The sequence below is a fragment of the Aegilops tauschii genome, chromosome 6, assembly GCF_002575655.3.
Source record: "Aegilops tauschii subsp. strangulata cultivar AL8/78 chromosome 6, Aet v6.0, whole genome shotgun sequence".
Taxonomy (NCBI): Eukaryota; Viridiplantae; Streptophyta; class Magnoliopsida; order Poales; family Poaceae; genus Aegilops; species Aegilops tauschii.
In genome coordinates, this window is record NC_053040.3 from 43,136,477 (window position 1) to 43,280,655 (window position 144,179).

General features: G+C 45.0%; 2 protein-coding genes and 2 pseudogenes across 3 annotated transcripts; 1 reads left to right on the forward strand and 3 right to left on the reverse strand.

The window, feature by feature from the left end:
- Positions 1-16,280: 16,280 nt before the first annotated feature.
- Positions 16,281-17,905, reverse strand: LOC109758175 (MEIOTIC F-BOX protein MOF-like). Its single transcript, XM_040393346.2, has 3 exons — positions 17,006-17,905; positions 16,643-16,804; positions 16,281-16,551 (listed from the first exon to the last, which is right to left on the reverse strand). Exons 1-3 carry the CDS (start codon positions 17,903-17,905, stop codon positions 16,303-16,305), a joined length of 1,311 nt encoding a protein of 436 aa, XP_040249280.2. The 3' UTR covers positions 16,281-16,302.
- Positions 17,906-22,102: 4,197 nt separating this feature from the next.
- Positions 22,103-25,064, reverse strand: LOC109758176 (F-box/LRR-repeat protein 25). Of its 2 annotated transcripts, XM_073500981.1 has the most exons (5): positions 24,912-25,064; positions 24,175-24,823; positions 23,563-23,724; positions 23,323-23,476; positions 22,103-22,401 (listed from the first exon to the last, which is right to left on the reverse strand). In XM_073500981.1, exons 2-5 carry the CDS (start codon positions 24,790-24,792, stop codon positions 22,388-22,390), a joined length of 948 nt encoding a protein of 315 aa, XP_073357082.1. In that variant the 5' UTR covers positions 24,793-24,823; positions 24,912-25,064; the 3' UTR covers positions 22,103-22,387. The 2 variants fall into 2 exon arrangements, with proteins under 2 accessions (XP_073357082.1, XP_073357081.1); XM_073500980.1 differs by lacking the exons at positions 22,103-22,401; positions 23,323-23,476 and having other exon boundaries at positions 23,624-24,823.
- Positions 25,065-28,996: 3,932 nt separating this feature from the next.
- LOC109758177 (DNA-directed RNA polymerase V subunit 1-like) lies at positions 28,997-112,586 on the forward strand (annotated as a pseudogene).
- Positions 112,587-116,473: 3,887 nt separating this feature from the next.
- LOC109758181 (F-box/FBD/LRR-repeat protein At5g22700-like) lies at positions 116,474-119,209 on the reverse strand (annotated as a pseudogene).
- Between the last annotated feature and the right edge of the window lie 24,970 nt (positions 119,210-144,179).

Genomic DNA, 144,179 nt, shown 5'->3' on the forward strand with positions numbered 1-144,179 from the left:
AATTGGCCACGATGAGACATCTGGAAATTTGTTTGCTTCAAGTTGAGTTGGCCTCCATAATATCCTTAGAAATTTCAGCTCTCTGAAACAAATTAACAAAACCAGAATTTAATGTATGACCCAATATTTTTCTGAATGCTAGTGCGAAAATTATAGCGTACCAGGGTGGCAATCATATTGCGAATTCTTTGACTAATTGCGCCTTTAGAATTTGAATCAAGAACTTCAAACTCCTCCTTGATGGTGTGCATCACTATGGTTATCCAATGATTATCATTAACGTGCATAGGAAAATACGCCTACATAGTAACCAAATGATGTTAGTGCAATTAAATAGTAATGACTAATAAAAACAAATAAATATGAAAGCAATACCTTGTCCCGTCTGAAATACTCATCCATTACTCTTGCGAGGACTTTTATTTTCTTTGTAACATTCTCTGAGCCTAAATCATTTACTGACTTGGTCTTTCCCCTTGCCCTATTCAACATAAATTTGGGGAACCACGTTGTTGATATGTAACGATCAGAAAAATCACGGGGTTGTAGGTGTTTACAATATGCATTGATGATCTGCATACATAAACAAAAAAATTCTATCAACTTGTGAAGTACAAATGAGAGTTTTGTTAAAATCAAACTCATACTTACAGCGCCATTCAACCATTTAAACGTCAGGACATCGTGAAGCATAGCTGGCATGCATATGTCCCCATCTGGTGGCGGCACATCAACCACGGTTCGGTGTGCATGCTTCTTTGACGATGCGAGAGTCTCAACAAAAACTCTGGCTGCCTCTATATGATCCGGAGTCATATTAAGAGAACTTGTTAGAATTGAATGTGGTGACGATGCAAACAGATCTAAAACAATGCAGCTACAGTCAGTTATATAAAAAAAATTACATAACGCGTGAATGAATTATAAAGTAGTATTTGACTTACTTTTTTTAACACGTTTCTTGCGGGTAATGAGAAGGTCGTAGGGGGATTGACAATATTTCGACTTTTTTCTTTTGCGCTTACCTTCATTTTCCTGACTGCCTTCACCATTACCTATGTTGCTCTCTGCCGGGAAACTCTCAAACGTGTCTTCGGACTTTGTTGGTGACAAAGCATCCATGGACTCACCAGAAATATCAGCATTCTGCGGGGTTCGGGACATAGACGGTAAGTCTTTTGTACGTACAGTTGATGCCGAAGATGGAGAGTTTCCATTATCGTCTATAATGAAAGGATCAGTAGCTTCACTTTTACCCGGTGTCGTCGCAGGAGCACCCGTGTCATCAACGGGCACGGAGGTATCATTAATACCCGTGAAAGATGTTCCTATCTTTATGTTCATAGGTGATTCAATATCTGGCCAATATTTTGATGACTTGTACTGGCCATTCTCCATCCCAACTCCTTCACCTACATTATCAAATTCGTCATTGTTGTCCCTCTTATTGGGTTTGTACAGCACACCTTCCGTGTTCAACCTTTCCATTACCATCTATGAACACAAATGAAACACGATAAGTAGTTGAACAATTAAAACACGTTCAATACAACTTGTAAATTACTTGTGCACATCTTTCGGGTATATTGAGAACCTCCTTGTGAAGCAGCTTTATGTATGTCATCACACGGTCCATACTATAAGTCGTGTTTGATGAAACCGCGGACGTGCTTGGCTTTCTACTCCTGCCACCACCTTTCCGTCTAGGTTTCTTCGTTTCTTCCTCTGGGACAGTCCCTTCACGTGCTTCCTTAGCACGTCTGTACTCTTCGCTAACGCAGTTTCCAATCTGTACAACAAACACTAAAATAAATTAAATAACGAATATACTTAATTACTATGTGAAACCAATAAGGACTATACTTATTGACTTACATTGCCGGTGCCCCGCCCGTGCATGTTGTCATAGTCGTCTCGCTTTTTCCCTTTCGTTTCTGGCCAGTTAAGCATTAGTGGGTATTCACGAGACAAAGGATCAAATGTATCCACACCAATTGGCTCAACTTTTTCCCAGTATATATACTGCATGATAGTAAACACAACTAGTCAGACACATAGATCACATAAAAAATATATGTACATACAACTTTTGCGAAATGACTTGTACCTGAAGAAGAGCCAAGTTCCCGATAGGCCACTTGAATTTTTCAAGATCTTCGACCGTTTTTTTAATAGCATCCATGCACACCCCCAACGTGAAATCGTTCCAATTGTATGACTTGATAGCGTTCACGTCCTCAACCATTTTGTAATAACGATAAGGAACAAACTTGGTGGATTGTGGTGCTAAGACTATACCCATGAGAACCAGTACAACCCTTCTCACAAAATCATCATCATATGACTGAGTATCAACAATATTTTTTATCAAATCATCGATGAGGATTAGGCATGTTCTTTTGTCTAGAAACCGATTCGGAACAATTTTTTTTGGCATCTAGTTGTACTGTAGCTATCATGCTACTGACATCATCACCCTCGTTACGTAGCCCGAATATGTCATAAACATCATCATTAAGCACACTGATGCCGTCAGTATTTGGCCGAATAATACATCGCTTTCTACTACTATCATACGTTGTAATCATAAATTTCAATAAATTTTTCCTCATTTTCACTGAAGGAATTCTCAACACACTATCCAAATTTGTGCCACGTAGCATCATGCGCTGTCTGGGTGTGAATTTTCCCACCAATTCGCACCACTTCTCAACTGAGCAGTACACATCTCCGAATTCTTGCATTCTAAATAAGATGACAGTTATCTAACTAGTTACGAGATTCAAAAAACATTACATATGGTTTAATACCATACCTTCCGGCGCCTCGACGTGCACCGGCAGCCCCCGTTGGCTAACCCCACCCGGTGTGGGTTAGTCGTGGCAGCCGCGCGCCCTCTGCCCACACCACCGCGCTGGTCGACGGCCCGTCCTAGGGTTCTGGGTGCGGGCGACTTTGCCGAGACGGCACGGCCGGGCCTGAGATCCATGTCGCGCGCGCGGATGCCAGAGTGTATGGCCGCCGTCAGGCCGGCAGAGAAGGGAGTTGGGACGGCCACGGCGGTGCGACCGTCAGATCGGGGTGAGGACGTGCGTGGAGGCGGCGGGGTTAGGCGGTCATGGGGCGAGGTAATGGCGGCGTGGTTTCCATGCCATGCACGCACGTACGGCGTCATAGACGTGGTCACGCCATAGTGGGCCCCTTGGCCCGTCCCGTAAAACTACCGCCGGCTAGCCCACGATGCATTAATTTCCGATGTTTTTTTAACGACAGAAAATATAATGCATTTTTTAATGCAACCATTCAAATTTTTTGCACACGCGCTCATCACCAGGGCCATCATGCATGCAAGTTTTCATAATTTTCCGACACCGTATGAATTTCTTATGGTTTTCTCCGTGAAACGCACCGAAAACACTGACCGGGCGTGACACAACGTGCGTTTCGTGTCCGAATTCGTTCAACTCTTGCGTGGGGCCCTAGCATGGGCATGCCCACTGCCTCCCAAAATTGGGTGACGTTTCGTGCATGCCACCTCGTACCACCCATGCAAAATTGGGTCCCCAAACTTTTTCCACACGCCAGCATCACCAGGGCCATCATGCGTGCAAGTTTTCATAATTTTCCGACACCGTATGAATTTCCTATGGTTTTCTATATTAAGTAGTTTTTAAATATAATTACATAATAAATTCTATATTAAGTATTGTTTTTAACATAACTACTTAATAAATTCTATATCAAGTAGTGTTTTTTAAGAAGAGTATTTTCCAAATTATTATTACTTATAAATTATAACAAAAAACCCTTTACTATTATGAAAACAACTGTAGCCATTAATGCAAAACAAATAAAAAATAAATAATGAACATTACATACATTATAGAACATTTATACAATACGTAGGGCTTTTCATTAATTATAGAACATTTATTTAAAAACTTAATATTATTTTTGAAATAATAAACAAATAACAAAAAATCTTCGACAGCGCGGGTTGGCCGGCCCAGTGACTGTGCGCGACGGCGCACATGGGCCGGCCCATTGACTGTGCGCGCGGTGCGGGGGCAGGGTAGGCGGGGGTGAGGACTAAAGTTTAGTCCCACCTCGCCCGCCGAACGACGCCGCGACCGCCTTATATACTAACCTCCCACCACCCTTTCGAACTCCACTGATTCCCGCCCCGTCCCGCCACTGCCCCGTTTGACTGTGCTGCAGGCTGTAGCTAGGCCGAAAGGCCGGCCCTTTCGCCACCCGGCTTGATCGGGCCGGACCGATTAAGCGCAGTTGCGGCCTGCAAGCACAGGTGGGCTTATTTTTCATATGTATAATTTAAATACAAAATAAATTCTGTATTAAGTACTCTTTTTAATATAGTTACTTAATAAGTTCTGTATTAAGTACTGTTTTTAATTTAACTACTTAATAAATTCTATGTGAAGTAGTGTTTTTTATGATCGGTCGTTTCCAAATTATTAAGTAGTAGCAATAAACTCATTAATATTTTTTAATAAGCTGAAAAATGTTAGGCATTAACGCAAAACTCATAAAAAATTAAAACATAAACTGATTATTTTTACCTATAAATTGTAATAAAAAACTCATTATTCTTACTTATAAATTATTAAAAAACACATTATTATTATGAAAAAACAATTAGCCATTAATGCAACACATTACAGTACTAAACTTTGCATATATTTTAAGTATTTTTAGCCATTAATTAACATTACATAAATATTAAAAATGTAATTACTAATCTACACAAATAACTGCTTAAAATATTCATTACAAAAAAACTCATTATCAATTAATTATCAAAAAACTCATTATTGTTTTAGCAATTAATTATAAAAAACTAATTATTTTTTCCTATAAATTGTAATAAACAACTCATTATTATTATAATAAATATAGTTAACAATTCTATATTACGTATGGATTTTTATTAATTATAGATTTTTTTATACGATAACGAAAGGCATAAATAACTAAAAAACTTAATATTATTTAGAAAAAACAAAAGTCTTGCTGTGCGCGACGGCCCAGTGACTGTGCGCGACGGCGCACGTGGGCCGGCCCATTGACTGTGCGCGCGGTGCGGGGGCAGGGTCGGCGGGGGTGAGGACTAAACTTTAGTCCCACCTCGCCCGCCGAACGACGCCGCGACCGCCTTATATACGAACCTCCCACCACCCTTTCGAACTCCTCTGATTCCCGCCCCGTCCCGCCACTGCCCTGTTGGCCTATGCTGTAGGCCGTAGCTGGGCCGAAAGGCCGGCCCTTTCGCCACCCGGCTTGATCGGGCCGGACCGATTAAGCGCAGTTGCGGCATGCAAGCACAGGTGGGCTTATTTTTTTTGCCTCACTATTTTTTTGCCTTCTATGAGTCACGGCGCGGGGGAGGTGGAAGGGGAGCTTTTTTAGTCAATTAGTACTAATTTGGATTGAGTTTGCACTGCCAGGGGCGGCACTGCCGTACTGCCCGGACAGTGTAAGCTCATTACACTGCCCGGGCAGTGCGTCAGAGCTGCCAGTTGCAGTGTAAACTGAAATCACATCATTACTATCTGTCTTATTTTTTATTATTTGTCACACTATGCAAATTTAGTCTCACCTCAGTCAAATTACATTAGTACTATCTACATTATTTTTTTGACATCCTTCAAATGAACCAAATTTTTTTATAGTGTTCCACCATCAAGACTAGGACGCATGACAAATTAACCTCCTTCTCCGGAGACCGTTCGGGCAGGACCGAAGGCCCCGTCCGAAAGGAGTTTTTTTTCGACATCCTTGAAATGAACTCAAATTTTTTCCATAGTGTTCCACCATCATCACTAGGATGCATGACAAGTTTTCTGGCTCTTTTTTCATTTTATGAAATTTCAATAATTTTTTCGGTGAAAACACCACATACCACACCCCGGCCGTGACGCAACATGTTTTTGATGTCCAAATATGTTCAATTCTTTGATTGACTGTGGGGGTGGGCATATCAACTCACTTGCAAAATTTGAGGTCATTTCGAATATGTCAAAAAATTGACCTCCTTCTCCGGAGACCGTTCGGGCAAGACCGAAGGCCCCGTCCGAAAGGAGTTTTTTTTCGACACCCTTCAAATGAACCCACATTTTTTTATAGTGTTCCACCATCATCACTAGGATGCATGCCAAGTTTTCTGGCTTTTTTATCGCTTTATGAATTTTCTATAATTTTTTCGGTGAAAACACCACATAGCACACCCCGGACGTGACACAACATGTTTTTGGTGTTCAAATACGTTCAATTCTTGGATTGAATGTGGGGGTGGCCATACCAACTCACTTGCAAAATTTGAGGTCATTCCAAATATATTGAAAAATTGATCTCCTTCTCCGGAGACCGTTCGGGCAGGACTGAAGGACCCGTCCGAAAGGAGTTTTTTTTCGACATCCTTCAAATGCACTCAAATTTTTTCCATAGTGTTCCACCATCATCACTAGGATGCATCAAAAGTTTTGTGGCTTTTTTTCACTTTATGAATTTTCTATAATTTTTTCGGTGAAAACACCACATACCACACCCCCGGACGTGACGCAACATGTTTTTTATGTCCAAATACGTTCAATTTTTGTATTGACTGTGGGGTGGGCGTACCAACTCACTTGCAAAAATTGAGGTCATTTCGAATATGTCGAAAAATTGGCCTCCTTCTCCGGAGACCGTTCGGGCAGGACCGAAGGCCTTGTCCGAAAGGAGTTTTTTTTCAACAGCCTTCAAATGTACCCACTTTTTTTATAGTGTTCCACCATCATCACTAGGATGCATGAAAAGTTTTCTGGCTTTTTATCGCTTTAAGAATTTTTTATAATTTTTTCAGTGAAAACACCACATACCACACCCCGGACGTGACGCAATATGTTTTTGGTGTGCATGCATGACAAGTTCTCCGGAGACCGTTCGGGTATGACCGAAGGCCCCATGCATGCGTTTTGCGACTGATTTTTCTACAATTTGTGTGTCGATTATCGTCTCGTAACATTAAAATGCATGTTTCCGTTTATTTTTTGAAGTTGCACGACTAACATCAAATTGAACATACGGATTTTTTTTCAAGATAAACCATTCCGAGTTCATTCATAATTCAAAATATTTTACATAACCCTAAACATAACCGAGCACTGCTCTTACATAACTTAGACCGAAATTTAAATATAAACCCTAAAACTAGACTACTCGTCGTCGCTGGCGCCGGTGAGGTCGACGACCGGCGCCATACCGCCGGCCTCTCCTTCGCCGTCGTCGCCGCCATCGTTGCCGCTGTCGTCATCGTCGTCGTCGTCGCTGAAATCCCACCAGTTGTCTTCCCGCGCCTGCTGCTCCTGCACCGCCGCTATGGCCGCCAGCCGCTCTCGTTCCTCACGAGTGGCCGCCGCCGTCGCCTCCTCTGCCGACCGGGCCAGCACCGCAAGTAGCCCCGGCGTGTCGTCGGGGTCTCCGTCTTGCGCGAGGGTGGCCTGCGCCGGCGGGATCTCGACCAGCGCCGGGGCAGGGGGCGCCTGCTGTGCCGGGGCAGTTGGGGCGGCTGGAGGTGGGCCGTGGCGGCGGCGACCACGGGAACTGCCGGCCTCGCCGGTAATGTCCCCAACGGTGAGGCCGACCGCCGCGTCCCTGAACGCGCCGAGGACGATGTCGAAGTTCTTCCCGCGCCAGAACCTACGGCGGGCCCTCCGGTTGTACCGGGCGCCAGGGAAGGCGCGGAGCTGCTCCCTCGTCGCCGGCGGTCCCATGGTGGGGATGCCGTCCTCCCCGATCTGCCATGGCCCCGTCACCTTGGCTGCCGGCGGCACCATCAGGCAGTACCGGGCCAGATCCTCCGTGTCGCCCATGGTGAGGCTCAGCGGCCAGACGCCGCCCGGCCACGCGCCCTCGTCGGAGTCGCTGGAAGACATTGCCGGCGAGGAGAGGAAGAGGGAGATGGGCGCGCGAGGAGAGGAAGAGGGAGATGGCACGGCGTGGAGAGGGCTGGCGCGGCCTTTTATAGACGGCGGGGGAGGGAGGTGGGCGAGTGAGCCGTCGGTGGCGCGCGTCACGAGGGAGAGGCGGGCGGCCCGACGCGGGCGGCCCGACGCGCGGCAGCGGTGGCGTGTGAAGCCGCGACAGGCGCGGCAGGCGAGGCATCGGTGGCGTCTGGGCGCGGCAGCAGTGGCGTGGGAAGGCGCAAGGACGGCAGGCGCGGTAGGCAATGCGTCGGTGGTGTCTGAAGGCGGGCGGGCGGTCGCCGCAGCGGCCGACCGGTCGCGTCAACTGCCGGCCCGAGGCGGAAGGCTGCCCGGTCGCCGCACGCGCGGCAGTGGATGGCGCGGACTACGAGGGTAGCAGGCGGGCGGCAGGAGATCAGCCGCGAGCAGTCGGCGCCTGCATGCACGCCACCATTACCACAAAGTAGTTAATTGCACGACGATACGGCCGTCCGCGCCACGTCCACACGTACGCCCCCACCGGTCAACGCCGACTTAAAAAAAAACACGCCCTGTATCTGACATACTGGGCCCATGGATGCTAACTGCTCGGCTCGGCTCGCGTCCTCACGGCTGCCAAGCGGCTCGGCTCGTCCCGCAGCCGCGTATACACAGGCGCGCGGGGGTATCGGCATGGACGCGCGGGGGTAATTTTTTATATATAAGACGATCGTGCCCCTGGCAGCGAAGGGGTATGAGGGAATCTCAGCCCTTGATGTGTTTAAGGGGGGTGTACCGAAGCAGAAGTGAAGGAGGACCTTATGGATGCAGAATTGCAAAGTTACCTTCAGTCGGTGTTTAGTGCTTGTTTGTACTCGTGAACATCTAAATTGTTAGTTGTGAATTGTTGACGAGTCCCTCTAGTGATACGGTGAAGGAGTAGAAAGGATTCCCTTCTTTTTTTTCGTAGAGGTGGCCCTGAGTGATCGAACCCACGAAAGGAAGTGCACATTTAAGACAAAGATTTATATCAAGCTTTGCAAGAGAATTAAATTTCAGATTTTGGACCAGATGAAATCAAGTTGCACTACTGAACACTTATAAATAAAAATAGGCATGGGTTTGAGGACTTATTCTTACAACCATATACTCCCTCCGTTCCTAAATATAAGTCTTTTTAGAGATTCCACAATATGGACTACATACGGAGCAAAATGAGTGAATCTACGCTCTAAACTATGTCTATATACATCCGTATGTAGTTCATTTTGAAATCGCTAAAAAGACTTATATTTAGGAACGGAGGGAGTATTTACGAACGAGATCATTATGATAGCGTTTGTGCTCTGGAAGTCAGCATCAAGATGTGCTTGCAACGTATCGGAGTGGGGAATGTGTCCAAATTATGTCTTGACCGGCACGTGTCCTGCATCAAGAGTCAGTTGTCCAACCAAAGGCCATATCTGTCACGCGGGGTTGCCTTGGTAATTAAGATAAATCAGACAAAAGCATTGTGCATTTAATGACTACACCTCTTGTACCCCCAGAGATAGGATTCACGCTACAGTACTAAACCTTCCCATCACTCATGTTCAAAATAGCGTTTCACGGTCTCTCTACCCTTAGCCTCTCCGTGGGTCGATTTCTGTGATCGTGGGTACCTGCAGGGACAAAGATCGCAAACGAGACAAGAGACAACTACAATGCAATTTTATTTCACATGCATAAGACATAATAATACTTCCATCGATCCCTCCGGCAAATACATAGGGTTGTAGGGCTATGACTCAACCCATAAAGATTAATTGATTGATAATATGTCTTAGAATAGTTGCCGAATGTGATACATGATTACAAAGTGTGGCTAACTAGGATAAAAGCTGCGGTGATGGTGGTGGAGATGGCTATGGTGATGGACATGAAAAATGGTGGTGGCTAGGGTTGTTGTGGATGACGAAGATAGAGGTCTCGGCGATGTTCTGTTCCCCTTCTAGTGTTGGCCCATTCTATAAAAGTTGTTGGGGTAGATCAGAAGGCGCCGCTTGTATGAGACGCGGTCTTGCGCTCTAGTGGCTTCCTACGCCTCCCACTTTGGATCTCCTTGTCTCCTATTTACTCCTTTCCATATATATGCTTGATTTTGTTCATGTATAGCCCCATTTCTTGTGGAAACAAAATAAAGATATGATTTTGGAATCCTTTGCATTCATTAGTCATAAGTAGCAATATCGGAGTGGATATCTCGGTTTTTAGGAAATAAATCGATTTAAACTCAGGTGTGATGAGCCTAAAATAACACTAATCAATTGTTTGTCCGAATTGCTAAAACATGAAGCATGTTGCATTGTGACATGTTTATGCTGAAATAAGATGTCGTGCCCTTTCTCCCAAAGACCATGAATCAATTCATCATCGAATCTTAATGGCATGGAGAGCTTGAAGAGATAGAGAGCCGTCTTTTTTCCCAGATGTTCATTACGGAAAGTGGCCACTAGAGTTGATGCTTCTACATGATGGAAGATGCCATGCGAGAACATGGGTCGGAGGGAGGAGCGAAGACCATTACTAATCACATGCGAGAACATCATATGGTCTGATAGTTTCAAAAGTGTGTGTGTGTGTGTGTGTGGGGGGGGGGGGGGGGGGGGGGGGGGGGGGCAAAAGGGGTAGCCACAGTTGGAGGCATGGAGGAGAAAGTCATGGGTATGAATCTGTGATGAATAGTCAAGGAGCCCGTCGAAGAAAGGGACTCGGAACGGCACGTGCTCCCAGAGATGCAATGCCCAAGGGTGCCACCTCCCCTCTAGACCAGCAAAGCTTGTAGAGATCAAACATGGAGGAACAAGAAAGCAGGCAAAAAAAATTCATAACACAAATAGTTATGCATTGAAGCCAAAAAATACATGCCAGGCGAGTACTAACCAGTCCAACAGTTGAATAAATTCATCATGAACCAAAAGTGCAATAAAAAATTACACGACACCATAAAACCAAGTCCAGCTAGAGTTTCCAGAGTTCACAAGTTATATGCGAATTCTACACTATTCCTTGTTCAGTAGAATTAGCAAGTATGAATTAATTCTACACCACAAGTTCCACAAGATCTAGCATCATAATAAGCCTAGTTTTAGCATTTTTCTTTTCCATAAAATATTTAATAGTAGCATCGTTGGTATGAATTGTAACTTTAGAATCAACCATATAAGATCTGAATTTGTCACAAGCAAAGAGAATAGCTAAAAACACATTTTCATAGTAGCATAATTTATTTGAGCATTGTCTAATTTGTCACTAGCATAATGTATAACATTCAATTTCTTATCAACTATTTTCCTAAGAATAGCCCCTAAACATAACCGCTAGCACCACACATGATTTGAACATGCAAATTCCAATCAGGAGGTACATAAATGAAAGTTTTCTTAAGGATTTCAAAGTCTTCCTTACAATCATCATCAAAAAGTAAGGGAAAATCTTCCTATAAAGAACTGATAAGAGGCCTAGATATTTTACAAAAATCTTTAATGAATTTTCTACATAAACCGGCATGACCTAGGAAACTTCGTATACCCCTTATATCTCTAGGGTAAGGCATTTTCTCAATAGCTTCAACTTTAGCTCTATCAACTTCAATACCTCTTTCAGAGATTCTATGCCCAAGGACAATACCTTCATTCACCATAAAGTGACACTTCTCTCCGTTCAAAACATGTTGAGTCCCCTCACATCTCAGCAAAACCAAGTTATGATTGTGCAAGCAATCATTGAAAGAAGTTCCATAGATGGAGTAATCGTCCATGATCTTTTCGCAAAAATCAGCAACGATGGCAATAATACATCTTTGAAAGGTAGAAAGTGCATAACATAATAAACTAAAAGACATACATTTGGTCCTGGGCTAGCTAGGGTGTTCATCTAGATTAAAGCATATTTTTTTGCAAATGAGATTAAAGCATCCTTAATTTCATTTTCTTTAAAAGGTGAGTCGAGGTTGTGACATTGGGGAATGGGAGAAGGGTAAAAGTTTAGGAGGGAAAAGTTCCAAGTTGTTTGTGGAACTATCCCGATGATGTCCTTGAAATACTCTTTTTTAGCTATCCTTGAAGTACTCCTTAAGTATTGTAGCTTTCTGAAAGTTGTTTGTGGAATTTCAAACCTTGGTGGTTAAGGCAAACGATTTTGTTCTTACGAAGTCTTTGCCAAGCCGATGTGTGGAAATATTTGGTATTTTCTTCCCCTTTGATAGCAGCCCACACTTTTATCCCTTTGTTTCTAAAAAAGGGTTTTTCCGTGATAACTTTTTGGAGGAAAGTGATTGTGTCTCTTTCAAGTTCTTTTTTTCGGAGTCGAGAGGGGTCTATTTTCCTTCTTCAAATCTGGTTAACCTTTTTTAAGAAGGTCACATGTAGATGGGCTGGAGTTCTTCCGCCAACCCACTATTTTAGGGCGGCACACAAGTCTTTGATGCCTTTTGAAGTGCAGGCGTAGGGCTGAGCCCATGGGCCAAATATCTATTTGAGACCCAACAATGTTGTACAATATTAAGGCGGGTTGTGGATTCGACCCAACCTGATTCAAATAGAATGGTGGGGGCCTCGAGTGTGGTGTGTGAGTGTCGATGTGAACTATTAGTGGGACATGATCGAATGCAAAACGTTGTACAATATTCTAGGTAGATTTAGGAGGTGAGTTAGTTGCCCAATACCCTAAAACTTATTATTAGGAGTTAAGTTTAAGGAGTGTTTTATTATAGTTATAGAAAGGAACGGGCTAGAGTTCCTTAAGGTATCTACAAATGTATGACATCAGCTTGAAGTAGAAAAGGGAAAACGTTGAGAGGGTAAAATAAGCTCTTGGCTAATCTCTTAGTTAAGAGACAGACAATGGTTGATCTTGTTCCCTTGGTACCATATCCCATGTGATGCCACATCTTTTCGTGGAGTAAACTTGAGACATTATACAAATTATGTCATTGTAGAATCTAAATGGTGTGGAGAGCCTGGAGAGATAGAGAACCAACCTTTTTCTCAGATATTCATTGGGGGGGAATGGCTGCTAGAGTCCAATGCTTCTACACGGTGGAAGATACCATGCGAGAACAAGGATCAAAATGGGAGGGAAGTGGAGACCATTAATAATGTCGCGCGAGAACATCATATGTGTCTGTTGTTCAAGTGTGTGGGGGCAAAAGGGGAGCAACACTACGAGGCATCGAGGATGTGCTTGCCGAGGAGAAAGTCGTGGGTATGAATCTGTGATGACTAGACAAGGAGCCCACTGAAGAAAGGGACTCCGAATGGCATGGCACTCCCCAAGACGCCACGTCAAGGGTGCCACCTCCCCTCTGGGCCAGCAAAGTTTGTGGAAATCAAATAGGGATAATAAGAAAGAGGGAATAAATTCATAACACAACAAGTTATGCACCGAAGCCAAAAAAGACATGCAAGCGAGTATTAATTATTAACCAGTCCAACAACAATAAATTCATCATGAACTGAAAGTGCAACAGAAATTAGAAGATACCATAAAACCAAGTCCAGCTCGATAGATGGTCTAGAGTTCACAAGTTATATGTTGTGAATTCTAAATTATTCCTTTGTTCAGTAGAATTAATTGGCATCAGATGCACATGCGCCAAAATGATGGAAACCTTGTCGCAGCATACTTACGCCTTCCATTCCTGAATAGTCAAGGGCCGGTAAGTCCATCGACAACCCAGATCTTCTCACCCTTACAAAAAAACGAATCCTGTACACAATGAAAAAGATAAGTCTGATGTGTCTGCAAATGTACACAATGCACGGCTACTTGACAATGAAAATGAAGATACTGGAACAGAGCTCGTTATGTATGAAAGAGATTCACTTTACCAGATGCAACTTATTTAACATGAATCTAGGCACAAACTTCCATTATATTTGATAATCTAACACACAAACGTTTAGCTAAACTACTCTCGAATGAGAAGGCAGAAAACGCTATAAGCAATTTCACGGCAAAGGAAATGTGAAATATGCAATCATCACATACATTACTACAATGTTACGTATGGACTTTTATTTCTGAAGAAATATGTTACATAAACCGTAATGAATTCGTAGGCAAGTCTACAGAAATGGCGAATAATTTAGTGCTTGACAAAGGCAAACTGGGTGCCGAATAATTTAGCCCATAAGGGCAAGAAGCTGCTTTGAGCCAGTGAGCCAAAAAAAACTTGATATCGATTAGCACCAACCATTCAACAAATGCAATGAGTCAAAAATATTATATGACTGCAGACATTTATGTTACTGTTTTGAACTAATATGTCAGCATGTGAAGATACTACTGTATAACTACTCTAAATTAATGAATTCAGACATGTGTGCTAGTGCCGAATAAAAGCAGAACTAATCAACAAGTCCATATTGTGTTATACTCGCTGTTCTGGCAACACATATATTGAACATCCTTTGGCAACAAAACGGATTATATTGGTTTCATTTCCGAGCCTGGCCAGGCTTGATCCAGATTTTCCATATCTCAAACAATCGGAACTAGCAGACTGACCCACGCATTTGCGTGGCTAGATTCATATAGAATGTTAGATATGTCAATTTAATTTTGAAACGGTCTCTGCGACACTTTGACTATTGTTTATTTGAACATCCGTATGTAGTATTTTACATAATAGTACTATGGAAAGAAATGCTTAGGATAAAATGCAACTAATTTACTTGACTAATCAATATACCTTTTATATATTAAAAACCATGCTAGCAACATTCTATTGCATGTATTTTATTCAGTCCATGATTTTTTTTGGTATGTTTGATTGGTGCCAAAATATACCCCACCAAAATTTTGTCAGCCTTTGATATTTTGGCTGCTACTTGGTTGATAACCAAACAATGCACATTTAACACTAAACTGAGAATGACGAGAAGACATCTATAATTCCCGCTATAGCACTAAATTTGAACTCATGCATTTAGCGCCGCTAAGCCGCTACAGCTAGAGGAGGGACGCAAGTGAGTTCGACAAAGCCATTGGTAAAATGTGTATTTCAAGTATATGGGATATATCATATATGATGTCTGATTGCATGCTTATTTTTTCTATTTTTCATGATTTAAAAAAACTAAATAGGCTTAGCTTCACGCTATAGCTCCACGATAGTTTTGCATTGCTTCTCGCTGAGCCACCACTAAATGGTATAGCCCGCTATTTAAAACTTTGGCATTACCCTTTTGAGAAATTATGGACTAACTCTAGGTCTCTAGCTAGATGGTTCACAACTTGTCTTGGGTTTGTTTTTGCTATGTTGTATTGTTCAGCATATGTAAAATGACTGACCATATAATCTACACCATTTGTTGCTTTCAATATGCATAGTTGCTGCCACTATATATTATCTGCATCCTTCATATGCACGCTCACTTGCATACACATGACATTGGCATGAACCCATAGATTCTTCCTGTGCTATCTCATGCATTATTTACACGATATTTATGTCATCGCTCCATGGACTCTATTAGCAACCAAATCCATGATTTTTTATGCTGGTCTTCATTGTACTGAACTCTTTTCTTATTGTTTCAAACACATGCATCTTGATACAACTAAAAAATGTTCCCTAACTTTTTATTAGCAGAAGGAACAAGCAGATGTTATGTTGAAATTATTTTCTCCGCCACTACGTATCTCATCTTATCGGTTGGTAGTCAAAAAATAAGCCGTGCAGATCCTTTTTTCCCTCGAATTATTGTGTGTTGTAATTTACATTATTGCCGTTTAAAGAAGCCATGTTGATCTTTCTGTTCTATAGAATAAATATAATTTGACTTTTCAGCCTAACATATGTACCCGCAACTTTTGACTGTGTAGGTTTTTTTCCCATAAAACTAATTATGATATTCACAAGAAAAACTAATTATGATATTGTAGTTTGCACATTTTTCTCATATATATATAGTGCATTCATAAAAAATAACAAGGCAATTTTTCGTATGGATCTACCACGTACGTGCGTGCAATTGGTTATTTATTACCTAATCTATTCAGTTTGAAGAAGCCGAGTACTACTTAAATTGGGAAGGATCCAGTAGTAATAACTAAACTGATCCAGTTAGTGTCTATGTAGGTCTCATCCTACCGTAAGCTAATTGGTCTTGGCTTACATTACAAGTGCCATCCGGATCCAACAATGGGCCGACTGAATTATTTCTAGCCAATTAGATTTACGTGCTGTGAGTTCCTAACCGTACAATATCGGAATTTTATACTAGTGTATCTCAGCCGTTCGTATTCTATCGTCTTAACAGTATACTAAATAATAATAGATCCCTACAAACTGTTTTCATACATAATTTGTTTTCTATTTACTACCGGCTTTCTTATTAGTTTCATTCCCACATATGAAAGCTAATTTAAGCACATAGAGATCATGTAAAGAGTCATTAGTTAGCTTACGTATGTTAAATGCAGATAAGAACTTCAAGACTTTGAGAATCTTCTCGTCGACCACATTACACTTGACTTCAACTATGTTAAGGTGCTCTGATATTGCAGATGGTCCCTCCATTCGACTGTAGCTTCCTTTCATTTCCACTTTATGAGTTGGTCCCTATTGTCATTAAGAAAAAACATTGAACCAAGATAGATAACCGATAATAACTTTTAACACTGCAACAGTTATCTAGTTAAAAGATTTATACCTTTGAAAAAAGTTGAAGAGTGAGCTTCTCTAGAACTGGTGAATTTTTCAGAATGCAAGCTAGTGGATCCAAGTCCGGAGCCTCGCACCAGTACTCATTGAGTAATAAAGTCTTTAACTTACTAAATGTAGGGCAGCATTTCAAATCTCTTGTGAAAATGAACTGGAAAGAAAATACAAAAAGTAACTGAATCAAGTAATCCTTACTGAGAATGTGATATGATCACATTCACATCTAAGACACCCAGCTTAGTGGTGATGCATATGTAATTTGTTTATCTCCGATTTTCCATAACTGATATAGATAGTGGAACACAAAAGAGGTATAACCATAAATAAAGGAGTTAAAGACAAAGTGTCATACCTTGCTCGATTCAGATATCAATTCAAGATGTTTAGCACTTGAGATCCCACCCAGAAGCACGCAACCGCTGCTGCCATCGTTATGTGAAAGACAATTGACACATCCATTCTTATTATCTCCACAGAAGACACCGGAGTTATAATTCATACAGACATCACTGAAGCTTTTGCCAAGATTCACACATGCGATCTGTAGCAACTCCATGTTTTCAAGGAAAGGGGTTTTACCGAAAAAGTCATCGAGCTTCAAAGAGACAAGGCCCGGAGTAGAAATGCGGAGCCGGGCACGCAAATCGGAGAGGCAACCAGTGATGCTCAAATGCTTCAGGGAAGGTGATGACATCCTATCGACAGAGATGTTACACTCACTCATCTTCAGATCCTCCAACGCTGGACAGCCAGCAAAATCAAGAAATGCCTTCTGCAGGCCTAGACCATAAAGGTCCAGTGTTTTCAGGTACCGAGAGGCAAGAAGCAGGTCGTCCGGGTAGAAATATGCATGAGAGATTTCAACGGCGAGCGCCCGAACTTTGCACATGAGGGCGAAACGGGTCCATAGGCTCACATAGGGCACCTCGCCTTCGGAGCAACTATGGAATCTCATCTCGACACTTTCTAGGTCGGTGCGGTCGCGCAGCATCAGCAGATGGTCCACGAACACCCGGAGGTCCTCGACGCTGGCAGGCTCCCGGCTGTCGAGGCCGACGATGCGCAGGGCTCTCGTGGACTTCCAAAGGTGGCGCCAGCGCCGGGAGAGCACGCACGTCCGGACGGACTCCTGCGCCGGGAGGAAGGAGAGCACGTGCTGGAGGAGAATGTCGGGGAGGGCGCCGATGCGGTCGGCGGCGCTCACGGTCACGGGCACCGGCGGCGCACTCTTGCGCTTCTTCCTAGGAGTCATTACGTCGTCGGCGCTGCGAGGCAAGAAAGGATCAGACGGCGGCAGGGCGGAGAAAATGGGATGAGATGGACAGATGCATGACTTGCGGCGGAGCCGCCTCACCCTCACCTCGCCGGTAAGTCGCCGCCGCCAGGAGAATCGGAAGATGGGCGGACCCGCCTCACCTCACCTTCAAAGGGAGGCTGGGCTCCAGGAGAAAGGCTATATAGGAACGGAAAACCACCCGCCTCATGGGCCAGCCCATCTCCAAAACGTTCGATTCGTTTTCTTCGGCAAGCTTTTTAAATATTTTTCTTTCTGTCTGTCTTCATTAGTTCATTTTCCTAAATCTTTATCGTTCAATTTTTTATTTTATAATTTTAGCCATTTCATAAAACATATTGTCCGTAGCTGGTTGCAATAATTGTTCAACTTAGTGCTAAAAATGATCCCGTTACCCGAAATATTTTTTCCACGGGCCGAAATAAATGTTCACGAGATGTTTCTTGTTTCATCACAACTATTCTTCTTTCTGAATAAATTTGTTCATAGCTGGTTCTAATATTGTTCGAGGATTTTACTGAAAATTGTTCCCATCACAAAGTCTTTATGTTTTTTTACTTTTCATACAACAACCTTCTTTTTCCAAAAACATGGAAAATTTTATATACATGGACATTTATTCTGCACGAATATTTTGAATTTGGACGCATAAGAGTCATATCATTAAAGCAAATATATAATCATGATCAAGAATATTTGAACCTTTTTTTATAAGGGTGACCAACATGAATATTTTAAGTTTTTGTTTCGTATACAAGTGATGCCATGTTTAGAAGATCACCACATTATAAAATCAGTCCAAAAGGACCATGAGTTTGAGATGCTTAGTTTGGAATTATGAACAAATTGCCTAGTTGCATGGGCGTGGAACACTGTGTATTGGCTGATTTTTTTTCCTTTGTGATAAACAACCCACCTTTAGTTCATTTTAGGAAAACTTTTATTTCATATACAAATGCTCAAAGGGATACATTACTTATTTGGAGGTTTGTTGGCCCCACTCTCCCTAGAACCCACATTGCTTGAGGATTATCTTTGGGCTATATTTTTTTCCTAAAATTTGGTCACGATCAACGACAAAATAAGTTTATTTTTTAGCAAACATCTGATTTATTAAGTACTAAGTGAAATACACTAAATTTAATAAACAAAAAAAGTAACAAATTTTTTTTGTTATAAAACTAAAAGTTACATCAAAGTTCTTTAAAGTCATCATCTCTAATAACTAGCTACTCATAAAAAAATTGCCCGTGCATTGTAACGGGGATATACATATTCTATTGGTTCAACACCAATCATGTCCCATATATACGTTACACCCACCATATTCGAGATTTTGGTAATATTTGATTTGATTTGAGTGTGTGTAGAGAAGGCAAGAAAATAGTTTTTGATTTAGTTGCGTTTTCGGTAAGATTTGATTTGATTTGGGAATGGGTAGGTAGGCAAATAAAGTTTTGATTTAGTTGAGATTTTGGTAATAATTATATTTGATTTGATTGACTTAATGCAGCGCATGATTTTGGTAAAATTTGATTGAGTTTATGCAGGGCATGATTTTGGTAAAAAAAATATTGAGTTAATGTAGGGCATGATTTTGGTAAGATTTTATTGAGTTCATGCAGCGCATAATTTTGGTAAGATTTGATTGAGTTAACGCAGAACATGGTTTCCAAACCGGAGCGGGGGACAAAACCTCATTAGGTAACATACAAACACCAGCCCCTTTAACACTAGAGATGATGAAATGGGAGAATCTCTAACCAAAACACGCCGGATACCATCATCAATACCACCACCATGAAAAATAGGCTAAAGCACTATACATCAATCCACCAAATCCGAGAGCCAATGATCTCCTAGACGAAAACACCATATGCTCACCGATCATGGCTAAGTTGGCCACAGGTACCATACCAATACAGACACAAGGGGTGTGGTATGTTTATTTTGTGGCATCGTGCTCACTGTCAAGATGTCTTCGCCAAGGACACACATACCAAGCAAAAGAAGAAGTCCATTAAAATGCACGGTCTTCCTTTCCCATGTCACGTGCATCGCCTTCATGGCAGCTCGGGAGCCGCCACCCCTCTTCTCCACCTCCTATCCTTCCCGAATGACGCTGCCAAGATAAGCTCATGTAGCGAACGGTGACAGAGGGGTTGCTCGACTGGCAACGGCAAAAAATGGCGGTCCAGCTTGTGGGCGGCAGCCCTGGCTTCGCGGCGATGGCAGTCGTTGTGGCTGCAGAGGCAATGCGGCGTTTGGACCTTGTGGCGCTCCGGTCTTCGATGGCAGCGCTTAGCGCAGGCTGCCTTTGCTCATTGGCGTGCTTCGAATACTTGGTGTGGTCTTCGGCTACACTCAGCTCAGAGACACAAGGGCCTTGGTGCGCTCCGGATGTTTGGCTTGTGTGAGGCCAAAATCACTGCTTTGACCTTTAGTGACAATATCAGTAACAAATCACCCTAGTTTCTAATATATTTCAAGATTTGACTTTTTTCTATCGCCACACGCAGCGACGTAGGGTAGACAAGCTACCGCCATAGTCAATGGTGGTAGCCCTTGGACCAAGACCACTAACCACATTGATGTGGCAGAAGTCTACAGCCAACAGTCATGACGGTAGCCTATAGATCCTATCACCAATGTCGAGGGCTGTGGCGGTAGCTACCCCAAAACGTTTTGTGCAGCACATGCTTTCCTCTATGCCTATATATTACATGGCCAACATTATGCTTTCCAAGAAGTTCATAGCTAAGCTTACTGCCATCATTACAACCTTTTGGTGGACTAGGATCAAAGATATTTCTACCTCTAAAGCTCTTTGTCTCAAAGCTTGGAAACATCATTACAACCTTTTGGTGGACTAGGATCAAAGATATTTCTACCTCTAAAGCTCTTTGTCTCAAAGCTTGGAAAGACATCCACACTTCAAAAGAAAGAGGGGTGCCTGGGGATTAGGAACTTGCAATGAATCAAGCTTTAACTCTTAATGTCGCTTGGAGAATTGTTGAAGCCCCTTCGTCTCATCTTCAGTGCATCCTTAAGGCCTTATACTTCCCTAATTCTTCTATTTGGTTGACCAGCTCTTCTGTACCAAAATCAGGTTTTTGGACCTCTCTTCTTAAAGTTATGCCTAAGCTTAAAATTCATTGCTCTTATGAACTCACCCAAGGCAATATATCTGTGTGGAGCACCCCTTGGTGCTCTTCATGGTCAGAAGTGTACAATCATTTGATTATTCAACATCCCAGTTTGTTTATCCTGCCATGGTGAAAGATTCATGGCTTCATAATCAGAAAAATTGCAACCATGCTCCCATTAATCCGCTGTTTGCTCAGCCTACTACTTCTACAATTTTGAACACTCCAATAATTCGGGATGACAGAGTCAGATATCCTCTGTTGGGACTTAACTCCTACAGGCAAATGCAGTACCCAGCTTTCAGGACCTTCAGATCACTCCCAAGTCCCAACAACTAGCCCACACCTCCTCCTATGCTGGTTTCTAACATTTTAAAGCAGGTCTGAGAACTCAAAGACTTTGGACCCTAGAATCCAAACATTTGCATGGAGACTGCTCTTCCTATTGGTATGCGAGCAGGTAATTACTCAATTCATATTGCTAAAAGTTGTTGCAGGTGTGATCTTCCTGAAGATGAGCTACAGAGGTTTATTAGACGTAGCTTGCTATTACTGCAGCAAACATTCGGGATATGGGCGTGAGGAGGCGAAGACTAGTAGCTATCGCCCGCGGTTGATCGTGAGAGGCCAATGCACTGTCTACTTGCCTAGGCCGCCATTGGGGACAACTGAGACCGTGACACCACCGACGTCAATAGTGTGGAGAAACAGTATGGTTGCAGCAACCGAATTGGACCATTTGATTCCAGAATGGACGGCTAGTCTGAGAGCAGCAACTGCTGGGCGGATATCCCTCCCATTGCTGGTAACATATGTTCAGAGCTGCCGCATTTCATTTTCAGTTTTCTCTGCCTAGGTGTGCAGAACATGGAACAAACATCCGGATCGATGGCGCCCAGCCAAAAACTGCAATATCTGTAAATGAACACGCCATGTTTCGCTATTCCAAACATAAAGATCTTAACAGGGAGATAAAATAAAAGGATCACACCATAACAGAACAAGTTAATGCACCAAAGCCGAAAAGAAACGCTAAGCTAGCACTGGCCAGTCGAAGAGCTGAATAAATTCAGCATGAACCAAAACTGTAATAGGAAACCAAGCCCCACAACCAACTGGGCGGTATAAAGTTCATAGGCTGTATACTGCGGACTATACACGGAAAGAACTCAGATATGATGCGCACAAAGACACGAAGATGGAAACACTCTTGCCACATATATGCTTAAGCGTTGCATTTCTGAATAGTCAAGTCATGGCATATGAACCGTCAAACCAAGTCTTCTCACCTTTGCTAGAAATTGAATCCTGTACAGAAATGAAAAGATAATGTAAGAGTTTGTTGTATCTGCAGAAGTAAAAAAACGCCCAGTTACTTGACTATGAAAATTAAGATACCAGAACAGAGTTCAGAAAGTATGGAGATTCACTTTACCAGGTGCAACTTATCTTAATATGGATTTGGGGACAAACTTTGATTATATTTGATACGGCCATTTCTTAGCTGATAATCTAACAGTAAAACATCTGGTTAAACTGCTCCCCAATTGGAATGCGGAAAATGTCATTAGCAATTTCGTGGCAAGGGGATTGTGAAATAAGAAATTACGGCATACACTACTAGTCCTAGACATGCTTATGAACAGACTTTTGTTTCTCAAGAAAATCTTATGTGGACTATTAAGACTTCCTAGGAACAAAGTGATGAATCACAAGCAAATCGGGCGCTGAATAATTTAGCCCATAAGTGCAACAACTGCTTATATTTATCGAGGCAATAAAAATTGCTATTCACTAGTACCTACTATTCAAAAACACAACGAGTCAAATATTGTTTTACCGCAAACATTTGAGTTACAATTCAGAGCTAAGCAACACGTGAAGATACTTCACTACCCTGAACCAATCAATTCAGACATTTGTGCCAGTGCCCACAAGACCAGAACTAATCAACAAGACCACATGTTCTGTTACACTTATTGTTTCTGCCGTGACACGGTTAGATGAAATATCCTTTGCCAACAAAATGGATTATATTGGTTTTCCCTTTTGTGAGTCACCAGATGCGGTCCAGATTTTGCATTGCCTCAAACAATTTGGCACCCTACAAACGGTTCCTACATATTCCATGATTTTCTTATTCACTGCTTGCTCTATTAGTTTCTTTCTGACATATGGAAGCTAATTTCACAATACGGAGTATATGCAAAGTGCCATTAGTTAGCTTACGTATGTTAAATGCACACAGGAACCTCAAAATTTTGAGAATCCTCTTGTCGACCACATTACACTTGACTTCAACTATGTTAAGGTGCTCTGATATTGCAGACGGTCTCTCCATGCAACAGTAGCTTCCTTCCATTTCCACTTCATGATTTGGTCCCTAAGACAAGCATAAACATTCAACAAATATGGATAACTGATAATAACTTTAACAGCGCAGCAATTGTCCATTTATAAGTTTAATACCTCAGAAAATAGTTGAAGAGTGAGCTTCTCTAGAACTGGCGAATTTTTCAGAATGCATGCCAGTGGATCCAAGTCAGGAGCCTCACACCAATACTCATTGAGTACTAATGTCTTTAACTTACTAAATGCAGGGCAGTGTTCCAGATCTCTTGTGAAAACGAACTGGGTAGAAAATACAAAAGGTAAACAAATTAAGTAATCCTAACGGAGAATGTGAGATCATGATCTAAGAACCCTCAATTGGAGGTGATACATAACTTACTAAATACGTAGATAGTGCGACACAAAAAAAGGGTTAACTATGAAAGAGTTACAAGACAAGTGACATAGCTTTCCTATTTCAGACATCAACTTGAGGTGTTTAGCACTTGAGATACCACCCAGAAGCACACAATTGCTGCTGCAGTCATCACTAATAGGAACACAATTCTTACATGTATAATCATTAGCTCCACAGAAAACACCAGAGTCATAATTCAAACAGACATCTTTGCATCCATTGCCAAGATTCACACAGGCAGCTTCTAGCAAACCCATGTCTTCAAGAGAAGGGGTCATACCAATAAAGTCTTCTAGTTTTAGAGACACGAGGCCGGGAGCAGAAATACGGACCCGGCAATCTGAGTCAGAGCGGCAAAAAGTGATGCTCAAATGCTTTAGGGAACGGGATGATATCCTATCAGCATTGATTTCACAATCATTCATCTTCAGATCCTTCAATGCTGGACAGCTAGCAAAATCAAGCAAGGACTTTCGTAGGGCTACACTTTGAAGGTCCAATGTTCCCAGATGCCGAGAGACAAGAGGCAGGTCGTCTAGGGCGAGGTAACCATCGTCAAGGATATGAAGCGTGAGCGCCCGAACTTTGCACATCATAGCAAAACGGGTCCATAGGTTCACATAGCGCACGTCACCATCATCATCATAATGATCGAATTTGATCTCAACAGTGCCTAGGTGGGTGCGCTCATGCAGGACCAGCAGATGGTTCATGAACTTCCGGATGTCTTGAACTTTGACATACTTGTCCTCATCTAGGCCGACGATGCGCAGGCCCGTAGTGGACTTCCAAAGGTGTCGCCAGCGCCGGGCGAGCACGCACGTCCGCACGGCCGCCTGCACTGGGAGGAAGGAGAGCACATGGTGGAGCATCTGGTCGGGGAGGGCGCTGATTTGGTCGGTGATGGTCACCGGCGGCGCACTCTTTCGCGGAATCCCTCTAGGAGGCATTTTGTCGAGTAGGCAGCGGGCGTTGTCGGCGCTGCGAAGCAAAGGAAGGATAAGACGACGCGAGGCGTGGGTGGAGAGAGCGGGGATCGGATGGATGCCTGATGGCGACGTCGCCTCACCTCACCTCGCCGGATCGCCCCGGCAAGTCCGCTCGTCACGAGTCGCCGCCGCCGCGAGAATCCTAGGTTGGACTCCCCGCCTTTCTTTTCGAAGCGGCGACCGCCAAGTAGTCCTTTTAGGCGGTCGAAGGAAAGGAGTAAGGGAGTGGCGTGGCCCCCACTCACCAGGGCGTTCGGCCCAGGAGCCTTCGGTACAAGACCTGGAATACCATGAAACGATTATAAAACAAACGTAAGGTTCCGTCTCCCCTCTTACGTCGTACCTTTCGTCGACCCCTCCTCTCACTCGATCGTTTCTTCCCACGTTGGGTTTTCACTAAAAAAACTCAAACAGAATCCACAGCCCTCCCTCTTTCTCCCTCTCGCTCCCGAATCCACGGTCTCCCCCAATCGGTTCCCCTGGCGCTACCCCTCCCATGGTCGTCGCCACCGATCATGTGTCGCCATCGAATCCGGCGTCGCCCTCCCCCTTCTCTTCCGATCTCGTGAGCTATAGGGTAGATCGGCCTCCTCCCTATCCGGGTAGGGTTCCCATCTGTGGCCTCGCCCCTACCCCGTTCCTGTTGCCTAGCTGTGGCAGCCCCCGCCAAACACCACCACCAGCAGCTACCGGCACGGGGCGCAGTCGTCCAGCCCCAACCTGCGATCCTTCCTAGATCGACGACGGAGACCCCGATCTGAAGGGATCCACAACCACGACAAGGAAAGGGGCACCCAAGTCGTCCACCAGTGCCTGCTCTCTCCCCCGACATGACGGACGAGATCTGCCGAGCACCACCGAGACTGGCCAGATCGGGATCGCAGCTCTCCTTTCAGTCATCCCCTGATTGAACCGCTGCCTACATCACGAGCAGCAACTTTGTGACTTCCTCTTGACAGAGCCAGGCCATGGCTGCCGGGGTCCAAGTTAGTGTGCGCTGCGAGCTCTGAAGCAGCGCGCGCGTGAGCACTGCACCAGACCATGCCACCTCCCTGAAATCTAACCCCATCAGTCCGACACGACCTCCGCCAGGAGCTCCATCACATCTCCGTTTTTCTCCGCGGGCTAGCGAAAACCTTAATCTTCTGCAGGAGGTCTCCTAGCACCGTCCACTTTCTTCCGTGGCCAGCGGACATGATTTTCCTTTTTTTCTGTGCCTTTTTATTTTAATTGTTGTTGCCCCGTTGAATTCTGCAGAGGAAGCACAAAGAGGCTTTTAGAACAGTCCAGGAGTTCATGGCAACCGGCTGCTGTTGCATGCAAGAAATACTACCCTGTTTGCAGAACCAATGGATGTCGAGTAGTGCAACTGAATTAGTGCAGATATTCAGAATTTTACAAAGGAAATTTGTATGTACTACCACCTTCAATAATACTTCCTCCGTCCGAAAATACTTGTCATCAAAATGAGTAAAGAGAAATATATCTAGAACTAAAATACATCTAGATACATCCATTTTTATCCATTTTGATGACAAGTATTTCCGGACGAAGGGAGTACATAATGATACTGAATTGCTGATTGAACCAACCACAACTATATTATAATAATGATACTGAATTGTTGTAATTTGGTTGTATGCTCAAAATTGTAAGCATTCTGCTTTATTTAGGGCTTGTACGGATGTACAAGCAAAGCTATTCGAGATCTGTCACAGCAGAATTATTAGCCCTTTCATGCCCCTGCAAATAGTCCTTTGCATTCTGTTTTTCTGTCCTCTCTCTATTATCTCTCTTTGCTCCGACATGTGTTTTTAGCTTATATCTTTGTAAAATTTTACAAGGAAATTTAGCCCTGGGGTCTTTGATATATGTACATCAAAGGAAGGTAAATGTTTTAGCTGCTGCTGACATCGAAGGAGCAGCAGCAGGTATAAACCATCTAGAGTTGGGTTTGTCGATTAAAAACACACATGTAATTCTCATATGATACTTTCATCTATTCTCTAATTTACTTGTAGTATGAAATTCGTCACCAATTTTTCTTTAGGAGAAAATGCTTGCTTGAGAATTTAGGAGATGAGGGCTGGAATTATTATGATATTGAGAAAGGATATGTTGCCTTAGTTAAGAGCTTTCAGTTCATGATGTGATCAACCTCTTTGTTGTCACTCTTTTAGGCTTACATCGGGCATTGAGATAGAATAAAGGTGTTTTCGTCAGTTTTTTAAGAAAATTTATAATTTGTATTGTTCTTATGCAGAAATCACAGTGTTTTATATCGATTGCAAGTTTTTGTCAAGCTGCTAAATTTTACTTGTATAAATTTTCTCTCAAGATAAGCTTTTGCAATGTACTAATTTTTTTGTTGCTACTCATTGTGATTTTGAAGAAGGGACTCAATGGACCGAAGGGAAGAAAGAGAAAGGAGCCAGAAGGGAGAAGTTGAGAACACGACATAATCTTTAGATTAACTTATATTTGAAAATCAGTTCAGCTTTTACCCGCAAAAATAATCAGTTTACCTTTGATGATTGCGATGGATAAAACAAGTATATTTTGTAATTGACATAGCACACCTTAGTCGAGTGGACCCACCAACGTTGAATTCGATAGGTCATTTAGTATGAGTAGGAAACACTTTGCTGCAAGATTCTTCACCATTGAGCACAATTCATTACATTCAATGGCCTGCAGACTTTATATATGCTGGCTAATCATGCATGCACCTCTCCAACTAAAGAATTACAAGATGGTGTGCTTGTTCTATGTCCTGCAGTATTTGGTGTGTAAGATTCATGGTGTAGTAAAGATGTCTGAAGTTTAGTAGCAGTTCCCAATAGACCATTTTCTACAACAATATTTCTTTTGTAATCCATATAAGTAATACTCATGTGAAAAAAAAGAGTAGGTGTATGAGCAGTTGTAACTTGCATTTGTGGCCGTATGCATCGTTCTGATGCAGAGGCCGGGGAGTCCCCCCTTTTCGAAAAAAAGTTGTAACTTGCATTTTATAGTTCAACACCTTAGGGTCTCCACAATATTCCATTCAAGTTATTTTCACAGTGATTTTCTTGCAGATCATAAATTTACATATGTTTACATCATTGCTCATGTGTAGATTGTATTTTGTGTTCTTTTGTAGGGGTGCCTGATGCACTTTTAACAGTGGCATATTTGTGTTGTGGAGACAGGTAGCGGATGGAGGAAGAAGAAGGACTTTTGAGGGAAAAAGCCTACAATGTTTTCCTGAAAAATCGAAGCATGATTTATGCGTGCGGATTCTGAAGGGACACGCTTGCACAATTAGTGTGTAACAACCAAAATATTTTTACACCCGTAGCAACGCACGGGCAATTACCTAGTGAAACGATTAAGGGGAGAGAACACCCTTCCATGGATGTGTATAGGTGATTTTAATGAGATCTTGAGGCCCGAGGAGCAACATGGCTCTAATGAACGTGACAGTTCACAGATTGACGCGTTCAGAGAAGCTGTTGATGTGTGCGGTTTAGCGGACCTGGGATACCGTGGACTGGATTGGACATGGGAGAAGAAAGTTGTCGGAGGATATTTTTGCCGTGTTCGCTTAGACAGAGCTTTGGCCTCGTCTTGCTGGTCTGTTCTATTCCCGTTTGCCTCTCTTGAGCATCTTACCGCAGCAAAATCGGACCACTGCCCAATTCTCCTAGAGACTGAATTGATGGACACAAGCATACGTGCAAAGCAAAAACAGTTCCGCTATGGGTGTATGTGGGAGCGTGATTCACGGTTCGGAGATGTGCTAGCTGAAGCTTGGACTTCGACGGGGAGAGCCCAAACCGTCACTGAATTATCGGACAAATTGGCCTCGGTTGCCGGCAGGCTACAGAGTTGGGGACGAACCACCTTTGGTGCAGTCCGATCTGAACTTCGCCGGTTACGTAAGCAACTTGAGGAGCTGCGCTCGCTCCCCAACCGCATGGGACCGTCGGCTGAGGAGGAACGGGTGGAAAAATGCATGGTCGAGTTATGTCTAAGGGAAGAGATCATGTGGCGCCAGAGAGCGCGAATTCAGTGGCTTGCGGAGGGAGATAGTAACACCAATTTTTTTCATCGCAAAGCAAGGAACCGCATAGCTGAGCTACAACGGGTTGATGGATCCATCTGCCAGGAGGAGCATGAGATGGCGGAGGTGGCTACATCCTTCTACAACAATCTTTACGCTTCAGAAAATACAGTGGGAATCGAGGAGGTCCTCTCTCACATACCATCCAGGGAAGACGCAGCCATGAACGCCTCCCTCAATGCACAGTATAGCAACGCCGAGGTGAAAGCGGCTTTGTTTCAGATGTTCCCGACAAAGGCCCCAGGGCCTGACGGCTTCCCTGCACAACTTTTTCAGCGTCACTGGGAGTTGTGCGGTGATAAGGTTACTACTATGGTGCTTCGCGTTCTTGAGGAGATCAACAAAACGTTCATTGTTTTAATTCCCAAGGTTGCTAGTCCAAACAAATTAGCACAATTTCGACCGATAAGCCTCTGTAATGTGATCTACAAGATTGCATCCAAGGCGTTGGCTAATCGGCTCAAGCTGATTCTCCCCGATATCATCTCCGAAGAACAGTCAGCATTCGTACCAGGACGTCTTATTACGGACAATTTCATATCTGCCTATGAATGTCTCCATTATATGAAAACGAGGAAGCTGAAGGGTAACAGGTTTTGTGCCTTAAAACTTGATATGATGAAAGCGTATGATAGGCTCTAGTGGAGTTATTTGGAAAGAGTAATGCTCAAACTGGGGATCAGCCCTCGCTTTACACAAACAGTGATGAGGTGTGTCACGTCCGTCTCTTTTTTGGTCATCTTTAATGGAGGAAAGCAAGAGGAGTTCAGACCATCCCGAGGGCTCAGGCAAGGTTGTCCTATATTTCCATATTTGTTTTTACTAGCCACTGAAGGGCTTTCCTGTCTTCTGAAATCCACATTGCCAGATGAGGTTATTAATGGAATCATAGTGGCACCTGGCGCCCCTCAGGTAAATCACTTACTATTTGCCGATGATAGTCTTTTATTCTTCAATGCTACACCTGAGATGACAAACAGAGTTGATAGCCTCCTCCAAAGATATTGTGCGGCTTCAGGGCAGCGCATCAACAAGGACAAATCTTCCATATTTTTCAGCAAGGGCTGCTCGGAAACCTTGAGACAAGAGATCAAGCTAGTCCTTGAAGTCCAAAATGAGAAACTGTCCGACAAATATCTGGGTCTCCCTGCCGATGTAGGTAGAGCCAAGGAAGGATCCTTCAAGTATCTTAAGGACAGAATTTGGAAGCAAGTACAAGGCTGGATGGAGAAGGCCCTTTCTGTTGGGGGAAGGAGGTGCTTATCAAGTCCGTTGCTCAAGAAATCCCTACATACTCTATGGCATGCTTCAAGCTACCCCGCGGCTTGTGTCAGCACATCAATGGCATCTTGAGGAAATTCTGGTGGGGAGCGAAAAATGGCGAGAGGAAGACTGCTTGGGTCTCCTGGGAAGTTATGACACAGCCGAAGTTCGTGGGGGCATGGGATTCCGCGACATCGAGCTTTTCAATCTTGCCTTGCTTGCGCGGCAAGCATGGCGTCTCCTACAGGAACCAAACTCCCTAAGTGCCCGGATTCTTAAGGCTGTTTATTACCCTACCTCTTCGATCCTTGATGCAGAGTTGGGCATGAATCCATCACAAGTCTGGCGATCTCTAGTGGAAGGCAGAGACACATTAAAACTTAGGCTTGTCAAACGGATTGGATCCAGCGAGGACACCAACATCTGGTTAGATAATTGGATACCACGAGATTTCAAATTGCGACCGGTGTGCCCAAAATCGCCGAACCCGCCGCAGATGGTCTCGGAGCTTATTAATCCCATCACCTCATCATGGGAAAGTGACGTGCTAGAAGAGCACTTCTACCCGATGGATAAGGAAGCAATCCTAAACATCCCTCTCAGCTCTCGGGTATGCCAAGATTTCTGGTCATGGCACTATGAACGCAAGGGCATTTTCACAGTCAGGTCTGCGTATAAGTTGCTCTCCTCTACTAAACAGCAACACACAGATTGGCTAGAACATAATGAGGGACACTCGCACGTCGAAGCAGATCGTCGGTCTTGGTCCAAACTCTGGGGAGCAGCAGTACCTTCGAAAGTTCGTGTCTTCACTTGGAGATTGGCCAAGTGCTCCATCCCTACAGGAGAGGTACGTAAGCACAGAAGTATGGCTGATTCGGCAGAGTGCTCCATTTGTCATGCGGCACTGGATACATGGCGCCATTCTCTTTTTGATTGCCGCATGGCTTGATGTGTTTGCGCCCTCACTGATGAGGACCTTACAGAGACTATCATCTCGAACAGGATGGAAGACGCAAAGCTCTGGATGCTTTGGCTTGTCGACACTTTACCCACAGCGGACCTAGCACGAGTCTTGGTAACAATGTGGGCTATATGGTGGGCGAGACGCCGAGCTATACATGACAACCAGTTCCAGAGTCCTCTGAGCACTCACATCTTTGTCAACAAGTTCCTAGCTGATCTTGAGATGATCCCAGAGAGGAAATCCCGCCCCAAGGACCTGCATGTAATCTCCAGGGACCTGCATGTAATGAATGGAAGGCGCGCGGACCCGTCACCGATCGGATGGCTTCCACCCGAGCACCATGATGTCAAGATGAACGTGGATGCAGGTTTCTCGAAGGTTGGCGACCGTGCTGCGTCAGCAGTAATTTGCAGGGATAAGGGAGGCAACTATTTGGGTGCTTCGGCCATCATTTATGAAGGTCGTCTTGATCCAACAATACTTGAAGCAAAGGCATGTAGCGAGGCCCTCTCGCTTGCATCGGATTTGCAGGTCCAATCCGTGTGTGTGGCCTCAGATTGCCTAGAGGTAGTGCTGAACATACAAGATGAAGTTTCTTGTCGCTATTATCCCATCCTGCAAGACATCAAGCACCAGAGGTCGCGCTTTCAGAATATCACGTTCCTTCATGAAAATAGGAAGCATAATGGGGAGGCCCATGCCTTAGCAAAGGCAGCTACTTCTCTTAGTCCCGGGCGCCATGTGTGGCTTAGTGTTTTGCCGGATATCATCTGTATCCCCATGTGTTTGAACGCTTAATAAAGGATGCAGTTGCTCAAAAAAAAAAACTCCCCCGTTTGTCTTCAAAATTTTGTTTATGGAATTATCCCAAAAAATTTAGATACATTTCAAAATATGCTGAATGTCAAAAAAATGTCCTTAACTATTGATTGGGGATATTTTTTTTTAGCTACGAATCGCCATCTACCTTGGAGGGGATTCAATCGATGATAAGGTACTCCTCCCCTCGACCAATTATTCAAGGGCACTGCTACGCGTCCTCGTGAGCCATCGGATCAGGCAGATTGAGTGGGCGAGCGTCATATTTTACCATTGCAACACGGGTTGTGTTGTAAGAAATTTCTTCAACAAGTGTCACGTTGCAGAAAAAATTACAACAAAGGTCAAGTTGCAGATTTGTTTTTGTAACACATTCTTCTTACAGTTTTTTTTTGCAACATGGGTCTTGTTGCAAATATATTTTGCAACAGGGATGCGGGGTAATGGCGACCGAAGTCGGTCGTGGAGGCTGCAATGGTAGCAGGGGCGCCCCTAGGTGAGCCGATCCAGCGACGACATGTCGTGGGTGGTAGTACCTAGTCAGATCCGGCAACAGAGCGTTCGCGGGTGGCTGTGCTTAGCCAGATCCGGCGATAGCGCGACAACCATCGGTTCCATCCGGCGACGAGGAGTGCATATGCGCTCTTGGGCAGCATGAGGACGACGTAGGTGGGCCAATCTAGTACCGGGCATCCCCGCTGATCATGGGGAACGAGTCTGGGGTGGGCGGCGTTGTGTCTAATCATCAACAATCCCCTTGTTGCGGTCAAAGGAATTGCAACTGGGGTCATGTTGTAAACTTGAAATATGGGTTAGTTGTTGTTTCTGAGGCAACTAATCAAACGAGATCCAACGGTTATGAAGATGGTGAACGCGCCCAGAAAGATCAGCCGGCTGACTACAAACATTTCACATTATTCAATGTGTGGTAGAAACATGTTCTAATTGAGAGAAGCAATACTTGTGGAAGCAGCGATTTGGCTCCCGGGCTCAGGCATGAACAGTAAAATCATTTAAAATACTAGAAAAATTCAAAATTTTCTGAATTTTTTTGTGGTTAAAGATGATTGAATGTGTGATGTTTCTTGCCAAATTTGAGAACATTTGGACATATGAGAAGCTGTTAAAAAAGACAAAAATGGGGTCTGTGAAAAAGTTTACTGTTTTGTACTGTTTAGACCTGATTTTGTATTTTTCGTCGAGAGTTGTTCAAATGCCCAAATGCTTTGAAATTTGGCACAAACATCACGCACTCATACATCTTTTGAATTTTTTATTTTACTGTTCATAGGGTGCATCTGAGCTCGGGGTTCCGGATTGAATTATCCAATACTTGTATGTTATGATAGAATTTTTTAGTATAGCATCTACAATCGGACATAGCAAATATGACCCCTTAAACGCCTGCGGACGTGCATGGTTAGTGACTGGACATGTCCGTTTTGAGCCCCTATTTGTCCATCCACGCAGCCACACTTCTCATTTTCTTCATCATATGTCCGGTCACTTGCATATGATTGGTGCAGATGAAGAGAGAGAAAGAAAAGAATGAATAAAGAAAGAGAAAAGGTGATTCGAGGTGGGGCCGCATCCTACATGGCGGACGGACCGGACGCACCGTGGCGCGTCCACGAGATCATATCCTCCCTACATTTGAGATGGATATGAGGATTCGCGGACAGCCTGGACGTATAGGGATGATATGAGGAGTCCGGTTGGGTCACGTTTTTTCCTTCTTTCTCCTGTCCGGTCATTGACCGGGTGCGTCCGCAAGCGTATGAGAGGTGGTTTGAGACGCCCAGCTGTAGATGTTCTTAATGTTTGGTGGAAACATTTGCCTCATAAAACAAATCGCGTGGATGCACTGGCAAAAATATAGATTTAGGTCTACTATTAGACTATTGGAAAGCGAAGGTACCACTTCAAGTTAAAATATTCACGTGGTATCTTTGTAGGGGAGTTGTGCTAACAAAAGACAATCTCGCACGACGCAACTGGTCGGAAAGTAAAAAGTGTTGTTTTGTACTCATGATGAGACAATTAAAGACCTCTTTTTCCAATGTAAGTTTGCGCGTTCTACGTGGTCAGCCATCCAAATACCGTCAAATTTGTATCCGCCCACAAGTGTTGCCCATATTTTTGGTCATTGGCTGGACGGTATTTCAAATAGGTACAAAATGCTAATAAGGGTGGGAGCGTATACCTTACTATGGTCGCTTTGGCTACGTAGAAATGATGTTGTTTTTATGACAAAAATGCTTCTCCTTTGCAGGTTATTTTCGTTGTATACACTCGCTTCGTACGTGGTGTACGATACAAGGAGCGGAGTACCAACCAGTGTTCAAGACGGCGTGTACGCTGTTGAAGCAGGTGGCTACGGAGGGGTTTTTTCCCAACATGGGCGGCAGTATAATCTCCGGTTCAGTCCACCATCTCTTTCGATATAGGCATAGTGTCGGTCTATGGACTCTACTGTTGTCGAATTATTGGTCTTTTATCTTTCTGTTTATCAGACTTCTGGTATTTGGCTGTGAGCTTCCTAGTTATGCAGAGGTCGGGTGATACTCTTAATGCTTTGTATCCCTTTAATGCTACATTTTGAGATAATAAAAGCGCTCTTTATCGAAAAAAATAGACGGTCTCCCGCCAAGGAGGAAGCTGGCGATCACTCTCAAACCGGCTGTATTTTCTATTTCTCTTGAAGTCACGTATGTTCAAATTTCCCTTTTTGTTAACATTTTCATAAGTTGTGTGCCAACTTTCAACAAATCGCTACCTCAACTTTCGGAATTTTAAAGTTTTGAAATTTCATAACAAAATATTCAAACTATGAGAAAATCTAGACATTTAGATTTTTCTAAAACTTTAGTTTTCTTAGAGTAGCTAGGATAGAGTGCACATGGGTGGCCTACCTTCAAAATTCGCAAGAGAGGGAGAAAAGGCGAATGGAGAAAATACATGGGTGGGATCCCATCATGTCTTGCGTGCATGTGTTCGATACCTAGCCAACATCGTTGCATGCACTGAATCTGATGTTCTTGGGTGAGCTCTACGCGCACGACGAGTTCTCCATCGTCAAAAGGCAGCCACTGATATAGAGAGGTGCCTTGTCCCGACTGCATCACACTCAACATTGTTGGCATTGTGTTGGAAATGAAGAAGCGCAGTTGAGTCGGCCAGAGCAAAAATGTTTGTTCAGTGGAAACATGAGTGAAAAATAATGAAGCACACACAATGAGGGTTGAAATGAAAAAAACATTGCAAGAAGCAAAAAAGTATGTACAATGATTTCAGTAAAGAAGCAATACTAATCATGAATGAAGCACAAACAAGTATTGGTTGAACGATAATTTCTATATAATAAAAAGAAACACATGTTGGCAATGGTTGCAACAGAAATTCACTACCATGCATGGAAACATATACAAAATAAAACTGTAAGCATCTTTGATATTTTTCAACAGAACATCAGTGAGAAACAATCAAGCACACCCGGGTAGTCGTTGAAACAAAAACAATTGATAGCAAAGAGCAAAATGTATGTACAATAGTTTTGGTGAAGGAAACAACACTAGCTCTGGTTGAAGCACACACATTATTGGTTAAAGCAAAATGTCTACAATAAAATAAGCACACATCAGCAATGGTTGCAACAGAAATTCACTACCATGGAAACATATGCAAGAAATAAAATGACAATCATGTTTGATATTTTTCATGGGAACATCAGTGGCAAACGGTGAAGTACAAGGAGTAGCAGTTGAAACAAAAACAATTGATTGCAAGAAGCAAAATCTATGTACAATATTTTTGTAAAAGGAAACAATAATGGCTGTGGTTGAAGCACACACATTATTAGTTATAAAGCAAAATGCCTATGCAATAAGGATAATGGCTAAAGTAGAAATTCACTATTGGGGGGACATATGCAAGACAAATAAAGGCAGCAAGCAGGGAGGTCCACTTAGGATAGAACTCAGGGATTAGTCACAGTATCGGGTGGATGGCGGTGCTTCTTTTTTGAGTTTATCTTCAGGACTTCGACCCCCCCCCCCTAGTCGACGGAGCTCTGGCGTAGATTCATGCCGTCTCCTTGGGTGGTGAGTTTAGGGTTTCTCATCATATGGCGAGATGTGGTGTCAGGTGCTACATTCCTACGCAAGGGTTCAACAGCGGTGAATGCGGCTCCATGGCGCTGGTCTTTAGGGGCACACGCACGAAGACTTCCGGCTGTCATCGACAAGGTCAAGCCAGCTTCGATAGGGGAGCAACGACAATGACGCATCGGTGGTTTGTTCTAGTGGCAGCATGGTCTCGGAATCTCGATGTGAGTTTTATTATGTTTGAGTTACTTTGTACTTTTGCTGAATTTTTAGATCTGGTTCTTTCCCAAAAAATGCAATCGTAACAAAGGCGGGTAGACGAGCAAACGACACAGAAGGAACTGCTAGCAAACCAGCGGAACGAAGGCGGGTCTCCTCAGCGCGAAGCTCAGCAAGTACCTCCGAGATAGGAACACGACCACGAGCAAGCAAGTGAGCACGACGAGGCTCAAACTCGGAATGAAGGCGAGATAAGAACTCATGGACACGCTGAAACTCCAAGTCGGACCGCATTGTCTGGCAGCAACGGCAAGCTCTCCACACAACTCTCCGAAGTGAGTCATGCTGATGCCAGATGGCAGAACTTTGTGTGTAGAACTCATCAACAGAAGAGTCACCCTGCTGAAGAGCATGCTCCTGACGCACCACAGGTAAGTAGAGAGCATCACCAGATGGCTAATAGCGCTGACAAAGATAAGACCACATTGCTGCAACGGTGCAGAGGCCCATGAACTTCAAAGCAAACTGAGGAAGGACACTCGTACTGAGAATGGCAGTAGCCCGAGCATCATCATGACACCACTGAGTGTAAGCAGACAGATCACACGGTAGACAGAAAGTGCATCAGAATAAGCTGATACCTGCTGATCATAAGCATCAACCACAGCATCATCAAGCGCCTTGGCTGCATCCCGATCAGCGAGAAGCATCGGCAGCAAGACCTGGCGGTGCCGGCGGGGTAGGAGCCATGGGAGCAACCGGGCATGGCGGACAGGGGACCTATGCCAGAGAGAACGCCCCACAACAGAAGACCGCGCATATGAATACGCATGAAACCCGCAAACTCAGCATAGTTGGTGCCACCAAAGATCACCAAGCACCGAGGGACAGCGACATAGCCCGAAGAAAACATGAGGAAGTTTCTCTTCTTCTGCTTCGGGTTTTTTGGGTCAACGGACACCGAACTCGATCTAGATCGAGCAGGGAATCGCTTGAGGCTGGGAAGCGGGCGACAACCAGGCAGGTCGACCACAGCCGGTCGGGGAGGCAGGAGGCGGGGGCGGCTGAACAGGGCGGGAACGGAGTGGGGGCCAAGCGAGGCGGAAGCGGCCGGGGGCTGCGGACCCGACGAGGCCGAGCATGGCCGGTGGTGGGCTGCAACGGGGACGATAAGCGAGCGGCCGGCTCGAGAGGAGTCGGGCAGCGGAGGCTGCGGACCAGACGGCCGGAGACTAGGGACAGAGCCTAGCAGCAGCGGCAGCGAGGATGGAGCATTCGCGGACTTGCATCGTGCGGGAGAGAGGCTAACCTAGCATCCACTAGTAGAAAAAGGGCCATTTGTCCCGGTTCATAAGGCCCATTTGTCCCGGTTGGGGAACCGGGACTAAAGGGTCGTTACTAAAGCCCTATACCTTTAGTCCCGGTTCTTATACCAACCGGGACAGATGGGCCTCCACGTGGCGCTGCGGCGAGCCCAGGCAGGAACCGGGACCAAAAGGCATCCACGCGTCAGCAGCTGGCAGGAGCTGAGGTTTTTTTTGAAAGGGGGTGGGTTTAGGGGGTTTTGGGGGGTTAATTGAGGGTGTTAGCTACCTGATAGAGAGAAGTGTCCTCTCTTATCTCCGTGCTTGGTTTACCAACGCTACTGCTATGCCTAAACATGGCTTAGATTGAAGTGAAGGCAACATGTGGTGCATGTCGAAAGTAATACTAATCCTAACTTGATCAAGTTTGGATTAGTAGTACTTTCGACATGCACCACATGTTGCCTTCACTTCAATCCAATCCATGTTCATTTCACCCACTGATATATATAATAACTATTCATGCTCGCATCATGCATCATCATAATAACAAGTCCTACTAATCATCATCATACAACTTCTACTTGTTATTAATAACAAGTCATACGATCATCATCCTCATAGTCATCGAACCAACCCTACTTAATTGTTCTTAGCACATGAGCATCAGTATTAGGTAGGACCTAAATACCCTCTTTAAGGTAAAATATATAGCATAAAACAATATAGGCCCTGACTCTCCATTATGGAGAATGGAGATCATCATGTCTCCAATTCTTGCGCTTCGCTTCCTTTTGCTTCCAAGAACCTCCTTACGACTGTCCATACATTTTTTCCATTCTTTGATTAGCATGTGTTCACCGGTTTTAGAAATCCGGTATGGACAGGTGAGATTCGTAGGATGACTGATACGTCTCCAACGTATATATAATTTATGAAGTCTTCATGCTATTATATTATCAACCTTGGATGTTTTATATGCTATTTTATATGATTTTTGGGACTAACCTATTAACCTAGAGCCCAGTGCCAGTTTCTGTTTTCTCCTTGTTTTAGAGTATCGCAGAAAAGGAAAACCAAACGGAGTCCAATTGACCTGAAACTTGACGGAGCTTATTTTTGGACCAGAAGAAGGCCAAGGAGTCAAAGAGTTGGGCCAGAAGAGTCCCGGGCTGCCCACGAGGGTGGGGGGCGCGCCCACCCCCCTGGGCGTGCCTCCCTGCCTCGTGGACAGCCCGGAGACCCCCCTGACTTGTTCTCGACGCCAACACCTCCCATATATACCCAAACTTCCAGAAAGAAACCTAGATCGGAAGTTCCGCCGCCGCAAGCCTCTGTAGCCACGAGAAATCAATCTAGGCCCTCTCTGGCACCCTGCCGGAGGGGGCCATCATCACCGGAGGTCATGGAGGAGGATCCCGGAGAGGCCATCATCGCCATGAAGGCCAAGGACCAGAGGGAGAACCTCTCCCCGTCTAGGGGGGAGGCCATGGAGGAGGAAGCACAAGGGGGAGAACCTCTCCTCCTCTCTCTCGGTGGCGCCGGAGTGCCATCGGGAGGGGAATCATCGCTGCAGTGATCGTCTTCATCACCATCACCATCACCATCACCATCCTCATCTCTTTTACGCGGTCCACTCTCCCGCACCCCGCTGTAATCCCTACTTGAACATGGTGCTTTATGCCACATATTATGATCCAATGATGTGTTGCCATCCTATGATGTTTTGAGTAGATATCCTTTGTCTTTGGGTTGATTGATGATCTAGATTGGTATGAGTTGTATGTTTTATTATTGGTGTTGTCCTATGGTGCTCTCCGTGTCGCGCAAGCGTGAGGTATTCCCGCTGTAGGGTGTTGCAATACGTTCATGATTCGCTTATAGTGGGTTGGTGAGTGACTGAAACACAAACCCGAGTAAGGGGGTTGTTGCGTATGGGAATAAAGAGGACTTGATGCTTTAATGCTATGGTTGGGTTTCACCTTAATGATCTTTAGTAGTTGCGGATGCTTGCTAGAGTTCCAATCAATAGTGCATATGATCCAAGTAGAGAAAGTATGTTAGCTTATGCCTCTCCCTCATATGAAATTGCAATGATGACTACCGGTCTTGTTAACAATTGCCTAGGACAATTCCGCACAACGATCCATCATTATTCACACTCGCTATTTATAAGATTTAGTAATAGCTTTTAACTTTATGATAACAGCACCTACTTTTGTATTTTAGCTCTCTGATACCATGCAAAGTTATCCTCTTCATACCCACAACGTAGTTTCATTTCTCGTTTCTAGTTGGAAGCAAACGTTCGGTGTACGTAGAGTCGTATCAGTGGTAGATAGGACTTGAGAGAATATTGATCTTACCTTTAGCTCCTTGTGGGTTTGACACTCCATACTTATCACTTCCATCTTTGGGAATTGCTACGATGATTCCCTGCACTTGGGGATTATCAAGCTCTTTTCTGGCGCCGTTGCCGGGGAGCAATAGCGTGGGGTTGATATTCTCGTGTGTGCTCGTTTGCTTTCTTCACTAAGTAGATTTTGTTTTTCCTTTTGTTTATGTTTAGTTGTGGGTGAAACATACAATTTTTTTTAAAGAATGAAAATGCAAAAAAAATTTTTACTTGCCTCTCATGCCTAAGAAGTTTTTCAAAAAGAGAAGTGATCGGAAAGTTATGCATTGAAGAAGTGAGGGTCGACCTTGAGCACTTGTGTTCATGCTCACGGAAACAATGTAGAATTTTTCATGGAAGTTTCTCTGTAAATAGTTATCCCCTTTTATATATCCATTGTATTATAAAAATAATGTGCCAAGCTTTTGTTTTAGGATGATTAGATTGCTTGTTTACTATGTGCAGAACAAAAACAGAAACTTTGGCTGTAGCGCGTGATTTTACCTTTCTTACTGGAAAGTAAAATGGATCTGAAACTTTTTGCACATTACTTCTGTACAAATTGTTCAAATTTTCAAATTTATTTCATAATTTTTGGAGTTACATAAGTTTACTAAACTTCCAGATTACCTCAGACTGTCCTGTTTTTGACAGATTCTGTTTTTCGTGTGTTGTTTGCTTATTTTGATGAATCTATGGCTAGTAATGGAGTTTATGAACCATAGAGAAGTTGGAATACAGTAGGTTTAACACCAATATAAATAAAGAATGAGTTCATTACAGTACCTTAAAGTGGTAGCTTGCTTTATTACACTAACGGATCTCACAAAGTTTTTGTTAAAGTTTTGTGTGGATGAAGTGTTCGAAGATTGAGGAGCTATCAATATGAAAAGAATAAAGAGAGGCAAGAGTTCAAGCTTGGGGATTACCAAGGCACCCCAAGTAAATATTTCAAAGGATACTCAAGCATCTAAGCTTGGGGATGCCTCGGTTGGCATCCCATCTTTCTTCTTCAACAAATATCGGTATACCTCGGTTTTTGTTTTGTTCACATGATTTGTGTCCTTTGTGTTTTGCTTTTTCTTCAAGAACCATGCTAGTGTGAGATGTCCCTTCATCAATTTATAGAATACTACATGTGCTTCACTTATTCTTTTAAGTATGATCTTATAAAATTGCTCTTTGTGCTTCACTTAAATCTTTTGAGTATGGTTTTATAGAATGCTTCGTGTGCTTCACTTATATATTTTGAGCTTGCATATTGGTTAGTCTATATTAATTGTAGAATTCTCCATGAACTTCACTTATATCTTTTGGAGTATGAATAATACTATCATCTAAAGTGGGTTTGGAAGAGTGTCAACTTTAGGAATTAGTGTTCCCATTATTCCGAATGAGAAATTTTTTGCTTATGTGGAGAGTAGAAAAATTTCTATGCTTGTAGATCATGAAAAGAATGCTTTATGTGATGGTTATATTGTTGAATTCATTCATGATGCTACTTAAAGTTATTATGAGGGAGGAATACATGCTTGTAGGAGTTGCAATAATATCAAGTTTCCTCTCTCTATGTGCTTAAAGTTTTGAAGTTATACTTGTTTTGTCTTCCTATGCTAGTTGATTGTTGTTCCTATAAATTGTGTGCTCACAAAATCCCTTGGCATAGGAAGTGGGTTAGATTTAAATGTGCTAGTCATATTCTTCATGATGCTCTCTTTATGTTTCAATTCTTATCTTTTATGTGATCATCATTGAAATTATCATGCCTAGCTAAAAGGCACTAAAGAAAAGTGCTTGTTGGGAGACAACCCAATATTGACCCTTACTGTTTTTGTGTGTCTACATGATTAAGCTACTGTAGTAATCATGTTCATAGCTTTTGTTTCAATAAAGTGCCAAGTAAGACCTTTGGGAAGACTTGGGTGAAAGTTAATGTGATCTTGCTGTAAAAAACAGAAACTTTGCGCTCACGAGATTAGCTGCCATTTTTTACATAAGAGTGATTTTAAGTTGATTCTTTTTGCAGAAGATTAATAGACAAATTCCTCACGTCCACCAATTTATTTCATAATTGTTGGAGTAGAAGAAGTATGATTTCTGTTCAGATCATTACAGACTGTTCTGTTTCTGACAGATTCTGTTTTCATTGGATAGTTTGCTTGTTTTCTAGTTTCTATGGCTTATATTTCTCAATATAAATTGTAGAAATGATAAGGTACAGTAGGAATTGTGTGAGAACAACTATGAACCTTGTCTTTGACAGTACCAAAGTGAATGGTTTGCTCTTTATCATACTAACCTATCTCACGAAGTTCTGTTAAGTTTTGTGTGACTGAAGTTTTCAAGCTTTGGGTGAGATATCAATATGAGGAGAATAAGGATTGGAAAGACCCTAAGCTTGGGGATGCCCAAGGCACCCCAAGGTAATATTCAAGGAAGACTCAAGCGCCTAAGCTTGGGGATGCCCCGGAAGGCATCCCCTCTTTCGTCTTCAAAACTATCGGTATACCTTACTCGGAGCTATATTTTTATTCGTCACATGATATGCGTTTTGCTTGGAGCGTATTTTCAATTTTACTTGCCGTTTGAATAAAATCATTGGATCTGAATTATTGAATGAAAAAGAATCCTCCCATGGCTAGTTAATTATTTGACTACTCAGTGTTCTTCACTTATATTTTTTGGAGTAGTTTATCATTTACTCACGTGCTTCACTCATATCCTATGAGTAAATGGTTGAATGTTGAATGTCATAAATCTGAATTTATATATGTTTCATATGCTTATAACATGGGGAGTAATGACTTCACACATAATAAGTATAGGTAGTAAACTTATTGAAGGTTAGCAAACATTGAATTGGCCACTTGAACAATTCATGAAAGAATATTGAAGGAAGAGAGATTTCACATATAAATATACTATCTTGGACATCTTTTGTAATTGTGAGCACTCATTAAAATATGACATGCTGTAACATCCCAAATTTTCAATTTGGAATGTTATACATTAGAGCATCATTGCATATCATATTTTATTTGCATTTTGGTTGATCCTAGAAATTCTACGCAACTCAAGGACCCACGGAGAGAGTTGGGGATTTTGTTATTTTCATATTTGAGTTTTCTCGAATTTTGAAAATAGGATCATTTGATTTTATTTATTTTATCTTCAATTATTTCATTTATAAAAATAAGAGAGAGGGGATAAAATGACTTTCCCAAAAATAATAAATATTGAGGATTTAATAAAAAATCAATTATTTGATTTTATTTCGAGTTTTGGCTATTTTATTTGAATTTAGGAAAAATTGCACATTTTTCAAAATTGCATTTAGGGCCAAGAAAATGTTCATTTCGTTCTAAATATTTTATTTAGACGGTGAAAATTTATTTTGGCATTTTTAGACTTCTATTTTTTTTTTTTAGTTTCGGCGGAATTGTTAAAAAAAACGCGCCCGCACCCGACTGGGCCGAAGGCCCAGCTGAGCCAGGCCGGCCCGCCTCTGTGCCGCCGCCGCCGACCCGGACTAGGAGTCCGAGCCGGACTCCTCTCCGCCGCCGCCTTGGCCCCTCCTCCAAGCCGCCGTCCCCCCCTTTAAAAGCCACCCCGGGGCCCCCCTGGAGCCCCAAGTCGTCGTCGCCGCCGCCGGAGCCGCCGCCGCCTCCCGCCGTCGCCGCCGCAGCCCCGCCACCCCACGCCGTCCCGCCGCCATGCCGGAACCCCGCCAGAGCCCCGCCGTAGCCGAGCCGAGGTAGCCGCCCCGGTTTTTCTAAAGAAACCGATCCGTTTTTTTTGTAAACCCTAGGTTTTTTTAGATCGGATTCGTTTTGTTTCGGTTTTCTTATTTAGCGAGCGTTCACTCGTTCGTTCATTTTAACAAACGCGTTCTTCGTTTAGTTACAGTTAACGAACGTTCGTTCGTTAAACTGTTCGTCAGTTTTCTTTTCTCGGATTTTCTGCGATTATTCCAGATCGCGATTTCCGATCTGTTATTCGTTTTCGTTTTTCTTTTCGCTCGTTTATCGGAATCGGGCGATTCAAGCGCCTAGAGTTTCGTCTCGAAGCCCTCTTTCCGTTTAACCAACTCAAACAAGTTTTTGCTTCGGTAAAATTTGACTTAGGTCCAGATTAGTAAACGAAGCTTGTTTCTTTCGCCGTTTGATTTTTGTTGCTTCGTTTTATTTGATTCTTTTTGCAAACCGGAGTTCTTAAGTTGAACTTTCTGGTTAAATCTCTTATTTGAGTTTTACCTGTGCATTAGATAAGTACTTATAGTATGCTTGTTTGTTTGCGATAGAGTACCCGAAGTGCGCCGCTTGCTACTTCGAATCGCTAGGTTTCCCGGATCATCAGTAAGGCAAGTAACACTTTGATCATACCACTTTTACTACCCAGTTTTATTGCATTAGATCAACCCTCAAACATTGCATGAATAGGATCTAATTAAATTGTGGGTTCTGGGAAGTAGATGAGGTAGTACCTATTGCCCTGTTTATTATCAAACCCTTGGGAGTTACTTCTACGTTTGCTTATATTGTTATGCTATGCTAGTAGACGTGGATTGGGTTTGAGTGTTACCATGACAGATGTGAGATTGTTAATTAATGGTTAAACTTAAGGTGGCAACTAAAACACACATCTGGGTGGATTGAGGTACCTGGGTATTCCAGGATTGCCTGTTTTTCTTTTGGACCGCCACCCAGGCTCAAAGGGATCATGAGATTATTCATGCTAGAAACTTCCGTGTGCAGCCACAAGCTATTATGGGCTCTAGCATAGTTGAGTAGGTTGTGTGAGCTCTTGAAGAGGTAGACTAGCAGATGTAGGGGATGTAGGTGGTACTGTCTACCCGGAGTAGAGAGTTAACGCTTCTGAAAGACTGTGTCTCGGTCATCCGTTTCTCAAACACCATGAAGTGCGAGAATCCCAACGGAGGAGATCGAGTCTTGTGGGGAAAAGTGCACAAACCTCTGCAGAGTGTACAATCTAATCATGGTTAGCCGTGTCCCCGGTTATGGACAACTTGAGTATCTAGTATCTGGATTTTCATGTGAATCTCATCATGTTACTTTAATTAATTTTGTTGGGTTTTGATGATGATACTTAATTGGGATTGAGAATGCTGTCAACCATTCTCAATGTTTAACAACCACCATGATAGTTAAATAAAATTTATTCCTTTGCAGTAGGGAAAAATTGGCTTTTCGCAAAACTGTAACCATAGAGCCTTCTACCAGCCATATATGCATGTAGTATAGCATTATTCTGTTCATTACTCTCTATGTGTTACATTGCCAGCATATTCCATGTGCTGACCCGTTTTCGGGCTGCAATGTTTCATGTTGCGGACTTTTCAGACGACGAGTAAGGTGCCTTAGGTCGTGGTTCTATACTCAGTGATGCCGTTGGAGTTGATGGACTCACTTATCTTCCAAGCCTTCCGCTGTTATCGTTATTAGATGGCCTTAAGCCATATTTATTGCAATAAGCTCTCTTTTGGAGACATTCGATGTAATAAGTGTGTGATTGCTACTCTGTTATAAATTCTTCGAGTACTGTGCGTGTCAGCATTACTGATCCAGGGATGACACTGATGCACAGAGACTTGACCATCTGAGGTCTGGTCGCTACAAGATGGTATCAGAGCACACGCTGACTATAGGACACAACCACTAAGCTTAAACCATAGATCACTACTCTCTTCTCATTTCTGACTCCTCTCCATTTTCTACTCTTTTAGGATGGCGGATGCAAGGAACAAGTTCATGCAACCAGATGAGGATACACCCTTTGGACGCCACTTGAAGGAAGTCACTAGATACCTGAACATCGGAATTCCAAGCTTCACCCGAACCTACAACGCCACACTACCAGAAGAGGAGCGTTGGTTGATTCAAGTTCAAGTACCAGGAAGGACGTTCATGCCCGTCACTGAGCCCATAGAGTTTTCCTTTGATGCACCAACCTGGAGTCTAGGAAGGAGCATGGCAGCCCACATTACCATGGGACGCATTGGAGAAGTTTACCACAAGGAGCTTAAGGATACTATCTACCAGATTTGTGGGCGCCGAGATGAGCAATGGGAGATGATCAGCACCAAGAAGGATAGATCAATTGCAGCTTTCATGCAGGAGTTAAACCAGCACATTCGTCGCCAGGAGAACCAGATGTGTGCAGGCATGACGGATCTGAAGAAGGCATTGACCAAGATCACGGAGGTGGAGGAAGAACTCAAGTCTACACGCGATGGATATGAGGAGGAGATAGCCACGTTATTGGAGAAGAATGACGACCTGGAAAAGAATATCGGAGTATTCATGGGAGACCCAGCACCAGGAGGAGAAGACGACACCGACTCAGACCCCAGTGAAGATGACTTTGTTGATGAAGCTGGAGCAGATATCATGGAGTCTTCGACCGATCAAAATTTCTAGTAGACCACCATATCAGTAGTAGTATACCCCATGTATATAGTATAGTCCGAGCACTTTGTAACGATAGTTAGATCGATTGTATGCCCTTGTTTGAATTGATTGAGTGATATTGTTTGCTTTTGTCTCATGTGCATATGGGTAGTGTTTTCTCTCTAGACCTCATTCTATTCTGACTTCTCATCTTTTCTAAAACCCTCAGATGCCTCCGAGACGTGACACCGGATTTGCTTTCCCGCCGGAGCTCACCCAGTTGATCCAGCAGCAGAATGCGTTGATGCAGTTACTAGTCAAGAATCAGAATCAGGGGAACAACAACAACAACCCACCACCTCCACCACCTGTTGATCACTTAACCTGTTTCCTTAGACTGAATCCGCCGGTGTATTCCAGTAGCACCGAGCCGATTGTTGCAGATGATTGGCTCCGCAAAGTTGGAAGGGAGTTGACCACTACAGGATGCACAGATGCAGAAAGAGTGCGTTTTGCCGCACATCAGCTTGATGGACCCGCAGCATCATGGTGGGAGAATTACACAGCCACACACCCTATTGACACTGTCACATGGGACCAGTTTCAGCAAGCTTTCCATACCGCCCATGTTTCAGCAGGAGCTATGGCCATGAAGAAGCATGAGTTTCGCAACTTACGCCAGGGAGGACGCACCGTAGGCCAGTATGTGGAGGACTTTAGTAAACTAGCATGTTATGTGCCCCAGATGACGTTGCTACAGATGCAGCCAAGCAGGAGAAGTTTCTGGAAGGACTGAATGATGAGCTGAGCATGCAGTTGATGGTAGGAACCTTCAACAACTACCAGGAGTTGGTAGATAGAGCTCTCATGATTGAAGGAAAGCAGCAGCAGATTGAAAACCGTAAGAGGAAGTATGGACAAGGGAAGTACAATTCTGGAGCTCAGCAAAAGCCACGTTTTACCCCGAAATCGGGAGGACCATTTCAGCATACCCATGGAGGAGGTTCGCACAACCATAATGGCCCCAAGAATGGCAATGGGAATGGAGGAAGCAACGGCCAGAACCGTACCAACCCTTCAACCCCAGCTAAGAGAGACCTGAGCCAACTCACTTTCTTTAAGTGTCAGAAGACTGGACATTATGCCAATGACTGTCCTGAAGCCCAAAATGGAAATGGCAATGGAAGCTCTAGGAAGAAGCCGAACCCTTTCAACAAAGGACATGTGAACCATGTTAGCGTGGAGGAGGTTGAAGCTCAGCCAGATGCAGTAATAGGTAAGTTTTTGGTTAAGTCATTCACTGCACTCGTTCTTTTTGATAGTGGTGCATCGCATTTATACATATCAAGGGGATTTGTGGATAAGTATAAACTGCCAACCCAAGCCCTTAGGTCACCCATGTTAGTAACCTCGCCAGGAGCAGAGTATATGGCTAGTTTATGGTGTGATCGGTTACCATTAAGGATTGGTAACTATGTGTTTCCCTCGGACCTAATAGTACTGGAATTGCAAGGATTGGATGTGATATTAGGCATGGATTGGTTATCGAAGTATGGAGGGAACATTGAGTGCGCCAGTAAGTCAATTTTGCTTACCACCCCAGAAGGAAGAAGGATTAAGTATGTATCCCGGCATATGCCGAAGAGGACTCAGGTGAATTCCTTATCAGGAGTTGTACAGGAGGAAGTACCGGTGGTGAAGGATTTTCCTGACGTATTTCCAGAAGAGTTGCCAGGCATGCCACCGGATAGAGACATTGAGTTTTTGATTGAGCTTTTGCCAGACACAGGGCCAATATCTAAGAGACCGTACAGAATGCCCGCAAAAGATTTGGAGGAGATTAAGAAGCAGATTAAGGAGTTACTGGATAAAGGCTATATTCGCCCAAGTTCTTCACCTTGGGGATCGCCAGTGCTTCTAGTGGAGAAGAAGGATGGATCGTTAAGGATGGTTGTTGATTATCGAGGACTGAATGAAGTGACCATCAAGAACAAGTACCCACTGCCGATGATCAATGATTTGTTTGACCGATTGCAAGGAGCTAAGGTATTTTCCAAGATTGATCTACGATTGGGATACCATCAGTTGAAGATTCGAGAGTAGGATATACCTAAGACAGCTTTTACCACCAGGTATGGGCTATATGAGTATACCGTTATGTCATTTGGTCTGACTAACGCCCCTGCCTATTTCATGAACCTGATGATCAAAGTCTTTATGGAGTTTTTGGATAAGTTCGTCGTAGAGTTCATTGATGACATTTTGGTCTACTCAAAGAACGAAGAGGAGCATAAGGAGCATTTGCATTTGGTACTTGAGAAGCTCAGAGAACATCAGTTATACGCCAAGTTCAGCAAATGTGAGTTTTGGCTGAAGGAAGTTGGATTCCTCGGACACGTTATATCCGGAGAAGGAATAGCAGTAGACCCCACCAAAGTTGACACAGTAACAAGCTGGGAATCACCCACGTTAGTTGGAGAAATCCGGAGTTTTCTTGGACTCGCAGGATACTACCGGAGGTTCATTGAGAATTTCTCGAAGATTGCAAAACCCATGACGGAGCTGTTGAAGAAAGACACCAAGTTCAATTGGACTGAGGAATGTGAAGCTAGTTTTCAGGAATTGAAGAAACGTTTGGTTACATCACCAGTCTTGATTTTGCCAGATCAGCGCAAGGATTATGAAGTTTACTGCGACGCTTCACGTCAAGGACTTGGAGCAGTGCTGATGCATGAAGGAAGAGTTGTTTCATATGCCTCACGACAGCTTAAGCCCCATGAGCTGAATTACGCTACGCATGATTTGGAGTTAGCAGTCGTAGTACATGCGCTAAAGACATGGAGACATTTTCTCATCGGAAACCACTGTGAGGTGTACACGGATCACAAGAGTTTGAAATACATCTTCACGTAGAAGGAGTTGAATCTCAGGCAAAGGAGATGGTTGGAGCTCATAAAGGATTATGATATGAGATTGCATTATCACCCCGGAAAGGCTAACGTAGTAGCAGACGCGTTGAGCCGCAAGAGCCATGTCAACACACTCATGACCGGAGAGTTACCGAAAGAATTAGCCGAGGATCTTCGCGAGCTATGTTTGGAGATAGTTCCGAGAGGCTATGTAGCAGCATTAGAAATTCAGTCTACTCTGATGGATAAGATCAGGGAAGCTCAGAAGACTGACAAGGAGATTGCCAAGATAAAGGAGAACATGAGCAAAGGAAAGGCCAAGGGATTTCGTGAGGACGAGCACGATACCTTATGGTTTGAGGACCGCGTTTATGTGCCTAACGACCCTGAGATTAGGAAGTTGATTCTGCAAGAGGCCCATGATTCACCGTATTCGATTCACCCAGGAAATACCAATATGTATTTGGATTTGAAGGATACTTTCTGGTGGACCGAAATGAAGAAAGATATTGCGGAGTATGTAGCAGTTTGTGATGTATGTCAGAGAGTGAAGGCAGAGCATCAGAAGCCAGCAGGATTGCTACAGCCATTGCCGATACCCCAATGGAAGTGGGACAAGTTAGGAATGGATTTTATCACTGGATTGCCAAGGACTCGTTCAGGCTATGACTCAATATGGGTTGTAGTCGATCGTTTAACGAAAGTAGCTCATTTCATCCCAGTGAAGACCACTTACAGCAGTGCTAAGTTGCCAAAGATATACATGACCAGGATCGTATGTCTGCATGGAGTTCCGAGGAGCATTGTATCAGATAGAGGAACCCAGTTTACCTCAAAGTTTTGGCATCAGTTACATGAAACCTTGGGTACCAGGCTAGAGTTCAGTACAGCCTTTCATCCACAGACAGATGGACAGACCGAAAGAGTAAATCAGATTTTGGAGGACATGTTGAGAGCTTGTACGCTAGATTATGGATCTAGTTGGGATGACAATTTGCCATATGCAGAGTTTTCTTACAACAACAGTTATCAATCCAGTCTGAAGATGGCCCCTTTCGAAGCTTTGTACGGAAGGAGGTGTAGAACACCATTGTTATGGGATGAAGTTGGAGACCGCCAGTTGTTTGGACAAGATCTGATTAAGGAGTCTGAACAGAAGGTGAAGTTGATTCGTGATAGGCTCAAGGTAGCCCAATCCAGGCAGAAAAGCTATGCGGATTCAAAACGCAAGGAGACAGTTTACGAAGTCGGAGACCGAGTTTATCTTCGTGTATCCCCACTTCGAGGAGTTAAGCGCTTTGGAGTTAAGGGAAAGTTAGTGCCACTATTTGTAGGACCATACAAAGTTTTGGAACGTATGGGAGAAGTTGCTTACAAGTTGGAATTACCCGAAGGATTGTCAGGAGTTCACGATGTGTTCATCGTTTCCCAGTTGAAGAAGTGCCACGCAGAGATGGCTGATATACCGCTGAGAGATACCGTGCCGCTTGAAGCGATTCAGTTGGATAGCGATTTGACCTACGAGGAGAAACCAGTTAAGATTCTCGAATATGCCAGCCGAGTCACACGCAGCAAGGTTATCAAGTTTTGCAAAGTTCAGTGGAGCCACCATACCGAGGATGAAGCCACCTGGGAGCGAGAGGAAGATCTACGGAAGGACCACCCTCACCTATTTTCTAGCCAACCCGAATCTCGAGGGCGAGATTCATCTTAAGGGGGGGGGGGGGTAGGTTTGTAACATCCCAAATTTTCAATTTGGAATGTTATACATTAGAGCATCATTGCATATCATATTTTATTTGCATTTTGGTTGATCCTAGAAATTCTACGCAACTCAAGGACCCACGGAGAGAGTTGGGGATTTTGTTATTTTCATATTTGAGTTTTCTCGAATTTTGAAAATAGGATCATTTGATTTTATTTATTTTATCTTCAATTATTTCATTTATAAAAATAAGAGAGAGGGAATAAAATGACTTTCCCAAAAATAAGAAATATTGAGGATTAAATAAAAAATCAATTATTTTATTTTATTTGGAGTTTGGGCTATTTTATTTGAATTTAGGAAAAATTGCACGTTTTTCAAAATTGCATTTAGGGCCAAGAAAATGTTCATTTCGTTCTAAATATTTTATTTAGACGGTGAAAATTTATTTTGGCATTTTTAGAATTCTATTTTATTTTATTTTTTGATTTTCTTGTTTCGGCGAAATTGTTTTTAAAAAAAGCGCCCGCACCCGACTGGGCCGAAGGCCCAGCTGAGCCAGGCCGGCCCGCCTCTGCGCCGCCGCCTCCGCGCCGCGCGCCGCCGCCGTCGACCCGGACTAGAGTCCGAGCCGGACTCCTCTCCGCCGCCGCCTTGGCCCCTCCTCCAAGCCGCCGTCTCCCCCCCTTTAAAAGCCACCCCGGGCCCCCTGGAGCCCCAAGTCGCCGCCGCCGATTCCCGAGCCGCCGCTGCCTTCGCCCGCTGCCGCTGGAGCCCCTCACCGCCGCCGCCGGAGCCGCCGCCGCCTCCCGCCGTCGCCGCCGCAGCCCCGCTGCCGCCGGATCCCCTCACCGCCGCCGCCGGAGCCGCCGCCGCCTCCCGCCGTCGCCGCCGCAGCCCCGCCACCCCACGCCGTCCCGCCGCCACGCCGGCACCCCGCCGGAGCCCCGCCGAGGTAGCCGGCCCGCCGCCCCGGTTTTTCTAAAGAAACCGATCCAGTTTTTTTGTAAACCCTAGTTTTTTTAGATCGGATTCGTTTTGTTTCGGTTTTCTTATTTAGCGAGCGTTCACTCGTTCGTTCGTTTTAACGAACGCGTTCTTCGTTTAGTTACAGTTAACGAGCGTCCGTTCGTTAAACTGTTCGTCAGTTTTCTTTTCTCGGATTTTCTGCGATTATTCCAGGTCGCGATTTCCGATATGTTATTCGTTTTCGTTTTTCTTTTCGCTCGTTTATCGGAATCAGGCGATTCAAGCGCCTAGAGTTTCGTCTCGAAGCCCTCTTTCCGTTTAACCAACTCAAACAAGTTTTTGCTTCGGTAAAATTTGACTTAGGTCCAGATTAGTAAACGAAGCTTGTTTCTTTCGCCGTTTGATTTTTGTTGCTTCGTTTGATTTGATTCTTTTTGCAAACCGGAGTTCTTAAGTTGAAATTTCTGGTTAAATCTCTTTATTTGAGTTTTACCTGTGCATTAGATAAGTAATTATTGTATGCTTGTTTGTTTGCGATAGAGTACCCGGGGTGCGCCGCTTGCTACTTCGAATCGCTAGGTTTCGCGGATCATCAGCAAGGCAAGTAACACTTTGATCATACCACTTTTACTACCCAGTTTTATTGCATTAGATCAACCCTCCAACATTGCATGATTAGGATCTAATTAAATTGTGGGTTCTTGGAAGTAGATGAGGTAGTACCTATTGCCCTGTTTATTATCAAACCCTTGGGAGTTACTTCTACGTTTGCTTATATTGTTATGCTATGCTAGTAGACGTGGATTGGGTTTGAGTGTTACCATGACAGATGTGAGATTGTTAATTAATGGTTAAACTTAAGGTGGCAACTAAAACACACATCTGGGTGGATTGAGGTACCTGGGTATTCCAGGATTGCCTGTTTTTCTTTTGGACCGCCACCCAGGCTCAAAGGGATCATGAGATTATTCATGCTAGAAACTTCCGTGTGCAGCCACAAGCTATTATGGGCTCTAGCATAGTTGAGTAGGTTGTGTGAGCTCTTGAAGAGGTAGACTAGCAGATGTAGGGGATGTAGGTGGTACTGTCTACCCGGAGTAGAGAGTTAACGCTTCTGAAAGACTGTGTCTCGGTCATCCGTTTCTCAAACACCATGAAGTGCGAGAATCCCAACGGAGGAGATCGAGTCTTGTGGGGAAAAGTGCGCAAACCTCTGCAGAGTGTACAATCTAATCATGGTTAGCCGTGTCCCCGGTTATGGACAACTTGAGTATCTAGTATCTGGATTTTCATGTGAATCTCATCATGTTACTTTAATTAATTTTGTTGGGTTTTGATGATGATACTTAATTGGGATTGAGAATGCTGTCAACCATTCTCAATGTTTAACAACCACCATGATAGTTAAATAAAATTTATTCCTTTGCAGTAGGGAAAAATTGGCTTTTCGCAAAACTGTAACCATAGAGCCTTCTACCAGCCATATATGCATGTAGTATAACATTATTCTCTTCATTACTCTCTATGTGTTACATTGCCAGCATATTCCATGTGCTGACTCGTTTTCGGGCTGCAACGTTTCATGTTGCAGACTTTTCAGACGACGAGTAAGGTGCCTTAGGTCGTGGTTCTATACTCAGTGATGCCGTTGGAGTTGATGGACTCACTTATCATCCATGCCTTCCGCTGTTAACGTTATTAGATGGCCTTAAGCCATATTTATTGTAATAAGTTCTGTTTTGGAGACATTCGATGTAATAAGTGTGTGATTGCTACTCTGTTATAAATCCTTCGAGTACTGTGCGTGTCAGCATTACTGATCCAGGGATGACACTGATGCACAGAGACTTGACCATCTGAGGTCTGGTCGCTACTCATGCTAAAAGGTTGATGTCGGACAAGGAAGACAACGTAATGGGTTATGTTTCCTTATATCCGAAATAAAGTATATTGTCTTGGATCATCCAACATGTTGAGCTTGCCTTTCCCCCTCATGCTAGCCAAATTCTTTGCACCAAGTTGAGATACTACTTGTGCTTCCGAATGTCCCTTAAACTAGTTTTGCCATGAGAGTACACCATACCTACCTATGGATTGAGTAAGATCCTTCAAGTAAGTTGTCATCGGTGCATGCAATAAAAATTGCCCTCTAAATATGTATGATCTATTAGTGCGAAGAAAATAGGCTTTATACGAACTTGTGATAGGGAAGAAATAAAAGCGACGGACTGCATAATAAAGGTCTCTATCACAAGAGGCAATATAAAGTGACGTTCTTTTGCATTAAGATTTTGTGCATCCAACCATAAAAGCGCATGACAACCTCTGCTTCCCTCTGCGAAGGGCCTATCTTTTACTTTTATTCTTCTACCTTATGCAAGAGTCATGGTGATCTTCACCTTTCCTTTTTACATTTTATCCTTTGGCAAGCACATTGTGTTGGAAAGATCCCGATATATATATTCAATTGGATGTAAGTTATCATGAACTATTATTGTTGACATTACCCTTGAGGTAAAAGGTTGGGAGGCAAAACTATAAGCCCCTATCTTTCTCTGTGTCCGATTAAAACTTTGAACCCATAAATATCACGTGAGTGTTAGCAATTGTGAAAGATTAAATGATAGTTGAGTATGTGGAGTTTGCTGAATCAAAGCTCTGACATAAACACTTCTTGAAAATAAGATGAATTGCAATTGTTTGATGATTGAGAATATAGTTTGTTAGTTTCAAGAAATTTTATGATCTATACTTTAACATGTGAATAGCTTGTTACTTGATCATGAAAAGTTTTATGAGAGGAGCTACTGTTATGACATATAATGATGCTAGAAAAAGTGATTGAAACTATCATTGATCAAACTTAAGTACTTGCTAGCATTCACACTTCATAAATTATTTCTTTTATCATTTACCTACTCGAGGACGAGCAGGAATTAAGCTTGGGGATGCTGATACGTCTCCAACGTATCTATAATTTATGAAGTCTTCATGCTATTATATTATCAACCTTGGATGTTTTATATGCTATTTTATATGATTTTTGGGACTAACCTATTAACCTAGAGCCCAGTGCCAGTTTCTGTTTTCTCCTTCTTTTAGAGTATCGCAGAAAAGGAAAACCAAACGGAGTCCAATTGACCTGAAACTTGACGGAGCTTATTTTTGGACCAGAAGAAGGCCAAGGAGTCAAAGAGTTGGGCCAGAAGAGTCCCGGGCTGCCCACGAGGGTGGGGGCGCGCCTCCCTGCCTCGTGGACAGTCCGGAGTCCCCCCTGACTTGTTCTCGACGCCAACACCTCTCATATATACCCAAACTTCCAGAAAGAAACCTAGATCGGAAGTTCGACCGCCGCAAGCCTCTGTAGCCACGAGAAGTCAATCTAGGCCCTCTCTGGCACCCTGCCGGAGGGGGCCATCATCACCGGAGGCCATGGAGGAGGATCCCGGAGAGGCCATCATCGCCATGAAGGCCAAGGACCAGAGGGAGAACCTCTCCCCGTCTAGGGGGGAGGCCATGGAGGAGGAAGCACAAGGGGGAGAACCTCTCCTCCTCTCTCTCGGTGGCGCCGGAGTGCCATCGGGATGGGAATCATCGCCGCAGTGATCGTCTTCATCAACATCACCATCACCATCACCATCCTCATCTCTTTTACGCGGTCCACTCTCCCGCACCCCGCTGTAATCCCTACTTGAACATGGTGCTTTATGCCACATATTATAATCCAATGATGTGTTGCCATCCTATGATGTTTTGAGTAGATATCCTTTGTCTTTGGGTTAATTGAGGATCTAGATTGGTATGAGTTGTATGTTTTATTATTGGTGCTATCCTATGGTGCTCTCCGTGTCACGCAAGTGTGAGAATTCCCGCTATAGGGTGTTGCAATACGTTCGTGATTCGCTTATAGTGGGTTGGTGATTGACTGAAACACAAACCCGAGTAAGGGGGTTGTTGCGTATGGGAATAAAGAGGACTTGATGCTTTAATGCTATGGTTGGGTTTCACCTTAATGATCTTTAGTAGTTGCGGATGCTTGCTAGAGTTCCAATTATAAGTGCTTATGATCCAAGTAGAGAAAGTATGTTAGCTTATGCCTCTCCCTCATATGAAATTGCAATGATGACTACCGGTCTTGTTAACAATTGCCTAGGACAAGTTCGCACAACGATCCATCATTATTCACACTCGCTATTTATAATATTTATTAATATATTTTAACTTTATGATAACAACACCTACTTTTATATTTTAGCTCTCCGATACCATGCAAATTTATTCTCTTCATACCCACAATGTAGTTTTATTTCTCGTTTATAGTTGGAAGCAAACGTTCGGTGTACGTAGAGTCGTATCAGTGGCTGATAGGACTTGAGAGAATATTGATCTTACCTTTAGCTCCTTGTGGGTTCGACACTCCATACTTATCACTTCCATCTTTGGGAATTGCTACGATGATTCCCTGCACTTGGGGATTATCAATGACCTGGCTGTATGTTCAAAACATCAAGGCGACCATTCTGATACATCAAATGAGGCACACAATCCATCGGGATTTTCTGTTGAAAAACATAGTAATTACTTTGTAGTTAGCAATGATGTACTAGTTTTAGAAGTATGCAAAAGATGCACGGATGTCGTAATAGTAAAAAAGCTTACAAGGGTATCTCCATAGAAGTTACCGTGGTTCAACACGTGCACTAGTGGCACGTATTGACCATAATTTGGAGGAGTATCATGATACGTCTCCAACGTATCTATAATTTTTGATTGTTCCATGCTATTTTATATTCTGTTTTGGACGTTTAATGGGCTTTATTATACACTTCTATATTATTTTTGGGACTAACCTATTAACCGGAGGCCCAGCCCAAATTGCTATTTTTTGCCTATTTCAGTGTCTCGAAGGAAAAGGATATCAAACGGAGTCCAAACGGAATGAAACCTTCGGTAACGTTGATTAGCCGCGTCAATGTGAGACTTTCTCCTTTTTTGTCTTCTCCACATAACTCCCATCATCATATTCTATTCCACCCATAGTGCTATATCCGTGGCTCACGCTCATATATTGCGTGAAAGTTGAAAAAGTTTGAGATTACTAAAGTATGAAACAATTGCTTGGCTTGTCATCGGGATTGTGCATGGTGAGAGCATTCTTGTGTGACGAAAATGGAGCATGACCAAACTATATGATTTTGTAGGGATAAACTTTCTTTGGCCATGTTATTTTGAGAAGACATAATTGCTTAGTTAGTATGCTTGAAGTATTATTACTTTTATGTCAATATTAAACTTTTATCTTGAATCTTTCGAACCTGAATATTCATGCCACAATTGAGAGAATTACATTGAAAATTATGCTTAGTAGCATTCCACATCAAAAAATCTGTTTTTATCATTTACCTACTCGAGGACGAGCAGGAATTAAGCTTGGGGATGCTTGATACATCTCCAACGTATCTATAATTTTTTATTGTTCCATGCTATTATATATTCTGTTTTGGACGTTTAATGGGCTTTATTATACACTTTTATATTATTTTTGGGACTAACCTATTAACCGGAGGCCCAGCCCAAATTGCTGTTTTTTTTGCCTATTTCAGTGTTTCGAAGGAAAAGGATATCAAACGGAGTCCAAACGGAATGAAACCTTCGGTAACGTGATTTTCGGAACAAACGTGATCCAGAGGACTTGGAGTGGACGTCAAGCAATAAACGAGGAGGCCACGAGGCAGGGAGGCGCGCCTGCCCCCCTGGGCGTGCCCCCACCCTCGTGGGCCCCTCGTAGCTCTCCTGACCGACCTCTTTCACCTATATATACTCATATACCCTGGAAACATCATATACGGAGCCAAAACCCTATTTCCACCGCCGCAACCTTCTGTACCCGTGAGATCCCATCTTGGAGCCTTTTCTGGCGCTCCGCCGGAGGGGGCATCGATCACGGAGGGCTTCTACATCAACACCATAGCCTCTCCGATGATGTGTGAGTAGTTTACCTCAGACCTTTGGGTCCATAGTTATTAGCTAGATGGCTTCTTCTGTCTCTTTGGATCCCAATACAAAGTTCTCCTTGATTCTCTTGGAGATCTATTCGATGTAATCTTCTTTTGCGGTGTGTTTGTCGAGATCCGATGAATTGTGGGTTTATGATCAAGATTATCTATGAACAATATTTGAATCTCCTCTGAATTCTTTTATGTATGATTGGTTATCTTTGCAAGTCTCTTCGAATTATCAGTTTGGTTTGGCCTACTAGATTGATCTTTCTTGCAATGGGAGAAGTGCTTAGCTTTGGGTTCAATCTTGTGGTGCTCGATCCCAGTGACAGTAGGGGAAACGACACGTATTGTATTGTTACCATCGAGGATAAAAAGATGGGGTTTACATCATATTGCATGAGTTTATCCCTCTACATCATGTCATCTTGCTTAAAGCGTTACTCCGTTCTTATGAACTTAATACTCTAGATGTATGCTGGATAGCGGTTGATGTGTGGAGTAATAGTAGTAGATGCAGGCAGGAGTCGGTCTACTTGTCACGGACATGATGCCTATATACATGATCATACCTAGATATTCTCATAACTATGCTCAATTCTATCAATTGCTCGACAGTAATTTGTTCACCCACCGTAATACTTATGCTATCTTGAGAGAAGCCACTAGTGAAACCTATGGCCCCCGGGTCTATTTTCCATCATATTAATCTCCCGTCAACAAGCTATTTCTGGCGCCGTTTATTTTGCTTTCTTTACTTTTAGTCTTTATCATAAAAATACCAAAAATATTATCTTATCATCTCTATTAGATCTCACTTTTGCAAGTGGTCGTGAAGGGATTGACAACCCCTTTATCGCGTTAGTTGCAAGGTTCTTATTTGTTTGTGTAGGTGCGTGGGACTTGAGCGTGGTCTCCTACTAGATTGATACCTTGGTTCTCAAAAACTGAGGGAAATACTTACGCTACTTTATTGCATCACCCTTTCCTCTTCAAGGGAAAACCAACGTAGTGCTCAAGAGGTAGCAAGAAGGATTTCTGGCGCCGTTGCCTGGGAGTCTACGCAAAAGTCAAGACATACCAAGTACCCATCACAATCTCTTATCCCTCGCATTACATTATTTGCCATTTGCCTCTCGTTTTCCTCTCCCCCACTTCACCCTTGCCGTTTTATTCGCCCTCTTCCGTTCGTCTTTTTCGTTTGCTTTTATTGCCATGTGCCTTCTATGTGCTTGCATCTTTGCTTGCTAAAAATCTATTGATATGGATCCACTTAAAGTGTTCTACTTGGATCATCTTCGATCCTTATGCGTTTGTGCTGATACCCCAACTAGCCTAATTGATGGGAAATCTTTAGATGAGCATGCTCATTTTGTGCGTCACCGTTTGTCTGAAAAAGGGAGACTCTTATGGGATCAAATAAACAGATTGCTGTGTTATGCTTGGAATCTTTGTGAAATTTGTGATTTTACTTGTTGCTCTAAGGACCCTACAAAACACCTTCCTTACCTATGTGAGTTTAATGATAATGAAATCTTATCTTCTTATGCAAAGGGTGTTTATAGTTACTATGATATCGAGCAAACTGAAGAATTTGTCGCTTTTAAGGGTGCTTATGAAGTTGCTTCTTTGATTGAAAAGTATGATATTACCCTCTACGAATCTGAAAATTTTGACATACTTAAATATTGCTATGAAAACTTGATGACCCACAAGTATAGGGGATCTATCATAGTCCTTTTGATAAGTAAGAATGTCGAACCCAACGAGGAGCAGAAGGAAATGATAAGCGGTTTTCAGCAAGGTATTCTATGGAAGCACTGAAATTATAGGTAACAGTTAGTTTTGTGATAAGATAATTTATAACGAGCAACAAGTAACAAAAGTAAATAAAGTGCAGCAAGGTGGCCCAATCCTTTTGTAGCAAAGGACAAGCCTGGACAAACTCTTATATAGAGAAAAGCGCTCCCGAGGACACATGGGAATTATCGTCAAGCTAGTTTTCATCACGTTCATATGATTCGCGTTCGGTACTTTGATAATTAGATATGTGGGTGGACCGGCGCTTGGGTGCTGACTTACTTGGACAAGCATCCCACTTATCATTAACCCCTGTTGCAAGCATCCGCAACTACAAAAGAAGTATTAAGGTAAACCTAACCATAGCATGAAACATATGGATCCAAATAAGCCCCTTACGAAGCAACGCATAAACTAGGGTTTAAGCTTCTGTCACTCTAGCAACCCATCATCTACTTATTACTTCCCAATGCCTTCCTCTAGGCCCAAATAATGGTGAAGTGTCATGTAGTCGACGTTCACATAACACCACTAGAGGAGAGATAACATACATCTCATCAAAATATCAAACGAATACCAAATTCACATGACTACTAATAGCAAGACTTCTCCCATGTCCTCAGGAACAAACGTAACTACTCACAAAGCATATTCATGTTCATAATCAGAGGAGTATTAATATGCATATAGGATCTGAATATATGATCTTCCACCAAATAAACCAACATCAACTACAAGGAGTAATCAACACTACTAGCAACCTACAGGTACCAATCCTAGACTTGGAGACAAGAATTGGATACAAGAGATGAACTAGGGTTTGAGAGGAGATGGTGCTGGTGAAGATGTTGATGGAGATTGGCCCTCTCCCGATGAGAGGAGCATTGGTGATGACGATGGCGATGATTTCCCCCTCCCGGAGGGAAGTGTCCCGGCAGAACAGCTCCACCGGAGCCCTAGATTGGTTCCGCCAAGGTTCCGCCTCGTGGCGGCGGAGTCTCGTCCCGAAATCTTGCTTATGATTTTTCTTCGGACGAAAGACTTCATATATCAGAAGATGGGCACCGGAGGGCCAACAGGGGGCCCACGAGGCAGGGGGCGTGCCCAGGGGGTAGGGCGCGCCCCCACCCTCGTGGCCAGGGTGTGGGCCCCCTCTGGTATTTCTTCCGCTCAGTATTTTTTATTATTTCCAAAAACAACTTTCGTGGAGTTTCAGGACTTTTGGAGTTGTGCAGAATAGGTCTCTAATATTTGCTCCTTTTCCAGCCCAGAATTCCAGCTGCCGGCATTCTCCCTCCTTATGTAAACCTTGTAAAATAAGAGAGAATAGGCATAAGTATTGTGACATAATGTGTGATAATAGCCCATAATGCAATAAATATCTATATAAAAGCATGATGCAAAATGGACGTATCAACTCCCCCAAGCTTAGACCTCGCTTGTCCTCAAGCGGAAGCCGATAACGATAAATATGTCCACATGTTTAGAGGTAGAGGTGTCGATAAAATAAAATACAGACATGAGGGCATCATGGTTAATCTTATAACAGCAACATATATGGATATTGTCATATGATTTCTTATGCTCAAGTAATAATCTATTCACAATGCAATGTATGAATCAGAAACTTTATTGAGAACCAACAAACTATAATCTCAGTCATTGAAGCAATTGCAATTTATCATAACATCAGAAAGAGTCTATGTCAGAGCTTTCCAGCAAGTCCACATACTCAACTATCATTTAGTCTTTCACAATTGCTAACACTCACGCAATACTTGTGGTTACGGAGTTTTAATCGGACACAGAGAAAGATAGGGGCTTATAGTTTCGCCTCCCAACCTTTTACCTCAAGGGTAATGTCAACAATAATAGTTCATGCTAACTTACATCCAATTAGATATATGTATCAGGAACTTTCCAACACACTGTGCTTGCCAAAGGATAAAATGTAAAAAGGAAAGGTGAAGATCACCACGACTCTTGCATAGGGTAGAAGATAATAATAAAAGATAGGCCCTTCGCAGAGGGAAGCAGAGGTTGCCATGCGCTTTTAGGGTTGGATGCACAAAATCTTAATGCGAAAGAACGTCACTTTATATTGCCACTTGTGATATAGACCTTTATTATGCAGTCCGTCGCTTTTATTTCTTCCACATCACAAGATCGTATAAAGCTTATTTCCTCCACACCAATCAATCATACATATTTAGAGAGCAATTTTTATTGCTTGCACTGATGACAACTTACTTGAAGGATCTTACTCAATCCATAGGTAGATATGGTGGACTCTCATGGCAAAACTGGGTTTAAGGGTATTTGGAAGCACAAGTAGTATCTCTACTTGGTGCAAAGAATTTGGCTAGCATGAGGGGGAAAGGCAAGCTCAACATGTTGGATGATCCATGACAATATACTTTATCTCAGATATAAGAAAACATAACCCATTACGTTGTCTTCCTTGTCCAACATCAACTCTTTAGCATGTCATATTTTAATGAGTGCTCACAATCATAAAAGATGCCCAGGATAGTATATTTATATGTGAAACCTCTCTTTCTTTATTACTTCCTATTAATTGAACGATTACCAAAACTATGTTTGTCAACTCTCAACAACTTTTAATCATCATACTCTTTATATGTGAAGTCATTACTCTCCATAAGATCAATATGATCTCTTTGTTTCTTTTTATTCTTTATTTTTCTTTTCTTTTATGCACTCAAGATCATGGCAAAATAATCAAGCCCTTGACTCATTACTAATCTTTATTATATAACTCACGGACTCGATTACATAGAGGGATCATAAGGCAAAACTCAAAACTAGATCATACCAAAAACTTTATTCTACTAGATTAAGATAATACTAAAAGGATTGAACTAAGAAAAATGGTAAATATAGGAGATGTGATGGTGATACGATACCCGGGCACCTCCCCCAAGCTTGGCAGTTGCCAAGGGGAGTGCCCATACCCATGTGATTATGTTTCCTTCTTCGGAGGTGATGGTGTGATATTCTTGCCGATGATACTCCTCAGGAGACGATTCTCTTCTTCGAGCTTATTGAGTTGCTGCTTGAGATCCATTATCTCCTTACGAAGCTTTCCTGTAACGGCCAAAGCTCCTTGCATCCAAGGGTGTTGCATAGCTGCGGGAGAACAAGTGACACTCTTCATATTTTCATAAGAAAGAAATCTAACATTGGAAGGGATACCCGAGTTTGGAATAGCCGAGCTCTGTAGTTCCCCCATTGTGAATCCAGCTCGGAAGCGAGAATTGACTTCTTGATCCTCCTCCATGGCGTCTATCCTCTTCAAATCAGCCTCCATCTCTTCCTCCGTTGCTGGCCCGAAGTGGTCAGCATTGCTGTTTGTCCTTGATCTCGATGCCGGATGAGACACCCGGCTCTCCCCGACTAACTCTTGAGAAGACATCTTGCTCTAAACTGCAGCAGCAACAACTCGAAACGAAAACAGAGGATATTTGCGTGATACAGGAGTTAAGACCTTTGGGAGATTATATAATGAATTTTTACCGACCAAAATACGTATCGTGCAAGAAAATGGAGTCCGGAGAGCACACAAGGTGCCCATGAGGCAGGGGCGCGCCCAGGGGGTAGGGCGCGCCCTCCATCCTCGTGGAGGCCTCGTGTCCTTCCCGGACTGCTTCTTATTTTCCTATTTTTCTAAATATTCCAAAACGGAGAAAAATTGCCATTAGAACTGTTTTGGAGTCGGTTTACTTACCGTACCACATACCTATTCCTTTTCGGAGTCTGAAACGTTCTGGAAAGTGTCCCTTATGTATTCCTCCGGGGTTACGGTTTCAATAACATTGGTTTCAACATTTATAGGATTACCTGAGATATAATGTTTGATTCTTTGACCGTTCACCACCTTCGGATTTGTGCCTTCGAAGTTGTTGATTTTTATGGCATCGGAACGACAGACCTCCTCGATAACGTAAGGGCCTTCCCATTTAGAGAGAAGTTTTCCTACAAAAAATCTTAAACGAGAGTTGTATAGCAATACATAATCACCTACATTAAACTCACGCTTTTGTATTCTTTTGTCATGCCATCTTTTAACCTTTTCTTTAAACAACTTGGCATTCTCATAGGCTTGGGTTCTCCATTCATCAAGTGAGCTAATGTCAAATAACCTCTTCTCACCGGCAAGTTTGAAATCATAGTTGAGATCTTTAATGGCCCAATATGCCTTATGTTCTAGTTCGAGAGGTAAGTGACATGCTTTTTCCATAAACCATTTTATACGGAGACATACCCATAGGATTTTTATATGCAGTTCTATAGGCCCATAATGCATCATCAGGTTTCTTGGACCAATTCTTTCTAGATCTATTAACAGTCTTTTGCAAAATTAATTTGAGTTCTCTATTACTCAATTCTACTTGACAACTAGACTGTGGATGATAAGGAGATGCAATTCTATGATTAACATCATACTTAGCAAGCATTTTATGGAAGGCACCATGAATAAAATGTGAACCACCATCAGTCATTAACTATCTGGGGACTCCAAACCTCGGAAAAATAACTTCTTTAAGCATCTTAATAGAAGTGTTATGATCAGCACTACTAGTTGGAATAGCTTCTACCCACTTAGTAACGTAATCAACAACAACTAAAATATGTGTGTATCCATTAGAGGCAGGAAAAGGTCCCATATAATCAAAGCCCCAAACATCAAATGGTTCAATAACAAGTGAATAATTCATAGGCATTTCTTGACGTCTACTAATATTACCAATTCTTTGACATTCATCACAAGATAAGACAAACTTACGGGCATCCTTGAAGAGAGTAGGCCAATAAAAACCGGATTGCAATACCTTATGTGCAGTTCTATCTCCAGCGTGGTGTCCTCCATAAGCCTCGGAGCGACACTTGCGTAGGATCTGTTCTTGTTCATGCTCAGGTACACAACGCCTAATAACACCATCTACTCCTTCTTTATAAAGATGTGGGTCATCCCAAAAGTAATGTCTCAAATCATAGAATTTTTTTTCTTTTGCTGGTATGTGAAACTAGGTGGTATAAATTTAGCAACAATGTAATTAGCGTAATTAGCATACCATGGAGCAGTATGAGCAGCATTTATGACATTTAATTGTTCATCAGGAAAGTTACCATCAATAGGTAGTGGGTCATCAAGAACATTTTCTAACCTAGACAAGTTGTCTGCAACGGGGTTCTTAGCTCCCTTTCTATCAATAATATGTAAATCAAATTCTTGTAGCAAGAGAACCCATCTAATAATTCTAGGTTTAACATCTTTCTTTTCCATAAGATATTTAATAGAAGCATGATCAGTGTGAATAGTTACTTTGGAATAAACAATATAAGGTCTGAACTTATCACAAGCAAATACAACTGCTAAAAATTCTTTTTCAGTAGTAGCATAATTTCTCTGAGCATTGTCTAGAGTTTTACTAGCATATTGAATAACATTTAATTTCTTATCCACTCTTTGCCCTAGAATAGCACCTACAGCATAATCACTAGCATCACACATAATTTCAAAAGGTAAATTCCAATCAGGTGGCTGAACAATAGGTGCAGAGATCAATGCTTTCTTAAGTATTTCAAATGCTTCTACACAATCATCATCAAAGACAAATGGTATATCTTTTTGTAATAAATTAGTCAGAGGCCGAGAAATTTTTGAGAAGTCCTTAATGAACCTCCTATAAAATCCGGCGTGACCAAGGAAACTTCTTATACCTTTGATGTCCTTGGGACATGGCATCTTTTCAATAGCATCAACTTTAGCTTTATCAACTTCAATACCTCTTTCAGAAATTTTATGCCCCAAGACAATACCTTCATTAACCATAAAGTGGCACTTTTCCCAATTCAAGACAAGATTAGTTTCTTCACATCTCTGCAAAACTCGATCAAGGTTGCTCAAGCAATCATCAAAAGAGGATCCATAAACGGAGAAATCGTCCATGAAAACCTCACAAATCTTTTCACAAAAGTCAGAGAATATAGCCATCATGCATCTTTGAAAGCTAGCAAGTGCATTACATAAACAAAAAGGCATACGTCTGTAAGCAAAAGTACCGAAAGGACAGGTAAAAGTGGTCTTAGCTTGATCATCAGCTGACACAGGTATTTGAGAGAAACAAGAATAACCATCTAGAAAGCAAAAATGTGTATGTTTGGATAATCTTTCTAGCATTTGATCAATAAAAGGTAAGGGGTAATGATCTTTTTTAGTAGCTTTATTTAATTTGGGGAAATCAATTACCATCCTATAACCTGTAATAATTCTTTGAGGAACCAATTCATCTTTATCATTAGGAACGACAGTAATACCTCCCTTCTTAGGGACACAATGGACAGGACTTACCCACTGACTATCAGCAACGGGATAAATTATACCTGCCTCAAGGAGCTTTAGTATTTCCTTTCTTACCACTTCTTTCATTTTAGGATTCAGCCGTCGTTGGTGATCAATAATTGGTTTGTCATCTTTCTCCAAATTTATTTTGTGTTGACATAGAGTGGGACTAATGCCCTTAAGATCATCAAGAGTATATCCAATAGCAGCACGGTGCTTCTTAAGAGTTTTCAATAATTTTTCATCCTCCTTCTCTGAAAGGTTAGCACTAATAATAACAGGGTATATGTTCTTTTCATTAAGATAAGCATATTTAAGAGTATCAGGCAATGGTTTAAGCTCAAACACGGGATCACCCTTGGGCGGAGGAGGATCCCCTAGGATTTCAATAGGCAAGTTGTGTTTCAGAATAGGACCCTATTTAAAGAACACTTCATCTATTTCCCTTCTTTCATTCTTAAACATATCATTTTCATGGTCTAGCAAATATTGTCCTAAAGGATCACTAGGAGGTACGACAATAGAAGCAAGACCAATAATTTCATCTTTACTAGGCAAATTCCTCTTCACGGTGTTGTCTATGAAATTTAGAGAAATTAAACTCATGAGACATATCACCCAAACCAATAGTAACAACATCCTTTTCGAAGTCTATCCTAGCATTAATAGTGTTTAAGAAGGGTCTACCAAATATAATGGGACAAAAGCTATCTTGTGGAGAACCAAGAACAAGAAAATCAGCAGGATATTTACTTTTCCCACACAAGACTTCAACATCTCTAACAATCCCAATTGGTGAAATAGTATCTCTATTGGCAAGTTTAATTGTGACATCAATATCTTCTAACTCAGCAGGTGCAATATCATGCATAATTTCTTTGTATAAGTCAATAGGTATTGCACTAGCACTAGCACCCATATCACACAAGCCATGAGAACAATGATCTCCTATTTTAACAGAAATAACAGGCATGCCTACCACAGGTCTTTGTTTATCTTTAGCACAAGTTTTAGCAATTCTAGCAGTTTCATCACAGAAATAAATAACATGCCCATCAATATTATCAGCCAAGAGATCTTTAACAATAGCAATATTAGGTTCAACTTTAACTTGCTCAGGAGGTGTATAAGTTCTAATATTTCTTTTACGAACCACAGTTGAAGCTTTAGCATGATCTTTTATCCTAACAGGAAAAGGTGGTTTCTCAACATAAGCAGTAGGAACAATAGGATCATTATAAGTGATAGTCTTTTCTTCAACTTTAATAGGTGCAACTACTTTTACTTCTATGGGAGGATGATATTTAAAGCACTTCTCCTTAGGGAGATCAACATGAGTAGCAAAAGATTCACAGAAAGAAGCTACTATCTCAGAGTCAAGTCCATATTTAGTACTAAATTTACGGAAAACATCGGTATCCATAAAAGATTTAACACAATCAAACTTAGGTGTCATACCTGACTCCTTACCTTCGTCGAGATCCCAGTCTTCAGAGTTGTGTTTAATTCTTTCCAATAAATCCCATTTGAATTCAATAGTCTTCATCATAAAAGAGCCAGCACAAGAAGTATCGAGCATGGTGCGATTGTTATCAGAAAGCCGAGCATAAATTTTTTGGATAATCATTTCTCTTGAGAGCTCATGATTGGGGCATGAATATAACATTGATTTAAGCCTCCCCCAAGCTTGAGCGATGCTTTCTCCTTCGCGAGGCCAAAAATTATATATATAATTGCGATCATGATGAACAAGATGCATAGGATAAAACTTTTGATGAAATTCCAATTTCAATCATTTGTAGTTCCATGATCCCATATCATCACATAGCCTATACCATGTCAATGCATCTCCCTTCAAATATAAAGGGAAGACCTTCTTCTTAATAACATCATTGGGCATACCTGCAAGCTTAAATAATCCACAAACCTCATCCACATAGATTAGGTGCTCATCAGGATGTAATGTTCCATCTCCTGCAAAAGGATTAGCTAGCAGTTTTTCTACCATACCCGAAGGAATTTCAAAGTAGACATTTTCATTTTCAGTAGGTTCAGTAGGTTGAGGAGCAACTCTTTGCTCTACTGGCCGGGGTGAAGATACCCCGAACAAGCCGCTCAGAGGATTACTTTCCATAGTAACAAGTGACAGTAAATTTCAGCACACTATATAAATTTTTCCTTACCAAATTCCACCTACCAAAGGCGCTTCACTCCCCGGCAACGGCGGCAGAAAATAGTCTTGATGACCCACAAGTATAGGGGATCTATCGTAGTCCTTTCGATAAGTAAGAGTGTCGAACCCAACGAGGAGCAGAAGGAAATGATAAGCGGTTTTCAGCAAGGTATTCTCTGAAGCACTGAAATTATAGGTAACAGATAGTTTTGTGATAGGATAATTTATAACGAGCAACAAGTAACAAAAGTAAATAAAGTGCAGCAAGGTGGCCCAATCCTTTTTGTAGCAAAGGACAAGCCTGGACAAACTCTTATATAGAGAAAAGCGCTCCCGAGGACACATGGGAATTATCGTCAAGCTAGTTTTCATCATGTTCATATGATTCGCGTTCGGTACTTTGATAATTTGATATGTGGGTGGACCGGTGCTTGGGTGCTGTCCTTACTTGGACAAGCATCCCACTTATGATTAACCCCTATTGCAAGCATCCACAACTACAAAATAAGTATTAAGGTAAACCTAAACATAGCATGAAACATATGGATCCAAATCAGCCCCTCACAAAGCAACGCATAAGCTAGGGTTTAAGCTTCTGTCACTCTAGCAACCCATAATCTACTTATTACTTCCCAATGCCTTCCTCTAGGCCCAAATAATGGTGAAGTGTCATGTAGTCGACGTTCACATAACACCACTAGAGGAGAGACAACATACATCTCATCAAAATATCGAACGAATACCAAATTCAGATGACTACTAATAGCAAGACTTCTCCCATGTCCTCAGGAACAAACGTAACTACTCACAAAGCATATTCATGTTCATAATCAGAGGAGTATTAATATGCATATAGGATCTGAACATATGATCTTCCACCAAATAAACCAACTAGCATCAACTACAAGGAGTAATCAACACTACTAGCAACCTACAGGTACCAATCCTAGACTTGGAGAAAAGAATTGGATACAAGAGATGAACTAGGGTTCGAGAGGAGATGGTGCTGGTGAAGATGTTGATGGAGATTGGCCCTCTCCTGATGAGAGGAGTGTTGGTGATGACGATGGCGATGATTTTCCCCTCCCGGAGGGAAGTGTCCCCGGCAGAACAGCTCCGCCGGAGCCCTAGATTGGTTCCGCCAAGGTTCCGCCTCGTGGCGGCGGAGTCTCGTCCCGAAAGATTGCTTATCATTTTTCTTCGGATGAAAGACTTCACATAGTAGAAGATGGGCATGGGAGGGCCAACAGGGGGCCCACGAGGCAGGGGGCATGCCCAGGGGGTAGGGCGCGCCCCCCACCCTCGTGGCCAGGGTGTGGGCCCCTTCTGGTATTTCTTCCGCTCAGTATTTTTTATTATTTCCAAAAACAACTTTCGTGGAGTTTCAGGACTTTTGGAGTTGTGCAGAATAGGTCTCTAATATTTGCTCCTATTCCAGCCCAGAATTCCAGCTGCCGGCATTCTCCCTCCTTATGTAAACCTTGTAAAATAAGAGAGAATAGGCATAAGTATTGTGACATAATGTGTGATAACAACCCATAATGCAATAAATATCGATATAAAAGCATGATGCAAAATGGACGTATCAAAACTATGCTCATAATGTCTATGTCAAAGAATTTATTCAAAGAATGACCGTTGCTTCTGAAGAAAATAATGATATGCATGAATCTATAGATAATGATGATTCCGATGATTTGATTGAAATTTCCCTTGATGAACATGATGCTTGCTATTCTTGTGGCCATGATGCCAATATTTTTGAAGACGAATTTGCTATAGTTCCTTATGTTAAACATGAGATCGTTGCTATTGCGCCCATACTTGATAGTTCCTTTGATGAAAAGCATGATTGCAATGATGTTATTATAAATTCTATTGATGCCAATTGTGCTAATAATATGCAAAACCCTAAGCTTCGGGATGCTAGTTTTGCTATGTCTACTATTTGTTGCAATGATCATGATTGGGGTGATACTTCTTTTGATCTTGAAAATTTATTGAAGCCCCATGATGAATATGAGATTGATTATAATGTTTGCAATAATATTGAAAGTGGGTTTGGAAGAGTGTCAACCTTAGATCCCACATATTTGGAGAATGTTCAATCTTACGAAGTTTTTGATAAAAGTGGGTTTGGAGAGGTCATGACTTTAGTTAATGTTAATCCCACTATTTTGGAAGAGTGTCAACTTTGCATGCATGTGGATCGTGTTGAAAATATTTTATGTGATAGCTATTTTGTTGAATTTGCTTATGATCCCACATGTAATTATTATGAGAGAGGAAAATATGATTGTAGAAATTTTCATGTTACTAAATTACCTCTCGTTATGTTGAGATTGCTATTGTTTCTTCCCGCTTCCTTGCATATGCTAGTTTTTGCTTGCTATGATAATTTGTTTGCCTATAAGATGCCTATTCATAGGAAGTATGTTAGACTTAGATGTGTTTATCACATGTTCTATGATGCTCTCTTTGTGCTTTAATTCTCGTCTTTGACGTGAGCATCATTAAAATTATCAATGCCTAGCTAGGGGCGTTAAACGATAGCGCTTGTTGGGAGGCAACCCAATTTTATTTTTGTTTCTTGCTTTTTGGTTCTGCTTAGTAATAAATAATTGATCTAGCCTCTGGTTAGAAGTGGTTTTATGTTTTAATTAGTGTTTGTGCCAAGTAAAACCTATAGGATCTTCTTGGATGATAGTTATTTGATCTTGCTGAAAAAGTCAGAAACTTTCTGCTCACGAAAACAATTGTTAAAATCACCAGAACGTGATAAAATACTGATTCCAATTGCAGTAGATCAATAAACAAATTATATAGGTCCTCCTATTTTGGTAGATTTTTCTGAGTTCCAGAAGTTTGCGTTAGATACAGATTACTACAGACTGTTCTGTTTTTGACAGATTCTGTTTTTCGCGTGTTGTTTGCTTATTTTGATGAATCTATGGCTAGTAAAAGAGTTTATAAACCATAGGGAAGTTGGAATACAGTAGGTTTAACACCAATATCAATAAAGAATGAGTTCATTACAGTACCTTGAAGTGGTGTTTTGTTTTCTTTCGCTAACGGAGCTCACGAGATTTTCTGTTAAGTTTTGTGTTGTGAAGTTTTCAAGTTTTGGGTAAAGATTTGATGGATTATGGAACAAGGATTGGCAAGAGCCTAAGCTTGGGGATGCCCAAGTCACCCCAAGGTAAAATTCAAAGACAACCAAAAGCCTAAGCTTGGGGATGCCCCGGAAGGCATCCCCTCTTTCGTCGTCGTCTATCGGTAACTTTAATTGGGGCTGTATTTTTATTCACCACATGATATGTGTTTTTCTTGGAGCGTCTTGTATGATTTGAGTCTTTGCTTTTTAGTTTACCACAATCATCCTCGCTGAATACACTTTTGAGAGAGACACACATGATTCGGAATTCATTAGAATACTCTATGTGCTTCACTTATATCTTTGAGCTATATAGTTTTTGCTCTAGTGCTTCACTTATATCTTTTAGAGCATGGTGGTGGTTTTGTTTTATAGAAATTATTGTTCTCTCATGCTTCACTTATATTATTTTGAGAGTCCTACAAAACAGCATGGTAATTTGCTTAAATTGTGAAATTAGTCCTAATATGATAGGCATCCAAGATTAGTAAAAACTTTCTTATAAGTGCGTTGAATACTAAGAGAAGTTTGATGTTTGATGATTGTTTTGAGATATGGAGGTAGTGATATTAAAGTTGTGCTAGTTGAGTAGTTGTGAATTTGAGAAATACTTCTGTTGAAGTTTGCAAGTCCCGTAGCATGCACGTATGCTAAATGTTGTGTAACAAATTTGAAACATGAGGTGTTCTTTGATTGTCCTCCTTATGAGTGGCGGTCGGGGACGAGCGATGGTCTTTTCCTACCAATCTATCCCCCTAGGAGCATGCGCGTAGTGCTTGGTTTTTGATGACTTGTAGATTTTTGTAATAAGTATGTGAGTTCTTTATGACTAATGTTGAGTCCATGGATTATACGCACTCTCACCCTTCCATCATTGCTAGCCTCTTCGGTACCGTGCATTGCCCTTTCTCACCTTGAGAGTTGGTGCAAACTTCGCCGGTGCATCCAAACCCCGTGATACGATACGCTCTATCACACATAAACCTTATATCTTCCTCAAAACAGCCACCATACCTACCTATTATGGCATTTCCATAGCCATTCTGAGATATATTGCAATGCAACTTTCCACCATTCCGTTTATCATGACACGCTTCATCATTGTCATATTGCCTTGCATGATTAGCCGCGTCAATGTGAGACTTTCTCCTTTTTTGTCTTCTCCACATAACTCCCATCATCATATTCTATTCCACCCATAGTGCTATATCCGTGGCTCACGCTCATATATTGCGTGAAAGTTGAAAAAGTTTGAGATTACTAAAGTATGAAACAATTGCTTGGCTTGTCATCGGGATTGTGCATGGTGAGAGCATTCTTGTGTGACGAAAATGGAGCATGACCAAACTATATGATTTTGTAGGGATAAACTTTCTTTGGCCATGTTATTTTGAGAAGACATAATTGCTTAGTTAGTATGCTTGAAGTATTATTACTTTTATGTCAATATTAAACTTTTATCTTGAATCTTTCGAACCTGAATATTCATGCCACAATTGAGAGAATTACATTGAAAATTATGCTTAGTAGCATTCCACATCAAAAAATCTGTTTTTATCATTTACCTACTCGAGGACGAGCAGGAATTAAGCTTGGGGATGCTTGATACATCTCCAACGTATCTATAATTTTTTATTGTTCCATGCTATTATATATTCTGTTTTGGACGTTTAATGGGCTTTATTATACACTTTTATATTATTTTTGGGACTAACCTATTAACCGGAGGCCCAGCCCAAATTGCTGTTTTTTTGCCTATTTCAGTGTTTCGAAGGAAAAGGATATCAAACGGAGTCCAAACGGAATGAAACCTTCGGTAACGTGATTTTCGGAACAAACGTGATCCAGAGGACTTGGAGTGGACGTCAAGCAATAAACGAGGAGGCCACGAGGCAGGGAGGCGCGCCTGCCCCCCTGGACGTGCCCCCACCCTCGTGGGCCCCTCGTAGCTCTCCTGACCGACCTCTTTCACCTATATATACTCATATACCCTGGAAACATCATATACGGAGCCAAAACCCTATTTCCACCGCCGCAACCTTCTGTACCCGTGAGATCCCATCTTGGAGCCTTTTCTGGCGCTCCGCTGGAGGGGGCATCGATCACGGAGGGCTTCTACATCAACACCATAGCCTCTCCGATGATGTGTGAGTAGTTTACCTCAGACCTTCGGGTCCATAGTTATTAGCTAGATGGCTTCTTCTGTCTCTTTGGATCCCAATACAAAGTTCTCCTTGATTCTCTTGGAGATCTATTCGATGTAATCTTCTTTTCCGGTGTGTTTGTCGAGATCCGATGAATTGTGGGTTTATGATCAAGATTATCTATGAACAATATTTGAATCTCCTCTGAATTCTTTTATGTATGATTGGTTATCTTTGCAAGTCTCTTCGAATTATCAGTTTGGTTTGGCCTACTAGATTGATCTTTCTTGCAATGGGAGAAGTGCTTAGCTTTGGGTTCAATCTTGCGGTGCTCGATCCCAGTGATAGTAGGGTAAACGACACGTATTGTATTGTTGCCATCGAGGATAAAAAGATGGAGTTTATATCATATTGCATGAGTTTATTCCTCTACATCATGTCATCTTGCTTAAAGCGTTACTCCGTTCTTATGAACTTAATACTCTAGATGCATGCTGGATAGCGGTCGATGTGTGGAGTAATAGTAGTAGATGCAGGCAGGAGTCGGTCTACTTGTCACGGACGTGATGCCTATATACATGATCATACCTAGATATTCTTGTAACTATGCTCAATTCTATCAATTGCTCGACGGTAATTTGTTCACCCACCGTAATACTTATGCTATCTTGAGAGAAGCCACTAGTGAAACCTATGGCCCCGGGGTCTATTTTCCATCATATTAATCTCCCGTCAACAAGCTATCATTGGCGTCGTTTATTTTGCTTTCTTTACTTTTAGTCTTTATCATAAAAATACCAAAAATATTATCTTATCATCTCTATTAGATCTCACTTTTGCAAGTGGCCATGAAGGGATTGACAACCCCTTTATCGCGTTGGTTGCAAGGTTCTTATTTGTTTGTGTAGGTGCGTGGGACTTGAGCGTGGTCTCCTACTGGATTGATACCTTGGTTCTCAAAAACTAAGGGAAATACTTACGCTACTTTACTGCATCACCCTTTCCTCTTCAAGGGAAAACCAACGCAGTGCTCAAGAGGTAGCAAGAAGGATTTCTGTCGCCGTTGCCGGGGAGTCTACGCACAAGTCAAGACATACCAAGTACCCATCACAAACTCTTATCCCTCGCATTACATTATTTGCCATTTGCGGCGTCGAGGAGGTCTCCGCGCGCGTCGTCGGGGGCAAACTGCAACATGAAAACCAAAAATTTCACAAGTGTTCCTTATATACATGAAGCTTTAGTCCCGGTTCTTGGCACGAATCAGGACCAATGCACCCTTTTGGTCCCGGTTGGTACCACCAACCGGGACCAAATGCCTCTTTTTAGCAGCCCAAAGGGCGGGAACACAAAGACCTTTGGTCCCGGTTGGTGGCACCAACTAGGACTAAAGGGGGGCATTGGTCCCGGTTGGTGCTACGAACCGGTACCAATTCCCCCCATTAGTCCCGGTTGGTGCCACCAACCGGGACCAAAGATCGTGTGCTGGAACTGGCGCGGTGCCATGTTTAGTCCCACCTCGCTAGCTGAGAGGGGCTCGGAGTTGTTTATAAGCCCTGCCGAGCCGACCACTTCGAGCTCCTCTCTATTGCAGGCTTACGGGCCTAAATCCACTCTCTGTGCCTGTGGGCCTACTGGGCCTATTGCGGGCCTGCATCCTGGCCCCACTAGCGGGTTTCTAGTCGTATGCAAGACGTGGTGGCCCAGTAGGTGGCACTTTTTTTAATATGTTTTCCAGTTTTTTTGCTTTCTTTTTTGTTTTATTTATTTTATTTTGTTTCTACTTATAGAAAAATACTTACTAGTTTTTTAGTTATTCTTTTTGGTTTTAGGCAATAAAAATTATAAACTTTGTATTAATGCCATTAATTTTCCAATTTGAATAGTTTAAATTTGAATTATTTGAAATTTGTGTGAATCACTAGTTTGTGATTAACTTTACTATAAAAATTGATTTTGGAGTGATTCTTTTTCCTGCTATTTAATATTACTGTGTTTTATCATTATATTCAAAAACAGTTTTTGTTATTTTAGTTTCTAACAAAAGAAATCTTTATGACAATTCTTTTTGCTATTAAAGTTTCTAACAGAAAAAGTTCTTTATGAAAATTCTTTTTGCTTTAATGTTTTGAACAGAAAATACTTTGATAATTTAATGTTTCTGACTTCATTTGTTCTTTTTCAGGCATTCACTCATATTTTTGAGCTAAATGACCATAAAATTGAAAAGCACTACAAATGATATCTGAAAAGGTTGAAAGTTGGCATGGTATCATCATTTCACCCACATAGCATGTGCTAAAATGTTGAGAGGGTTACGACAAAAACTGGATGCACTTCGTGTACAAAACGGACAATCTCTTTCGAAGTATGAGGGTTTCGGACGAAAACTCATCTGTTACAAAGGGGTTTCGTTTTTTTGAACTTATTTGAACTCCAGACTCTTTGTGTGTTCAAAATGCACCATTCAAAGCCACATCAGCAATTTTCAACCCTTTCTGACTTCATTTGTTTTTTTTCAGGCATTCACTCGTTTTTGAGCTAAATGCCTATGAAATTAAAAAGCACTACAAATGATATCTAAAAAGGTTGAAAGTTGGCATGGTATCATCATTTCACCCATATAGCATGTGCTAAAAAGTTGAGAGGGTTATGGCAAAAACTGGATGCACTTCGTGTATAAAACGGACAATCTCTTTCGAAGTATCAGGGTTTCGGACGAAAACTCATCGGTTACAAAGGGATTTCATTTTTTTGAACTTATTTTCTTTTTAGTTGCATAAATTTTATATAATTTAAGTTGCATAAATTTTATTTTTTATTGATTCTTTTTAGTTGATTCCTTTCCCTATTAGAGTTTTATTAAAGCTTTTTAGTTGATTCTTTTTGCTATTGTAGAATATATTAGTGGGTAAAAAAACAAACCTTTGGTCCCGGTTCTAGACACCAACCGGGACTAAAGGTGGTTGGCCAGGAGCAAGGCCCATTGGTCCCGGTTTGTGTCTGGAACCGGGACCAATGGTCTCAGACGAATCGGGACCAATGGCCCCTAAGGCCCGGCCCGGGCCCTGGCCTCATGAACCGGGACCTATGCCCCCCATTGGTCCCGGTTCATGAGTGAACCGGGATTAATGGGCTTGCCCTGCCTAGACCAAAGCCCTGTTTTCTACTAGTGATCTGATACCATGTTGGATAATGATCAACTAACTTTCACTGAGGGCCAAAGGCATATATATATACATGTGGGGTAAAGTGAAAGAAACCCCTTATACAATGGAGATACACAGAAAAAAGACTATTATACAAATCTAACTGCCTACACTAGTGGACATAATATACCATTATTATGTATAGACTTATTTTTGAGAAAATGTTAGGTAAACTTTTAGACTTCCCAGGCAAGTCCACTAATCAGGAGTTTCTTATTCGCTGCATGTTTTCTTCCCAGGTAATTTCGGAATACAAAGAGCATGTGAAATGTCACTGGCTAGCTTTGAGAACGGCACTCGAAATGTGTGCACACCAAACGCCTCACCTCCACTGCCATAAAAGCGGAGCGAGCATCCTCTTGGTACCTTCTCCTTGGCTTCTCCGAGGCGCACTGGCTAAAAACCCTCCTTCTCCTCTCTCTCCGACTCCTCTGCTGCTGCTAGGGTTAGGGCCCGGTTGGGAGGGAAGTCAGGCGCCACGGCGAAGGCGACCACCGGGCGGCGCCGGCGAGGTGGAGCATCTAGCTAGTAAGCGCGGGTTTTTCTTATTAATATTAATCTGTGCCCGGGGCTTCGGTCTGTTCCTGCTGATTCCGGCGAGCGGGGGACGGGCCGGTGGATCGCTCGGAATGTGTTTCTGGTTTTGCGGGGCGGGCTTTGGTCTGTTCATAGCTTCATGCGCGCGGCTCGCATCTCTGCTTCCGTAGGAAATTGCGGTTTTTCTAGGGAAATTTGTTGTTTCTTCTGCGGCGCTCCTGTGACGGCTTTGGATAGTTCTTGCCTTATTCGCAGCAAAAAGATAGATACTCCTTTCTTTGGAGGAGCGCCCGCGAGGATCCATTAATCAGCTCACTTTGGGTACTTTTGGTTTCATCTCTTACGAACTGAGTATTCGATTTATCGATTTTACCTTCTTTTTTTGTGTGTGTGTGTGTGGTTGTTAGGTTTCTGTGGTTTGGGGGGCGGGGGGGTTTGGGCGGAAATGCATGTGAGGTACAGAGCGATGCATGTGTCCCAACTAGCGCTCATGTACGCACCACATGCATGCTTGAGGCCACCATAGTGGGCTTCTTGATCTTGGGCACTTACAAATCTATCAGTTGTCCAGCTACTTTAATTTCTCCACTGATAAGAATTAGCGAAAAGGTTGGAGGAGGACCTTAGAAATCAATCAGTTGTCCTACTTTAATTTCTTAGAAATCAATCTGTGACGCTAGTCTGTCCCTTCTGTTGCAGAGTGATGGAGGAGGACCCATCGGTCCCTGAAGGTGCCATCCAGAGCATTAAGCTTAGCCTATCCAGCGAGCATGAGATAGTACGTTCTTCTTCTTGTTGATTTTACTATTCATGCTGGCATGTAGAGATATATGCATGCTGAATTAAAAACATTGGCAATGTGATCTCTCACATTACTCATAATAAGGGAGCACAGTTGAGAGGACTGCTTCTGCATGCTGTCTAGATGAAAATTCTTATTTCTGTTTCATTATTATCTGAAATCATTCAATGTGATTGGTATATGCTTTCAACAGTTGCAATAACTTTAAATTTGCAAGATAAATGGCCTGGGAGCACCCTATGGGCCTATGTGTTATAGATAATATATTAGTATTGAGTTCTGGCATTTTAATTTCCTTTCGTGGACCATTGATACAGGGACATTGTCACTTGTTCAGTTAGCTAAGCGATAAATGTGGATTTCATGGACTGAATTAGTACTTGATGTTGCATGCTCCTCAATCCATATGGATTAATCTTTTATTTTTTTCATGTATAATCATTTAATTAATGGGTATATTCTGCACAGTGAAGATTTTTATAACCGTATTTGTTATACTTTTGCAAGGAGTATTTGTATTTTTGAACATTACTGATATGCAAAATTTTATGTTCCGCAGCGTACGTATTCTACAAATGACTGTCCTGTTACTCAACCAAAACAGCTTAGGGATTCTTTCCTTGGCTTACCACTCGAAACAGGAGAATGCAACTCATGTGGTGCCTCTGAAAATGGCAAATGCGAAGGTTCTAAAACAAAATCTTATTAGTTTTCCTTCATGCCCCAAAACATTGTCCTCTAGCACTCCAGGATCCCCTTTTCTCTTGTTACTAATAAAGTCAATATGACCTTCTAGGGCATTTTGGGTACATTGAGCTGCCTGTACCTGTATATCATCCTTGTCATGTTAGTGAACTTAGGCAACTACTGAGCTTGCTATGTTACCGAAAAAGGGTTTCCCCCCCGCTTTGTATTACAAAGCACCAACATCGATCACATAGCAATGCTCGGGCGAGAAGCACAACAAGCCCAAAAGGAAAAGAAAGAACAAAGAAGAAAGAAATGCCAACAACGGCAGCTCGACAAAGCGCGTAGACCCGCCACCGCTGCGCCCTCCGGACTCGACCCACCACATACCAAGGCTCTGATCCGCCGCGTACCAAGCAGCACCTCCAAGAAGGGATGTGACGCCAACGACGCTGCTGCCCGGACGTGTCCTAGGGTTTCCCCCGGCACGCGGAAGGGAGTGGGGGATGGATACCTCCGACACCCTCCAGGAAGGAATGGTGGCACCCGCAGGTGTCACCGCATCGGAGCCGGAAAAGCCGGCAAGGGATTTCTCCCGAATTCCAACCCCACCGCCCAACCAGGCCGGAGCCAACCAGTCACCTCGCCGCCCACCAATGCGCCACCGCGGTCTTGACGCCACCCACGCCGCCTCACTGAGACCACCACCACGAGACCAAGAGGATGGAGAGAGACGCACGAGGCGACGGAAGCAGCAGCACCGGAGCCACGCGGGAGGGAACTACCTCCACCGCTGTCGTGCAGGAGGACCGAGTCTCCGGCACCGTCGCGGTCGCCGTCCGGATGCAGCAGCAGGGCATACCAGGCCACCCCGGGCCCGGCCAGACCCAAATCGGGCCCGTAAAGCCCCGCCGGCCACGCTGCAGCAGGGCGGCACCAGCGCCGCCAGCCACCACCCTCCCATCGTCGCTCCCCAGCCTCCCGGAAGCCATGCCGACGACCCTCCCCGCCGCCGGCCCGCCCAGGCCCAGATGGGGCCCGGAGGGCCCAGATCTGGGCCGAGCAGGCGCCGCCAGATCGCGCCGCCTCGCCGACCCGCCGCCAACGGCAGCGCCGCCGTCCAGTAGATCGCCCGCCACCACGCCGGAGAGCCCCGCCGCCGCGCCGGACCGTCGCCGCCTAGGAGCACCCCGCGGCGCCGCACCGCCCCGCGTCAGTGCGACCCGAGAGGGGAAAGGCCAGGGGCCGCCGCCGCCAGCGCCGCTCGGGCCAGGCCCAGCGCCGGACGCCAGCGACGGCGCAAGGAGGGAGGGAAGGGGGGGAGAGCTCGGGGGCGAGGTGTTGGGGACGCGGCCGGTCGCCCGCGGGGGCGACGCGGTCGCGAGAGAGTTATCAGCTTGCTATGTTTGAAGTGCCTTTGTATCAAGAAAGGAAAGGTATGTATAGGTCAAAACAGCTTATAATATTACTATATATGTTATTCTTCTATACAGATTTCCCTGTTTCAATCTAAATCTAGATATTTCATGTCTCAGGCTAAGAAGAGCAATGGAAAGGAAAATGTGTCGGCATGTGACTGTCAGGTACTTGTGAACTCTAATAAATTCTTCTTATGCCCTGAATTTGATAGATGCAGTACTTTACTGTTGGACTATAGCACTGGTATATACTCAAGCAGAAGCCAAGTAATCGTCCAATTTATATAGATTAATCACTGGTCTTTTACTTAAACAAAAGTCCGGTAGGCGAGCATATCGCACACCGCTTGTTTTATAGTGTTGGCTTGGTAATCTCAAGTATGATTTCAGGTTCCTTGTTCTTTTGTCTTTTCAGTTTATAGTGAATGCACATAGGTGCTTTTTTTCGAAAAGGGGTTTTACCCCAGCCTCTACATCAGAAAGATACATACGGCTCATATTATTAATAAAAATATCCAGCAACAAGTCTCCAAGTCTCGAAATATGTAATAAACAAACGCTCTAGAGCTAAACAGAAAAGCCACAACCGGCTGGCAAATAAAAATAGGAGCACTACATGCCTATCCTATTACATGATCGCCATCCAAACCGGTTGAAAATATCCCGAGCTACCATCTCTCATTGGGTAGACGTAGTAACCAAACGCTCCCTGGCCTCCATCAAGCCATGTTCCAAATAACATGTTGATGGAAGTTGGCGGATTAATATTAAAAGCAATATGAATCGACCGCCATAGAATCTTAGCGAGCGGACAATCAAGAAAGAGGTGTTTGATAGTTTCGTTATGGTCACAAAAACTACATCTAGCAGAACCCACCCAATTGCGTTTTGCCAGATTATCCTTAGTCAAAATAACTTGTTTATGCACAAACCACATAAACACTTTGATTCGCAAAGGTACCTTTACTTTCCAAACATGCTTCGAGGAAGGAATGACGCTAGAGTTTATGACGTCCAGATACATGGATTTGACCGAGAACACGCCGTTCTTAGTTAGTTTCCAATACAACTGATCTGGCTGCTGAGACAGCTGGACATCCATCAAACGTCTTACAAGATGAAGCCAGGCCTCCCAACGATTTCCAACTAGCGGCCTCCGAAAAATAATATTGAGGGGAGTGGATTATAGAACGGTTGCAACGTAAGCTTCTCTACGTTGAACAACGTTGTACAGAGTAGGATATTGAAGTGCAAGGGGAGTCTCCCCAAGCCACGTATCCTCCCAGAACCTCGTATTAGCTCCATTTCCGACTAAGAACATTGTCCTGTTGAAAAAGAGTGGCTTGACTCTCACCAATCCTTTCCAAAATGGTGAGTCAGTCGGCCTCACTGTCACCTGGGCCAAGGTTTTAGACTGAAGATACTTATTTCGCAAAATCTAAGCCCAAGTAGCCTCCGTCTCGGACGAAAGTTTAAACAGCCACTTGCTAAGGAGACATCTGTTTTTGACTTCTAGATTTTCAATACCTAGACCCCCTTGGTCCTTCGGCCTACAAATTATATCCCATTTAGCAAGCCTATACTTTCGTTTAAGCTCATCACTCTGCCAAAAGAATCGAGATCGATAGAAGTCTAGCCTCTTCCTGACACCCACCGGGACCTCGAAAAAGGATAGGAGAAACATAGGCATACTGGTGAGGACCGAATTAATCAAAATTAATCGCCCTCCATATGACATGAGCTTCCCTTTCCAACAGCTCAGTTTCTTCTCAAAACGATCCTCGATGCATTTCCACTCTTTGTTAGTCAGCTTACGATGATGAATGGGTATACCTAAATACGTGGACGGTAACGTGCCCAAGTCGCATCCGAACAATTGTTTATACGCCTCCTGGTCATCATTAGCTCTTCCAAAACAGAACAATTCGCTCTTGTGGAAGTTAATTTTGAGCCCGGACAATTGTTCAAATAAGCATAACAGAAGCTTCATGTTTCTCGCTTTCGCCAAGTCGTGCTCCATAAAGATGATAGTATCATCTGCATACTGAAGGATGGGGATACCGCCATCAACTAAATGCGAAACAAGGCCACCTACCTGCCCCGCATCCTTAGCCCGTCCTATTAAAATAGTCAGCATATCAACCACTATGTTGAATAGGATCGGTGATATGGGATCTCCTTGCCTTAACCCTTTGTGAGTCTGGAAATAGTGACCTATATCGTCATTCACTTTAATCCCTATACTCCCTTTTTGCGTAAAGGATTCAATCTGGTTTCTCCAGGCCGTGTCAAATCCTTTCATACGCAAAGCCTGTTGAAGGAAAGGCCATTTAACTTTATCATATGCTTTTTCAAAATCCACTTTAAAAACAACGCCATCTAGTTTTTTTGAGTGAATCTCATGGAGCGTTTCATGCAAGACGACAACCCCTTCAAGGATATTTCTATCTGGCATGAAAGCAGTCTGGGACGGTTGCACAACTGAATGCGCAATCTGCGTAAGTCTGTTCATCCCAACCTTGGTGAAGATTTTGAAACTAACATTAAGCAGACATATAGGCCTGAACTGTTCAATGCGAACGGACTCTGTCTTCTTAGGAAGAAGAGTTATCGTTCCAAAATTCAGCTTAAACAAATGAAGCTGTCCATTAAAAAACTGATGAAACATCGGCATCAGGTCTCCCTTAATGAAGTGCCAACACTTTTTATAAAACTCCGCCGGAAATCCATCCGGTCTTGGAGCCTTATTATTTTCCATTTGTGCGATGGCCTCAAACACCTCTTTCTCCGTAACGGGAGCAGTCAAAATCTCATTCTCGTCAGTCTCAAGTTGAGGAACATCCTCAACCCTTGACTCGTCTAAAGACACAAAATTCTCTTCCGGAGGTCCAAACAAGTGCTTATAATAGTTGGTAATGTAAACTTTCAGGTTTTCTTGACCAACTATCGTTCCTTCGTCTTGTTCTAATTGGAAAATTCTCTTCTTACGATGTTTCCCATTAGCAATCATGTGAAAGAATTGAGTGTTATCCTCGCCTTGGACGATTTTGCGAACCTTAGCTCGCAACGCCCACTTCAATTCCCCCTCGCGGAGAAGCTCTTTCAGCCGCAACTCAGCCTCCATCTTAGTTTCCAGCTCACTGGTATCTAAGATAGAAGTTTTAGCTTTTACTTCAAGGGTCTGAATAAGTAGAAGGAGTCGCTCCTTCTCCGCCTTATATATCCCATGCGTATGCTTAGCGCATCCACGAAGGAACCTTCGAAGATGACGAATCTTGCATTGCCACCGCTCAAAGAGTGACCTTCCTCCTGAGTCTTTAGCCCACTCTCTAGCTAACAACTCGAGGAATCCTTCTCTTTCAAACCATGCAAGTTCAAATGAGAAAATATTCTTGTTACCCACATGAGTTTGAGCCCTCGAGTCAACTAGTAGCGGCGTGTGATCCGAGATACCTCGTGTCAACGCCTGCATTGTTACCAGGGGAAACTTCTGTTCCCATTCGACACTAGCTAAAACACGGTCAAGATTCTCAAAAGTCGGTACCGGTAACGAGTTAGCCCAAGTGAATTTCCTACCCGAGAGCTCTATCTCTCTGAGATCCAAGCTTTCAATGATAGTATTGAACATAAACGACCATCTGCCATCAAAATTCTCATTATTCTTTTCCTCCCTTCTTTGAATAATGTTGAAATCACCCCCCACTAAGATAGGGAGCTGCTCATTACCGCAGACACGGACCAGATCAGCCAAGAAATCTGGCTTGAGTTCTGGTTGCGCGGCTCCGTAAACCGCCACCAAAGCCTAATCAAATCCATCGGCCTTAGTTCTGACCCGAAACTTTACCGCAAACTCTCCCAAAACAACACTCTGAACTTCCAAAGTTTCACACTTAACCCCAAGTAAAACCCCACCGGATCTTCCTTGAGGGGGGAGGCAATGCCAGTCGAAATCTACCCCCCGAGATAAAGTGCTAAGAAATTGTGGAGTGAAGTTGCCTCTTCCAGTCTCAGACAAAGCAATAAAGTCCAAATGATGTTCAAGAGAAGCATCCGCTAGAAACCTTCTTTTAGCCAAGTCTTTAAGACCTCTGCTATTCCAGAAAATGCCTCTCATATTTCTTCATGAAATTTTTTAGAGGTACGGATCCTAGCACTTCTACGCACAGCCGATACTGGATAAACCTTCCGTTTCCAAGTCCGTTTAGGCTTAATGCGATCATCAGATCGGACACCACACTCGGGCTCTGCCGCAATCACCAAAGACTCATCTACATGGTTAGAGATCTCAGGATAGGCATACCCCTCCTCCTCCGTCTCCGGTACCGCAGGGTCAAGATCGGCACACAAACCATCAAGAGCCCTAACCCCAAGCGCATCAATCTCCGACTCATTCATAGGCTTAACGGCAGCTATGTGACGAATCATTTCTAATGCTCGTTGAGCTTCCAAATCAAGAATGTCATTAACAGACCTAGAGATCTCTATATCATTATTACCAAGTGATACTCCTAGTTGGTTTGCATTGTGAACAATCTCATCATTGGTAAAATGCATAATTGAATTCGATTTATTAACAGACATGCCAGTGGAGATCTCGACGTCACGCAGCTTGGCCGCCCTCATAGCATACCTCAGCTGCATGTCATCAACGTTCGGCTGCTCCTGCAGCCTCCCGCTGATCCGCCTCCCCTCAGAGACAGGATCCGGGATCCCACCAAAGGCGATGACCTCCTCGCGCGAAGCTCTGCTAGGGGAAAGGCCTCCTGCCCGTCCCCCAACAGCGGTGACCTAGGCGGGACCACCGGCGCAGCACCACAAGACGACGACAACTCCCGCGCCTGTCCACGGAAGTCCCGCCGAAAGCCGAGACCGGCGAGACCAGCCTAGGGGCGATCCGGGGAGTGTGGCGATAAAACGGCCACGCCACCCGACCCGCCCTCCGAAGCAGAACGCGTCCTGGCAAGAGGGGATACGGCGGCCTCCTGCACGCCCACCCCTCCGCAAGCAGCCGGCCTCAAGGGAGGGAACGCCGAGCTCGCCCTCGGCGCCGACGATGACGGCAACTCGGAGCGCCGGGCCTCCTGCCCGTCACCTCCAACCGAGACCACCGTCGCAGCCACCTCCACCATAGCCGGGGGAAAGGTAAGAGAAGAGGGAGGGGCCTCCTGCCCCTCGGCACCTCCCACCTCAACAGGCTTCGTCACGCACGGACTCACCACAGGGCTCACAGTATCAACTCGGTCGCACCAAAGCCTAGGCGGAGCCGAGAACGCCCCCAAGGAACCTAGCTGCAAAGTGCTCATCGGGACCGCACCAGTTGACCCAACAGGAGCAGTGTCACTAGAATCAGACGGACCAGAAGGCCCCTTGGCCTTATCATCATCACTCTTAGCAGTATCATCCTGGTTCCCCGAAGCACCTCCTCCCTCAGAGGTGTCCATGGGATTATCATCCTCAAACTCACTGAAAAGGTTAGGATCCTCATACTCAACATCCAACTGATACAGAACGCCTTCACGCGTCCAAGGCACCACGTCTGGCAGGAACTCAATGTTAGCAACACTGACAAGTAGACGCGCCACCCCGTGAGCACGTGTGAACTGCATATCCACCTGCTCAGTCTTGCCAATCAAAGAACTCAGGCTCCACGTCACCAAAAAGCTGTCCAGGGGATCAGATGGCGCCCCAGAGAAGCGAACCCAAATTTGAGTTAACGGCGTGCCCTGCGGCTCCTTCTTTTTCCACTCATCAAACTGCAACACAAAACTAGTGCCCGTGACCCTGCTCATATCGAACTTGAGGATTCTCAGCTGATCCTCCTTAGACGGGAAATCTACTTTATAAGTTGTATCTGTGAGCTTGAGCAACGACCACTGAAAATTACCCGGAGCGAGCTCCCTCAACTGCTGAATGATCTGCGCCTCGGTCAACGGTCCATGAACCACCTTCACCACACCGGGGAAGGAGGTCTCCATCGCGGGTGCCAAGGGTTCCACACTGGGATACTCGAAAAACATCAACTCCGAGCAGCAAACCCCGTATATCTGAATGGAAGGTTTAGGCCCCAACATAAGAGGACACTCGGCAACTGAATGTTTAGGTTTCCGGCACAAGTCACATAACTCCGCAGTGCATTCAACCAAAAAGTGTCCCGGTTCACCACAACGGAAACAGGTTAGCTTCTTCTTTTTAGCCGCCCACTTGGACACCTTGTCAATCTCGGACTTCTCCGTACCTTGCTCAGAAGCAGAATCTCCAGTCTGCATGGGCTCCGGCAACGTGACTGCGGCCAGTGCATGAACCATCTCCACCGCCACCTGTGGTAGAGCCGATCCATCGTCAGCCACCTCCGGCTCGACAGAAGTCTTCGGCTGCCTTGGCGGAAGGTGACGCCGGTTCCCACCCCGACCTCCGCGGAAACGACCTCGGAAAGAGCGGTTATTAGGGCCAACCGCACCCTGCACAAAGTTGTCGGGCGGTCCTTGGAAACCCTCGTTGGCATTGCCGTTGTCCACCCAAGCATAGCCACGGCCACCTCCGGTAGACGAAGAGCTCCGATGCAAACCAGAACCATAAGCATCATATCCATCATCGCCCCACTGGCCACGCGGAGGGTTACGATCATCTCCCGCAGATGCACCCGCCTCACGACTGATCGAGCCTTGGCCCAAGCCACCGCGACCACCCGCCATCTGCCTCGGCCACGACCATCGGGGCGGTGGCGGCTCGGCCCTAGGTGGCGGCGGCGGCGCTGCCCTAGGCTGGGGTTGTGGAGGAGGCGCAGCCCTTGGTGGCTGGGGAAGGGCCGCCCTAGCCGGATGCAGAGGAGGTGCCTCCCGAGGCGGCGGCGGAGCCCCCTGAGGCGGAGGCGCAGCCCGCGCGGGAGCCGGCGCGGCAGCAGCCGCAGCCTGAGCAGCGGAGACCCCCGCGGCCCCGGTCGGGTTCCTCACTGCCGGCGCGACCCGCGGCGGAGGTGGCTTTGGCAGCATCGCAGCCGGACGAGGTCCAGGTGGCAGGCGGTGGCCAACGCCGGCGATTCCCAGAGCAAGACGGCGCAAGGACGCCGACGGAAAAATAGGCCTTCCGTGACGGCGAACCCTAGCATGAACGGGGTGAAAGGAGAAGGGAGATCGTGCATGAGGGGGTGACCGACCCGAGGCCACCACATGCACGTCGCCCACACCCGCCGCAACGCAGGCCTGGCCAGCCGCCTGGGCATCTAGCCCAGTACTAGCCAAGCCCACGGCGCCATCGATCGCTTGCGGCCCATCTGTGCCCAAGAGCGAATTCAAATGCGCAAATCTGTCCACCCGAATATCGCGCGCACCGGTCACCGCCGGCAATTGCTGCGACACCATCCAACCACCCTTCTTCTTTCTCCTAGTCACTCTCGTCCAGCACTCGGGACGAAAAAAGTCGGACAAGGTGATAGCCGGCGGCCCCACCTTCGGCAACGGTCCACTCCATGGTTTCACTTTCGACTTCTGTGAAGGAACCGGAGTACCGAGCGATAACGATTTCTTGCAACTCACCAAAAGGTTTAGTCACGGGGATAGATGTTACCAAGCCACGCGTAGATGGCGGCCGAACTGTCGGTTCTGGCAGATCATCATCGTCTTCATCCTCATCAGCAAGAATCCAGAAATGTCCCCCAAACCGCTGCGTAGGCTTTGGTCCGTCGTCGTCCTCCGTAAGATCAACTACGACAGTTTGTTCTTCGCACTCCATGGGCACCTGCACACACTCAAGAACCTCGATATGGAAAAAATCAATCGATAAACGCTTACCGATAGCAAGCTCTTCGTCAACGTTGAGATGTCGTCCGGCCAAAATTTCTCCTTCTTCATCTCGGATCGTCATCCAACGAGACGGGTGCGAGTAGATCAAGCCATTGATCCATCTCCCCACCTCTCAAGCATCTTCAAAACGCACGTACCATTTCGTAGGATTCAAAAACCCCCCGATCCCGATCCTCCGTCGAGGGATCTCGACGAGAAGCCGGGGAAGAGGGCAGATCGAGCGCCGCCACGGGAGCCACCACGAGCGCCGGCCGCATCTCATCCAGAGGAAGAGGCGGATCCGGCGATAACCGCAGCGGCGGCCGAGGCAGAGTCATCTCTCCGCGAGGCGGATCAGCGAGGCGGATCGGCGACGGTGAAATCCCCCCTCCGTCGGCCCCCAAGCCCTCCCCATCGGCCGGCGGGAGCGTAGGCGGTGGCTCCGGCTGGATCGGCGGTGGCGGAGACTCACGCCCGTCGCCCATGTCTAATCGGCGGCGGTGGCGGTGTTCCCTAGTGCATGCTTGATGCAGAAGTACTGTCTTCCATCTGAAAAATGGGGGAGAATTTCACTTCCCCGGCCTCTGCACTAACTAGGGATGCATAGGGCCATTTTAGTATGAGTACCAAGATAAACATGGTCCTTAGAATTTTTTAAATGAGTATCAGGATATTTTTTTGATGAGTGGTTCCACCACACGTCACACTTGATCCTCAATAAATGGGGAAAAACCCCTGTGCATCACCTGTCGATTCTAGGAATTGAACTCGGGTCGTTAGGCTGCACAACCGCATTGCCCAACCACTGAGCCAAGGCTCTCTTTGCACATAGGTGCTAATTGATTGGGAGGTTCTTTTCTCTAGAGAAATAGAATATCATAATAGTGTACTTGATTCAGTTTTATTTTGGTATGGGACATGTTGTCAGCGGAATTTACTGTTCACATAATCCACTAATGCCATCGGTTGAGAATACTACTGAAACTTGGAAGAAATATATAGTCAACAACCATGGCATCAGGGCCATTATTTTTGTTTTCACTCAGTGAATGGCTTCCTACTTTACAGTCTTAGTTGCTGCTAGTTTTGTGCCAGCATGCTTACTACACAAGTGCGTTCTGGACAAGTTCCAACTGATGTTTCCCATCGTTATTTCTTTTATAGGATCTCCCGGCTTTATATTCGAAGGAAATCAAGAAAGAAGATGGTTCCCCGCAAAAAAGGAAAAAGAAAGCAGAGGTTGTATTTCGTTTAGAGTTGAGAGCACCCCCAGAGGAACATATGACAGAAAGCTCTTGGAACTTCCTTGACAAATATGGGTTTCACTATGGTGGAGCCTCCCACTGTAGGGTATTGCTTCCCGAAGAGGTAATAATTTCATCTTGTTCTGTTTTCAAGATGTTGTATAGCATCTTCTTGGACAACAAAGATCCAGATAACCATGTGTTTATGTACACCCTATATAAGTTTGGTTGCAACTTTATGCTGTTTGAAACGTTTCGAAAAATCTCAAGAAAATTTGGATGCAATATAACGGTACCTAATACATGTGAAATATATATATTTGCTGGTACGTTTTTCCGGTGTGAAGCAGTACCCTGTATGACCATGCCGTTTGGATATATGTCCATCGCATTTTGAGGCCTCAATCCTATGGTTTGTAGGATTATCATAGGAAAAACATATGAATGGGGATTCCGGTTCACAGTTTCCTATAGATCTATTTGGTTTGTGCAGAACGAGTACATGAATTTCATAGAAATACTATTCGTTTGTTGTGTTTTTTTGGGAACTACACATTCACTGAAATCTCATCATCTTTGCGTTGGACCGATGCAATGCAATTCCTTAGGACGACAATGTCACCCTTTCACATACATACCCTACTTAGGGCATCTCTAACGCCGACCCTCAAGCCACCCGCATATGTCTAGACCGCGGAAGCCATCCAACACGGACCTGTATTGCTCCGTCGAGCAGTCCGGGTACACTTCTTCCCGCAAATCTCACGCGCCCGCGTGCGTCCCTGCCCGGTGCTAGCTGCCCGCATTCATGCATCACGTATGTTGTACGGGACAAATATCTACCACGCCCGCTCAATGCACGTCCATCCGTATGCCGCCATTAAGCAGGCTCCCTGACCGAGGAACCAACTTCGGTGCCACACATTACCGCACTCGGACGCTTGGCCTCACCGATATCCGCTATTTAAAGGCGGCCACACCCGGCTAGACTCCACGCCACAGCTCCTCCCTTGCACCACATCCATCATGATAGCAAGCGGGAACGCTCTGTGGGAGACCCTATCGACAGAGATGAAACACGAGGTGGCCGCCCTTGCAGCCGCCTGGCAGTCCCGCCGTGTTAGGCGGATCGAGCTGGGCATGCCGGCCAGCTCGCCTGAGGTCTCAGACGGCTATACGGCGCTGGACTACTCGCCAATGCATGCTGGAGAGAAAATCTAGAGACGGAGCCTCCCTCCCCCTCCCTCTCCCGCGACCGCGCCGCCCCCGCGGGCGGCCGGCCGCGCCCAGCCTTCTCCCCCGCGCGCCTCTCCCTCCCCCTTCATCTCTGCCGCCGTCGCCGGCACCCGCCGCGGGCCTGGCCCGGGCGATGCTGGTGGCGGCGGCCCCCTGGCTTTTCCCCTCTCGGGTGTTCGCCGGCGCGGGACGGGGTGACCCCGGTCGGTGCTTCTAGGCGGCGGCGGTCCAGCGGGGTGGCGGGGGCTCCTAGCACGAGCGGGGGCGGACTTCCGGACGGCGGCGTCGTCGTTGGCGGCGGGGCGACGCGGCGGCGCGGTCTGGCGGCGCCCGCTCGGCCCAGATCTTGAGCCCTTCGGGCCCCATCTGGGCCTGGGCGGGCCGGCGGCAGGGTGGGTTTGCTTCGTGGCTTCCGGGAGGCGGGGAGAGGCGATGAGCGGCAGGGTGTTGGCGGCGCCATCGCCGGCTTGCTGCAGCGTGGCGACGGGGCTTAGCGGGCCCGTTTCGGGCCTGGCCGGGCCAGGGGTGGCCTGGCATGCCCTCCTGCCTTGTCCGGACGGCTACCGCGACGGTGCCGGAGGCTCTGGCCTCCCGCACGACGGCGGTGGAGGTAGTTCCCTCCTGTTCGGCTTCGGTGCTGCTTCTCCCTCCGTGGGGTGCTTCTCTCCGGTCCGTTGGGCGGGGGGGATTGGAGTACGGGAGAAATCCTTGCCGGTCTTCGGCCCAGATGCGGTGACACCTGCGGGTGCCACCATTCCTTCTTGGAGGGTGTCGGTGATATCCATCCCCCACCTTCCTTCGCGTGCCGGGGAATCCCTAGGACATTTCCGGGTAGCAGCGTCGTCGGCGTCGCTTTCCTTCTTGGAGGTGCTGTTTTGTGCGCGGTGGTCCGGAGCCTCGGGTTGTAGTGGTTTGTCTCTAGTGGGCGTAGCGGTGGCGGGTCATCCGCGCTCTGTCGAGCTGCCGTTGTTGGCATTTGCTTCTTCTTCTTTTTCTTTTGGGCTTGTTGTGCTATTCGCCCTAGCGATCCTGTATCGGTGTTGGTTGCTTTGGAATACAAAGCGGGGGGAAACCCTTTTTCGGTAATGCATGTCGGACCAAGGTTTTGGGTACCGGGCGAAAAATTCGGATACCGCCCGGGATCCGTGTTTCTTGCTACCCCACGAGAAACCTGCGTACTGAGCAAAAAATTTCGATTTTTTTGAATTTGAACGGCTACAGTGAAGTCAAGTACGACAGAAACTCTTCAAAATCAAGAAGCTGTATGTGGTCTGGTGGAAAATATGGAGCTCCCTTCCTCGCTCACACCGGTAGGTCCGATAGTTCGACACCCGGTACTCCCATATTTTCTTTTTTTACTAAACCAACTCATAAATAAATATTTGAAAACACAATAGGAGAATCGTACCCACAACCTCACACACATTGAAGACGGACGGGGAGAACCTGCCACTGCACCAACAGCGAATTTGTGAACTTTTCGAGCTCCGAACTAATATATTCCTATCTCAGAAAAATTTGAATTCAAATTATGTTTCAAAAATTCAAACATTTTTCCTTGAAATTTTTCAGTAACCGCGGTATCCGCGTTTCTCACCCACCCTCGGAATTTTGTTGGGATTCGGTAGCAGGAGGAGCAAAGGTACAACCTGCTCCTTGAGCAGCATCGACTGGCGGAGGGCCAAATCTACGGCGAACACGCAAGCAAGGCGGCCATGGCCACCATGGCGGCAGTGAACCCGAACTTTGTTGCGGAGCAGCGCGCTTTACGAGGCTGCATGCGCAACGCAGTTCTGACAGCCAGACACGGCCGTGGCCGCGAGCTGCGTGTTCTATGCGCCGCGTCCAACTTTTGGGGGCGCACGTGGCAGGTGGACAATGACGAACCATCCACGGCCATCATCGACCTCACGTCCACCGGTGCCGGCGACGGATAGGTCATGGACTCCTACGAGGATGAGTAGGGAATGGGAGGCGGCAGGGCATTGTGTCCCAAGTGGGTCGGCCCGTCTTCCATGTTCTACTCTTCCTCGCCGGAGACCGCACCTTCAGTTCTCGAGTCTTGAACCCCGCCGCCGTTCGTGGAGACGGCAGATGGAGGACGTGGTCGCCGATGCAGAATACAAAGCAAGTGGACGACAACCACAGCTGAATGATAGGTTTTCACATCGTTTTTTTGTTCTAAATGTTCGAAATGTAATGAAAATCCATCGTGTTTGCATGAATCCCTTTCGGTTTATATGAAAATCCGCCGTGTTTGCCTGAATTATGTCTGATTAGTGTGAACCGTGGTTGAAATGTATGCGGGCAGAATTGGATGGCAGCCTTCGGCGCACCAATGTCCGCGGACTGCCTCACCCTCTGTCCACGGATGGATGGCGAAGCAAATTTGCAGGTTAGCGTTGGAGATGCCCTTATAGGGCTTGTTTGATTTGCCCTGGCTGAGTAGAAATAACCTTTGGCCCATGTTGTGCAACTAGTTTGGTTGCTAGCATAGCACCGCTGAGCAGTTTTCTGCATATTGATTGAACGCCTACATATGTGGTTTAGGGTGAGCAGATTCAAATCATAACTATATCTTTGTTGGAAGGTATAAACCAATACATGAACATCACACTTACCTTCGAATGATATTTGGGGTGGTACATTATGGAATGTTAATCTCATGAGTGATACCCATTCTTTACCTCCTGAAAACATGGTAATGTCTAAAGGAAGGATCACAGAACCCGAAGCCCAAGGGCTCACAGTTACTTGCCCCTTTATTTTTCTTACCGAGTCACCATTTTTTTTTGGTATCCAGCAACCTACTATCCAGGCTTTTAATATATTATTTTCCAGGCTTTTAATATATTAAAGAAGATTCCGGATGACACGAGAAGAAAGCTAGCTGCACGGGGATATATTGCTCAATCTGGATATGTGATGAAATATCTCCCAGTACCGCCTAACTGCCTCTATAATCCAGAATTCACAGATGGGCAAAGCCTCAAGTCCAATGTGAGTTTTGTTCTGTGCATTTCCTTGATCTTTGTAAATTTACTGACTGGTTTATACCTTCCCATATTGTTTTTCTTCTTGTTTCAGGCCATCTCTATATCTTTGTTTGGAAAGATACTTGAAAAGATAGAGAAGACAAAAGAATCAGCATCTGGTTCCCCAAACTTTGAATCATATGACACTGAATCAACTGAGCTACAATTTTCAATCGGCCAATATATACAGGCCAGGGGTACTACAAAGGTATGTGTCATGATTTTGAAGCAAACTACCTTTTTTTGGCGTGAATGGAAGCAAATTACCTAATTATTCATATTTGCATGGTGCACAAATTAAATAGGTGCAAGCAAACTCTAGCTCATCAAATGGACCAAGTTTGAGTCAGACTGTTCAAGTTCGCTTCTAAATTATCACCTAGTTATTAATTATAGGATTACAATCGGTTCCATTGAACATGGTGATGCTTGTGTGTATATGACAAAAAGTTAGGAATGTTCACAATATGATTGTGTCTGTCCTCTTCTGAGTGTCAAGAAAATTTGGATTTTCCATAGAATCATATGGAAGAGCTTTCTGGGTCCTTGACCACATTTTTTAACCATCAGCATGAGTGAACTCCGGCTCCTTCTCAGTGTTCTTGGTGTGCTGATGAAAGAAGCACCTGCTAGCGATAGTTTACCAGCGCCATTTGCATTTATGTTCTGATCAGATTCATGTATGTCTATTTAATCGTTCAATGACTTTTGTTTTGAAGGTTCCTCAAGGTGCAAAGAGATTTGCAGCTAGCACTGATTCATCTCATTCGTCAACAAAAGAATGGCTTGAGAAGATGAAGACATTGTTCATCAGCAAAGTGTCAGGATTTTCATACTGGAGATCCCTATATTGGAGTAGATGTAGTTGGACTGCCTTTTGAAGTGGCAAAAAGGATAACTTTTGAAGAACCGGTTACAGACATCAACATACACAGATTGCAAGAGGTTGTTGACAAGGGATTGTGTTTGTCCTATAGAGATGGTCAAGCAACATATGCAATCAATGTAGGATCGAAAGGATCACCCACTCTGAAAGTGGGTCAAACGATCAGTAGAAGAATCGTTGATGGTGATGTTGTTTTCCTCAACAGGTCACCTAGTACTCACAAGCATTCTCTGCAGGCATTGAATGTATGCATCCACCATGGTCATACAGTCAAGATAAATCCCCTACTATGCTATCCGTATGGAGCAGATTTTGATGGTGATTGTGTACAGATCTTTTATCCTCAGTCACAGTCTGCAAAAATTGAAGCATTGGAGCTTTTCAGCGTGGAGAAGCAACTGTCTAGTTCACACAGCGGGAGACTAAACCTCCAGCTAACTAACGACAGCTTGCTAGCTCTGAAACTCATGTCTTCAAGAACCATGTTAAGCAAAGAATCAGCAAACCAGCTGGCAATGCTCCTGTCGCTCTCTCTTAATGCACCTGCTGTGATCCAACCAAAGCCATGCTGCACAATTACAAAAATAATACAAAGTGCGTTGCCGGCAGAATTGACTTGTGAAGGTGACAGCACTGTCATAAAACTTGATCTTGAGAAAGAATCCGTTCAGGCCTCATTTTCGGACTTGGTGTCCTCCATTATTTGTGTTAAGGGCCCGGGAGATGCGCTCAAGTTTTTGAATGCACTGCAGCCCCTTTTCATGGAGTTCCTACTACTTGATGGTTTTAGTCTAACTCTGCAAGATTTTAGTGTACCCAAGCTTCTGTTGGAAGGAGCACAGGAGTGTATTAAAGAACAGTCTTCTGTATTTGAGCAGTCAAGAAGGTGCTTCAAAAGCCACTCTGTTGACTATAATCTCAAGAACATCAAAGAGAAAATTTCAAATTTTGTCGTGAAATCATCTCGTCTTGGTCTTCTGGTTGACCCAAAGAGTGACCCTTCAATGTCAAAAGTAGTTCAGCAGCTTGGTTTTGTTGGTCTGCAGCTGTACCATGAGGGGAAGTTGTACTCAGGTCGTCTGGTGGAGTCTTGTTTCTCAAATTTTGTTAATAGACACCCACCAATTGGAGAAGGAATTCAACATGCTCCAGAGGCTTATGGTCTTGTGCAAAGTTCATATTTCCATGGTCTTAATCCTTACGAGGAGCTAGTACATGCTATATCTACAAGAGAAACTATTGTCCGCTCCTCAAGAGGTTTGCCAGAAGCAGGAACTCTGTTCAAGGGTCTAATGGCCATCTTGCGAGATGTAGTTGTATGCTATGATGGAACTGTGAGAAACATCTGCAGCAATTCAATCATGCAACTTAAATACAAAGAAGATCCAAGTGCTATAACTCCTGGAGAACCGGTTGGTGCCTTAGCTGCCACTGCTATCTCCAACCCTGCTTATAAGTCTGTCTTGGATGCTTCTCAGAGTAATAATACTTCATGGGAGTTGATGAAGGTAGTAATTACACTGTAAATTGCTCTAGTCACTATTATGTGCATCTGTATCTCAAGCTATGTTGTACCTACTGCTAACATGTTCTTAACCAAACAGGAAATACTACAGACAAAAGTTAGCTATAAAAATGATGCGAAAAATCGAAAAGTTATCCTGTTTCTGAATGACTGCTCTTGTCCCAAGAAATTTTGCAAAGAGAAGGCAGCTATTGCAGTGCAGGGTTGCCTAAAGAGAGTCACATTAGAGGATTGTACCACTGATATCTGCATCGAGTATGTATATCCATGCCATCAGTTCTAGAGTTAATTTGATACATTGTTTTTAGTATTTATTGTCATTTGCGCTGAATAGCACGAATACGACATTTGCATTTTCAGGTATCAGAAACAAGTTAGTTTGAAGGGAACTTCAGAAGCCACCCCAGCATTTGTTGGCCATATTCATCTTGAAAAGGTATTGTAATTTTTTTTAGCTTTTCACATACAGGCTGTGTTTTTTTTGTAATTATATATGATACATATGAATGTATATTTCGCAGGAACATTTAGAACAGATAAACGTTAGCACTGATGATATTCTTTGGAAATGCCAAGAAGTTTCTGGGAAACATGGGAATAAGAAAGGAACTCTTGGTCTGCTGTTTAAAAAGATTAGTTTCTCTACTTGGTAAACTTTTTTTCTCTACTCTGCAATGGTTTTTCTGTTGCATCTTATATACCATGGTTATTGGTCAGGACTGAGGCAAGCCTCATTTTTAGCGGGTAGTGGTTACTGGATGCTGGTGACATATTATTTTTTAATACTTGTGTTGTTCTTGGTCAACATGGGTGATATCTAATATTTCAACGTGAGAACTGAATACTTGATGTTGTTTGTAAATGTTTACTTTCTGATTTCATACATAGATTCTGTAACATGCTCGCTGACATGCATGTGCATTGTTGTAAACATATGCTGAGAATACCTTAGATGAAGAGAGATGGGAGATTTTTTCGATAAAGGACTTTTCATTGAATAGATATATCGAGGTGATACAATCGCATCAAAAGAAAACCCGGCCTCTGCATAGCTAGATGCACACAGCCAAAAAGTCAAGAGTGCCCTAAGAATAATAAAAATAATTCGGTACAAAGCGAAGCAAATAAATCATGTCGAGGCTAAGATGCGGTAGATCCTATCCGTAGATCACACCGTCATCCATGAGGGTAGAAAACCTCTCTGGCTAAACGCTCCAGCCATGTAGACGCCATCATAAAAAGGTCCCTGTTCTCCGGCCTCTGCAGGATAGACTAAGTGACTAAGTACGGAGCCATCGTGTACAAACATGAATAACCTGCATAGGAGATGAGACACATTTGTTATTGAAGATCACATCATTCCTGGTAAGCCACAGTGCCCACCATAAGGCCGCCCCTCCCACGAGAATATGTGCAGAGAATTGTTTATCAGTACCCCGCAACCAGTTGCCGAACATATTTCGTGCACTACGTGGTGGGTATAAATTAGAAGCTACCTGAACTATGGCCCAAACTGCCCGAGCGAATTTGCACTCGAATAATAAGTGTCTAATAGTCTCGTCATGTTGGCAAAAGACACATGTCTTAGAACCATGCCAGTTTCGTCGTGCCAGATTATCTCTAGTTATAATGACTCCTGTATGTAAAAATCAGAGGAAAATCTTCACTCTTAGAGGCATTTTGAGCTTCCACAATTTCCTGTTATCAACTAGAACATCACAATGAACCATTGCATCGTACATGGATTTGACAGAAAATTTGCCATTCTGATGCAAATTCCATCGAAAGACGTCCGGCTCATCTGACAGTTGAATGTCCTCCAGACGAGTGAGTAATTCATTCCATGCTGCCAGGCGAGGGCCAAGAAGGTCCCTACGGAAAGAAATATCAGGGTTTTGTTGTCCTAAAACTTGTTTGATCGTGACAAAATTATGTCTGACAATCCTGTACAAGCTCGGATATTGCACCGTTAGTAGGTTGTTCCCTAGCCAGGTGTCTTCCCAGAATTGAACCTGAGAACCATCCCTAACCGAGAAGGTCCCGAATTGGAAAAAGAATTCCTTGGCCTTCATCACGCCACTCCAAAAATGCGAATCCCCGGGTTTCCAATGAACTTGAGAAATGGCATTGGATCCCACACATACTTGTTGCGAATGATTTCCTGCCATACCCCATTCTTAGAGAGTAATTTGTAAACCCACTTGCTGAGAAGAGCAATATTTTTTTATCTCAAGGTCTTGAATTCCCAGCCCCCCTTGACTCTTAGGTCTGCATAATGCGCTCCACCTAGCCAATTGATATTTCTTGGATTCATTATCACACTGCCAAAAAAATTTGGCTCTAAAGTAGTCTAGTCGCTGGAGAACCCCTTTCGGTAGGTGGAAGAATGACAACATATATAGAACCATGTTGCTTAGGACAGAATTGATCAAGATCAAACGTCCCTTGTAAGATAAGAGTTTGGCCTTCCAACTTACTAGACGTTTCTCAAGTCTCTCTTCCACATATTTCCACTCAGCGATAGTTAAACGCCGATAGTGTATAGGAATACCCAGATATCGAATCGGAAACTGCCCGAGCTGACATCCAAAAATCTCAGCATACTCAGGTGCTGATTCTGCAGCATCACCAAAGTAAAAGAGTTCGCTCTTATGAAAATTGATTTTGAGACCAAAAAGTTCCTCAAAAGCACATAAGAGCAACTTGAGATTTCTTGCCTTGTCTAGATCGTGATCCAAGAAAAGGATAGTGTCATCCGCATATTGTAGAATAGATAGTCCATCTTCTACCAAGTATGGAATGACACCACTGATTTGACCGTCCAGCTTAGCCCGCTCAACAAGGATAGCTAGCATGTCGGCCACAATATTAAACAAAATAGGAGAGGCGGGGTCCCCTTGGCGAAGCCCCTTCCTTGTCTGAAAATAGTTGCCAACGTCATCATTAACTTTTATGGCCACACTGCCTCCAGAAACAAAGCTCTCTACCCAACGACACCATTTTGGTGAAAACCCCTTCATGCGCAAAGTTTGCAACAGAAAGGGCCACTTAACTTTATCGTAGGCTTTTTCAAAATCTATTTTAAGAATGACACCATTCAACTTTTTCCGGTGAAGCTCATGTACAGTTTCGTGCAGGACGACCACTCCATCTAATATGTTGCGGCCTTGCATAAATGTTGTTTGAGTGGGCTTTACGACATGGTCAGCCACCCCGTTCAACCGATTAGTAGCGACCTTTGTAAAGATTTTAAAACTTACATTCAGAAGGCAAATCGGTCAATATTGTTGAATACGATTAGCCTCCTTAATCTTGGGCAATAGGATAATTTCCCCAAAGTTTAAATGAGAAATATCAAGGTCTTCGGTATGCAGTTGGTGAAACAACGGAACCAAGTCTGCCATAATCACGTCCCAAAAACATTGATAGAACTCTGCGGGAAAGCCATCCGGGCCCGGAGCTTTGTTGTGTTCCATTTGGAACAAAGCGGTTCGAATTTCCTCCTCAGAGAACGGGGAGGTTAGGAATTCATTTTCCGCTTCCGTAAATTGAGGGATGTCATGAGTAACAGATTCAACCAACTGAAAATTTGTTTCTGCTGAAGGTCCAAAAAGCTCCTTGTAATACTTAGTAATGAAGGTTCTAAGTGGTGCGTCCCCCTCAATTCGGCCTTCCTCCTGGTCAAAGGAGAATATGCGTTTCTTTCTATGTCTGCCATTGGCAAGCATTTGAAAGTATTTCGTATTATCATCACCTTGCACAAGCGAATCCGCCTTGCAATGTTGGTACCATTTAATCTCTTCCTCGCGTAATAGGCGGGCAATCTGCTCATTTAGATTGCTTTTTTGCTCAATCTCAACAGCAGTCAGAGGCCTGACCTCCCCTATTTTATCAAGGGAATCGATTAAGGTAGATAGTCGCAGTTTTTCTTTTTTGTAAATGCCAGCAGTATGCTTGGCCCATCCACGAAGGAATCGGCGCAAGGCGCGAATTCGATTGTTCCATCGTTGAATGGGTGTGTTACCATGAGGTTGACACGCCCACACTTTCTTAACAAGGTCATGAAATCCCTCTCTAGTGAGCCAACCCAGTTCAAATTTAAACTGGGGACGTTAGAACATGGGATTGGTTGCCCAAAATCGGTTAGCAAAGGAGCGTGATCCGATAAGGCCTCAGTACGTTCTAGAGCCCGAACCGATGCTAGGGGGTATTTATATTCCCAATCGGTGGTAACTAGCACTCGGTCAAGTTTTTCAAATGTTGGCACTGATCGGTTATTGGCCCAGGTATACTGACGGCCAGACATCGTGATCTCCCTTAGATCCAGGCTGTCAATAACATCATTAAAGAGGAAAGGCCACCTAGTGTCAAACCGGTCATTGTTTTTTTCCTGCTCATATCGAAGGATATTAAAATCCCCCCCAATTAACATGGGGTGAGGATTGTCTCGACAGGTATTAACAAGTTCTTTTAGAAATGCAGACTTAAACTCCTCTTGAGCGGCGCCATATACAGCCACCAAACTCCAAAGGAAGTTGTTGGACTTGTTTCGAAGGTGGAATTTAATATGATAATCCCCCTTTGACGTGGACAATAGTTGCAAGTAAGTAGATTTAATACCTAGCAATATTCCACCGGACCTCCCGGTCGGCGGCAGTACGTGCCATTCGTAGTCCAAACCACTTGAAAAGTGGTCGAGAGTACGTGTTGGAAAATCACGTTTGCCCGACTCGGTGATAGCTACAAAGTCCAACGCATGATCCTTTATGCAATCGGCAATGTGTTTGTGTTTAGCCAAGTCATCAAGGCCTCTGCTATTCCAAAACATGCCTCTCATGCTGAACCAATATTTTGTTTAGAGACCTTCGCCTTCTTAGAAGAACGCCCTCTTTTCTTTGCTGAGTTAGACTTATTCTTGCGCACCGACGCGACAAGCTCACAAAGCGTAGTGTCGCGTACAACATCGTCAAGGTCTACTTCAGTCGTGTCTTTAACCAAATGAGAGAGAAGCTTGCCTTCGTGATTGGCATCAACATCCTCATCCTCCTCATCTGACACGAGAGGGTCAACAAAACTCGACAATCTAGGAGCAACCATAAGCCGGTCGAACTCCACTTGTTTAAGAGCCTTAACCGAAATATCTACCTCTTTCTCATTACATCCTAGTGACACTCCAAGTCTAGTAATATTTGAAGAAACTTTGGATTTATCAAAAGACATAAAAGATTTGCGAGAAGGGGTACCTTCGAAGTCAAGGTTGCGAACCACCGTCCTACGCATGGCCTTCACCATAGAGTCCTCGTCTGTGTCTGCTGAACCATCAGTCCCGACGTAGTGACGCCCGCTGCGCCTTAGCGGTGAAGGAGAAACATCGACCGCCGAGCCCATCCCGGCGCCCCCGAGAGTCGGAGTAGTCTGCTGCGGCGATGAATAAGACATCTCGGCGACCTCGAGAGGCGGAGTAGACTGCAGTGGCGAAGAAGAAGAAGATCGTATGGGCTGGTCGTCCACCTCCTCGAGTCCGGATGCCGGCGCCCCCTGGTGACGGAGCAGTAGATGACAGCGCTCGCAGCTGCGCCATGGCCGACTCCTGGCCAGCTCTAACGGCCGGGGAGAAGATCACTCCCCGACGAGTCGGAGAGACAGGTGCTGGCGATGGTGGCGGCGATGTAGCGCTCACAATCACCCCCGCAGGTGCCACCCCCTCAGATATAGGGCATGCGTGGCTCCCCTCGTCGAGGGGCGGTGCCAAAGACAGGGGAGCCGACGTTGTCGGAGGGGCAACCATAGACGAGGTAGCCGGCGCCATCGAAGAAGACTCCTTTAAAGACGAAGAAGCAGCCGTGACAGGAAGGCCTCGATGAGGGTTCAGCGGTGTGATGGCACTGGACATTTGCATGGGCACCACACCGCCCGTGGTAGCAATGGCCGAAGGGTTGTTAGGAGTTGAAGTGGGTTTGGACCTCTTGCTTGGATCGTTGCTCTTCACTGTATCCTCCCTATCATGCCCCTTGTCGCCTCCTGGATCGTCGCCGTGCTCCCAGACTCGAGGCACAAAATCACTATCAACCTGGAAGTCTGATTTTTCCAGACTGTACCCGAACTCATAACCTTTTCTTTGAACCACCACATCGGTAGAGAGAGAGTCAATGGTGCTGCTTTTGAAAGCATCAAGGTTCAGCACCGCTACCTGGATACGAACAATTCCTCTCCGACGTAAACAGAGAAGATTGACATCAAGAGTAGCGCCAATGACCGAGCCAACCGCCCAAAGCCCCAAGAAGTGTCGGAGAGCGTGAGGCACCCCATGCACATGGAACCAAATAGGTATCAGCTCGAAACGGTGTGGTATCTCTTCTGGCTTTCAAGGCTTAAACTCGATAGTGACATTGTGAGACTTGATGAAAACTGCAAACCCAGTGACCCTGTGCAAAACTTCCTCACTCGGGAAGGACATGAGAAAAGCGTCCTGACCGTGCGGTATGGCCTCCCACGTCCACTACAATTGGTATTGAGCAATCTTAGCAACCTCTGCCTCCATGATACTGGGAGATATAGAGCCACCAGAAATAGGTACCAACGCCGTCAGTGAATCCTGTGGTGCAAGATCCTCCCTGCAGACATTGTCGGGCATTTGAAAAAAGGCCATACTTTCAGTTCCATAACTACAAAGCATCGCCACCGGCTTCGGCATCTTGAGAGCAGGTCAGCGCCGCAAAGTCATCGAGTGATTAGTCTTGTTGCAAATGAAACAAAACTGTTGTGTCTTGCAGTCATCATTTGTGTGCGTTGTAGACTGGCACTTAGAGCACCACACCTTCTTAGAAATTGCTACTCCGTCGGTTGCCCCTGAAGGCTGAAACGTAGGTGTAGGCTGCTGTTGCATTGATCCCAGCTGCATATGTGCGTACTGGCCGTGACCCGCTACCATCATAGACGAAGGGGCCATGGCGGGAACCTGCACTGGTGGCGGCATCATAGGGACCGCAGGTGGGGGAGTGGAAACTGGCGGGGCTGCTCCCTGGTTCGTCTTCTGACGGCCACCCTTGCTTCCCTTCGGCTTGCGAGGTCGTGCAGCAGCAGGGCCTCCGGTGGCAGCAGAGTTATGTGGCGGCCTGGCGTTGAAGCTGGGAGCCATCTGCACCCCGGCAGGACTACTATGATGCTGCACATAAGCGTTCATCGCAGGTTGAAAAGCTGCCGGCTGCTGATGTTGCTGCGCGAAGCCAGTCGTTGGTTGAAGAAGATACGACGGCTGCGACACGAACTGACCCGAGGTGCCAAAAAACTGTTGCTGGAACGGCGCCTGATACGCAGTGGATTGCTGCACCGGCTGCTAATGCACCGGCTGCTGCTGCACCAGCGCGAAATTTCCCAACGAAGCATAGGGTTGCGCAACCTGCACCAGCTGGTAAACCCCCGGAGCGAAGCCGGGAGCGCCTCCCGACGGAGAAGCATTAGGCTGAGAGGAGCTTGAAGTCGGATTCGGTTGGTGGCCGGTGGAGGTGCCCGGCGGCGCAGATGGGTCGCCGCGCGTCATTGCCGGGGAGCGGACAACAACCACGAAGGAACGATCGAACCTAGGGTTTACTGCCTGCTCTGCCCGGTTCCACAAGTGGCCAAGCCAACTGCTGAGATTGACCATCCGGAGCCGACGTCCAGGATTCGTCAGATGGCATGTCAGACCTGAAACGGCCGCAGATGACGGATCGAGATTTCGAACTGTGGCCGCCTTGGCGCTCCACCCTGCCTGTCCTGAAGAAAACGCCGGCGAAGAGACTTCTGTCGAGGCCTCCCCATCTCCGAGACACACCTGCGGCAAGGGATCGCGGAGGGTTCTTGGCGGCGATGCCCGAGGAGGCGGGATCGGGCCGATTCAAGGCTTGATCAGCGGTCTTGACCGGACGGGCACCCCGAGACGCCGCGGGTGGCCGCGGCAGGTATCACCGGTGGCTCCTTCAATCCAGGCACATCCACGATAGCATCCGACGTAGAGGCCACTGTGATTTCCGCTGAGTCCAGCGACGGCTCTCCGTACTTGTCGGACCTGCAAACACGAGAAACCTCACCTGTCCGTCGAGACGACGGTCTCTCCCACACCCTAGACGCCGGCGTAGGGTAACCAATGTCCGCCCAGAACTCAGCTGCTATTTCCTCGTCCGTCTTTCTCCCGCGAACAGCCGAAGATGGCAGTGTAGATGCGCTAATGGAGGAGTCATCAACCGCATGCACCATCTCCTCCGCATCGGTAGAACCGAGGCAAGAGAACCGAGATCCGGAGTCCGCCGGCGGCGTCGGCGACCAGCATGGCGCTAGCGTGAGCCGCCGCCTAGAGGCGAGCCGCATAGCAGTCGCCAGTCGCTGTCGCCTTAATTGGCGCCAAACCGTACCTCACCGATTTATATGCCATCTAGATTATGTTAGGAAGTAAAATGTTTCAGGAGAGGGCACAAATCTAACCACTGACACAGCATCCCAGAATTAAAATTGCTACCTTTCTGTGGGCTCCTGAAATTGACCTATCTTATTTATAACCAACTCAGAAATGGAAAATTGAGGCGGCAAGTCAGAAAGATGGTTAACCTCAATTGTAGCCGTATGCCCATATGCACTCTTTGCTACCAAATTATCGTAACTCCATTGAAGTAGTACGGTTATAACAAAATAGGAGAAGGTGATACTGTAATGATGAAAATATTTTCCTACTGGATGATGATAATTAATACTTAATATCCCCTCCAACTGAAAATAATTAAACCTTTTTAGCTATATGCACAAGAGTAAGGTTATACCCGAAATGACTTACATTCGTGTGAAATTAGTTTAGTGCCCTTTAGTAATTTCTACACACACTACCCCTACTGGATTACAAGGAGTTTCAATACATTATCATTTGAGCATCATCTCTTTGTTATGTACCCCTCCGTACCAAAATATAAGACGTTTTTTAGCACTGTTATAGTGTCAAAAAACGTCTTATATTTTGATATAGAGGGAGTACTATTCAGTGTTGCCACACTTCTGTCTGTTTGACATGACATAATCTCTGATTACTGATATTATTGAAGTTAATCTGATGAATATTTTTCCCTCCTTAATCCTGGCAGTGATTGTTCATTCACACAGAAGCTGAGTGATGGGAAGGCTTCATGTTTACAGTTCTCTTTTTCGGAATATAGCCCTATGTTATCTGATTCAGTTGAGAAAGCAGTGAACGTGTTAGCCGATTCTCTCTGTTCTGTGCTTCTGGAGACAGTTATAAAAGGTACTGTAAGATGCAGAAACTAGTCAGCTTCCATGGAAATTTCATTCGCTGAATAAATTACAGTCGTTCTTTTATTAGAAATAAATTGGTTTCTCCTATCTTTTTGGATGAAAGATCTGATGTACTGCTCTTTGATTTGTCAACACCGGTCATGTATAAATTAGAGAATTTCATGTGTATAGTTGCCTATTACTTTGTTCTTGGATGAGGCTATTGTTTTCAGTGGACTGGTGGTTCTGTATGTTTGTTCTTATGATGCCATTGTATTCTCAGTTCCTGTGCATAAGATCGTTGAAGTGTATATGTGTATTGCCTAGCCTTTTCCATCAGTTCGGACTTTGGTTGCGTTGGCTAGTGCATGAAGCTTAACATGGTATCATGGCCTATGGTCTTCAGTTCAAGTCCTGGCTATCGCACTACCCCCCTTTGTGTCCACGTATATGTAGATTGCCAGCCCTTTTCATCAGTTCGGACTTTTGGTTGTGTTGCCTAGTACATGAAGCTTAACAAAGATATTAGGGCCAGGTACTGAACTCTGAACACACTCAATAACCAAAACAGTAAATTTGTGACTCTTGTTTTCGAGTGCGTACTTCTTTTGCGGGTCCTTCCATGCACTTGTTATACCTGCACATTCTGATGATGAATATCTATCCTTGTATGTAACAGATGCATGTTATCTAGCTGAGTATGGTACGACATATACTAGTATTTCATGAAAAATGGTTGATTTACATGGTGAAACTGAACTATTCCCTCCGTCCCATAATGTACTATACTAGTGTCAAAAAACGTCTTACATTTTGGGACAAAGGGAGTAGTATTCAAGTTCAGAGGTTAAGCACGTAAGCTTTCCTATAAATGGATGATTGAACTGGTATACAATTAAACGGGGTATTGATGTCTGGGCCCACAATATATATTGATTAAATGGATGTTTGCTGTCTGGGCCTGAAAAATAATAGCGTGCGTTTTGTTCCAGTTTGCTTTTTGAAGGATCATTATTTGCAGTGCTATTGCTCTGATTTGGAATACTCCATTTCAGTTTTGGGATTCCACTGATTTTTTTAGTGCAATCTTATGCATAAGAAATTAATGTATATGTGCTCAACTATCTCTTTCTTTAAGGAGGCATTAAAGATTCTTAGTTAACAATTTAGATGGTGTTCTACATATGTTACTCCACCTATTTTTGTGGCAGTGTGTGAAGGACTGCTAAAAAAAAGTCTGTTTGCTCTGCAGGTGATCCTCGAATTCAAGATGCTAAAATTATGTGGGTCGGGTCTGATGCAACGCCTTGGGTTAAAGACACAAGAAAGGTATCAAAGGGTGAGCCAGCAGTCGAAATTATTGTTTAAAAAAAGGAAGCTAGGAAGAACGGTGACGCATGGAGAATAGCGATGGATGCATGTATACCAGTCATCAACCTCATTGACACAAGAAGGTCCATACCTCATGGTATTCAGCAAGTGCAAGAACTTCTTGGTATATCATGCTCCTTTGATCAAGTTGTTCAGGTTAGTCTCCTTGCATCTGTTTGCAAAAGCTTCATTTTTTTGTAAAAACTAAAGCGACAAAGGTTTCACATACTTGGTAGGACTCTTGTTTTTTCCGTAACTTAGGATGATCTTAAAAATAGTCCCTTTTTTCCTAACACAAGTTTGAAAATTTTGGCCGTACCTTTACCACCGGGACAAGCTAATTTTATTAGGGCGAGCCTTCCATCATTTTGGTTTGTTAAATGTGGTTATCCTGTAAATACCATATTGAATATGATAATAAATCAAAATATGGTTTGGTTTTGGTAAATACCAAACTAATCAAAGTTTATGTATTTTAAAAAATGAGGCATACATATTACACTTGTTTGCATATCTGAATGTCCCATTTACTAAAATTAATCTGCAAATTTACTTCTAAGAAACATGTAATGGTAGGGTCAAGATAGAGGGAGGGAGGGGGAGAGGGAGAGAGATGAAGGCGAGGCAGGGAGAGCCGGTGGGCTGTTTTGGTGGGTGGCTAGGCGGCATGAGTTGGTCTGCCCCTGTTGGGATTGACTATCCTGAGGCCAGGCGCCCAAATTCCAATGTTTGGAGAATCTGGATGTAAGAGTTGTTCGGCAATTAGATATAATTTTCGGTTTGTATACCAAACTAACTGAGGCCATATGGTTTTCGATTTCCATACTACCGTAACCAAAACCATACTAAGTGGACAGTTTGGTTTCCCTTTTTGTGGTTCAGCACAACTACAAACATCCTAAATTTTATCATTCATTTAAATCTGACATGTATTGCTGCTTAGTGATTTACCTTTCATCCTGTTTGACTCAAGTGTCGTAACACTTAAATGATTTTGCTATAACTGTTTTGTGCCTGTCGATTTGTGCAGCACCTGTTGTCAACTTTTATCTTTATGTCCTATTTCATTAGATACATTCTTGTTTGGTGCTTTGTGCAGTGCCTTTCGAGAACTATGAAGACAGTTGCTAAAGGAATTCTGAAGGACCATTTGATACTTGTGGCAAACAGCATGACATGCACTGGGAACTTGAATGGGTTCCACAAGGGTGGTTACAACGCGACCTTACGTTCATTAAAAGTTCAAGCACCTTTTACAGAGTCCACCTTTGTAAGTTTATTTCTGAATTTTTTTGATTTGTTTTATCACCACATACACTATGCTGATGTCCTGGTCATCTTTTGTAGACCCCTGTGAAATGCCTCGAGAAGGCTGCAGAGAAATGCCATACTGATTCATTGGGTTGTGTGGTCTCATCATGTTCATGGGGAAAGAATGCAGCACTTGGCACGGGGTCATCTTTTCAGATTCTTTGGAACGAAAATCAGGTAAGCTGATTTTGTAACCCGCCGGAGCTTATTATTCATATCGGTAATGGAGCTTGAGTCAATATTTGGTGGGGGCAAAGATCTTCAGATGGTAGGGCCATATGCTTATATACATGCCTATCTTATTCCTATTAATTGACTCGTTGTTTCTCCATCTGAAACAATGTAATTATTGGTATATTTAACAGAACTACAACAGGTGCTAGAACTTCCTCAATATTCAACGCCCAAAACTGACCACTTAAATAAAAACAAGGCCATCAATTCAAATGTTTGGATTATTATATTTGGCACTATGAGATCAGAGTGCACATAATTGGAGAAGAATGCGATAGGCTAGCAAATGCTTTGTTTTCACTTTTGTGGCATGCATGTCAGTAAATGCTTTGTTTTCACTTTTGAGGCAAAGGCTGAAAGCAACAAAATTCTTTTATTTTCTAAGAAACCAAATCAATAAACACATATACTACATTACTAATTCTGTCGCCGAGTCCTTGTTGTGTGTATTCTTCTATTATCTGACTCATGATTGATGCATGCTGATGACCTGAGGGCTTGTCGCTGAGGCAGCACACTTTAATGATTGATGGGCCACTGATGCATGCTAGAGATGTCGAGCACACATGCATGGTCGCTTTTATCGCCATGGCATGATCATGATCATGTCCATGGCGATGAGCTATGTTGTCCTGAATGTGTGTGTACCTACATGTTAAAACAAAGCATTTGCTACCGATATTTAATTCACAAATATTTTCTTCTCCAAATAGTTTGCAGACGTAGTTTTATTTATGTATGGATGTACATTGTAAGTTTGTAGACGTGTGCTAAATGGATAGTTCTTGAGGATCTTTCCTATTGCAATCCAGCCACAACTTTCAACCTTACTTGTGACAAACCTTCTAGCGTAAAGGTTCCAACAAGATTTTTATAGATCTCAGCCTTTCTTCTATGCTTTTAAATCTTGTCTGTTTGGTTTCTATCGTTTTATTAATATATAATAGAAGATAGATTATGAAGATCTAACAGATGCTTTCTGTTTAATGATTATGTAGATCTAATGGGTACAATCTGTATAGGTACGTTTATGTAAATCTAACGGTTGTGATGTACTAATAAATAGATGTCCACCAGATCAATGGCTGGATGTTTCTTTTTTGTGGGAGTTTCTAGCTTATTTCTCTATTTTTGACCCGTATTGTGGTTTTAGTATATAATAGATTTGACCATTGCAGCTGAAAAGCAACAAGGAGTATGGTGACGGTCTGTATGATTTCCTGGCCTAGGTGAGGACCGACCAAGAAAAGGATGCGTACACATTCTTGGACGATGTGGACTACCTTGTTGAAGACAATACGATGGATGATATTTGCTTATCACCGGAATGGGATGGGACCCATGGAATGCCCACTTTTGAAGATAATCCTGAACAACAAATTACTGAGGAGGGCAACTCATGGGAAAATGACACAACGGCGAATGCAAGCTGGGAACAAAATGCAATTGCTGGGAATGACTCTGGTAATGCTCAGAATGTTGATGCACAGGATGATCCATTAGGGAGCGTGGCAGCTAAGGCTCAGAATTCTACTGCGCAGCATATGGATGGAACGAATGATTCCTGGGGATGTGTGGCAGCTAAAACTTGTACTGCAGGGAATGATTCCTGGGGGAGTGTGGCAGCGAAGGCCCAGACTAGTACCGCACAGCAGGAGTCCTGGGGCAATGTGGCTGCTTCACCGTCAGATAATGCGTGGGGTGCTGCTCCAATTTCCCAGGGTCACGAGAATTCGGATTCAAAGCAGCCAGCTTCTTGGGATGGCTGGAGTTCTGCTCAGGCCGATGACTCGAGTGCTGATAATTGGAAGACCGGCAACAACAAAGGTTGGAAATCGGATGGATGGGATGCCAAAGAAAACCGGAGGGACCAAAGAGACAATCCAGGCAGGTCCCCAATGAGACATGTTGAGAGGCCACCAAGACCATGGTACGAACTACCAGCTGAGGCGAAAAAGGTTCTACAAGAAATTGAACCCATTGTAACCATGGTCAGAAAGATCTTCCGTGAATCATGGTAAATTATCTCATGGCTTACTTGTGTGCTTCGTGATATGCAAAACAGTTATTTTGTTTGTACCATCTTATTTAAGTTTATCCTAAATTTTGCAGTGATGGCGTAAGACTTCCTCTGGAAGATGAAAAGTTTATCATAGAAAAAGTTCTGGAGCACCACCCTGAAAAGGAAAAGAAGGTGTCTGGTGGAATTTGATCATATAATGGTATGGATTCTTGTGCTACCTATTGTCTTCTATAACTTTTTTTAGGTTAAACGCCTTCAGCTTTCTTCTGAAGGTGATAAAACCCCGAGGACTTGAGATGAGCTGCTGCGCTTGCCACAAATTGACGACCACCTGAGAGTCTGTTTCTAGCACCACTTGCTGATAGCCCTTCTCAAATAGCTAGCATTAAGCCATCCTACAAACTAGAATTTCTGCAGTTGTTGAATCAACAATTCCTTCATACTTAGACAGTAAGCAGCCAAGAACTGTCCTTCAGCGTTCTGAGACTGTTCCCGTTCCGGCAGCCCGACCCTGAGATGGAATGGCACCGTCCGTACTGATTTTAAACCATGATTCCTCAGGCTGCCGCCATCTCCCTGTCACCGGAGTAGTGATCAGATCACTAGCTCCTTCAAAGGTATCTCCAGAGACCTTCAGAGCTCATCCGCCAATCCAACCGATCACCTCGGTTCGTACTGCACATCACCATGATTGTAGTTATTACGGATCCCCCAGATGCACCACATAATGGAGACTGCAATAAGCCGCATCCTTCTTGGGAAGAATCCAAACATTGATCAACCACATCCTTCTTGGAAGAATCCAAACATTGATCAACCACATCCTGCGTTTGGGTGTAAAAAACTGGCATATCAATTCCTAAGAACCCCTGTGCAGCACACCGGAAAAGCTCAACATGCTCACACTTCAATAAACACTGGTATCGTGACTCCTCATGGCCACATAAAGGGAAGAAGCTTAACTCCTGAATGTGCCTTATATTCAACTTGCCAAAGCAGGCGAGTACATTGTTTACTACACGCCACAAAAATGCGAGTTTTGGGCATAACTTGGAGACACCACAAGGTCTTCCACGCCTCTTCTGAACCATCTGAACTGCCAACAACTAGCTAGTTCTCTGTAGGCTGACCATACCGAGAATAAAGCTGACTTTTCCCCCGGCCATGCCAAAAAAACTGCAGTTTCCTGCTTGGATGCAGCATGCTATGAATGGTGTCCACATCAAAGGGCAAGAACACTTGCTGTATCAGTTCACTATTCCATCGGTTTTCATGTATGTTCTAGCCTTCCCAGTGGCCTACACCTGGCTGTACCTTCTATCTATCGATTATGCCAAATTCCAGTAGTTCTAACATCTTCTATCAGACGGATCAGGCCCTTCTTCAACACAGCTCTCCCTTTACAAATTGCTTTCCATGTTGGTTAACCACTACCTGGGCAATTAGCGTTTAGCACATCACCATTGGGATAGTAACAGCTCTAAATTCTGAAAGCCTAATTAACCCCCCTCAGCCCTTTGGTAATATCGATATTGTTCCAAGCACGTCCCCTTGTCAAGCAACCCACTCCAGCAGAATTGCACAAACCTTTTGCGAGCTTGAAGCAACTCAGAATTGCCTGTAGAGACTGGATTACTGACTTTAGTAGCACTTCTTTCCCTGCACCCTCGGTCTGGCCTGTTCCACAAATGTGTTCAAAATGCTATTGTGTAATGCAGCCAGATGCTGTAGGCAGCCCCAATTGAGGGCTTCCCTTCCTATCTGCACAACACTCTGAACATGAACCTTTAAAGCATCGGGACAATTTGGAGCCAAAATAAATTGAACTTTTCTTCTTATTGGCACACTGGCCCGATCCAGCACTGTAGAAACTACAAATTCAAACGAGTGTTGCTCCGCACATCTTCCTTCATAAACACCATACAATCACCTGCGAAGAGGAGATGTGCAATCAATTTTCCCTTTTATATCTAATGTGTTACTATTTGGTGCATCACAGTTAAAATATGCAAGATATTTGTTTGGCTCATGTTTGGCAGGTCAACAAGCACCACATTTTCCTGCAAAGTCGGTGCTTCTACGTGGTGTCATCAGATGGAACCCACACAGACTTCTCATACAACAAGTGCATGGAGAACTATGTGAGGAAGAACTGTGCGGAGCACGCCGAACTGATCTGCGGGATGCACTTCAAGAAGTGCAATCGTGATCGACCATCAGCAGTTGATGGAGGCGCAGCACCAGCCATTGAAGCCAAGGCATCTCAGTCGACGAATCCGGGCGAGGACACTGTGCCAGGCCCATCGGCAGGAACTCCAGCTTCTCTGTCAGTGACCACCCAGCAGGAGGAAACTCCAGCTTCTCCGGCGGCAACTCTAGAAGATGAAAAGACACACTGACCCAGCAGGAGCTGTCGATGACAAGTGGGTCTAATGATTATTGCTTAGGGTGTGTGGAACTGAACTGAAGTGCTGCACATACATGCTCGTAGCATCTCGTGGTAAAACCTTTCTGCTTGCCCTGACTTGCTTCATGTCATGAAGAGGGGTTGGCAATAGCCGTCTTTAGACTAGATGGATCGCGTTTCCTGTCGTATGCTATCCGTCTTCCAGAGGAACCTTATAATTTCTGCTAGATCGACCGTACCATAATCGAAACTAGTTTTCACTTTCGACCCTCTTTTGATCTCCTTGGTTTCTGGCTGTGGTATGGCGTAGTGTGGTTCGGCGGAGCGGTGCTTCATCTCACACATTGATGGCGGCGGTTATCGGCGGCATGGTGCTGTGGAGGCTCGGCGTCCGATGCGCGGGATGGACTCGCGCAGGAAGAGGTAGCTGTCTGGCGTCATGGTGACGTCGATGGCTGAGTGGCCAGACAAGGTAGATGCCTCAATATGATCTGAAGACGGACCTGTGGAAGATGGCGGCGACGACACACGAGTGCGTCTGACTAGATTGTGCCCCAGACCCGGTATGTGGCTCGGTTGGGGCTTCCGGCTTTTGATGTTAGGCTTAGGTGAGTGGTCTGAGTGGCCCAGCTAGCACCCCTTCATCGTATGGATAGGAGTAGCGGCATATGTTGCCAAGATGGTGGATTCAGGCATATTGTTGTAATACTTTGTAAGATCCTCGAGAATAATCAATAAAGTGGCCGTATGCATCTCCCAGATGCAGAGGCCGGGGTTCATCCTCCTTTTCTAAAAAAAAATGGCGTAGTGTGGTTGTGCTTTATATTGGTTGAACTGATGTGTGGGAGCTCTTCTTGCTGCTGTCTCAGGTTTGGTGATTTTGGTACAGGGGTTGTTCTGAATCTACCATCTACTGCCAGTCTACAATGCAAACCTAGCTAGGCATGAATTTTTAGATACTATTTCAAACCACACATAGGAAATAAAGCCAACTATGAATAGTGTTTGAAATTTTGTCTTGATGTTTTTTGCCTTTTGTGACTTTCACTTTTTCCCTGCAAAAAAATGTCTAATTTGTTTTTTGTTTGTGTTTTTTTTGTAGATCGAATTTATATTTAAATTTTTACTGGAATTACTTCTTGTGATTCACAATCACGTACGGTGGCTCATGTAACAATTCTCTATAACACTAAAAGCAGGCGTCTCCTAACGGGCGCCTTAAGCGCCAGTTTCTTCAGTAAACGCAAACAGGCGCATACCCCCGCTCTGCACTGGGCCGGCCCATTTCTTTCTTTCTTTTTTCTGTAGAAAACTGCAGCAAAAATCATACTCCCTCTGTCCCATAATATAAGAACGTTTTTTAAGTTAACATAGTTTGAAAAATGTTATTATATTATGGGACGGAGGTAGTATTTCTCAAGCGAGGGATCGAACTCGTGATGTCTTGGTTGAGAGAGCAGCGCAGTGACCAGCAGGACATCCTTGCGCATGAGCTTATTAACTTTTTTCCCTCCCATTTAATTACCTAGGCCGTGAGAGCCCCCCAAACCAGTTTTCACTGCTTTGTGATTTCTGGGGTTTTTTTCTTTTTTTTCTGGTTCCTTTTTTCTTTTTATTTTCTTATTTTTCCTTTTTTACTTTCTCAAATGCGCGAACATTGTTTCAAATTCATGAACCTTTTTCAAATTGAATGCATTTTTATCAACATCGATGAACTTTTTTTTCAAAATTGATGAACTTTTATCAAAATCGATGAACTTTTTTTTAGATTTGATAAACATTTTTCCAAATTGATGAAATTTTTTCGAAGTTGATGATATTTTTAAAAATTTGATGAAATTTTCCAATTTGTGTGACCATTTTCAAAATCGATGAAATTTTTTAAAATTTGAGGAACTCTTTTTTAAAATCGATGAACTTTTTTGAATTTCGAACTTTTATTAAAAACGATGAACTTTTCATTTTTGATGAACGTTTTTTCAAAAGCAATGAACTTTTTCGATGAACTTTTTTTCCCAAATTCATGGACTTTTTTTAAGTACCTGGACTTTCTTTCAATTTTTATGAAAATTCTTGAATTCACGAAAATTTTCATTTTCTTGGTTTTTCGTCAAAAGTCAATAGTTGACCGATCCAGATCCAGGGGAGCGAACTAGGCGATCGAGGGAGAGTGAACGACGCGGTCGAGGGGGAGCGAACGAGCCCGAGTGGAACAAGCGACAACCTGGGCCGGCCCAGTAGGCGCTCGTTAGAGCATCTCTAGCAGACCCCGCATAACGCCGACCTGCAAAACGCATTTGTAGTTCGTGGAAAAACGGCTTTGCGGGCCGGCGCGGATGGCCGCAGAGGCAGTCCCCACAAAATGGACCCGTATAAAAGGATATTCGCGGAATATGCTCTTTTGCGGGTCGGCTTTGCGGGGTCTGGTCTTGTGCCGCTCCCGCCGGCCCACAAATCCGAAATTTGCACTTCAATTTGACATAAGATAATATATTTTTTTGCTTTTTTCAACGGCATTGGATACATAGTACATCACCAAATCTTTGCTAGAATAGTAAGACCAAAGAAAACAAGAATCACAATTATGCATTTTAGAAGATTTCCAACTTCCATAACTGCTCCCACTAGTTGGAGCAATATCTTCTCCATGCATTTGTTGTTGATCTGCGGATTCTTGATTTTGCATTCTTCATTCTTCTTCTTTGGTTCTAAAGAAGTAGACGTTGCTTTCCCTCAACTTTCTTCTCTAGTTGCACATGCAGCCGCATCATTAGCTTCGGTTCTACTAAGTAGTGCACAAACATCTATTAAGTTTCTTTCTATCAATAAATCAATGTATTCGCCTTCCCAAAACCAAAATGAGCATCCATCTTCCTACACACATGACGATGTTCGAAATGAGCTATCGCAATTGAACCAAAGAATACGGTGCCAAAGCCGAATGAAAACAACACATACCCCGTCGTTTTCGCATTTGAAGAACACCCATCCGGGGTGCTTCGGCGTGCCCGAAGTTAGCCACAGCACTGCCCGCGTGCAGTCGTCGCACTGTATGAGCGGCATCGGTGAGCCGCAGAGCCGTTGCGCGAGCGCCGAGCCCGGCGAACGGCCGGCGGAATCCATGCCGGCAAACCATAGGCGGCGGTGACAGGACGGACCCGTACTAGCATGTGGTGATGGGGCTGCGCGGGGTGCTCCCCGACCATTCCATCGCTTGGCGCAGCCACCGGCGGCCGGAAAAGCCAAATCCGGCCACACGCGACGAAGGCCGCAGATCTGCAACTTTCCGGCCCTCTGACGCAGGAGGGGGTGGCGAAGGGCAACCACGTGCGTGTGGCGGCCTTTCAGCGTGACCCCGCCGGCTACTTTCACCGGAATCGTGGGCGGCGGCCCGGCGGAGGGGCGAGGGGGAGAGAGGGGAGGTGGTAGGTGGGGAAAAGCGCGGGCTGAAATGTCCTCCCCACCAACCGTTCACGCTATATGCAGGGGACCGACGGGCCGGGAGGGGGAGGGGGGGGCGTATTCGCGGGTTGGGGTCGAGATTTTGCCGCTCCCCTCAAAAAAAATTACGGGCCGGACGCGTTTGCGGGATCTGTTTGGGCAGGATTTTTCGCGCCGACTGGCATTTGATAGTTATTTTGCGGGTCGGAGCTTTTTGCGGGGTGTGCTAGAGATGCTCTTAGGCGCTCCCCTAAAAGCATCTCTAATAGATCCCTTATCGCGCGGACCATTATAGTGAGTATAAGGGCCGCGTAAAACGTGTTTTGAGGGCTGGCACGGGCTGCGGCCCAATAGACCCCGAGGCTGAACAGACCCCTCAAAGCATGTGGTTTTTTCTCAATTTGACACATATGTGTCATATTACATAGAAATATGATATCAATATAAATTAAAATCTGAATATTACAATACAACAATCATCCAAATTACAATAAGTATTCAAATCTAAGAAATAAACTTATAATTCAATACAAGAGTTGTTCCGAATACAACAATGATACAAATCACACATGAATTAAATTAAATGAATATAAAAACTGCAGGTTTTATTACTGCCCATGCCTTTGCCAATCTATAATGATACAAGCATTGGCATCGCCCTGCTACTTGAGCAGGAGATGTTGCTGCCATAGGTTGGTGTCTTGCCGTTGAAGACCACACCGTTCCCGTGCTCCCATAGGTGCCAGCAGCAGATATGGATGAGAAAATGGGTGGCAGAGATCACTCAGGGTAGCAACTGCTGGGTATCCCTCCCATTCCTCGTAACATAAGTTCAGAGCTGCAGCTCGTTTTGTTTTCTCTGCCTAGATCAACTTCAGAAAAATAGATCAACATCAGCGAAACGGAAAGTGCAATATATGCAACTCTACACCTCTTGTGCCACTTTTCCAAACATCCATGTCATAGCTCAGGAGACAAAATACAAGGATCGCGTCATAACACAACAGTCATGGGTCCAAGCCAAAAAGGAAACGTTTAGGGTGCAACAGAAACTACAGGATACCATAACACCAAGTCTGGCTAGATGGCCTAGAGTTCATAAGTTATATACTGCGGATTCTAGACCATTCCTCTGAGTAGAATTGACATAAGTCCACATATTGGTTACGCTTGCTGTTTCTGCAAAACGGTTAAACTACACATCCTTTGTGCTGACAAAATGAATTATACTGGTTCCTTTTTCTACGCCTGACCAGACATGGTCCAGATTATTCATGCCTCGAACAATTTGGAATCCCTACAAAACTGTTCTTCCTATATAATTCACGAGTTTCTTATCTGCTGCCTGCTTTCTTACTTTTCTTTCGCACATATATATGAAAGGTAATTTCAGTATACAGAGAGTATATAAAATAGTTAGCTTACGTATGTTAAGCGCAGAGAGGAACCTCAAAACTTTGAGAATTCTCTTGTCAACCACATTACACTTGACTTCAACTATTTTAAGGTGCTCTGATATTGCAGAGGGTCCCTCCATTGAACTGTAGCTTCCTTTCATTTCCACTTCATGATTTGGTCCCTATGGTAAGAAAAATATATTTAACAAAGATGGAAAACTGATTATTACTCTTAACACTGAAGCAATTGTCCATTTAGAAGATTTATACCTTGGAAAAGAGTTGAAGAGTGAGCTTCTCTACAACTGGTGAGTTTTTCATAATGCAAGCTAGTGGATCCAAGTCAGGAGCCTCAAACCAGTACTCGTTAAGTAATAAAGTCTTTAACTTGCTAAATTTAGGGCAGTGTTTTAGATCTCTTGTGAAAATGGGCTGAAAAAAAAACAGTATAGTCAAGTATGTAGATAGTGCAACACAAAATAAGCGATAACATAAAGTTGTTATAGACGAGTGGCATACCTTTCCAATTTCAGATATCAACTTGAGATGTTTAGCATGTGAGATACCATCCAGAAGCACACAATGGCTGCTGCAACTGGCACTGATAGGAACACAATACTTACATGTATTATCATTAGCTCCACAGAAAACACCAGAGTCATAATTCAAGCAGACATCTTTGCATCTATCGCTAAGATTCACAAATGCAGCTTCTAGTAATGGCATGTCTTCAAGCAAAGGGGTTATACCAATAAAGTCTTCTAGTTCCAGAGAACAAGGCCTGGAGCAGAAACACAGACCCGGCAATCCAGATCAGATCGACAACCAGTGAAGCTCAAATGCTTCAGGGAACAGGAAGACATCTTATTGGCATTGATGAAACAATCATCTATGTTCAGATTCACCAATTGTGGGCTTCTAGCAAAATTAAGAAAGGCCTTTGGCAGGGCTACAGAATGAAGGTCCAATGTTACCAGATGCTCAGAGACAAGGGGCAGGTTGTCTAGGTAGAGGTAACCATCCTCGAGGATATGAAGGGTGAGCGCCCGAACTTTGCACATCACGGCAAAACGGGTCCATAGGTTCACATAGCGCACATCATCATCATCATCATCATGATCGAATTTGATTTCAACAGTGTCTAGGTGGGTGCGCTCACGCAGGACCAGTAGATGGTTCATAAACTTCCGGAGGTCTTGAACTTGGACATACTTGTCCTCATCTAGGCCGACGATGCGCAGGCCCGTAGTGGACCTCCACAGGTGTCGCCAGCGACGGGCGAGCACGCATGTCCGCACGGCCACCTGCATTGGGAGGAAAGAGAGCACATGATGGAGCATCTGGTCGGAGAGGGCGCTGATTTGGTCGGTGGCAGTCACCGGCGGCGCACACTTGCCTTCCTTCCCGCTAGGAGGCATTCCGTCGAGTAGGTGGCGCGCGTCGTCGGCGCTGCGAAGCAAAGGAAGGATCAAAACGACCGCGAGGGTGGAGAGATGGAACGGATGGATGCCTCTCGGCTTTGTCGGCTCACCTCACCTCGCCGGATCGCCCCCGTCAAGTCCACTCGCCGGATCGCCGCCGCCGCCGCCGCCTTTCCTTCTGATGATTGCTTAGAGGCGACCGTCAAAGGGAAGTATTCTTTTTTGAGGCAGAAAAGGGATGTAGTCACTCACCAAAGCGGTCAGTCCATGAGCCCATGCGACCATATGCTCACTGCCTCACTCGCCCGTTTTGTCTTTAAAATTTTGTTTTTGAATTATCTCAAAAAAAAAAAAGATACATCCACGTAAAAGAAAAGTTAGATACATGTCAAAGTATGCTGAATGAAAAAAAAAGGTTCTTACCTCTTGATTGGCGATTATATTTTGGAAAAGCTAAAACCTGACATTGCTTATAATGTACGATTTCGTAGCACGAATCACGGAACAAGCTATTTGCCACGTCACTTTTCCACTCGTTCGTGCTGGACATCACAATCGAGCGATCGAGCGCGCATGCTCGCTTCCCCTGTTGTTACTCAACTCTCGGGAAGGTAAGATCATCAATCAATAGTAGGTTTTTGCTCCGTGCAGTTAAAGATGGGTCCGACCTATTCTGTTTGCTAGTTTTCTATAATCTATGCACGATTCCATATTTTTGTATCCTTCGATTCCCGGGACAAATCTGATCTCATTTATACTTACCTCAAATAACGAGCGAAGTCGAGATGTTGATGAGAAAAGGGATTTTCTAAAGGCCAAATAGTGCTCTTTGAAGGCTACTATGCATCCTTACGAATACAAGAGTGTTTTTTTTGGGTATAGCAGGACCTAAACCTGCGACCATTAGGTTAAAAGCTCACTGCTCTATCAACTGAGCTATACAGCCGATTTTACAAGAAGGCTTGGTGAGGAAAATAAAACCCTTATTTGCTCACTGTCACGGGTCTTCGTTGTGTTTTTTTTCCAACCCCAGTTTACCACTCTCTCAAATCCATTCTCGGTGCCGCTCCTTTCCATAAAAGGCGAGGCGGTGACATGACAAACGGAACTAACGACACCCTCAAAGCAATTGTGCGACGGTGTGACCTTACCTCGTCTCCAAGCATCAGTGCTCTCTGTTTAGAAGCCGAATCAAGTCAATTCATTCGTGCCCACAGCAAAGGCAAGCCAATGGCCATCGACGCTCTCTTGGTGCGACGCTCTCCTGGCGCGACGTACGACACATAACCCGGTGGCCTTCGCCCTTTAGTTCCCTTCCATCGTGCAGCGGCATCCGAGGCCTCTGACATGGGATGCACGAAACAGGAGCACTAATTGGCTTGGCCGCCCCGCGGCCACAGTCCTGTTGAAAATTGTGGGCTATGCAGTCATATTAGTTGAAGCATTACCAATTAATCTTGAAAAATTTCTGAAAATGAAAAATCCAATTCGAAAAATGCCTCGCTAATCTCGAAAAGATATTTCAAAGCAAAACTGCTTTGCGTTCACATTTCCATAGGCGGCTCGGTGACTATTTAAGTGCCTCATCAATTCTCTATAAGAAAGAACCCAGCCTTCCGAACCTTTTCATCTTCAAACCGACCCTTCGTACCATCTTCCAATCAGAGCGAGGTCTGGAACTTCTCTTGCGATTTTGAAAAACTCTTAATCTATATCATCGCGTAGCTAACAAAATCCGAATCCATTTCCTTCCTTTGCCTTGCAGCCCGATGGACGCCGATTCGGTCACCGAATTCTCCGATCCGGAAGAAGGTTTTGGAGCAGAGAAAAGTGGTTTCCAGGCCAACCGTGATGCAGAATGGGGTGCTGCTTCGATTTCCCAGGGACACGAGAAAAATTCTGATGCAAAGCAGCCAGATTCTTGTGATGGCCGGGGTTCTTCTCAAGCTGATGACTGGAGTGCTGATAAACTCCACTACCACTTTGCCCTTCTCAGCGCAGTCACATATGAAGAGATAGCGGAGATCGATGTGCTTGTTGCGGTCGTGAAGCACTGGGTTCTTGCAGAGGAAAATCGCTGACTTGTTGTCGACGAAGATGAGCGCAGGGGCAGTGTCTTGATTCAGCATCTTGCCGAGAAGGCAAGCCAGCCATATCCCCTGAAATGCCGCAGCAGCTGGCGCAATCTGAAGGAAATATTCCCTAGAGGCAATAATAAATTTGTTATTTATATTTCCTTATATCATGATAAATGTTTATTATTCATGCTAGAATTGTATTAACCGGAAACTTAGTACATGTGTGAATACATAGACAAACAGAGTGTCCCTAGTATACCTCTACTTGACTAGCTCGTTAATCAAAGATGGTTAAGTTTCCTAGCCATAGACATGTGTTGTCATTTGACGAACGGGATCACATCATTAGAGAATGATGTGATGGACAAGACCCATCCGTTAGCTTAGGCTTAATGATCGTTTAGTTTTATTGTTATTGGTTTCATCATGACTTATAAATGTTCCTCTAACTATGAGATTATGCAACTCCCAAATACCTGAGGAACACCTTGTGTGCTATCAAACATCACAACATAACTGGGTGATTATAAAGATGCTCTACAGGTGTCTCCGATGGTGTTTGTTGAGTTGGCATAAATCGAGATTAGGATTTGTCACTCCGTGTATCGGAGAGGTATCTCTGGGCTCACAACGTAACTGGGTGATTATAAAGATGCTCTACAGGTGTCTCCGATGGTGTTTGTTGAGTTGGCATAAATTGAGATTAGGATTTGTCACTCCGTGTATCGGAGAGGTATCTCTGGGCCGTCTCGGTAATGCACATCACTATAAGCCTTGCAAGCAATGTGACTAACGAGTTAGTTGCGGGATGACACATTACGGAACGAGTAAAGAGACTTGCCAGTAACGAGATTGAACTAGGTATGATGATACCGTCGATTAAATCTCGGGCAAGTAACATACCGATGACAAAGGGAACAACGTATGTTGTTATGCGATTTGACCGATAAAGATCTTCATAGAATATGTAGGAGCCAATATGAGCATCCAGGTTCCGCTATTGGTTATTGACCGGAGATGTGTCTCAGTAAGGTCTACATAGTTCTCGAACCCGTAGGGTCCGCACGCTTAACGTTCGATGACGATTTGTATTATGAGTTATGTGATTTGATGTACCGAAGTTTGTTCGGAGTCCCGGATGAGATCACGGGCATGAAGAGGAGTCTCGAAATGTTCGAGACGTAAATATTCATATATTGGAAGGTTACATTCGGACACCGGAATGGTTCGGGACGTTTCGGATGAGTTTCAGAGTACCGAGGTTACCGGAACCCCCCCCCCCCCCGAGAAGTTAATGGGCCACATGGGCCTTGGTGGAGAAGAGAGAGGGCCGGCCAAGAGGTGGCGCGCCCCCCCTTGCCAGTCTGAATTGGACAAGGGGTGGGGGCGGTGCCCCCTTCCCTCTCCTACTCCTCCTCTCTTCCCCCCTTTGTTACTCCGAAAAAGGAAAGAGGAGGGGAATCCTACTTGGACTAGGGAGTCCTAGTAGGACTCCCCACACTGGCGCGCCCCCTTGGGCCGGCCTCCTCACTACAAAAAAAGACACATCCGTGACATTTTGGGCCGAACGAATTTTTTTCCTGTCATACTTATGACACCTCTATGACGATAATTGTGACAAAACCCGGTATCATCATAGATGTGGTGGGGTCCTACTTCCATGACAAAAAAACATGACAGAAAATGGGCTTTTCCTCCTGGACGGGCCGGAGACGCAGCTGCATGACATTCTTTGGGACGTCCATGACGGAAAAAACCGTGGTAGAAGCGAGGGCGAGGAAAATATCGGGGTGTTCCCGGTTACGGTGGGTGGTCGGGGCCGAGCGATGCGCGTTTCTCTCGTACACGCACGCGCGTGGGTGCGAGGCATTGGGCTCTAACTGAACCCGAGCGAGGCGTTGGGCTCTAACTGAACCCGAGCGATTGCTCTGCAGGCTACGCGTTACTAAACCCGAGCGATCGATCGATGGCTGTTAACTGAACCCGATCGTGCGATTTCTTCGCTACTGCTGCTAACTGAAGCCGATCGATGCTGCCTCTGGATGAACAGTGAGTGTTGCCGGGGGAGGGGGGTTGGATGAACAGTTCCCGGTGGGGGTGGATGAACAGGACCCCGTGGTGTTGCCTCTGGATGAACAGTGAGCGTTGCTGGGGGGTTTGGATGAACAGTTCCCGGTGGGGGTGGATGAACAGGACCCCGTGGTGTTGCCTCTGGATGAACAGGACCCCGATCGATCGAGCCGGTTGGGGCTGGATGAACAGGACCCCGTGGAGGGCTGGATGAACAGGACCACCCCGTGCAGGGCAGGATGAACAGTAGACGGTGGAGGGCTGGATGAACAGTAGCCCGTGTAGGGGTGGTTGAACAGGAGCCTGTGGAGAGGGCTGGTTGAACAGTAGCCGGTGGAGTAGCGCGCGGTGGAGGCTGGATGAACAGGAGCCCGTGGATGAACAGTCGCAGGTGGAGGCTGGAGGAGGTCGACGGTGGATGAAAAGTAGCCTGTGGAGGCTGGAGGGGGTCGACGGTGGAGATGAACAGTATCCCGTGGAGTCCCGTTTTGCGGTACACCACACCCCTCCCGATGAACAGGACCCCCGTTTCGACCGTAGCGCTCCAACACAAGTCCGTTTCCTCCGTTTTGCAGTACGCCACACCCCTCCCGATCAACAGGACCCCCGTTTCGACCGTAGGAGGTCCTTTTCCTCCGTTTTGCGGTACGCCAGGCCCCTCCCGATGAACAGGATCCCGTTTCGACAGTGGCCGGTCGAACACAAGGCCGTTTCCTCCGTTCTGCGGTACGCCAGGCCTCGTTTCCATCGGCTGTTCCGTCCAAGCCGGTTGGCTCCCACACGTTCCGTTGCCTCCCGATGAACACGACGCATTCCGTTGCCTCCCCATGAACACGATGACGACGCAGTTTCTCTGTTCCGACCCAGCCATGTACACGAGCCCTGGCCGTACGTATGCGCGAGTAGGCCTTCGAGACCTTGCCCGTATGTGCGTACGTGGCCGTATTTTCTTTCTTGCACACTGGCCGCTGTACATACGGTTACATGCTACGTGTCAGGACCCCGATTCCAAGTCACATCGTTCTAGCCGGTAACACCTCATATCACTTTGCGGCCTCACGCACGGTATTCCCACGGGTGTCGCCTTACCATGGTCCGGGACCGTTTGCGCCTTTTGGCTCATGTATATGATAGCGTCGCTAGCATCCATATGGCAGAGAACCCGGGCCGACATGAGTAGTCGTGAACCCAAAGTGGCACTAACTTACGGGGACAGGCATACATGAATCAACATTGAGCATGTCGGTCAGCAGCGTGCGAATAAGGGCTGTAGAACTGGGCTAACAGGACTCCGGTGAACCGGGCTGTAGCAGGCTAGGCAGGACTCCGGATGTCACCGCGTGACATTTCCCCGAAGGGACAGACACAGGAACAAAGTGAATCACATGCCGGCCAGTCAAGTGTTCCGAAGCAGTAGTGCTGGGCTAGCAGGACTCCGGTGAACCGGGCTGTAGCGGACTACTATGGCTCATGGAAGCACAAGACTACATTTCCCCATAAGAGAGGCTACCAAGGATAAACAACTAGGTTGTCGGATCCCACACATACCAAGCATTTCAATCATACACACAATATGCTCGATATGTGTAAATACAACATGGCATCACAACAAAACTCTACGACTCAAAGTATTATTCATTAGGCTCCGAGGAGCGAGATATTACAAACATGGGTCTCATGACCCAACATTCAGAGCATACAAGTCAAGCACATGCGGAAGCTTAACATGTCTGAGTACAGACATCTACAAATGAAAAAGGCTGAGAAGCCTGGCTATCTACCAGATCCTGCCGAGGGCACAAGATCGTAGCTGAGGTATCAACCTAAACGTCGAAGTCCACACGGAACTACTAGCGACACTGATGTCTCTCTGCAAAACATAAAATAGGCAAACGTGAGTACAAATGTACCCAGCAAGACTTACATCAGAACTAGCTACATATGCATCAGTATCAACAAAGGGGGTGGTGGAGTTTGACTGCAGCAAGCCAGCTTTGACTCAGTGGCTATCCTAAACTATGACTGCAAGTAACTCTTTTGAGGTGGCGCACACGAGTCCACATATTCACCATATCAATACACCACTATGGATCCTGTCACGACCGGGTTTTCAATAATATAATTATTGAGAGACCAATCCCTTTTACGGACCAGTAAGGAAGAATTCCTTCTCACTGGTAGACAATATCATGGTCACAGAAGAAAAATACCAGGAGTACTGAATATAATACAAAGTTGAGCGGAAACTGCCCAACAATTTATTACATGCATGCCGATAAAACAAGACGGCGGATAGGGTGGCATAACTACTAACTCACGATAATAACGGTGGTGGGAATATCACCGCGAAGCGAGTGATATGACTCCTGAAGACTACAGCTCTTCGAGCGTCGGAGTGAGGCTCGAGGAGACTTATAACGGGTGGTGGAAGCGTATATAATACAAGTGACCAACATCCGGGATGGCGCAGGACTGACTGGGACTCCTCTAGGCGTCGGACGCGCTATCAAACTCTTCATCCAAGAGATCGCCTTCGTCAACATCTGGCCAAATCAACAAGCCAGGTGAGTACTATGAAAGTACTCGCAAGAAAGTTCGGACATAAGATATAACAAATGTAAACATGAAGCATATGAACAAGTTAACGAGTACGTTCAGACATAGAGATAATAAATGCTGGGTGCCAAACGAGGGTCTGAATGACTCCTCGAGCGGAAACTGCAGAATAGTAGTACTGGTGCCAAACGAGGGTCTGAATGACTCCTCGAGAAGAAACTGCAGAAATAATAATACTGGTGCCAAACGAGGGTCTGAATGACTCCTCGAGAGGAAACTGCAGAATAGTAATGCCACAGTCGGGCGTCAGGGCGACACCACATAAAGGGCTTATAACAGAAAATAAAGACAGTGCGTGCCACAGTCGGACGTCTGAGCGACATCACATAAAGGGCTTATATTTAAAGTAAGAAACAAAAACACGCCACAGTCGGACGTCTGCGCGACGTCGCATAAAGGGCTTATATTGTAGCTCAATAATGCAGTAGCTCGAGATCATAAATTATTACAAGTATGAGACAAATAAAAGGTTAGTCCATCCATAGTAATAATAATTTAACCGGGTTTACCACTTGAGCTTGTACACCGGAGACAAGTTTTCCACGTGGATATATATGGATATACTGATTACCCTACTTGATCATGGACACGATGACTTGGAAGAATTTGACTCTGCAGAGTTTGTACTTAACCACAGCCAACGGATTCCAGTAGTCACGAGGACTAGTTCCGTTTACGGTGTTTTCGAAGAAACACGTCTAACCAGTACACACCCATTTCAATATTCCGAAGCCAGGGATCACCCTCGGCAACGTTCAAGAAAAACCTTGAGACGGGGAGGCTACAACCTCGCGTAGCATGGGATCAAATTTCTATACGCGCGCTCTAAGGGGGTGCCCCCCCTCTCGGTCCCAACCGGAAACACCCATGCACCCTGACCGGATGACTGGCTTTAATCCTGGGCCAAGGTACCATCATCCCGGCCCCTCTGTTTGGTGTGTACACAGAAAGAGGTTACCAACTTACTAAACCGCATCCTGGCAAAGAAACATGTGGTAGCACGGAAGGGGAAAAGACGATAACGTGACTCCGTCCACGTTAACGTCGGAATTCGTCGGATGACGCAAGGCTGGTATGCTACAACAGTACCACCTTGCTGCCCTTCATGTCAACACATGATTTGGCCATCTCTCACCAGAGATCATCGCGACTTTGGAAAAACGGGTAGTTGCCTCACAAGCAACGAGATACTCACTGACACTCATATGCCACGCACCAACTGTCATGCAAACATGCAAAACACCTATCATATCAAAGGTTCAAACATGCTTGCCTAGTTCGGAGAAGTCGGAGTCTAGCTCGGCGAAGTTCGCAGCTCCGTCACCTCTTCCGGAACCTACGGCAATAACGAAAACGGGCACTAACATGAAAAACCAACGCGTGCACAGAACTTCTCCAAAATTTTTCCAAATAAATCCCATAAAAAACTAGACAAAATTTTAAGACTGTCAGAAAAAGAATCACTCAAAAATCACTTTTCATTTAAAAGTTATAAAGGTTTCTGTCCAGGGACTTATCTATAATGAAACAGAAAAGTTCCAGGGTTTTAACTGAGAAAACAGAAAACGGTTCGATTGGAAATGCGCAAGCTTAAGAGGGAAAGCGTATTTTGCCCGAAGGCGCCAACAGAAAACGGTTCGAGGGAGAATAGAACAGAGGCTGACAGGGGGGTCCCACATGTCAGGTTCAAAAAGGCTCGCCGGCGCCCGAAGACTGCGATGGATGCCGGCGTCGAACCACGGCGAGTTAGGAGGATCGGAGGGTACCAAGAGCTTCAGCGTGTCCTTCCGCGTCGGTGGGTGGTGGACTCGACCGTCGGAGAGCACCACGTCGACGTCGACACTTTCTCCGGCGGACGGCGGCTCGGGTGGTGGTGGAGAACTCCGGTGGAGGGCTGCAAACTTCGAATTGAAGCGTGGGTCAGAAGGAGGGATGCATAGTGAAGCTATTGGCAAGAGATGGGAGGCAGAGGCGCACGCACGGGAGCGAATCGAGCTGGATCCCGTGGCGGGTCGTGGCGGCCGGAGTCGAGGAAGGAGACCTCCTCGGGGCTCTACCAGTGGCTAGGCGTGCTCTAGGTGGAGTGCAGGGATGGTGTGGGTTCGAGTTGAAGCTCGGGGCCTCTATTTATAGGCGGATCGACGGGGTGGCCGTGAACGGAGAATCTTCGGCGAGCGATTACGGCGATGCAGTGGATTGGCAGGAGGTTTGAGTGTCCAGGCAGCATCAGTGGAAGTTACTGGTGTCATTCCCTCGCTAATCTCGGCTGGTCTTGGCGTAACGGCGCCGGTCCACGGTGGGGTGGCCGCACGGGCACGTCGGCGGCAGAGAGCGCGCTCCGCGCCCTGCGGTTCACGACGAGAGTGGCAGCGTGTTCTGGGGAGTGGAAGGCCACGCGGCGAGCTCCAGTGCTGGTACTTGGTGAGGTGACCACTCAATGCACCCAGAGGCTGCCTGATTTTTCTTGGAATTTTTGGAAAAGGATTTGAATGAATTTCACCAAATTTGACAAATCTGGTCCAAACTTGCAGTAAGTGTAGTTTGAAAAATTTGAACTGAAGACCAGTGGATCTTCATGGATCTTGGTTGAGGGTTCAAAGGACTAGGAAGGGGAGTTGGTTTGGGGGCAAAAATCAAAACAGAAAGTGGAGTTCCTTTGTAAATCACCAATGGCTAGAATAGAAGACAGAAATTTATTAGAATATGTTTTGAATGGAAAATTTTTATATGGAGAGGCACAACTTGCTGGATTTGATGCAAAACATGATTCAAAGATGAGGGGAGGGTTAGGAGGGTGGATTTGCACTAAGGCCATGGCAAGAGAGAAAAGTTGGAAGTGGCAAGGGATTATTCCAAAAGCCATAGTGCAATTTTCAAAAAGATTTTCAAAAGTCATTTTCCCCAAATCAAAAGCATTTTGTCTTGAGTCCAAATAAAAAGCAAGAACCTCCATGATCAAAGACAGATCTTGGGTGAAGCCAAATAAAACCTTTGCCATAAAGAAGAAAAAAATATTTGAAATGGAGAGTTCTTTTGAAAATTTTTAAATCACCTCCCTCAAGTCAAATGAAATCTTTTGAAAAATCCAAATAAAAATTTGGGTGTCACAACACCTACCCCCTTAGGAAAAATCTCGTCCTCGAGATTTCTGCTGATCCTCAAATAGATATGGATATTCTGCCTGAAGAAAATCTCCCCTTTCCCATGTGGCTTCATCCTCAGTGTGGTTGCTCCACTGAACTCTGAAAAACTTTGTCGTTTTCTGACGGGTCCTCCGTTCAGACTCTTCTAAAATCTTTACTGGCCTCTCTCTGTAGGTGAGGTCTGGTTGCACATCAATGCTCTCATGGGATACCTGCTTCTCTGGGTCACTCACACATTTTCTCAATTGTGAGACGTGGAATACGTCATGGACGTCTGACAGTTCCTTGGGCAAGTCTAGTTGGTAGGCTACCGTGCCTCTTCGTGCCTTTACACAAAATGGTCCAATAAATCTTGGGGCTAGCTTTCCCTTAATTTTGAACCATTGTAGACCCCTCATAGGAGATACTCGGAGGTATATGGAATCACCGGGTTCAAAGCTGACCTCACGATGTTTTTGATCATAGTAGCTCTTTTGTCGGCCCTGTGCTGTCTTCAGTCTGTCCCTGATCTGCTTAACTTTCTCCTCGGCCTCTTTAAGCATGTCTGGGCCGAAGATACGGCTGTCACCTGTTTCTGACCAATTCAGTGGGGTACGACACCTCCGTCCGTACAATGCTTCAAAGGGTGCCATTTGCAAGCTGGCTTGGTAACTGTTGTTGTAAGCAAACTCGGCATACGGCAAACTCTCTTCCCAACTGGATCCATAGGTGAGCACACAGGCTCTCAGCATATCCTCTAGGATTTGGTTTACACGTTCCGTTTGTCCATCAGTCTGAGGGTGGTACGCTGTACTGAAAGCTAGTTGCGTGCCCAGAGCTTGTTGTAGGTGATCCCAAAATTTGGAGACGAATTGTGTGCCTCGGTCCGATATTATAGGCTTTGGGACCCCATGCAAACAAACTATACGGGAGAGATAAAGTTTGGCCAGTCTTTGCGTGGAGTAGGTAGTCTTCACGGGAATGAAATGAGCAACCTTGGTTAGTCGGTCTGTGATGACCCATATGGCGTCATTTCCGCGTTGTGATCGAGGTAATCCGACAATGAAGTCCATTCCTATTTCATCCCATTTCCACTCCGGTATCCTGTTTGGCTGGAGTAGCCCTGCTGGCTTTTGATGCTCGGCCTTGATGCGCTGACATGAATCGCAACAAGCAATAAATGTGGCTATATCTCTTTTCATACCGTGCCACCAAAATCTTTCCTGAATGTCCTTGTACATTTTGGTTCCTCCAGGGTGGATAGAGTATGGAGCGGTGTGGCTTTCGGTTAAGATTTGTTGCTTGAGTTCCTCAATGTTAGGTACGCAGAGTCTGTCTCCGTACCATAATGTTCCTTCACTGTCTGTGATGAAGTCTGAAGCCTTACCAAGGTCCATTTTCTTCTTTATACCTTCGATGCTGGGATGTCCATGTTGAACCTTCTTAATTTGTTCCACCAGGGTGGGTTGTATCTCCAGATTTGATACGGTGCCCTCAGAGACTAACATCATGTTGAGCCTAGCGAACTCTTGCTGAAACTCAGGCCTCAAGTTTTGCGGACCGTCATTGTCCGGGCTGGGGTTTCGACTAAGGGCATCGGCCACTACATTTGCTTTCCCTGGATGGTAGTGAATACCGACATCATAGTCCTTGACCAGTTCCAACCAGCGTCGTTGGCGTAAATTTAGCTCTGGCTGTGTGAAAATATATTTGAGGCTCTTATGGTCCGTATATATTTCACAGCGATTTCCCAACAGAAAGTGCCTCCACTCCTTGAGTGCATGAATGTCTGCTGCTAGCTCCAAGTCATGTGTTGGGTAATTTTCCTCATGTTTTTGCAGCTGCCTGGAGGCATATGCGACAACTTTGCCATCCTGCATCAGCACACACCCGAGACCTTTTCGGGATGCGTCACAATACACTTCAAAACTCTTGTGAATGTCTGGCACAGTTAATACCGGTGCGGTTGTCAGCTTCTTCTTAAGTTCTTGGAAGCTCTGCTCGCATGCTTCCGTCCATAAAAATTTCTTGTCCTTCTTGAGCAACTGTGTTATAGGTTTTGCCACAGTGGGGAATCCTTCAATAAATCTTCTGTAATATCCGGCCATTCCTAGGAAACTCCGCACATCTGTAACGTTGGCGGGCGGCTTCCAGTCAAGTATGGCTTTGACATTTTCTGGGTCTACGGCCACGCCTTCTTGGTTCAATATATGGCCTAAGAAACCAACCTGTCTTAGCCAAAATTCGCACTTGCTAAATTTGGCGTACAACTGATGTTTCCTTAGTTCTCCCAAAACAATACGGAGGTGCTCAGCATGCTCTTCGGGCGTCCTTGAGTAAACCAGAATATCGTCAATGAATACCACAACAAATTTGTCCATGAATTTCATAAACACTTTGTTCATGAGGTGGACGAAATATGCGGGGGCGTTCGTTAGTCCAAAAGGCATCACTGTAAACTCGTATAATCCGTATCTGGAAGTGAATGCTGTCTTGGGGATATCTTCTGTCCGTACCTTCAGTTGGTGATATCCCGATCTCAAATCAATTTTTGAGAATACCTTGGCTTGTGCGAGCTGGTCAAACAAATCATTTATCCGTGGCATCGGATATTTGTTTTTGATGGTGACCATATTGAGGGCTCGATAGTCTATACATAGTCTCAGTGTCCCATCCTTTTTCTTGGCGAACAACACTGGCGAACCCCAAGGTGAGGAGCTGGCCCGAATAAATCCTTTGTCCAATAATTCCTTTATCTGCTTCTTCAACTCCACCAATTCTGAGGGTGCCATTCTATAAGGCTTCTTATAGATGGGAGCGGTGCCAGGTGCTAGTTCGATGCTGAATTCTATCTCTCGGTCTGGTGGCATGCCTGGCAGTTCTTCAGGGAACACATCGGGAAACTCGCATACCACTGGAACTTTTCTCAGTTCTGCAATGTCCATTTTGTTCAGTTTTGGTTGCTGTGATCGTGGCCTTTCTTGAGCTGTAACCCTTATCGTCTTGCCATGATGGTGGGTGAGAATCACGGTCCGATTGAAACAGTCAATGAATCCTTTGTTGGTGGTCAACCAGTCCATTCCTAAAATGACATCCAGTCCTTTACTCTCCAACACGATGAGATTTGCTTGGAATTGTAGTCCTTCGAACTCAATGACCACTCCTTGGCAGTAACCCTGAGCGATTTGGTTATTTCCAGGGGACTTGATGGTCATAGATTTTTCCAAGGGAAGTATCGGAAAACCATGTTGTAAAACAAAACTCTTCGAAACGAACGAATGGGAAGCTCCAGAATCAAACAAAACCGTGGCAGGTACTGTGTTGACAGGGGACGTACCGAGCACGATGTCTGGGGCATTCTGCGCCTCTTCCCTGGTCACATGGTTCAGGTGACCCTTCTTGTGGTTGTTGTGGGGATTGAAATTGTTGCGCTTGGGGGCTGGATTGACTCCACCATTGTTTGGTTTGGGGGCCGCGTTCCTTGGCTTTGGGCATTGTTTAGCATAGTGCCCTTCTTGCCCACAAGCATAGCATGTGACCCCTGAACGGTACGTGTACTCCTTGTCCCTGGCATGAAACTGTCCGACGGGGCTTGGATCAGTAGTCGTGGATCTCCTTGCTTCTGTCCTTGGAACCTCAGTCTTGCTTCGGTTGTTGCGAGCAAGAGTCGTCTTGTCCCTCTTTCGCTTACGGATATCTTCCAGACTACGACGCTCATTCTCCAAGGTAATGGCCTTGTCCACCAGAGTTTTAAAGTCCGGAAAGGTGTGTACAATCAGTTGGCATCTTAGTGCTGGTGCCAGGCCGTCCAGGAATTTTTCTATCTTCTTGTTTTCTGTCATATGCTCGTCGTAGGCATAACGAGACAGCTGGGTAAATTGACCATTGTATTCTGTCACTGACATGCCTCTCTGCTTCAGGTCATCAAACTCTCTCTTCTTGATTTTTATGATGCTCCTGGGGATGTGTGCCCCACGGAAGCCTTCCTTGAACCCTTCCCAGGTGATGTTGTGTTCACTGGGATGCATGTGTAGGAAGTTTTCCCACCATGCTGCAGCTGCTCCAGTAAGGTAGTGTGGTGCATAAAGCACCTTCTCATGATCTGAACACTAAGCAATAATCAGTTTCCTTTCAATGTCGCGAAGCCAATCATCGGCTTCCAGCGGCCTATCGGTGTGAGCAAAAGTTGAAGGGCGAGTCTTCTGTAACTCAGATAACTTGGAATGGGGTTGATAGGGTTCGCGGTGGTTCCCCATATTGATGACATGATTCATCATCTCTTGGTGCTGTTGCTGGCTTTGCTCGAAGAGACGGCAGACTTGAGACAGGGCTGCTTCGCTGTCTTGTTGACTGGACTGACCCTGAGTGAAATTGTTGCTAGTCTGTATCCCATAAACCTCTTCTGGCTGATTGGGCATGGAGCGAGTCCACGGACGAGACATTTTTCCAGTCTGGGGTATTATTTTGCAAAACTCATGAGAAAAACTGTGTAGTGCAAGGAAAGTCTTGCAAAGGCAACAATTTAAAAGATCTCAAGGTTTTCAAGGAAAACATAAGCGGTTTTGCACGGAGAAAAGACTGCTTAACACAAATCTTACACGCGAAATACAAACACATGATACAGCACTCAGGATGTGCGTACACAATCCTGACATGTTATTTAGACTAGCGTACTCCTCCGGAAAGCAGCAAACACACCAATACAAACTAACGTACAGATAAAACACATCACACAAGCAGACATAACGCGCGGCTACTCGGTGCTCTCAGTCGGAGATGGTGTAGATTTCCTTCCCCTTGCCGATGGCAAGACTCAGCGGTCCAGGAGAATCAACCTCCACCTCCTCTCTAGCTGGCTCCTGGCGCGTAACGCTGCGCTGCGGTGATGGCGCGGGAGCGACGGGTGGTAGAGCGGGTGCGGCAGGCGGTGCGGCTCTAACTGGAGTAGGAGCGATGACTCGGTCGAACTCCTCAGTGGTAGGCAGACGGCGAGCAGTGGCCAAAACGGCCGGTGCATACGAGGCTGATGACGAGACGAATGTCAGAGGCGGTGCCGTGTGGAGAAGTTCCTTCCTGCTGGCAGGACCGCCCCGGACTAAGTCCATGCGGGCAGCCACAAGATCGTCTACGAGGTTGTCGAAAGACTCCTCCAGAGCCTTGAGATACTCCACAACCATCTCGATGGCTTCATCTCGCTCTCCCCAATGGCAGGCGAATGCATAGTGACTGGTGTATGGCACATGGCATGGGAGGTAGCGGTAGCGACGAGTCTTCATCGTAGGAAGGATGTCCCGAAGACGAGCTATCGCCTCACGGGCAGCCATCTGCATGGCATGCCTCTCCGTAGGCATGGCCCTTCCCACAAAACGGAAGTGGCGAGCTGCAGAACGTCCTCCCTTGAATTGCACCACAGCTTGGTGCATAGACAGGTCGTCACTGAGCTTGTGTTGATAAAGGGTGAACTCCGGGCGGGCTGCTGGCCCGATCGCGAGCTTGGTGATGGAGACGAGGAGCTTGACAAACCCCTCGGGCACGTTCGTGAACACTCGATTCTCACAGCTGCTGCCAGCCATCTACAAAAGTAGGCAAAAATTCTGAGTAGACATGTCATAAATTTATGATGACCAACAGAAAATAGCTACAATTGCAAAATGCTGAAAAAGCACAAAAGACGCTAATAACCGATTAGCGATCGCTCCTAGTGGCTTCCTACAGTCAGCCTGGCTCTGGTACCAAGCTTGTCACGACCGGTTTTTCAATAATATAATTATTGAGAGACCAATCCCTTTTACGGACCAGTAAGGAAGAATTCCTTCTCACTGGTAGACAATATCATGGTCACAGAAGAAAAATACCAGGAGTACTGAAAATAATACAAAGTTGAGCGGAAACTGCCCAACAATTTATTACATGCATGCCGATAAGACAAGACGGCGGATAGGGTGGCATAACTACTAACTCACGATAATAACGGTGGTGGGAATATCACCGCGAAGCGAGTGATATGACTCCTGAAGACTACAGCTCTTCGAGCGTCGGAGTGAGGCTCGAGGAGACTTATACGGGTGGCGGAAGCGTATATAATACAAGTGACCAACATCCGGGATCGCGCAGGACTGACTGGGACTCCTCTAGGCGTCGGACGCGCTATCAAACTCTTCATCCAAGAGATCGCCTTCGTCAACATCTGGCCAAATCAACAAGCCAGGTGAGTACTATGAAAGTACTCGCAAGACAGTTCAGACATAAGATATAACAAATGTAAACATGAAGCATATGAACAAGTTAACCAGTACGTTCAGACATAGAGATAATAAATGCTGGGTGCCAAACGAGGGTCTGAATGACTCCTCGAGCGGAAACTGCAGAATAGTAGTACCGGTGCAAAACGAGGGTCTGAAATGACTCCTCGAGAGGAAACTGCAAAAATAATAATACTGGTGCCAAACGAGGGTCTGAATGACTCCTCGAGAGGAAACTGCAGAAATAATAATACTGGTGCCAAACGAGGGTCTGAATGACTCCTCGAGAGGAAACTGCAGAATAGTAATGCCACAGTCGGGCGTCGGGGCGACACCACATAAAGGGCTTATAACAGAAAATAAAGACAGTGCGTGCCACAGTCGGACGTCTGAGCGACATCACATAAAGGGCTTATATTTAAAGTAAGAAACAAAAACACGCCACAGTCGGACGTCTGCGCGACGTCGCATAAAGGGCTTATATTGTAGCTCAATAATGCAGTAGCTCGAGATCATAAATTATTACAAGTATGAGACAAATAAAAGGTTAGTCCATCCATAGTAATAATAATTTAACCGGGTTTACCACTTGAGCTTGTACACCGGAGACAAGTTTTCCACGTGGATAGATATGGATATACTGATTACCCTACTTGATCATGGACACGATGACTTGGAAGAATTTGACTCTGCAGACTTTGTACTTAACCACAGCCAACGGATTCCAGTAGTCACGAGGACTAGTTCCGTTTACGGTGTTTTCGAAGAAACACGTCTAACCAGTACACACCCATTTCAATATTCCGAAGCCAGGGATCACCCTCGGCAACGTTCAAGAAAAACCTTGAGACGGGGAGGCTACAACCTCGCGTAGCATGGGATCAAATTTCTATACGCGCGCTCTAAGGGGGTGCCCCCCCTCTCGGTCCCAACCGGAAACACCCATGCCCCCTGACCGGATGACTGGCTTTAATCCTGGGCCAAGGTACCATCATCCCGGCCCCTCTGTTTGGTGTGTACACGGAAAGAGGTTACCAACTTACTAAACCGCATCCTGGCAAAGAAACATGTGGTAGCACGGAAGGGGAAAAGACGATAACGTGACTCCGTCCATGTTAACGTCGGAATTCGTCGGATGACGCAAGGCTGGTATGCTACAACAGTACCACCTTGCTGCCCTTCATGTCACCACATGATTTGGCCATCTCTCACCAGAGATCATCGCGACTTTGGAAAAACGGGTAGTTGCCTCACAAGCAACGAGATACTCACTGACACTCATATGCCACGCACCAACTGTCATGCAAACATGCAAAACACCTATCATATCAAAGGTTCAAACATGCTTGCCTGGTTCGGAGAAGTCGGAGTCTAGCTCGGCGAAGTTCGCGGCTCCGTCACCTCTTCCGGAACCTACGGCAATAACGAAAACGGGCACTAACGTGAAAAACCAACGCGTGCACAGAACTTCTCCAAATTTTTTCCAAATAAATCCCATAAAAAACTAGACAAAATTTTAAGACTGTCAGAAAAAGAATCACTCAAAAATCACTTTTCATTTAAAAGTTATAAAGGTTTCTGTCCAGGGACTTATCTGTAATGAAACAGAAAAGTTCGAGGGTTTTAACTGAGAAAACAGAAAACGGTTCGATTGGAAATGCGCAAGCTTAAGAGGGAAAGCGTATTTTGCCCGAAGGCGCCAACAGAAAACGGTTCGAGGGAGAATAGAACAGAGGCTGACAGGGGGGTCCCACATGTCAGGTTCAAAAAGGCTCGCCGGCGCTCGAAGACTGCGATGGAAGCCGGCGTCGAACCACGGCGAATTAGGAGGATCGGAGGGTACCAAGAGCTTCAGCGTGTCCTTCCGCGTCGGTGGGTGGTGGACTCGACCGTCGGAGAGCACCACGTCGACGGCGACACTTTCTCCGGCGGACGGCGGCTCGGGTGGTGGTGGAGAACTCCGGTGGAAGGCTGCAAACTTCGAATTGAAGCATGGGTCAGAAGGAGGGATGCATAGTGAAGCTATTGGCAAGAGATGGGAGGCAGAGGCGCACGCACGGGAGCGAATCGAGCTGGATCCCGTGGCGGGTCGCGGCGGCCGGAGTCGAGGAAGGAGACCTCCTCGGGGCTCTACCAGTGGCTAGGCGTGCTCTAGGTGGAGTGCAGGGATGGTGTGGGTTCGAGTTGAAGCTCGGGGCCTCTATTTATAGGCGGATCGACGGGGTGGCCATGAACGGAGAATCTCCGGCGAGTGATTACGGCGATGCAGTGGATTGGCAGGAGGTTTGAGTGTCTAGGCAGCATCAGTGGAAGTTACTGGTGTCATTCCCCCGCTAATCTCGGCTGGTCTTGGCGTAACGGCGCCGGTCCACGGTGGGGTGGCCGCACGGGCACGTCGGCGGCAGAGAGCGCGCTCCGCGCCCTGCGGTTCACGACGAGAGTGGCAGCGTGTTCTGGGGAGTGGAAGGACACGCGGCGAGCTCTGGTGGCTTGGGCGGCGCTGGGTGGCGCCGTCAGCGCCGCGCCTCTCTCTGGCGGCCGCAAAGCCGCTGCTGGCGTCGGTCACGGGGCGGCGCACCTTCTGCTGCTCGTCGCCGATGTCCGCAAGGTGCCAGGCGTTCGTGCGGAGCAGGAACAAGGGGGAGGGGACGAGGAGCAAGGCGCCAACGCTGCACTGTCGAGATTGACAACATGTTCTGAAGAAAACGACAGTAGGGCACTGAACAGAATTTCTGAATCTTTGAACTTGACATTGACAAAGCACTGCAGGTGTTCGACAGAATGATTTGGCAATGAGAATTTTTTTTCTGGAGCTGGTACTTGGTGAGGTGACCACTCAATTCACCCAGAGGCTGCCTGATTTTTCTTGGAATTTCTGGAAAAGGATTTGAATGAATTTCACCAAATTTGACAAATCTGGTCCAAACTTGCAGTAAGTGTAGTTTGAAAAATTTGAACTGAAGACCAGTGGATCTTCATGGATCTTGGTTGAGGGTTGAAAGGACTAGGAAGGGGAGTTGGTTTGGGGAAAAAAATCAAAACAAAAAGTGGAGTTCCTTTGTAAATCACCAATGGCTAGAATAGAAGACAGAAATTTATTAGAATATGTTTTGAATGGAAAAAATTTATATGGAGAGGTACAACTTGCTGGATTTGATGCAAAACATGATCCAAAGATGAGGGGAGGGTTAGGAGGGTGGATTTGCACTAAGGCCATGGCAAGAGAGAAAAGTTGGAAGTGGCAAGGGATTATTCCAAAAGCCATAGTGCAATTTTCAAAAAGATTTTCAAAAGTCATTTTCCCCAAATGAAAAGCATTTTGTCTTGATTCCAAATAAAAAGCAAGAACCTCCATGATCAAAGACAGATCTTGGGTGAATCCAAATAAAACCTTTGCCATAAAGAAGAAAAACAATATTTGAAATGGAGAGTTATTTTGAAAATTTTTAAATCACCTCCCTCAAGTCAAATGAAATCTTTTGAAAAATCCAAATAAAAATTTGGGTGTCACAGATCCGCTCCCATCTCCCTACGAGAAGGCCATCCATAGCACTCACGCTTATCTTGCGAGTTTTAGAGTATCCACTTTCACTTGTCTATGAACTGTATAGGCAACCCAGAAGTCCTTTACTGCGGACACGGCTATTCGAATAGATCATTTATAACCCTGCAGGGGTGTACTTCTTCACACATGTTTCCAGCACTTAGCGTCTGCTCACGACATGTGCTCGGCAGACTTCAAGCGAAAGCCGACGTGGGTGTAGACCACGACCTGACTAACCACACAAGTCTCTACTCCAGGTTTATCGCCTATTCGGGTTCCATCCGCGAGGAGATCCGGCCGGAGTTTCGCTCACAACCCCAAACGATGTGTGCAGGGTTCCTGAGACACCAAACGGGCGCCCGGTACAGCGTGCCATGGTGTATCTACCGCATCATAGCCCACCCCTAGGGTCAGCGCTATGCACGGCCTCCAACACATATCCTACAAACACCAGAAACTAGTTGCAACTCCTGGACAGAGGACAGGGGCGGTTAATAAGTCGAGCGGGGTCATATTTCTGGGCCAACGTGTGGTAGTAGCTGTTCATTGATCACAAACACAGAACTTAGTTCCTGAGGACGGTTTCAATGAGACAACCCACCATGTACTCCTACATGGCCTCTCACCGCTACCTTTACCAAATCGTGTTCACACACTTAGCTCACATAGTAGGACATGTTCATCACCATTCCAATTCATTCCCGATGAATCAGACCCGACTCAACTCTAAGCAGTAGCAGGCATGACAAACAAGCATGAAGGAGTAGGCACATCAGGGCTCAAACAACTCATATTCATGCTAGTGGGTTTCATCTATTTACTGTGGCAATGACAGGTCATGCAGAGGAAAGGGGTTCAACTACCGCAGCATGTAACAGTTGAATTGTTGTTGTCCTAATGTAGTAAAAGAGAGCAGAAGCGAGAGAGTGGGATTGTATCGGAATGAACAAGGGGGTTTTGCTTGCCTGACACTTCTGAAGATATTATAGCTCTTCATCGGTGTCATCGAACTCATCGTCGGAAGCACGTCTATCGAGAGGGGACAAATACCGGCAACAGAGAAGGAAAACACAATCAATGCAATGCACAATATGATGCATGATCATGACATATCAATATGCTGTGTTTGAGCTAATGCAACTAAAACCAGAAGGGTTTGGGTCATTTTGAACCAAAGGTTCAACCCCAAATTCAAATTATGATTTTAGCTAGTGCCTTATCATGTTTTGCACTAAACAGCAAGGTTAAGTTGATTAAACATGCATGAAACCAGTACAGATGGAAAGATTGGATTTTTCTGATCATTTTTCATATATAAGTTTTTTCATTCCGAGTTACGGTTGATTTTATATGATTTTTAGAAGTTTAAAATATTTTTTGGAATTTCCTGGTTATTCTAATTTAGACTAAATCCAGAAAATGACGAATTGCGTCAGCATGACATCGGTGTGATGTCAGCCAGTCAACAACGCCAGTCCAGGTCAAACCTGACGGATGGGACCCACGGGTCAGTGTAACAGGGCTGGTTTGGGTGGATGACAGGTGGGACCAGTCAACGCTGACTGGGCCAAGGTCAAACCGACACGTGGGCCTTCTGCGGTTAGCTTAATTTAACGAGGGGTTAAATCTGTGGTTAAATAAAAGGTCGGGCCCGGCTGTCAGTGAAACGTGCGCTAAAGAACTGCCTCATTAGTGGTTAATGATGATGCCATGTCCGGCGAGGACCAAACCGACGACGGATGACCACCATGCGCTCGATACGGAGCACCAAATCGCATGCGGTTTGCGGCATTGGGTTGCTGGTGTTGTGCTCTATCGACTCGTGGTGGAGATGGACCAAGAGGTCGCCGGAATAGTCGACAGCGACGAGGTTTGGCGGCGGCCGGAGTTCAGGAAACGACGGGAGCGGCGCTACAAGGCACGGCAGGACGAGAGGATGGATGTGATAGGATAATATTTTTGGTATTTTGATGATAAGATGCAAAGTAAAATAAAAGCAAAGTAAAAAGCAAAGGAAATAAATAAGTATTGGAAGATTAATATGATGAAGATAGACCCGGGGGCCATAGGTTTCACTAGTGGCTTCTCTCAAGAGCATAAGTATTTTATGGTGGGTGAACAAATTACTGTTGAGCAATTAACAGAATTGAGCATAGTCATGAGAATATCTAGGTATGATCATGTATATAGGCATCACGTCCGAGACAAGTAGACCGACTCCTGCCTGCATCTACTACTATTACTCCACTCATCGACCGCTATCCAGCATGCATCTAGAGTATTAAGTTCATGAAAACAGAGTAACGCCTTAAGCAAGATGACATGATGTAGAGGGATAAATTCATGCAATATGATAAAAACCCCATCTTGTTATCCTCGATGGCAACAATACAATACGTGCCTTGCTGCCCCTACTGTCACTGGGAAAGGACACCACAAGATTGAACCCAAAGCTAAGCACTTCTCCCATTGCAAGAAAGATCAATCTAGTAGGCCAAACCAAACTGATAATTCGAAGAGACTTTCAAAGATAACCAATCATACATAAAAGAATTCAGAGAAGATTCAAATATTGTTCATAGATAATCTTGATCATAAACCCACAATTCATCGATCTCAACAAACACACCACAAAAAGAAGATTACATCGAATAGATCTTCACGAGAGAGGGGGAGAACATTGTATTGAGATCCAAAAAGAGAGAAGAAGCCATCTAGCTACTAACTATCACTACAAAAAAAGACACATCCGTGACATTTTGGGCCGAACGAAATTTTTTCTGTCATACATATGACACTTCTATGACGATAATTGTGACAAAACCCGGTATCATCATAGATGTGGTGGGCTCCTACTTCTATGACAAAAAATCATGACAGAAAATGGGCTTTTCGTCCTGGGCGGGCCGGAGACGCAGCTGCATGACATTCTTTGGGCCGTCCATGACGGAAAAAACCGTGGTAGAAGCGAGGGGGAGGAAAATTTCGGGGAGTTCCTGGTTACGGTGGGAGGTCGGGGGCCGAGCGATGCACGTTTCTCTCGTACACGTACGCGCGTGTGTGCGAGGCGTTGCTTCTAACTGAACCCGAGCGAGGTGTTGGGCTCTAACTGAACCCGAGCGATTGCACTGTAGGCTACGCATTACTGAACCCGAGCGATCGATCGATGGCTGTTAACTGAACCCGAGCGAGCGATTCCTTCGCTGCTGCTGCTAACTAAAGCCGATCGATTGGATGAACAGTGAGCGGTGGCGTTGCCTCTGGATGAACAGGACCCCGTGGTGTGGTGGAGGGCTGGATGAACAATAGACGGTGGAGGGGTGCCCGTGGAGGGGTGGTTGAACAGGACCCCGTGGTGTGGAGGCCTGGATGAACAGTAGACGGTGGAGGGGTGCCCGTGGAGGGGTGGTTGAACAGGACCCCGTGGTGTGGAGGGCTGGATGAACAGTAGACGGTGGAGGGGTGCCCGTGGAGGGGTGGTTGAACAGTAGCCGGTGGAGTAGCGTATGGTGGAGGCTGGATGAACAGGAGCCCGTGGAGGCTAGAGGAGGTAGACGGTGGAGATAAACAGTATCCCATGGAGTCCCGTTTTGCGGTACGCCACACCCCTCCCGATGAACAGGACCCCCGTTTCGACCGTAGAAGGTCCGTTTCGTCCGTTTTGCGGTACGCCACACCCCTCCCGATCAACATGACCCCCGTTTCGACCGTAGGAGGTCCATTTCGTCCGTTTTACGGTACGCCACACCCCTCCCGATCAACAGGACCCCCGTTTCGACTGTAGGAGGTCCGTTTTATCCGTTTTGCGGTACGCCACACCCCTCCCGATCAACAGGACCCCCGTTTCGACTGTAGGAGGTCCGTTTCCTCCGTTTTGCGGTACGCCACACCCCTCCCGATCAACAGGACTCCGTTCCGAACATAGGAGGTCCGTTTCCTCCGTTCTGCGGTACGCCAGGCCTCATTTCCATCGCCTGTTCCGTCCAAGCCCTCCCGATGAACACGACCACGCATTCCATTCCGACCCAGCCGGTTGGCTCCCACGCGTTCCGTTGCCTCCCGATGAACACGACGCATTCCGTTGCCTCCCAATGAACACGACGCATTCCGTTGCCTCCCCATGAACACGACGCATTCCGTTGCCTCCCCATGAACACGACGCATTCCGTTGCCTCCCCATGAACACGACGACGACGCTGTTTCTCCGTTCTGACCCAGCCATGTACACGAGCCCTGGTCGTACGTATGCGCGAGTAGGCGTTCGAGACCCTGCCCGTATGTACACATACATGGTCGTATTTTCTTTCTTGCACCCTGGCCGCTGTACGTACGTGTACATGCTACGTGCGCGCCTCTACTACGACACGTGCGCGCCTCTACTACGACCAGTATGTACGTACACGTTCACGACCAGAATGACAACGCTACGTACGCTTCGACCAGGTGGGTCCCGACTGTCAGGCACTTCCTTGCCTGCGAAGATGTAGCTGGTGGGTTCCAGCAGTCAGGGGGGCAAATCGTTTTGTTTTTTTTGCCCCGACGCACTTCCTTGCGTACGAAGGTGTAGCTGCTAGGTCCAAGCAGTCAGGGGGGCGAATCAATTTTTTTCCCGAATGCACTTCCTTGCGTGCGAAGGTGTAGCTGGTGGGTCCGAGCAGTCGGGGGGCGAATCGTTTTTTTTCCGGACACACTTCCTTGCATGCGAAGATGTAGCTGGTGGGTCCCAATAGTCAGGGGGCGAATCGTTTTTTTCCCGGACGCACTTCCTTGCGTGCGAAGATGTAGCTCGTGGGTCCCAGCAGTTAGGGGGCGAATCATTTTTTTCGCGAAATACGGTGGCCCGTCCGGTGGGTCCCCACTGTCAGGTGGAGGAATAATTATTTTGCGCGTAATAAGGTGGCACTTCCTTGCGGCTGCCGTGGACCCAGCTGTCACCCTCTCCACGTACAGTCCACGTCCGATGGAAGTCGTTCCTTGACTACGTTGACCACGCCGCGCCGAGTGCACCAGGGCGGTGGACGACGGCGAGGCCTAGGAAGGGGACGACGCGGAGCCGGGGAAGACGCGACAGTGGATGCACACGTGGAGAGGAGTACGAGGGTTCACTGGTTCGGCTACACTGCCATCACCGCAGAATAACAGGGGGTGTGGGTGAGTGGAGGGATGACCTAGCCAGCGGTGGGAGTAGTAGGGGGCGGTGAGGCCTCCGCGGTAGCACAGCCGGCCACGGGAGGCAGGAGCAGGCGGCACGACCGGCGCTGCTTTGGGAGGCTGGAGCAAGAAGACCAAAGGTTGAAGAAGCACGACGGCCGTTGGATGGACATCGTACGGTCACTGCAGCTAGAATCGTTTATATTGACTAAGTTGACAAAGCCCTTGGTACGTCAACTTAGTAGGCCCACAGGTCAGCTTCCGAAACGGTGCGCCCCAGATGTCAGGAGGAGGAATCATTTTTTGGGCGGGTGAAGCTAGAATATCCGAGATTGAAGAAGAAGCACGGCATCCGTTGGATGGACATCCAACGGCCACTGCTGCTAGAACCATGTGTTGACTATAAGTTGACAAAGCCTAGCATACGCGTCAACTCTGTTTTTTTAGGGGACGCGTCAATTTAGTAAGGCCAGAAGTGTGTGGCAGAGAACTTATAGCCCATT

Coding starts and splice junctions, on each gene's coding strand:
- LOC109758176 (XM_073500980.1), bottom strand. CDS start 24,792: ATGCCTCCTAGAGGGATTCCGCGAAAGAGTGCGCCGCCGGTGACCATC.
- LOC109758175 (XM_040393346.2), bottom strand. CDS start 17,905: ATGACTCCTAGGAAGAAGCGCAAGAGTGCGCCGCCGGTGCCCGTGACC. Junction 16,805..17,005: donor TGATATCTGAATCGAGCAAG/GTATGACACTTT, acceptor TTTTCTTTCCAG/TTCATTTTCACAAGAGATTT. Junction 16,552..16,642: donor CTCTTCAACTTTTTTCAAAG/GTATAAATCTTT, acceptor TAATGACAATAG/GGACCAACTCATAAAGTGGA.